Source organism: Mastigoproctus giganteus, chromosome 8 (genome assembly GCF_048544385.1).
Source record: "Mastigoproctus giganteus isolate SK-2022 chromosome 8, ASM4854438v1, whole genome shotgun sequence".
In the NCBI taxonomy this organism is placed as follows: domain Eukaryota; kingdom Metazoa; phylum Arthropoda; class Arachnida; order Uropygi; family Thelyphonidae; genus Mastigoproctus; species Mastigoproctus giganteus.
In genome coordinates this window covers 55965312-56109490 of record NC_143582.1, presented here as the reverse complement: position 1 = coordinate 56109490, position 144179 = coordinate 55965312, and the positions used below count along the sequence as shown (strand labels likewise).

At 37.4% G+C, this 144179-nt stretch overlaps 1 protein-coding gene across 1 annotated transcript; it reads left to right on the top strand.

Annotated features, from left to right (window-relative positions):
- Positions 1 to 43258: 43258 nt before the first annotated feature.
- Rab39 (RAS oncogene family member Rab39) lies at positions 43259 to 102965 on the top strand. Its single transcript, XM_090379369.1, has 3 exons — positions 43259 to 43840; positions 68240 to 68381; positions 102469 to 102965. Exons 1-3 carry the CDS (start codon positions 43620 to 43622, stop codon positions 102751 to 102753), a joined length of 648 nt encoding a protein of 215 aa, XP_090235495.1. The 5' UTR covers positions 43259 to 43619; the 3' UTR covers positions 102754 to 102965.
- The last annotated feature ends 41214 nt before the right edge of the window (positions 102966 to 144179 follow it).

Below are 144179 nucleotides of genomic sequence, written 5' to 3'. Positions count from 1 at the left end.
ACTGTTTGCTGCTTAGGTTCAATACGAAGTCCGTGGAATTAGTGAGAGGGGTATTACATTGGCTGCGCAATTGACGGGATTCATTAATCAAATTACAAAACTTACGTTTCTGTCGGGTACAATAAAGATCTGATTCTCTGATGGCCTGGTGACATAAAGTGTTGACCACATCGGTGTAAACGGGATCGGGAATCAGAGTCTTAAGGTCGGCTAGTAGGGTTGCCTTGCTCGCTGAAGCACGTTGTATGTCATGATGGAGGCAGCCGATCCATATACGTAGGGTTTTGAGGCCGAAGTTCCGACAGGCACGTCTCATGCGCTCATTAGAAAACGGTTGTTTGTAGCGAAACCCTTTCGGTATAATCTCGTTAGCTTTGCACCTATGCGCAAACCTCAGGTGTTGTCTACTACGGGCTATGAAGATAAAATCTTTTTGTAGTCTCACGACCATGTCGTATGCTGGTTGGCCAAGAATAGTACGAACATAACGAAACAGGCCTACGCGCTCTGGATTCATTGAGGAATTTATTGTAGCTTAAACACAGAGCGTACAGATAAAGCAGAAATATATGAGCTTTCGGCTATATGGTAGCCTTCGTCAGAATTAAAATACATGAATGGCAGTTGGAATGAAGATGTGCACTGCCAGGTGCGTGAGACGCGAGGTTTAATTGTTTGTTGACGTCTGTGGCTGTGACGCATGATGACGTGGCCAGCGCTTGTCCAATGACAGAACTACTGACTCTGTGATCGGGTTGACTTGGTAACCACTGTTCCTGTTTAAGGATTTATCCGAAGATTTTATATTTAATGATTCCAACCAGGTACGCTTTAGGTAATGGTGGGATCTGTCTACCACCACGACATCGCGGTGTGGGTCGATGTCGTGGTGGGTTGTCCAGACATGTTCGGCGATAGCTGAGTGTTCTATATCCGCTAAACGGATCGCTCTTTTGTGCTCCGAGAGACGTTTCTCGAGTCGACGTCCAGTCTCTCCGAAGTAGCAGCTAGTGCAGTCACGGCAAGAGATGCGGTAGACTAAACCGCTCTGCAGAAGGGTGGGGACAGGTGTTTTCACGTTGGAAATGAAAGAACGCAGTTTCCTGCCTGGGAGCCGGATGCACTTTATTCCGTGCGTTCTCAGGATTCTGCCGATCTGTTGTGACAGGTTGGGGTAGTATGGGATGAATGCCCTTGTGGATGGCTCGTCACTGTTGGTGTTGTAGCTGGTCGTCACGATGTCACGTGTCTGTAGATCACACCTGTCGAGGACGTCAATGGGGTAGCCACACCTCGTAAGGTCTACTTTGACCCTAGTGACCTCTTTGCGTGTTTCATCAGCGGAGCTGGAGTGTGTCCAGGCGCGAGTAAGCAAGGTTCGGGCCGTGGAGAGGAGGTGGCCTCGCGCGTGTGCTGTCCGGAAGTTGGTAAACTGGCCAGCACACATGGGCTTACGATAAACTGTAGTCCTCAGGTATGTGCCTTCACGTCGGACAAGTGTGTCTAAGTATGGTAAAGAGTTGTTCGACTCCAGCTCAATCGTGAATTTTATGAAGGGCGATAGTGAGTTGAGGTATGATAGAAGTCGCTGACCTGAGTCTCTAGGGATGACCACGAACACATCGTCAACATAGCGACACCAAAAGGCGATGTGATCAGGTGCGTGTGCAAACGCACGTCCCTCTAACTCCTCCATCACGATGTTTGCTGTGACTGAGCTGACCGGGGAACCCATGGCCGTGCCATGTATCTGCTGGTAGACTGAGTCATTAAATATGATCGCACCCCCTGTTAAGCACAGTCTGAGGGCGGTGGAAATGTCATCGGGTGTGAGACCAGTTCTTTCGTTGAGGGTTCTATCATTGTCCAAGAGTTGTTTTGCACAAGAAATGGCAAGTTCCACAGGGATGGAGGTAAAGAGCGATATGACGTCGAACGATGCCATAACTTGATTCTGCGAGATGGATACAGTGCGAATCCTCTTTATGAATTCAACACTGTTGGAAACGGTGTGGGTGGTCTTGCCAACCAGAGGAGAAAGAAGTCTCGAGACAAATTTAGACAGCTCGTAAGTCGGTGATCCACAGCAGGATACAATTGGTCTCAGTGGTGTGTCTTCTTTGTGCACTTTCGGTAGGCCGTAAAACCGTGGGATCTGACATCCGGAAGCACGGAGGTGATTACGGGTTGACTGTGTGATCTTCCCTTGTTTCAGCCAACTGTTGACGAGGATATTCACCTCTGATTCCCATCGTTCTAAAACTCTGTTGGGGTTGATGGTCAGGGGTTTGTATACAGTAGTATCCCGTAAAAGTAGTAGCGCTTTCGCCATGTAATCAGTGTGATCCATTACAACCGTACGGCGGCCTTTGTCTGCCGGTAGAATGACGATGGACGAATCCTGTTTCAATGCCTTGAGGGCAGAGAACTGTGTACGGTTGAGGTTAGAAGAGACGGGGCGAGCACGGTGTAGAACTGCTGCAGTCTTCAAGCGGATTGTGTTGGCTACATCTTCTGGGAGGCGTGATAAGCTGGCTTCCACACCTAAGGCGATGTCGGTGATCGGCGGGTGCTTAGGAAGAACGGCAAACGTCATGCCAAGAGTCAATAAGTTTACTTGGTCCGCAGATAACTGTTTGCTGCTTAGGTTCAATACGAAGTCCGTGGAATTAGTGAGAGGGGTATTACATTGGCTGCGCAATTGACGGGATTCATTAATCAAATTACAAAACTTACGTTTCTGTCGGGTACAATAAAGATCTGATTCTCTGATGGCCTGGTGACATAAAGTGTTGACCACATCGGTGTAAACGGGATCGGGAATCAGAGTCTTAAGGTCGGCTAGTAGGGTTGCCTTGCTCGCTGAAGCACGTTGTATGTCATGATGGAGGCAGCCGATCCATATACGTAGGGTTTTGAGGCCGAAGTTCCGACAGGCACGTCTCATGCGCTCATTAGAAAACGGTTGTTTGTAGCGAAACCCTTTCGGTATAATCTCATTAGCTTTGCACCTATGCGCAAACCTCAGGTGTTGTCTACTACGGGCTATGAAGATAAAATCTTTTTGTAGTCTCACGACCATGTCGTATGCTGGTTGGCCAAGAATAGTACGAACATAACGAAACAGGCCTACGCGCTCTGGATTCATTGAGGAATTTATTGTAGCTTAAACACAGAGCGTACAGATAAAGCAGAAATATATGAGCTTTCGGCTATATGGTAGCCTTCGTCAGAATTAAAATACATGAATGGCAGTTGGAATGAAGATGTGCACTGCCAGGTGCGTGAGACGCGAGGTTTAATTGTTTGTTGACGTCTGTGGCTGTGACGCATGATGACGTGGCCAGCGCTTGTCCAATGACAGAACTACTGACTCTGTGATCGGGTTGACTTGGTAACCACTGTTCCTGTTTAAGGATTTATCCGAAGATTTTATATTTAATGATTCCAACCAGGTACGCTTTAGGTAATGGTGGGATCTGTCTACCACCACGACATCGCGGTGTGGGTCGATGTCGTGGTGGGTTGTCCAGACATGTTCGGCGATAGCTGAGTGTTCTATATCCGCTAAACGGATCGCTCTTTTGTGCTCCGAGAGACGTTTCTCGAGTCGACGTCCAGTCTCTCCGAAGTAGCAGCTAGTGCAGTCACGGCAAGAGATGCGGTAGACTAAACCGCTCTGCAGAAGGGTGGGGACAGGTGTTTTCACGTTGGAAATGAAAGAACGCAGTTTCCTGCCTGGGAGCCGGATGCACTTTATTCCGTGCGTTCTCAGGATTCTGCCGATCTGTTGTGACAGGTTGGGGTAGTATGGGATGAATGCCCTTGTGGATGGCTCGTCACTGTTGGTGTTGTAGCTGGTCGTCACGATGTCACGTGTCTGTAGATCACACCTGTCGAGGACGTCAATGGGGTAGCCACACCTCGTAAGGTCTACTTTGACCCTAGTGACCTCTTTGCGTCTTTCATCAGCGGAGCTGGAGTGTGTCCAGGCGCGAGTAAGCAAGGTTCGGGCCGTGGAGAGGAGGTGGCCTCGCGCGTGTGCTGTCCGGAAGTTGGTAAACTGGCCAGCACACATGGGCTTACGATAAACTGTAGTCCTCAGGTATGTGCCTTCACGTCGGACAAGTGTGTCTAAGTATGGTAAAGAGTTGTTCGACTCCAGCTCAATCGTGAATTTTATGAAGGGCGATAGTGAGTTGAGGTATGATAGAAGTCGCTGACCTGAGTCTCTAGGGATGACCACGAACACATCGTCAACATAGCGACACCAAAAGGCGATGTGATCAGGTGCGTGTGCAAACGCACGTCCCTCTAACTCCTCCATCACGATGTTTGCTGTGACTGAGCTGACCGGGGAACCCATGGCCGTGCCATGTATCTGCTGGTAGACTGAGTCATTAAATATGATCGCACCCCCTGTTAAGCACAGTCTGAGGGCGGTGGAAATGTCATCGGGTGTGAGACCAGTTCTTTCGTTGAGGGTTCTATCATTGTCCAAGAGTTGTTTTGCACAAGAAATGGCAAGTTCCACAGGGATGGAGGTAAAGAGCGATATGACGTCGAACGATGCCATAACTTGATTCTGCGAGATGGATACAGTGCGAATCCTCTTTATGAATTCAACACTGTTGGAAACGGTGTGGGTGGTCTTGCCAACCAGAGGAGAAAGAAGTCTCGAGACAAATTTAGACAGCTCGTAAGTCGGTGATCCACAGCAGGATACAATTGGTCTCAGTGGTGTGTCTTCTTTGTGCACTTTCGGTAGGCCGTAAAACCGTGGGATCTGACATCCGGAAGCACGGAGGTGATTACGGGTTGACTGTGTGATCTTCCCTTGTTTCAGCCAACTGTTGACGAGGATATTCACCTCTGATTCCCATCGTTCTAAAACTCTGTTGGGGTTGATGGTCAGGGGTTTGTATACAGTAGTATCCCGTAAAAGTAGTAGCGCTTTCGCCATGTAATCAGTGTGATCCATTACAACCGTACGGCGGCCTTTGTCTGCCGGTAGAATGACGATGGACGAATCCTGTTTCAATGCCTTGAGGGCAGAGAACTGTGTACGGTTGAGGTTAGAAGAGACGGGGCGAGCACGGTGTAGAACTGCTGCAGTCTTCAAGCGGATTGTGTTGGCTACATCTTCTGGGAGGCGTGATAAGCTGGCTTCCACACCTAAGGCGATGTCGGTGATCGGCAGGTGCTTAGGAAGAACGGCAAACGTCATGCCAAGAGTCAATAAGTTTACTTGGTCCGCAGATAACTGTTTGCTGCTTAGGTTCAATACGAAGTCCGTGGAATTAGTGAGAGGGGTATTACATTGGCTGCGCAATTGACGGGATTCATTAATCAAATTACAAAACTTACGTTTCTGTCGGGTACAATAAAGATCTGATTCTCTGATGGCCTGGTGACATAAAGTGTTGACCACATCGGTGTAAACGGGATCGGGAATCAGAGTCTTAAGGTCGGCTAGTAGGGTTGCCTTGCTCGCTGAAGCACGTTGTATGTCATGATGGAGGCAGCCGATCCATATACGTAGGGTTTTGAGGCCGAAGTTCCGACAGGCACGTCTCATGCGCTCATTAGAAAACGGTTGTTTGTAGCGAAACCCTTTCGGTATAATCTCGTTAGCTTTGCACCTATGCGCAAACCTCAGGTGTTGTCTACTACGGGCTATGAAGATAAAATCTTTTTGTAGTCTCACGACCATGTCGTATGCTGGTTGGCCAAGAATAGTACGAACATAACGAAACAGGCCTACGCGCTCTGGATTCATTGAGGAATTTATTGTAGCTTAAACACAGAGCGTACAGATAAAGCAGAAATATATGAGCTTTCGGCTATATGGTAGCCTTCGTCAGAATTAAAATACATGAATGGCAGTTGGAATGAAGATGTGCACTGCCAGGTGCGTGAGACGCGAGGTTTAATTGTTTGTTGACGTCTGTGGCTGTGACGCATGATGACGTGGCCAGCGCTTGTCCAATGACAGAACTACTGACTCTGTGATCGGGTTGACTTGGTAACCACTGTTCCTGTTTAAGGATTTATCCGAAGATTTTATATTTAATGATTCCAACCAGGTACGCTTTAGGTAATGGTGGGATCTGTCTACCACCACGACATCGCGGTGTGGGTCGATGTCGTGGTGGGTTGTCCAGACATGTTCGGCGATAGCTGAGTGTTCTATATCCGCTAAACGGATCGCTCTTTTGTGCTCCGAGAGACGTTTCTCGAGTCGACGTCCAGTCTCTCCGAAGTAGCAGCTAGTGCAGTCACGGCAAGAGATGCGGTAGACTAAACCGCTCTGCAGAAGGGTGGGGACAGGTGTTTTCACGTTGGAAATGAAAGAACGCAGTTTCCTGCCTGGGAGCTGGATGCACTTTATTTTATTTTAATTCTGCACTTTATTTTAATTCTGACGAAGGCTACCATATAGCCGAAAGCTCATATATTTCTGCTTTATCTGTACGCTCTGTGTTTAAGCTACAATAAATTCCTCAATGAATCCAGAGCGCGTAGGCCTGTTTCGTTATGTTCGTACTATTCTTGGCCAACCAGCATACGACATGGTCGTGAGACTACAGAAAGATTTTATCTTCATAGCCCGTAGTAGACAACACCTGAGGTTTGCGCATAGGTGCAAAGCTAACGAGATTATACCGAAAGGGTTTCGCTACAAACAACCGTTTTCTAATGAGCGCATGAGACGTGCCTGTCGGAACTTCGGCCTCAAAACCCTACGTATATGGATCGGCTGCCTCCATCATGACATACAACGTGCTTCAGCGAGCAAGGCAACCCTACTAGCCGACCTTAAGACTCTGATTCCCGATCCCGTTTACACCGATGTGGTCAACACTTTATGTCACCAGGCCATCAGAGAATCAGATCTTTATTGTACCCGACAGAAACGTAAGTTTTGTAATTTGATTAATGAATCCCGTCAATTGCGCAGCCAATGTAATACCCCTCTCACTAATTCCACGGACTTCGTATTGAACCTAAGCAGCAAACAGTTATCTGCGGACCAAGTAAACTTATTGACTCTTGGCATGACGTTTGCCGTTCTTCCTAAGCACCCGCCGATCACCGACATCGCCTTAGGTGTGGAAGCCAGCTTATCACGCCTCCCAGAAGATGTAGCCAACACAATCCGCTTGAAGACTGCAGCAGTTCTACACCGTGCTCGCCCCGTCTCTTCTAACCTCAACCGTACACAGTTCTCTGCCCTCAAGGCATTGAAACAGGATTCGTCCATCGTCATTCTACCGGCAGACAAAGGCCGCCGTACGGTTGTAATGGATCACACTGATTACATGGCGAAAGCGCTACTACTTTTACGGGATACTACTGTATACAAACCCCTGACCATCAACCCCAACAGAGTTTTAGAACGATGGGAATCAGAGGTGAATATCCTCGTCAACAGTTGGCTGAAACAAGGGAAGATCACACAGTCAACCCGTAATCACCTCCGTGCTTCCGGATGTCAGATCCCACGGTTTTACGGCCTACCGAAAGTGCACAAAGAAGACACACCACTGAGACCAATTGTATCCTGCTGTGGATCACCGACTTACGAGCTGTCTAAATTTGTCTCGAGACTTCTTTCTCCTCTGGTTGGCAAGACCACCCACACCGTTTCCAACAGTGTTGAATTCATAAAGAGGATTCGCACTGTATCCATCTCGCAGAATCAAGTTATGGCATCGTTCGACGTCATATCGCTCTTTACCTCCATCCCTGTGGAACTTGCCATTTCTTGTGCAAAACAACTCTTGGACAATGATAGAACCCTCAACGAAAGAACTGGTCTCACACCCGATGACATTTCCACCGCCCTCAGACTGTGCTTAACAGGGGGTGCGATCATATTTAATGACTCAGTCTACCAGCAGATACATGGCACGGCCATGGGTTCCCCGGTCAGCTCAGTCACAGCAAACATCGTGATGGAGGAGTTAGAGGGACGTGCGTTTGCACACGCACCTGATCACATCGCCTTTTGGTGTCGCTATGTTGACGATGTGTTCGTGGTCATCCCTAGAGACTCAGGTCAGCGACTTCTATCATACCTCAACTCACTATCGCCCTTCATAAAATTCACGATTGAGCTGGAGTCGAACAACTCTTTACCATACTTAGACACACTTGTCCGACGTGAAGGCACATACCTGAGGACTACAGTTTATCGTAAGCCCATGTGTGCTGGCCAGTTTACCAACTTCCGGACAGCACACGCGCGAGGCCACCTCCTCTCCACGGCCCGAACCTTGCTTACTCGCGCCTGGACACACTCCAGCTCCGCTGATGAAACACGCAAAGAGGTCACTAGGGTCAAAGTAGACCTTACGAGGTGTGGCTACCCCATTGACGTCCTCGACAGGTGTGATCTACAGACACGTGACATCGTGACGACCAGCTACAACACCAACAGTGACGAGCCATCCACAAGGGCATTCATCCCATACTACCCCAACCTGTCACAACAGATCGGCAGAATCCTGAGAATGCACGGAATAAAGTGCATCCGGCTCCCAGGCAGGAAACTGCGTTCTTTCATTTCCAACGTGAAAACACCTGTCCCCACCCTTCTGCAGAGCGGTTTAGTCTACCGCATCTCTTGCCGTGACTGCACTAGCTGCTACTTCGGAGAGACTGGACGTCGACTCGAGAAACGTCTCTCGGAGCACAAAAGAGCGATCCGTTTAGCGGATATAGAACACTCAGCTATCGCCGAACATGTCTGGACAACCCACCACGACATCGACCCACACCGCGATGTCGTGGTGGTAGACAGATCCCACCATTACCTAAAGCGTACCTGGTTGGAATCATTAAATATAAAATCTTCGGATAAATCCTTAAACAGGAACAGTGGTTACCAAGTCAACCCGATCACAGAGTCAGTAGTTCTGTCATTGGACAAGCGCTGGCCACGTCATCATGCGTCACAGCCACAGACGTCAACAAACAATTAAACCTCGCGTCTCACGCACCTGGCAGTGCACATCTTCATTCCAACTGCCATTCATGTATTTTAATTCTGACGAAGGCTACCATATAGCCGAAAGCTCATATATTTCTGCTTTATCTGTACGCTCTGTGTTTAAGCTACAATAAATTCCTCAATGAATCCAGAGCGCGTAGGCCTGTTTCGTTACAGTTAAAGTCATAAACACCTATGCAGCTGCAGTACTAACATAGTCCTTTGGGGTCATAGATTGGACTAACACCGAGCTAGAAGATATCATGCGAAAGACAAAGACAATGATGACCCAGAGCCGTCAACACCACCCGAAGTGGAGAGACTAACAATAGCTCGGAAAGAGAGAGGAAGGGGCCTAAAAGACCTGATAGAGCAACAGAAAACAGCGATAGTTAACCTGAAGGATTACTTCGAGAACAACACAGCACCACTCCACCAGGCCATAAGGAAGATAGATAAGTGGGTGGTATACCCCACAACATAAGCGTGGAGCCCCCTCCTGCCCAGACGGCACAAAAAACGAAGCTAGAAAGATGGGCAAAGAAGACGCTTCATGGCAGACACTACAATGACCTCCATCAAGATCACATCGATAACGCTTCTTCCAATGCATGGCTCACAAGCGGGACGCTCTTCCCCGAGACTGAAAGATTCATGCTGGCCATCCAAAACCAGGTATTCAACCCCAGAAACTATAAAAAATACATCGCAAAGGAGCAATGAATGTCAGATGACACATGTCGACAATGCCACTTGGCCTCAGAAATGATCCAACACATCACAGGGGGGTGCAAGGTGATCGACCAGACTGAGTACGCTTGTAGACACGGCTACATAGCCAGTATAATACATCAGAAGCTAGCGAGGAAATACCAGTTGACCAAAGAAAGTGTACCATAATACAAGTACGAACTCGAGGCAGTACTAGAGACCCCAACCCACAAGCTGTACTGGGACCGCGCCATAATAACGGAAAAGACCATCCCGCACAACAGACCGGACAAGATCGAAAAGGCTACCTAGCTGATTGACATAGCGGTGCTCAACACTAGCAATGTTCAGAAAACGCATGAGGAAAAAATTAGGAAGTACACGAACTTGAGACATGAAGTCAAGGAGATGTGGCATATGCAAGAAGTAACGACCATCCAGATCATCGTGTCAACCACCGGTATGGTGCCAAAGACCCTACATAAAAACCTAGCAGCAATAGGTCTCCCAGAGAACACCTACAAGGAACTCCAGAAAGTCGCAATTCTGAACACCTGTAGGACAGTCAGAGAGTTCCTCGGCCAACAGTAACACAAGACATTACAATCACCCTGTGTACTTGGTAGCAGTACCCGTCAAGGGGTGAAATCCCCCAATCAGGGAGAAATAATATGATCAACAATAATAATACAGTGGATTCCGGTTATTTGGGCCACCGGTTAATCGGGGCAGGAGACCGCAGCACTGGAGATTACCCTACGATTGTCTCCGACCGTACCACATGGTTCGGTCGGATTGCTGGAGGTCACAACCATAAAACAATAAAAACAATTAGCAGTCACCTGTTTATTGGGCTGTTAGTGCAATCTATCATAAACGGATAGTAAACTCGATCTTATTGAATTTGAAATAATACCGACAACTGGAATTCTGTGGGTTATTATGGTGAAATCCATGAAATCTTCAATCATATAAAAAAATTAATTTTCAGAATCTTCTCTTCATTCCTATTTTTAAAGCTTCGTAACTTGTTACTCCGTTCTCACTTGAGCGAATCGTGTTACTTGCAATTTGTGTGTGCCGTGTTCCTTGTTATTGATTGCTTATCTTTTTACTGTTTTAAATTTTAACCCCCACCCACTAATGTCAGTGAACAGAAATGTCAACTAGTTAGTATGTACATATTACAGTACGTATTAATTATTCCGATTATCACGTATCATTTAATTTGTTAATTGGAGGTAATAAAGGGTAAATTTGTGCTTAATATATCTTTACTTTTATAGCCTGTGGATAATTTTCCTCCTATTTTCGCTAATTAGAATCGCTGTTTAATAGAATTAAATGTATTTTTAACTTTTTTTTTCTTGAAACTTCGGATAATTGGGGCAGCCGCTTAATCGGGCCAAAATGCACTAGTCCCGATGTGTCCCAAATAACCGGAATCGACTGTAATAATGCTGGGCCATGATATTCTATTTATCACCGAACAAGCGAAGGTGCCCTTCTTTGCACAAATTGTTGTTATAATAAAACCCTGAGACGTTCGCAACTACTCAACTTATGTCTTTCCTTTACTATTGTAAAATTGTTGTAAAATTGTTGAATTACATTTATTTACAGCCCTTTTCATGTATAACATTGAAAATATAGTATAAACATGTCTCCACTCCCACAGTGAAGTATAAAAAAAAAACCCACTTGTCAGGCAATAACTATTATATTTAGGCCACCCGAATAATTAGTCATCTGCCGTGTTGTGTCTTATGTCTGTTAATTGCATGTGTTCCATGGTCGATTTGTCTGTTTGCTGGACGAAAAACCCCAGTTTTCTGGGGGGGAAAACCTTGTTATCTACGCCTGAGACCGACTAACTCAGCCACGGAGTGGGAAAAAAAAAGCCCATTAAAGTTCCTCGCGTCATCGACGGGATTCGAATCCGGTCCTTTTCCAGCCGGTGTGGGAAGGACGGTGACGCTACCACTGTGTTACCCATGCATACACTTGTCAGGCAATGGGAAAGTTAACCACGGAGATCGCTAATTTTGAAAAACAACAATGACATTTAATTATTCCTTTTTATATCTCAATCTACATATAAAAATGAATTAAAATAAGAAATTTTAATAACTCCTAGGTTTCCTTGGCATGCATGCAAAATTTGAAGCCATCACATTTCGTTGTCATGGGCCCTTTATTATATATCATATATAAAATATGATATATGACATGAATATAAATATGATAATGAAATAAAAGCATACTATGAGCGTTTATAAAAAATCCCTACAAATTTATTTTTAATAAATAATAATTAATGTATGAAATTAAATACTTATTATACTTGCATTTGGTTTTTCTGAGTAGACAGCAGACTTTAGTGCCCTAAATTGTCTGATTAATAAATTATATTCTAATTAATTAAAGATGATATTATGTAATTATGCTGTGTTTTTAAAATAATGACATTCATTTTGATACAGACTAATATTCATCTTCGTGTAATAAAGCACAGAAATGCTTCCTAGTTCCAAAAAAAAAAAAAAATGTTGTCCCTACTCTGACATGACCACATAGTCAGTGGAGCTTACAACTAACCATACTGACAAGAATTCGATCATTAGTCTAATTTAAGAGTCACGCGGAATCGAACGACGATCAACTCGGACGCATATATTACTGCACTCCCGCACTAACCACTCGGATACGTTACTGAAACCATTCATAATTTATAATAAACCACAAGCCAAGTTAATCCAACTAAGACAGTTGTAGAATAGATATGCGGAAATTTGCCTTTAGTCAGCGGATAGTTGATTGCTGGAACACACTTCCATCTGATGTGGAAGTTGATAGCTTAAATAAATTCAAGTAAGAACTGGACAAACTTTTAGAGCAAATGAGTGTGTGAAATGGGAAGGGTTTTTTTTTTTTGGCTGATGCTCAATAAGCTTGCTTTCTTGCATCATATGTTTCTACTAATACTAATGCCTGTGACAGTATAGTGGGGTTGCCACTCATTTGGACTGGAAGAGATAAATAAATTTTCTGTTTATACTCCGGGACGACCAAACGGTCAGAGGAGTTCACAAGACAGACAGAATACAAGAAACAGCACCGTATTCAGCAGTCACGGGCTTGAACCCCGGTCACTCAAGGTACGTGTACTTATGCACCCGCGCGCCAGACCACTAGGCTACGGCCCCCTAAATAGATGTCGGTTTGAATCCTGTCGGTGATCGAAAGAATTCTTAAAATGCCCTAACGACAATATACACTTAGTGACCACTGAATTATGACCACTTACCTGATACAGTGTTGGGCCAACGTTCTCGAGGATTACAGCCGCTTCGCCTAGGCATATAATCCACTAGATGTCTGAAACCGTCCGTAGGGATCTGCAGCCATGCTACCTGCAAGGCTTTCTATAGGGTCAGAATAGATGACAGCAGATTGTCCATACACCTCACTTCCCGTTCCAAAACATCCCACAGGCATTCAATTCAATTGAGGTATTTGGAGGGTAATCAAGATGGGTGATATCTTCACCATGTTCCTCGAACCATTCGTGCACAATGCGCGCCCGATGACACAACACATTATCGTCTTGGAAGATCTTGTTTCTGTCCGGGAAAAAATGCAACATGGAAGGGTGAACATGGTCTCCTAAGAGCTGCCAGTAGACTTCAGTAGTGAAACGTTGGTCCATGCGCACCATGGGTCCCAATTCTAGTCAGCTAAACATGTTCCATATTAAGCAACCACCATCACCTGTCTAAATAGTGGGCACCGTGTACAATGCACGTCCATGGGCCATGGACTCATGTTGCTTGCGCCACACACGAAGGCGTCTGTCGGAGTGTTGCACCAAGTATTTGGATTCATCCGACCAGCACATTCGATTCCAATCCTCCAGTGTCCAACCAGCATGTCGTTGACACTACAGCATTGGCCGTTGACAATGATCAGCGGTGAGGAGAGGCGTCTCTTGGGACGTCTGCTGTGGAACTCCATACGTCTGAGTGTGCAGCGCATCGTTATTTGGGATACTGTTTTTGCATTCCCCATACTCTATTGCGATGCAAACTGTCGCACAATGGCGTGTCGTTAAGCCCGTACAAGGCGCTGCTTCGCTCACCACGAACATCCACTTTGCCTAATCCTTTACAGTTCTGTCGTCAGGAGGTGGTTTTACACATCCGATACCATTCTCTGTACACCTTATCTACAATACGTGCCGTTTCCGATATGGAAGCACCCGACGCAAGAGTCATGTCACACAATCATGTCCTTTTTAAGCTCCGTGATATCTTTACTACATCCATAACTGCTACTTTATCACTTTGACTTCCACGACCAGATGCAAATACCACTGCTCAAGCGTATGAAGCTGTTCGGCTTTTTATACTGTGAGCTATGCAGGCATAGTCCATTACGGATGAGGTGGTCATAATTCAAACAACAATATACATACACTGTGCTTCCCACTTTATTAGGTACACCTACCTAGTAGTGTGTACTTTAGCCTTCAAAACATCCTGAATTCGTCTAGACATGGATTGAACAAGATGCTGAAAACGTTGTGTAGGAATGGAGTACCATGCAGGCATGAGTGTGTCACGCAGTTCCTTGAGATTCGACGGAGGTGTAGACCTGCAGCGAACAGCCCTTTCCAGTTCATCCCAAAGATGTTCAATAGGATTTAATCCGAGACACTGAGCGGGCCACTGCAGCAAAGAAAAGTCATTGTCATGTTCCTGGAACCATTCCATGGTGATTTGGGCTTTCTGCACAGGCGTATTATCCTGCTGGAAGTAACCGTCCGACCGAAGATAAACTGTCAACATGAAAGGATGCAACTGGTCTTCAACGATGTGGCATTCAGACGTGAATCTATGGATATAAATAGGCCCAACGTCTGCCAAGAAAATATTCTCCACACCATAACACTGCCCCCACCACCTTGCACAATAGTCGTCAGACATGACGAGTTTATGGATTCATGTTGTTTTCGCCAAATTCTGAGCCTTCCATCAACATGATACACCAGGAACTTCGACTTGTCAGAAGCAACTCTTTTCCAATCCTTGGTAGTCCAGTGCTCGTGTTGCTGTGCCCACAGGAGGCGTGCTCTCTTGTTCTTCATTGATAACAAAGGTACGCGATGTGGCCGTCGACTGTTGTAGCCCATTCGCGACAAAGTGCGACTAGTGGTCAGTTGTGATATTTTGTTCCGCTCACCAAGGTTCTGACGTGATGTGCGACATTGTGGCCCCTCTGTTTACTTGCACAATTCTAGCCATCCTCCTCTGACCTCTCTCATCAACAAGCGATTTTCTTCCACAGGAGTGCCGTTGAGAGGATGTTTTCTGTTCGTTGCACCGTTCTCGATACACCCTTGAAACTTTGGTGCGTGAAAAGCTCAGGAGAACTGCCGTTTCAGAGATGCTTTGTCCAGCACATCTTCCACCTACTACCATGCCACGTTCGAAGTCCGTTAGATCACTCCTTTTCCCCATTCTTGCTACAGTTTATACGCTTAACTGATACTAGAAAATTTGTTCTGCTACATTTATAGCCACAACTGTGGTCATGTGACTTGCTACGTTGTGGGACAAGCCATTTGTGTGCACAGCAGGGGTGTACCTAATAAAGTGGCATGGCACAGTGTATATCATAAGGGGTAATTGACCCCTAGGCAAATTAAACGATTTAATCGAATTAGTATTTAATAAAACAAAATTTATAAAAAGTCTATTCGTGAATGGGGCATTAAACAGTCGACTTACAAAAAATTATGCTAAAAAATCTTTAAGTTCGAACTCATCTGTATTAAATAAAACACGTAACATAATTTTGCTTCGTTAATATAGTTACATAAGCGCTATAGCTAAGAGAAAGTTGGTATTTAAAGAGAACTATGACTTAAGCAGCGACTTTCAACTGAATCAATATTTAAGGGGAAAGTGTCATATCCTTGTTAAAATAATAGGAATCGAAGCTAGCGTTTATAAGCTGGCTTCGATTATTATGGCAATGTACTGTTTAGAGAGTATGCATATAGTCGAGGGGATCTCAAGATCAGCAAATCTGTAATGAAGTTTGAAAATGGCCTAGCGGCTCTCGGCGTTTAAATTTACATAAAATAGGTCAGTTTTCTAATGTCAACAAATGACAGTACGTTACACTGGAAGTTTTGACGGACCTGAAGACCTCAAGTTTTGAAGGTACTGAAGTACTTCCAAGCAGCTCCCGCTTTGATGTACATTTTCTTATTTTTAGGAAAAACTGGAGACCGTCGTCAGTTCTTTACTTACTCAATATTGTGAATCGACTTCATCAATATTGAGAACGCAACTCAGTATAATGTTATCGTGTAAAGAAAAAAAGTGTTTATCGATATTTAAGTTCGTATTAAAGCTAATTCATATTATTCAAAACAACAAATATGATACTAAATTGTTTTAGGACTGCGATAAATAACGTACTAAAACTATTTGTCATAGTTATTATAAATAATAAAAGTAGATATGCTTCATAACTAAGCTGAAATGAATATAGTTCAGAATGCTTGCTAGGTATTTCCAGTTTTGTTTCCCAAAAAATGAAATGATCTCTTTTTCTTTTAGCATTCCCTCTGGGTACACACGGTCAAACTTTTTCCTATAACAGAAGGTGATAAGCACGTATAATTTAATATTAGCAGCTAAAACCACTTGAGTGGTGGTATAGTGATTTCGCCATTGATACTTGTTTGCAGAGGTCTGGGTTCGATCTCCCCAATGATTGGAGGAATTTCTAAAGGCCTCTTTAATTGATGCTGGAGTTAGACGATTTCAGAAGGAAGTAGGGTTCCGTGTGAATTTATTCCGAGTTTTTCAGTGCGCACAACATACAAATCGACGTAACCCACACTTTTATACAGCCAATGGCACCTGAAACCCCAAAACAACATAACAGAAAGTACACAAACCGAGATGATTAAAATTAGTGGTGAAATGCAGAATTTTACAAATGAGTAAATTTTGTTGGAATTTAGTATTGTCTTTACATTTCCATCACAACGCTGCAAGGTTAATAAAACAAGCAAGGTATTTTGAACCAGCTGTAGTTCTAAGAAAAAAAAATCATAGGGTGTATTTATGGATTTATCGTAAGTTTTCCAAGAAAAACAGCCAGTATACGAAAAATTTCAAAAAAATAAAAATAAAAAAACGCCGACCTTATGTCAAGATTCCAAACCCAACCATCACTGGAAAAATGTCCCAGAAAACTGAGATCAATACTTTTCCATCAAGCGCCTCCGTAGCCAGGTGGGCAAGAGCAGCAGTGCGTAGCACACGCTTCTTGATTAGACCTGGTTTCGAGCCCGTGACCACCAAATACGGAGGATGCGGAAAGGTCAAGGAATGACCACCGCATATCCCCGGAGCAATATGGCCTTAGTTGCTAATGCTCCTAAAAACCAAATAACAACAACATAATAACTTTTCCATCAGCATTAGTAGGGGCATATGATGCAAGAAAGCAAGCTTATATAGTATCGGCAAAAAAACCCCTTCCCATTACACTCCAAATGTTTGTCTAGTTCTGCCTTTAACTTATTTATACAAAAAATTGGAGTGAATGGATGAGTGAAAGTGTCCGCAATTCTGCGCAGACACGATAGGAGGGAGTATATGATGAGAGCCTCGTCAATCAATTCGGCCCTGGAGAGATTGTGCAAGGCTCATGGGGTAGAAGTTTTCACAGCGTGGTCTGTGCTTGTTAACAGGAGAGATTGTTTCTACAGGGATGCGATACACTTAAATAGAAAGGGTGCAATAATATTTGCTGATGCTATCGAGGCAGTGTTAGGTTGGTCGGAAAACATCTAGCTTGGGGGTGGGATTCGCAAACTAATAGATTGACAGTAGCCACAGACAGAGGTAAAAGTGATTCTTGCACTGCTTCTATTGGAATGAGCAGCACCTAGAAAGCAAAGTGCTGTTCAAGAACTACTGGGAGTCTTCATGGAACAATTAAATACATGGGCTGTGTTAGGGTAACTAAGAGTAAGAACAGGTGCATGTATACTTGCAAGTACACCAATGCTAGGAGTTTAGAGTAAATAAATTTAATGAATATTTGGTGCTGGTCAAGACATCAAAGGCAGACATTGTTGGGATATCGGAGACGTGGTGTCACACAGATAAGTAATGCAGAATTGGAATTTGGGAGGTACAATGTGTACAGAAAGTATAGACAGGATAAGAAAGATAGTTGGGGGTTACGCTGTTAGTTACGAAACATAAAATCTAAGAAAGCGCATTCAGTTGACATGGGTGGGCAGTGCAGTGTTGAGTCAGTTTGGTGTGATATGTTGTTGTTGTTGTTATTTGGTTTTTAGGAGCATTAGCAACTAAGGCCATATTGCTCCGGGAATATGCGGTGGTCATTCCCTGATCTTTCCGCATCCTCCGTATTTGGCGGTGACAGGCTCGAATCCCGGTCTAATCAAGAAGCATGTGCTACGCACTGCTGCTCCTTCCCACCTGGCTACGGAGGAGCTTGGTGTAAAGGTGTGATACTAGGAAAAACAAGTTGAGAGTAGGAGTGTGTTATAGGCCTAATGACACTAATGAGTAGAACGAACTTTTTCGGGTTTGGAGATCCTTTGTACTTCCATTACATACGTTCCAATTTGGATTCGGTATTATAAAAATATCGCCAAGTTTCATTACCAGTCTCCAAATGGGACAACAAACTACCTGAATCAGCAAGGTTTCATTTTAAATATTCTCTTTTTCGATTTCTACACCCTCTGATGTTTGTTATAAATGGAAAGGTTTCTGGATACCCATTTTGCACAAACTCTGGACAAACCCAAATGCTTCAATGAGAAATGCTAAGTACTTTTTCAAATTCAGACACTAATTCTTCTATTTTTTTTTTTTTTTTTTTTTCAACGATGGCAATTGTTTCAGAATTGATTGCTTCGGATGGCCGACCAGTCTTCTTTTGAACTCTGCCGACCATCTTGACAGTAGCATAACTGAGTGGTACCTCCCCTAAAAACTTTAGTCATTCCTTCATGGAGAATTTCTGCCCTCTTCAGTCAAATATTTGATTACTGAACGATGCTCGATTTACTGGATATATATTTATTTTTATTTTTCCACCTACCGACATAAAAATTAAATTTTTGAAACTGCATACGGCCCTGACATGCGATTTTTTCATGTTATTTTATAAGACATTTAACTTTCAAAATAACGTATTCTTTAATTTACTAATGCATTTTATATAACCTGTACTCCGAACTTTTTGATCATCCCTCGTAATATCGTTTAGAATAAGTCTCTAACTGCGCGAAAACTGAAACATTAGTTCTACCACGGTTTTAAGGCCTATGCCAAAACAAGATATCTGGGCTATTGAACAAGCATATATTCTATCACTAGTACGTTTTTTATCTGCTGGCAGGTACCTCAAGCAGCAAATATATGCATATCATATAAATGCATTACATATTATTGAAATTTCAGTTAGCTTATATAATCACTTTATGCATATTAGAATGAAATATAATACCACTCTTAAGAAATTACTTATTCCAGTGGTTAACTCAATTTTAAAATCCATTTAAAACTCTGTTAGAGTTCGTTTTAATGAATTTACAGAGATATAACTTATTTTCTTCGTCTAGAAAAACCTGAGAGTTGGAGAATGGGAAAGCAAATCATCCCTGTCCTCCTATAAGATTTAAAAAAACCTAAAATTAATTTCATCCTTCAACCAAGAAAAGCGAAAACAGTTGCAATACGATCTCTTTCATCCACTCGCGTCAGAGAGAGAGAGAGAGAGAGAGAGAGAGAGAGAGAGAGAGAGAGAGAGAGAGAGAGAGAGAGAGAGAGAGAAGAGAGAAGAAAAAATTTCTCATGTAAAGGCAGCAGTCTGCTGTATGTAGATGGGATGAATATGATATCTTATTTACTACATCGGACCGTCTTTCAATTTATTATAGCCACATATCCGCGTAGCTGATAAGCTGCAACATCATGCGACCTGTTTTGTCCTCTTAATTAAGGAAACCATAATGAATTCAATCTACGTTCAGGAAAATACAGGACAGTACTAAGGTTGCATGGAAAACGGAAGCGCATTAGATGGCGTTGTTACATCATCCAGAAGGTGCGAGTAAAGCCCGTGCAGTTGAGCGTAGCAAGGCTGCAAAGGCTGTAGAAGGAAAAATCTACTGCATGCAACTTCATTATCTGCATTCCAAAATAAATCTAAACTGTATGTTTATATTTAAAGACCGCTTTCTCGTGAATTATAGATATTGTTAAAGGGATTTATCCTAAGCAATATTTAATAACATCATACAATTACCATTCCAACCGCTAATGGGATGTCTAAAAATTTATCTGGATGTCACAAAACCATCATCCTGCTTCAAAGAATCAAAATATTACAGAACAGGTACGCAAATTTCATCCTTTGAAAATATGCTGTAAACAGATATTAAGAATATTATAAATACAGTAGACCTTCGTCAATCGTGGGTTTTTCGTTCGAGGATGTGATTATTCAAAAAAATATTTTTGAATAGTGTCTGGCCTTTTGCGACCAGCCAGAAGTTTGCTTATTCGTGATTAGCATCGAGAATAATCTCCCACCTCACCTCACCTTCCACGGTCGAAGGTAAACTGCGCAGACCGCAATACGTATAAAATAGCTACAAAAAAAATACATACAAGTATTTGTATATACGTGTCGTTCATACTTATATGTTCAGACCAACGTTGGGAGATGAATTTAAAACAACTTCGCTAACTTTTCACAATCTTAACAAACATAGCTGAAAAAACGAATGCACCGAGAAGGTGGTACTCTCTTGTATTATATTATAAGGTAACATAATAAATAAATAAATATTTATTTCAGCTGCTTACAGTTTCTTTTCAGTGAAAGTTAAATGTACAGATGATATGGAGTCTGTATGGAGAGTGGCATCGTATTATAATTAAAATAGAATTATGTTTTTGTTTATTGCAGTGCAACACTACCGCATACTCTCGGTGACTCTATTTAAACTTGAGAAAAGAAAATTTGAAAGGGTTATTCGTTTCAAATGCTGTATTTATCCTTTGAGGAACGGCTCGCATCCAAAAAGATTTCATTCAATTTGAGAGCCTGCTGATTATTCAGGAAACCAGGACTGTTCTAAGGCATTTTGACAATCTGAACTAATAACATGATACACCTTTTTATACTCGGTAGAATACATATATTTAGTGAATAATACTAAATATTCATTTCATTATTTACTATATATTTTCATTCTCATATCATATCAACTTCAATCATTCATTCATATATCAACTATTCATTCATCAACTATATATTTCATTGTTTCTAAAAGGAAATTCCTATAGAAACAATAAAACAGAAGAACCAAATATAACATAAAAACCAAGTTAGTTAATGTACTCAGTGCATTACATTTCTTAAATTAATAGAATTTTTTTCTATAATATAAGTGACGTGAAAAGAAAATAACGAATTACCTTGTTACCAATTAATTAAAAATTATTAACTAATAATATATAAAAGTAACTGTTTTCACTTCACTGCAATGTACCTCCCAAAGTAATATATATTTGCTTCTGAAATATCTATATCTGCTCCTGATTCGCATTGTAAGTCTGATACTGAAGGGATGGCTAGCAACTGTGTTAACTCGTCTGAAGAGCTAATACTCAACCGCAAGAAGCGGATAATTAATAGGAATATACATATTCTTCCGCAGATGTTCACAGAAACATTAGGCGCACCAGCCCTGGTAAGACGTTGCTAAACCTCGTACAACAACTAGATGCAAGGGTGGAGTATATTCTTCGAAATATTCTTCTGGCAAATACAATAAAAATGCTTACCTCCCTGCAGAAAGAAAGTGCAAAACTCTGTGAGTTTGAAACACACCAGAAATCGATCTTCCAGAATTCTTACAGGCTTATAAGAATATGAAGGGCATGCATGATTATGACCACTCATGAAATTTCACGCTCTACCGAAGACTATCTTGCAGGACATACCCCAAGCAGCTCTGGACTGTGGTCACATGCCAAAGTGAACTATGACAGAATAAAACTGTGCTTCAAATATCATGAACTCAAAAGTCCATAGCTTACCACTATTTTATTTAAACATTATTTTTCTTAAAGGAGGAATTTTTAAGATGTCTGTAGGGATCTGCAGCCATGCTGCCATGATTAAAATCTTTTATTTTTCGTTATAAGTATGTGATTCTAATGTTACTTAGATTAGAAATAATAATACAGTGCCGGCATAGGTTGTGTGTTCATACACCTCACTTCCCGTCCCAAAACATCCCATGTGGAAGCACCCGACACACGAGCTCCCACAATCATGCCCTTCTGAAATTCCGTGATATCTTCACTAAGTCCCATAACTACTACTTTATCGTTTTGACTTGCACGACCAGATGCAAATTACCACTGCTATAGCGTACGAAGTTGTTCGGCTTTTTGTACTGCGAGCTATGCAGCACAGTCCATTACGGATGGGGTGTTATTATTCAGTGATCACTGGGTGTATATTCTTAATATAATATAAAATAAAATAAATTTTCTGTTTATACTCCGGGACGACCAAATGATTAGAGGAGTTCACGAGATAGACAGAATACAAGAAACAGCACCGTATTCAGCAGTCACGGGCTTGAACCCCGGTCACGCAAGGCACGTGTACTTATGCACCCGCACGCCTGACCACTAGGCTACGGCGACCTCCATATGTATCCCAGTGTGCAAATATATACTCTATTTAATATGAAATCTGAATTTTATTATATTTAATATATATATAATATTAAATACAGTGTAATAATATATGCTGTATTTAATTAGATAATCAAAAAATACGTAAGACTGCGCACTGCTGAGAGAAGAGCATAAGGCGAGAATGCCAATAGAGGATGCATAAGTCCAGCAAATATTCTCTGGAGAAAAAGAAATAGGTTGTTTAATTAAATGGTGGGAAAGGTAAAGGAACAGTAAGAAAAAATCAAAGAGAAAAGCCAATAAGAAATATTTTAAAAATTATTAAAAAATATTATTGTTAAAAAAATTATACTATTCAAATTATTATGTCAAAATTATTAGTATTATTGTTAATTTAATTATTGTCATAACTTTATAACTAACTGAAATATCAGAACCCCACCTTACGGAACAGGCACTTATGTTCCCGGTACGTCCGAGTAATACTGGTATATGCTTTGCTCTTCCGTTTATGTCATTATACTTTCTCACTCTAATTTGTATATTACATATTTCTTCCCTTCACTTCGTCTAATTTAGCCTTGGCTTATTACATACCTTCTAATACCTCTCCTCGCCATATGTATATAATTGTCCTGTCTGCTATCTTTCGGGGAAGCTATTATTCTTCCAGTATGTTACTAATTTATTGATAATGTACTGGTTTTTTTTTTTTTTTTTGTTTTTTCGCAATATGGCCTATCTCTAGGTACTGCAATTTCCGGCAGGTAGCCAACAGAAACAATTATTATTTGGATGTATTGAATGGTACTAAACTAGGTCTGGCAATATAATTCACGGACTGTTGCAATAAAAAGAACACAAAGTGAAGGAGTTCAAAAGTGATTTTATTTTTATCAAAATGTAATCACCAGCTGATTGAATGCACTTATCATGCCGTTCTAAATTTTTCTGAAAAGAGTCAGTGAAAGCATTCAAAGAGGTAATGTTCATTTCGGATGTTACATTTGCCTTTGTGTCCTCAATATCCTGAAACCTCTTTTCTTTGCTGGCAGTTTTCACCTTGGGAAAGAAGAAGGTGGTGCTGAATCGGTAAGGCAGGGTGTGGATGGTTGATTTATACAATGCCATGTTTCGTCAGAAATGTCTCCACAACAAGTGCAGAATAGGTGGGGGAATTGTCATGCAACAAGAACCAACTGCCTTTCTTTCGAAATTACTGCCTCACCCGGTAAACACACTTCAGTAGTCTTTGAAGCACCTATAAGTAGAATGCAGCATTCAGTATATTTCCTTCAGGTACAAATTCCATGTGAATCACGCCCTGTTTATCGAAAAACAAGATCACCATCATCTTGAACCCGAACTTCTGTAAATTAAACTTTTTGAGCCTTGATGATTTTGAAGTCTACTGCGTGCTTTGATGCTTCATCTCTGGATCATACTGAAACACTAAACACTCATCTCCAATAACAGTACAGTCAAGAAAAGGATTGTCATGACAAGTAAGTCTGTATGAAGTCTTCGCAGGATGATACCCTTCGTTGCTTCTACTAATTGGTGCGGCTGCGAGGCAAATATTTTGCACAGACCTTCTCTTCCTCTTCCCTAAATCTTTATGCAAATTTTTACAAATCGACTCCTTATTCATATCTAACTCATCAACCAAGTCGCCATCATTCTGAGGTTCAAACGAGGATCGCTTGTCACAATTTCCGGAACCTCTGCAACTCTGTCCTCATTTCGAGAATTTGACAGACGCCAACTTCTTGGATCGTCGGGAGCACCCTCACGTCCGTCTTTGATCAGCTTATACCACTCAAACACACTGGAACGATTTAACGTTTCATCACCATAAACAATTTTTAACATTTCATAAGTTTCTGTTGCAGATTTTCTCAGTTTAAAGCAAATTTTGATATTCGTTTGTTGTCCATTGGAAAATCGTAATAAGGAACGTTAACGCTACTAAGGAAACTGGTTATTACTTGCAACCTGTCAGCCTAGTAGACAATCTCTGTACCGCCATCTATTGGAGAAAATTTGAACTACAACATCACACTTTCGTTTTCAAACTCATTGAACATGACAGCAACAGCACCAGTCTGGGAACATATATACTGTATATATATTTGCTGGGCTTTATAGATATTTTTTTTTTCTGGGCTCATACATCTATTGACATTCTCGGTTTACGCTCTTCTTTCTGCAGTATATAGTCTTACATATTCCTTAATTATCTAATTCTCCATATATTCCTATATTCCAGCGCGATGTAATGTTTAACCGTTAGTTCAATGGCATTAATAATTTCTGCTGATTATGTTAATACCGCAGATATAGAGTAGAGCAAGCCGCAACTTGTACACGGCCTACATCGGTTACACACAATGTTTCCACTACGAGCCTCAGCTGGCTAACAGACAGGCTAAAGATCTACAAAGTCAATCCAACAGTGACAACCTAGAAGCAACCACGGCGAAATGGAGTACCATCACAACTAGACCGATCCCCATCGGGAGAGGAATTTTTCAGGAAGATGCTCTGGGCCCACTGTGGTTCTGTCTAGCACTTAACCCACTATCCACCATGCTCAACAACAGCAAGTATGGATATAACATGCTGGACAGACAGCTTCACATAGGATCACCTAGATTAGGATTCCCATAATTTTTTTACAAGATGTATGGATATAACCTGAAGGGAGGAAAAACCTGTATACCCTCTCCCACCTGATGTACATGGATGACATCAACCTTGTAAGATTTGAAAATCTTACAAAAATAAAATATTTTTTTAGACTTTGGAAGTCAGTTTTCCTTTTGATTCTTGCCGTTAATAGGATAAAAGGGTAATATATGCAGTTTCAGAAATAAGAATTATTCTGGTAAGAGGTATAAAAATTAAAAGGGTAGTAGGAACGAAAACAGGGCCATTAGCTTTACTTCCGTTAAAACTGGGAACTGATGGAGACAAATCCAGCAGGGGGTCCGGCGCTACAAAAACAACTTAAGGTTTATGAGGGGTAACACACCGGAAACGTATTCTGAACAACACACACTAGTTTCTAAAAATAGACGCTATGGTAGCCAGTGTCACGTTTTGTGGTTTTTTTTGAGTGCAATAGAGACAAGCTGTTATGAGACAGGAAGAGTTGCTTTGGAGTATTCGGCCGACATCAAAGAACACAACGGATGTCAACAGGTTGTAAAGAAAGGGGTATAGAGAATCACGTGCTACGGGGCAGGCTGAACTAGGCTTTCCAACAAATGAAAAGAGAAAAAAATGGAAAAGAAAGGGTGATTGGAAGAAAACACTGTGGGGAGGCGTGGAAAACTCCGGGGAGAAAATGTGGATGGATACGGACACAAGAGGAGGGGAGTGAAAAAAGGAAGAGAAGGAGAGGGGAGAATTTTTTGAGCGGTGCTAGTGAAAGGGTGAGTCGGGAAGAGTTGCTTGAAAGATGATGAAGAAATAGCCGACGAAAAAAGTCGAAGTGGGGTTATCAGTAATGTAGTAAGTGAGAAATTAGGAAATGAACTGGAAAGGGGTAGTAAAAGGAAGTTCTGCAAACAGTGAGAATGAGAGAAGAAGATTCCCTTAGAACACCCAGTCCACCGAGGAAGGCGATAATATCCTGATATAGTCTTGAAAGGCAAAGTAACAACCCTGGAACAGAAGGTAGCCGTCCTGACAGGAAAAGTAACAGATCCTGAAAGCGGAGTAGCAGTTGCGAACGCCATATGATGATGCCCTGGAAGCTGTAAGATATTGCCCTGGATGGCGGAAGATAGCAGCTCTGGATAAGGATAGGATAGAAGGCCCTTATGAAGACACCTGACCATAGAAATTAAGTAAGTGAAAGTTAATTTGAGAATACTGTAAGTTAACTGCTAGAGAAAGGACTGTAGAGCGATATTTGGGGGAATTAAATGATAAGAGAAAGTTATTTTGAAAATACTGTAAGTTAAATACTAGTGAAAGGACTGTAATACGATTTTGGGGAATTTAATGATAAAGATAAGATTAGATGGGTGAACCAAATAGGAGTAAATTCTATTCTAAGGCAATTATGGTTGGTTTAGGCAGTAATTTGGATTAAGGAATGTAGATGAGAAAGTGAACGGAAGGAATTGTAGTAAAAATAGAAATATTAAATATGTGGAGATAAAATTTATGTATATTGCCAACCCTTAAAGGTGTGTTTGAATGTGACATTGTATTTTGGTGATCAAGTTCTGTAACTGACAATGGTTAAAGAAATATATAAGAAAGAGGAATAGGGAATTAAAGAATAAATTGGTAGTTATGATGATACATAAAAGTAATGTGATCAATGATATATTTAACTTTAATGATAAAAAAAAATGTTATTGACACCTATGAGGTATGATTTGATTGTGTTGTAATAGGAGCAGAAATAAGGTGAGCATATAAAGAGTGTAACTATTTAACCTGTGTATGCGTAATGAGAAAGGTGAGATTAAAAAAAGTCAAGTCTGTAAAGGAGCCTGTTAGATAGGAAGAGACTGGATATGTTGTAAGTACCTTGGTGTTGAAACAGTGAAATTCTAAATTCTATTCTTAATGAGATTTGTTATGATTTAACTGTAAATATGCATAATAAACTTGTTTTTTTTTGTATAACATTTGTGTAATTATTTGTTGTACTGGACACAAGCCCATCCGAAGGGAATAATATACATCTAGAAGTTTCCCCCCCAAAACCTGAAGTCTTCTGTGAAGTTGAATAGTCAGGTGCGCAAGTGGGGAGATATTATAAAGGGGAGTTGTTTAAATAGGGGAATAAATTAAAATAATATAAATATAATATATATATACACTTTAACCCCCCCCCCCCACAACCTCTATGCGGCAACCGAGAAGCAACTCCAGCAACTGCTTCGGGTCATCGATGATATCAGCAATGATAAGATGGAATTTGGTGTAGACAAATGCAAGACCACGGATTGCATCAGGGGAAATTAGTCGGCCTAAACTACCAGCAACAGACTCGTAAAGAGATGGAAGCCATGACACGGGGAGAAACATACAAATACCTGGGGATGATGCAGGCTCAGCAGTAACATCACAAGAAAATCAAGTCCTACCTGACCGAAAAATACCATCAGAGACTCAAAAAGCCTGCTAAAAGCAAAGCTGAATGTAGGGAACACAGTTAAAGTCCTAAACACCTATGCAGTCGCAGTTAGATTGGACTAACACCGAGCTCGAGCATATCATGAGAAAGACAAAGAGAGTGATGACCAAGAGCCGCCAACACCACCCGAAGTCAGCCGTGAAGAGATTGACAATAACTCGGAAGTCGGGAGGAAGGGGCCTGATAGACCTCATTGAGCAACAGAAAACAGAGATAGCTAACCTCAAGGATTACTTCCAAAAAAACACAGGAGCACTATACCAGGCCATAAGGAAAACAGACAAGCGGCATACCCCACTCAACCTAAGCGAGAAGTCCCCTCCCGCCCAGATGGCACAAACGAAGCTACAAAGGTGGGCAACGAAGACATTCCATAATAGACATTACAATGAGTTCCATCAAGATCACACAGATAAAATGGCTTTCAATACATGGCTCACGAGCGGGACGCTCTTCCCCGAGACTGAAGGATTCATGCTCGCCATCCAAGACCACGTAATCAACACCAGAAACTACAGAAAACACATCGCCAAGGAGCCCGGAGTGTCAGATGACACATGTCGACGATGCCACGTGGCTTCAAAAACGATCCAACACATCACTGCGGGATGCAAGGTGATCACCCAGATGGAGTACACTCGTAGACACAACCAGATAGCCAGAAAAATACATCAGAAGCTAGCGAGGAAATACCAGCTTATCAAAGAAAGTGTACCGTATTATATGTATGAACCCCAGGCAGTACTAGAGATCCCAACCCACAAGCTGTACTGGAACCGCGCCATAATAACGGACAAGACAATCCTGCACAACAGACCGGATATAACCTTTGTCGACAAGAAGGAAAAGGCTACCTATTTGATTGATATAGCCAGTGCCCAACACCGGCAACCTCCAAGAAACCCACAAGGAAAAGATTAGTAAGTACAGAAACCTAAGACGGAGATCAAAGATATGTGGCATATGCAACAAGTAACGAGCATCCCGATCATCATGTCACCAACCGGTATGGTGCTGAAGACCCTACATAACAGCCTAGCAGCAATAGGTCTCCCAGAGAACACATATAAGGAACTCCAGAAAGTTGCAATCCTGAACACCTGGAAGATAGTCAGAGAGTTCGTCGACCAACAGTAACACTAGAAATAACAACCACCCTGTGTACTTGGTAGCAATACCCGTCAAAAGGTGGAACCCCCAATCAGGGAGAAATAATATAATAATAATACAGAGTTCCTCGACGAACAGTAACACCAGACATAACAACCACCCTGTGCACTCGGTAGCAGTACCCGCCACGTGGTTGTACCCCTATCAGTGAGAAATAATATAACAACAACAATTATTATTATTATTATTAGATCTACCCATCAAATTCTAAATAGTCATCCTTCTCTTAAAATACAAATATGAATGCAGTTATGATCAGAATTTTCAGAATTGCAAATGTCAGACTATGGAAGAAGTTCCAAATCATTGTTACCTTGGGTTATGGGTTGGCTACAGTCTTAGTTGGGAAATTCATATAACATATTTGTATAAAAATATAAGATTTTATGTGTACGTGTTTTACTATATTAAGAATAAATTAAATCTTAGAACAAAAGAAACTTTATATTATGCATCAGTAGACACCCAACTTAATTATTGAGTTAATGCATAGGCACGAGCAAATCTATCAGAAGTAATGATAATAAATAAATTAATTAGCAGGATTTTGAGACTTATAATAGGAAAAAATAGTTGGAATGATTTGATAAGAGAAGGCAATTTTTGTTAAAATATAAAATCCTTTATCCAGTTCAAAAACTTAAGTTAAACTTAATTTTGAAATTTTTGAACATTATGTTTGATGAGTTGAATGAACAATGGAATTTTAAAGAATCCAACAGCAATTGTTTTGCCTCACCCTAGGGTACTGAAGATATTTGGAGAAAGGCATACAATGAATATAATTAACAATTTGTTGGCTAGTGTCGATTTCAGATTCAGAAGTTATCATATTGTCAAATTAAAATATTTAATAAGAAAATTTTTGATTCTTAATGATTCAAGTGGATTACAGTTGCTTTAGATATAAAACGTACTCTCTGTTTATAGTGTGGAATGTAGTAATTTCCTTTTTTCTTTAATAACAAATTTGTTTGGAAAACTGTTTTATTTGATGAATTATAACTTGTTGTCAAGAAATTTACTTTTCGTAACAAGTTTATTTATTGTAAACAAATCTTTTGATGAATAAATTATATTATTATTATTATTATTATTATTATTATTATTATTATTATAAAAAGGGTTGCGATGGCCTAGTGGTTACAACTCTAGACTGCCAGTCTGCTGGATCCGTGTTCGTGTCCCAACTTGGCCGGATCGAACGCGTGTCCATCACGCTGGGAGACCGGCATAATTATAATAAATACCGCGAAAGTCACTTCATCGGATCTACCTCCCCAAGGTCGAAGTCACGGCTGAAGCAAATAGTGATGTAATGTCACCTGGTGACGCTCTCAAAAACTAACCCCCCCACTAGATGCAAGCCGAAGCTAAACAGGTCCACCTCCATAGGTGGATAATGTCGAAGAGAAGTAATGAACATACTGCTCGTATGTAATGAACATACATACGAGCGTAGCAAAGTCACTCGCGTTCAGGCCTTATAGAGAGGGGTCAGTTCTAAAAGTCGGTCTCCGACTTTTAGAACTGACCCCTTTGAATAGCTAGAGCAAGCTCAATGCTAATGGGATTCTTCTTCTTGCTCAGACCACACACATGAGGTGGCATAAATATAAGTTGAAGAAGGATGGTTGCTGGACAGATGTGTGGAAGTCTGCCCCAACAGGTGGTTGATTGTTGGAACAATTCTATTGTTCCATTTATTGTTGTGGAAACTGATAGTTTAAATAAATTTAAGGAAGAACTAGGCAAACTACTGGAAGGAATGAGTATGTAAAATGGGAGATGTGTTTTTTTTTTTTTTTGTTTTTTTTTTGGCTGATGCTGTATAAGCTTGCTTTCTTGCATCATTTACCACTGCTAATGCTAAATATAACTTCTAAAATGATGGATCGCTGCAAAGTTTTTTCTTTATAGTTTAGGTTGTTCGCGTTAAAAAAAAAAAAATTATAAACTCTTAATTTGACTATTCATGAAATACATTCACTGGATTATACCATATTTTCTTAACCATGGACCCCAGTACACCAGGCCCTTTCGTGATAATATTCATGAAATAATTAATTGAGAGAAATAAGTTGCTAATTAATTAAGCCTAATACTGATGTTTACTGATTGCTAATGCGCCTGAAATGTACCGCACTGCGTTACGTTTCTGGCACATTAGCAAACAGTAATAATTCATGATTTATAACAAAAAACATAGCAAAAAGCAATGACTTTTATACGCGAACTGAGAACATTTCGTTTCTTCGCATCCGCCACACTGCTCATTTATTCCTCCAACCAACGCATGTTAACAAACATAATATCCAATGCTCCAGCTACAATATATTATATAGACAGCCTATGTAATATGTATGAAAAAAAATAATAAAATAAATAAAAAATAGTAATAATAATTGCCCGATTTCTACTGGTCCGATTTTAACGAAATTTGGGAGAGCTATAAAAAATCTTTTTAAACGGCCATGTTGAAGTCAATAGGCGAATTATACATATATTATGCTAATACGTCTAAAAAATACGTCTAAAATGCGTCATATATTATGCTAATGCCTCTATTACGAGCGATTATTTTCTAAATAAATACACTGAAGGGAATTCCTAACAGTATGTTCAACTGTTAGGAATATTCCCATATTAATTGTCAATGTTAAATTAGGCTGAAATAGATGAAAAATATATTTTTACTATTTCATTTAGACAAATATTTATATAAATCATATGAGCTATTACCATACCTTAGATAAAAGATCTTATCGAGATCATTTTCCCCCCCCCTAATATTAGTACGTTTTATATGTGAGTATTCGCATACTTGTCATCTGCTAAAGAAATTTTAGCTAAAAATTCACTGTGAAAAATTAAGAGAGGGACGAAAGGAGTATTACAAAATAAAGTGGTCTGCGCGATGAGAACATAACAAACTGCACTTTATTTCAAAGAAGCTATAAAGCAACTCACCTAAAAACGTATTTAATTGTGGGCTGTTTTCTTTCACTGGAGAGAACAATTGTTATCCATTTTACTTTTGCTATAACCATAAACAAGAGACAAAACTCAACATTCAAGAAAATAGGTTTGCGTCTTTCATATTCATTCAACCACAGTGATGTTTATAAAAGCATTACCAAAAATGTCTCTCTTCAATAACCGTAACTACAGGAGCAGAAGATAAAGAGGAAAGATGAACAGAGGAAGGAGATGTTTACAATATGCTGTATTAAATTTGGACAAAAGTAGTCGTCTGAAAAAATAACCACAAGGCTCCCAAAATTCATATTATTCATATGAAACATATAGTATAAAAAGCTACTCAAAAAGTCAGTTTACTGTATGCATATATATTCCAGTTAAACATATAAAAATACTATAAAAATATCTATGGATATACACATGTACATGAACCACAACACAAAAATTGGCATTTTAAAAAAAGCTTATTTCGCGAAGTCACTAGCTACTTCAATACTAAAAAAAACATAAAAAAATAAAAAACTTGAATAGAATAGGAGCGAACATAATGCAGCAAAAATCTGTAATATGCTAACGCGTCTAAAATATGCAAAAGAGAGAGCTGGCGCTCCTGAGAGTGACTAATCCTAATATAAATATTATCCTATATTAGGATTTTTTTTTATTTTGTCTGTACATTGTGGTTTACTGAAATAAATCGTGTGACTGAAGAAGAAACGTAAGAAATAGGATTTTATTAGAATATAGTGAAAAATAACTAAATTACAGTATAAAAGAAAAATTTTAAAGCTAAAAGCAAAAACAGATAGTAATAAAAGAGATAAAAATACATAGATAAATAATAAAAGCAATAAAAGTACTAAAAGCAATAAACACAAAATATACACAAAAAAGAAGCTTTCGAAACGATGTGCTCCTTTGTCAATTTTAAAGAATTTTTAAAATTCTTTAAAATTGACAAAGCTCCGAAATTTTTACTCTCCCCCACGACCTCAATTTCGATTATGGCTATACTGCTCATATGACAGATTACATCAGACATTCCGTCAAATTTTCAGTTATTCACCACCCATCACAGGTAGCACATAAATATTAGAATAAAGAAATTGGGAATTGAATATAAAACAAAAAATTAAAACAGAAGTGAATGGAATTTCTAAAAAGTAAAATAAATCAATAATGAATATCTGAACCACATACCGTATAAAAAAAAAGAATGTCTCTCCCTCTCCCCACTACTTCCATTTCTCAGAGCCGTCTTTCGGTATGGGCTTACTGGCCAGTGTCCGGGATTCCCAAAAATTGATATTATAGTCGAGAATTAAGTGAGCTAGCTAGCTTAGTGTTCATCCGAAAGGGAAACTTTGCCGGAAAATATGAATTTCATTCATAATGTTTTCTGTAATCACAATAAGAAATGTTTGGGTTTTTTTTTTTAAGAAAACCCCTGTAGTTAAGAACTATAGGTTCTGTTACCCAAAAGGTAACAGAATCTGTCAGAACTGGAGACAACTTCAGTACTGAATTTTATTGACTGATACAGAAATAGATGGATCCCGCATGTAGAGAGAATGGAGGATGTACGTTATCCGAAAGAGATTCTAAACTACAAACCCATGGGATGGAGAGACAGCGGCAGACCCCTGCAAAGAACGAGAGAGACCGTAACAGGCCACTAGGCATAATACTGGACAGGAAGAAGAAGAAGAAGAAGACTTGTTGACATTAAACGTTAATTTCGGTAGACAGTAATTTTTGAGAAATATCTGTGAAGGGAGGTTCTTCAAGAAAACAGAGATAAATGGGATAACTGAGAGGAGAAAATGTTGGTTCTGTAAGTTGGGAGTCGGACGGTGAACGGATGCTGAATGGTTGCGGCACATGTTCCGACTAGTTTGAAGAGACTGGGGGAATTACAGGTGCTAATTCAGAAGAACAGTGCCCATGGAAGTATCTATAGTAAAGGTATGCAGAAACTGAACGTCTATGAGACAGAGAGTAGAGAGAATTCGGTAATTAATTAACTTCATGCCCTCTTTTGAATATAGTCTACGAGTATGGGAATGACTTTGGAGGTACAACTCCACATATGGAAACAATATTCCATGGTAGGGCGGATTTGTACAGAGTTAATAGCTGTTTAAAAGAAAAGTAATGACAAGAGCACACTTTTTTTTAGAGATATAAGACAGGACTTTTCAGAAGGACTGAAATTAGTTATCTGTACAATTGAGTTTTAGACTTGAAATTAATTAGGTTATCTTTGCCCCCACTGGAGAATTATCTGGAGATCAGCATTCAAGAAATTGATGGGGAGTGGGTTCTCGAGAACTTGGGGCTGATTGTGCAACGCGAAGTGAAATGCAAGTGTACTATCATCTGGATATGATTTCCAGTGAATAGAAGAAGTTCGTTAATATACAAGACGAAAAGAGTAAGAGAAAGAACTGAATTTTGGGAAACATCAGCATTAATTCGGAAGTTGGAAGGAGCTACCCTCACTCGCTGTGATGGTAGCGGGATACCCAATTGCAAAACAGCCGACCGGGCAAGCCAGGTGGGTAAAGTGCCTGCCTGGCAACCCAAAGGTCGCGGATTCGAATAACGCCTCGGGCTTGGATCACAGTAAAATGCAAAAACTTTGGGAGGTGCATTATGGCCACAGAAGCAGATGCGCCAACAACTAAAAAAAAAAAAAAAGAAATTGCAAGACAATCAGAAGTCCAGAAGATCGGATTTTGTTTAGAAGACTGTTGTTCCAAACACGATAAACAAAAAAAAAAAAAAAAAAGACTCGCAAATGTGAATATCAACTTCTTCGATTTCACCCAAGTTTTCCAATGAATTTGTCCAAAAATGAATAATGTAAGCCAATAATATTACCAGTCGAATTTGATAAATGGAAGGTTTCGAGATAGTTTAAGGGTTGAAAGAATAACACCAGTGGAATAAGAAAGTGTAAAGAGACGACACAAATAAGAGTGAGTTCTCGGACAAGTTTTGAGGAAAACTGGGATTTTTGTTGTAAGGTTTTAATCGCATCAGCAATTAGGCCACATTACGCCGTATATAATATATCCGTAAACCGCGTGTATTCTGTGGTCGATTTACTGTTTATCTAGACGAAAAACCAGTTTCCGAGAACAAAAAAACCCATAATACCCTAGCCTGACTAACTCAGCCACATTGTGAATAAGGTCCTTAAAAATTTCTCGCGTCATTAACGGGATTCGAACTCAGGTCTTTATCACCCGGTGTGGGAAGGACGGCGAATGCCAAGAGAACCTGGAACTTTCTTCGCATCAAGATTTCTCAGAATCCTTCTAACATCATTTTGTCGGAAAACCACGGAAAGTACTGAATGGAATGTGTCTGGTATGATCGGAGGTGATTTACTAAAATCATTGATACAAGATTTGAAAGAAAAGAGGAATGCTAAAAAGTTAGCTTTGGCTGATTAGGCAATAGAACCGTCAGGTTGTAATAAAAGTGGAATTATAGATGTATTTGTCTTCTTAGCTGTTCAAAATCAAGTTTGGACTGATTAAAATCATTTTACAGTTGTGAGCTTTCGTGTAGGTAGAAAACGAAGCCGGAAATTTGGGTACAAGATAATCAATGTTACATTCTTCATCTTGAACAAATTTTATCACATTTATTGGAAAACTAAAGTTCAGATGAAGGACGAGATTTTCGAGTTAAGTGCGGAATTAAGTTAGAAGAAATTACACATTAACACAGCACAAAGTGAAAAATATTTAATTCTAAAAAATAGGGCCACCCCCTCAGTCGTCTTCGATGAAATAAGGGTGACCCTGTCTTTTCTTTCCCCTTTAATTTCTTATTTTTAAACCCCTTAATGTAAAATAAATTAATTAAGGGGGAGAAATAAAATGTTAGTTCAAGAATTAAAAAATAAAAATACTTTTATACTTTAAATAGCGACAAATATGAAAGTACGAGCTTTTTGCTATTTACGTGGGTAGGATTTCTGTACAGTACATTATTAAAATCAAAACGTCATGCAAGTAAATAAAGGCTGTATATACCTCGTTAAAATAAAAGTTAGAATACGTTATATTTTTTCCCCTTCCAATGTGAAAGTATTTCTTTTTCCTAAAGTACATTAATTGATATTTTCTCTCTCTGACTCTATATCATGCATTTAAAACTGACATTACAATGTATGTAGAGTCGAATTTAACCATACGGCAAATAAGTCATGGCTTGCGCCTAGTTATCTGAAGGAAGGGTCTCGTTTCCTTTTTGTGAAGAGCGCATTATAGCCTTAGTTGCTAATGCGCCAATAAAACACAACCAACAAACCTTTTGTGAAGATAAAAATGTATAATTTATATATTTTGGAGCCCCTCTTCACATGATTTGGCTTAGGGTATCGTTATGTCTAAATCCGGCCCTAAGTACATGACAACGTTTGCTATGACTTTGCTTATTGTCATTTGTTTACACTTAACAAAAAATTAACACTAACTTTAGTCAATATCAATGTTTACATAAGCAAATAAGTTCAGTTCTAACTGCTTAATATTTACTAAAACGTGCTTCTCCAATACAGCTCAACTACTATGTATGCCACTCAAAAATCCAGAAAAATTTTAAAATTCATCACCTCTCAATTCCCGATGGTTCCAGAATTTAAACAGTTCACTGTATGCAAAAACAAGAAATAATCAACTCGAATGCTAAATTAATAAATAAGTTTTTTAAAATTTCTTTTAAATTATTTTTAATGAACTCTTGATAATTTTCGTTAATAAAATATAAAGAATATAAGAGTATATCTTTTGGCTTTAGGCTTAACGCGAACGCGCAAAAAAAAAAAAAAAACAGCACAAGCTAATATAAAACAAACCAATTACAATTTCAAATTATCCAAATCATTACTGTCTATTTGAATTCTTGTTTGAATAATATAAAATTACGTACCTTCTTATTATTTTAGCCAAGATGCACAAAAAGCTTCTACTTACAAACACTAATAAAATGTGAACACCAAAACGTGACTAATAAGCAGGCGATCAACTAAGAAATAAAGTATACGTAAGACAGACCTGCCATCTATAAATTAGGATTATTAGCTTTGCCCCAACTTCCTGTACGTTATTATTTTTTTAAAATTTATTCTAAAAACGTTATTTATTTATTTATTTTTTTGGTTGGGAGGAAAATAATAATTGATGCCACCCTTAACAGAAATATTTATTAAATTATTACAATATATTCCATTGCTGCGCCACTCTCGTATGTACGTATGAATATACAGTATTTATATTTAAATATTACCTTAAAAACCAAAATGTCATGTAAATTGATAGACTGTACACCTCGTTATAATTATATTTATGTAGCCAAGGAAAGGGAGGGAAGGGATTCAAGCACCGATAATACTGTACTAAGCATGCATTTAAAATTAAAATTCATTTAAAATTTAAAATTAACACATTATAGATTGACGGTAAACAAAGTCACGGCATTTGCTGTGGCTTTGTTTACTTTCATTTGTTTACATTTTAAAAATTGAACTTATTTACATTTTGTCATCATTATTTACATTTTACCCATTGGTACAATCTCTTAGTTATTATAAACGTTTACAGATGTAAATAAGATCAGTTGTTATTGTTAATATTCATTCAAATATGCTTCTTCTTCAAAGCTGATCAACGACTAAGAATATTTCTCTAAAATCCGGATTTTTTAAAATTCGGGTACCCCGAAGGCGCTGGATTTTAAAAGAGTTCACTGTATTAGCACAAGAACGTGTCACTTGCGACGTTTAATTAAGATTCAAATAAAATCTACCGTCATATTCGTTTTGATTTTAGTTTCTCATCTTATCGATCGTACCCTTGAACATAACACAACGGCAACTATTACCAATAATGATAACCCAGTTACAGAATATCACACTGTTTGATAATTTATCACCATTTTCGAACTTGATATTTTGCCTGTAATCGGTTCTCATCAACTCAGCATAGTATCGAAGCTACTATACCAGGGCCAGTCAACCTTTTTTTGAGAACGTATGTGAAAATTGCTGATAAGTTTATGAAAAACTTTTGGGGCGTGCCCATGTACCACTAACCTGTTTCCTTTTTACTAGGTGAAAAAAAAAAAAAAAAAAAAAATGGGACAGCAGTGTATGCCGCCAAAATCTTACGTGCCATAGGTCCGCCGGCCCTCTACTACCATCAGGTCCGCCGCTGCGAAGGGTCAGATAGTTACAAGGGCACAGAACAAGGGACGGAGCAATTCGCAAGCCCTCCGTGAAAATGCATACATGAAGGAATTATACAGGGAGGGCATAGAAAAATGCATACAGGGAGGGAATAGAATTTGTAGTTACACCTTCACAAACATAAGATAACTATTTACTTTGCGAATGATTAAAAATAAACGAAGTCCTTACCTAGTCTTAACCGAAATTAATGTCTCCGATAATACAATTTACGTATAAGTCTAACTCTATCTTTTTACCATAAAAATTCGTGCTTAATCATATATTCGTCGCATATGCTACCCTTTTATTACAATCATCTTTCACATCGTTCGTATATTGGCGTAATATGCGAAATGTGAAAAAACACACATACATAAAATTATTGTGACATTTTATCATGCTCCACAGTAAACTATAAAGAAAGCGGTAAGCGAACACAGTACTCTCTTATGTCGCAGGTCACGAAATCAAAACCTACAAGCACAGATGACAACGTGACATCGCTCTTATCAATGCTATATGCGTGCATGGGTGGTTTTGATTAGTAGCTGAGTCATTCTTTGTTGACTGCTCAATACTATACCGCAATTGCTATCTTTGTAGACAGCGTCTACAAATTGCAGTAAATTGTAAATATATTGGTATTAATTCATGTCTTTCTAACCATAAGCACTTGCCTTTCATTCAGGTCTAAGATTTTGCAGTTAGCGTAAAAATCGACCTTAAAATTTTAGACGATTTTTTAGTGCTTCAAAGGTTGACTCATACACAGGAATACAGTGGATTCCGGTTATTTGGGCCACCGGTTAATCGGGGCAGCCGTTTATTTGGGGCAAATCTTAAAAAACAAAAACCAATCGAGAAAATAGCCAGGGTTTACTTCGCTTAATTGGGACAAAATGCCGTTTAATCGGGGCAGGAGACCTCAGCACTGGAGATTACCCTACGATTGTCTCCGACCGTACCACATAGTTCGGTCGGATTTTTGGAGGTCACAACCATAAAACAATAAAAACAATTAGCAATCACCTGTTTATTAGGCTTTTCTGTTAGTGCAATCTATCATAAACGGACAGTAAACTCGATCTTATTGAATTTGCGATAATACCGACAGCTGGAATTCTGTGGGTTATTATGGTAAAATGTGTTTACACTTCCATGGAATCTTCAATCAAAAAAAAATAATAATAATTTTCAGAATCTTCTCTTCATTCCTATTTTTAAAGCTTCCTAATTTGTTACTCCGTTCTCACTTGCGCGTGTTGTGTTACTTGCAATTTGTGTGTGCCCTCTTTGTTATTGATTGCTTATCTTTTTACTGTTTTAAATTTCAGTCCCCACCAACAAATGTCAGTGAACAGAAATGTCAACTAGTTTAGTTAGTATGTACATATTACAGTACGTATTAATTATTCCGATTATCACGTATATTCTTCCGATTTTCACGTATCATTTAATTTTTTAATTGGTAAGGTAATAAAGGGTAAATTTGTGCTTGATATATCTTTACTTTTATAGCCTGTGGATAATATTCCTCCTATTTTCGCTAATTAGAATCGCTGTTTAATAGAATTAAAATTCAATTCACAAACGTGATCATAATGACCGGCGCTTACTGCACATCGTATAGTGAACGGTACTTTACTATTTTGAGTTCGTCGTAACGTGATTTGATTGTACAGTGAACTAATTGTAAAGGTGGGGGGGGGGGGGGGGTAAATTGTATTTTTAACTATTTACGTGAAACTTCGGATAATTGGGGCAGCCGCTTAATCGGGCCAAAATGCACAGTCCCGATGTGTCCCAAATAACCGGAATCGACTGTATATGGTACATGATAGTACAGATTGTTTCATTGAGTGTGTAGACCCCAGTGGTTCCCAAACTGGGAACCACTGGGGTCTACACACTCAATGAAACATGGAATCATGGAGCACCAAGATGTGTATCCCGACATCTTTGTGCTCCATGATTTTCTTCAGGTGTGTGTCGCGAGATTAGGGGAACTCTTGACTTCAATGGCGATTAGTCATAAGATGTGCCGCGAACATAGTGTCTTTTTTAAATCCAAGTGTGACTCAATTGACAGAAGTGTAGGAACCACTGGAATAGAGCATAAACAAATCATCACTCTCTGCAGTACTCTCAAAAATAAATTTTCTCTTAAACTCATGGTCGGCCACATAGGGCAACAGAGTTCACAAGACAGAGAGCGAATGCAAAAATATCACCGTACAAAGTATTTAGGTATTTTGTGAGCTAAAACCACGTTACGGTTCTGGCACACGTGTTCTACCAGCCTACTGCTGCAACCTTACGTTAGACATATAAATAAGTAAAAAAAAACCAAAAACATGGATTATAAAACTTTTCTCGCTATGCTACTGATATGAGGTTACATCATATATTCCATCCAAATTTTTATAAGTCATTCTTAAGACTGTCTCTGTTTAGATAAGGCCTGAGTTCGAATCCAGTCAGAGAAGGAGCAATTTTAGTGGAACCCTGAAACTCTTGCCTTGGTGCAAGAGTTTCCTTCCTTTTACCCAATCTGAAACTTTGGTTTTTTCATGTAGACAAAATTACCATAAAATAGGCACAATTTACAGACAATACGCTGACGCCTCAGCTTTTCTCTCTTTGGCACAAAAACAAAACAAATTTTGTCGATTAAGTCCACTCCACTTAAATCACGTTTATAAATATACAAATAGTAGTTTTACATCTACAAAAATATTTAACGGTTATACTGTGGTGATTTTAACACGTATTCACTATATTTTTACGTTTTAACATCATCAGCAAAACTATGGTTATATCATCTGTTACACCACTCTGAAGTCATTTACGTAAATGTATAAGAAACAGCTCAGTGGAATCCAACTCTTCACAGTATCTCAGTCAGCAACAACCATCCTGTATTTAGTGGCATTCATGCATACACATCACATAATTCATTCCACAAAATAACTTCTGGATCATTCCAGATATTACATATGATAAGGTACCTCAGGTCATAGATGCCATAAAAATGAAATATTAAAACACAGTTTCAGTTTTATTTATTTACGACGTGGAAAAACTATCGCTTATTTAATGTCTCAACATATAAAACCAAATAAAAGAAAGCGAACACAGCGGAATTCAAAATCAGCCTTACTATAAACATCAGCTAAATAGTTATGGCAGCTGCGCCATCTAGGAGGGAAGTCAGAGATCTCTGCAATAATTTCCCAAATTTCGATCAATTCTACATAAAGTAGAAACATTTGTTTTTCTTAAAAAAAAAAATAAATAAATAAAAAGTCTTGATGCGTCGCAAGCAAAACGAAAGTACAACGACAAATATATATACTTTTTTAAATGAATGATTAAATATGGGTTTATTTTTTAATACCAGCACATTACTCGCACTATAGATTCAAAAGTAAATAATATTATAATTTGATGTGTTCCATTTAGTAAAAGTTTGATACAAAATTTTACTAAATGGAACGCTGGTTAATAAAATCTTATTTTTAAAAGTGTGTACATGATATTACCGATGCGCGTGTACCGCACCGGAACGGGATTCCAGTCCATTCCGAGCCTTCATTATAAGCAAAAAATCTCGCATCAGAAGCTTATGTATAACATGTTCACGATGCACTTGAACTTGTTTAATCTCAATCATTCATCACCCCTACTCATCGCTTTTGTTTAACACCAACATGATGGCGTCTATTCTTTTTTACCATTTTGTTGTACATTTTGAATGTATTAATATAGGGTAAAATTATCTTTTCGTGTCTTTTTTTTTAAACTTTATATATCGTCGCACACGATTTTCATAGTATATAACTAAACAGTTGCAGGTTTTTCGACAAGTGCTACAGGTGTTTTGCTGATTAAAAATAAATAAACATTATGTTATGAAAACACAACACTCGCAGAGTGGCAAAACCACCATACAGCCAAGTCACCGACCGCGAGGTGGGAGTCCCGAGGAGTCAGGGGGCCCGACGACTGATTTTGTGTTGGTTGTTAAAGATTAAGGGGACTGTTAGGACAATTTGACTGGGGTGACAGAATTTATAGTTTCGCCACGGATAGAAAGAATTCATATGCTTACACATTACAACCTATATTAATAACAAAACCAATGATATTCACATAATTATTATATAAATAACTGACTAATTTTAAGGGTTACCAGTTGCTCTTCGTTTATCTTGATGTTGCTAGTAATGAGTGCGTAAATGATACCGATATCTAATTTCAAAAATCCTAGTGTTGATAACATAAGTAGAAATGTTAATTGAAACTGCCTTTTTAATGAAGAACGCCAGACGTTATCAATGAAAGAAATATTCAGTGCTGATTTTTTTTAATAGAATTTCGTAAAATCAAAATCGCTTCTCTTCACCCATATATGCATATTTACTGCACTTGCATTCCTTTAAGTTTTGGTGCTTCTTTTGGCAAAGTAGATAACATTGTCTGTTTAGATTATAAATAATGTGATATGATGCTGAGTTTGGTGTCACAATAATCATTGCGAAGCGATGCAAGAGGATTAGAGTTAGTAAACACTGTGGGAAATAAGACATTGTGTTAAAGAAATATTTAACATAGTTGCTAACATCCTAAGAAATTAAAAAAAAAAAAAAAAAAACATTTTTTCCTCATTTGGTAGCATGTGTAATGATTTAACATTTAATTGGTTATTAATGTTATATACATTTGACAGTTCCCTATCTATCTTTTCCCATTTCGAAGCACTAGTAATTTTCACGTGTAATTCAAATCCCCTACATGTACAAGACTATTCATCAGCTCCGCTGCTGATGCCTCCTGACAAGTGGTTCTTCAGAGACTAAGAAGTACTGATTAACTTACCATTTTCCTAATTCTGCGAAGAAGCCAAGTATCCTACGGCCAGCCGAAGGTGTTGGCCTACTGGAAGACATCGACTCCTCATCATAATCGCGCTGTATATCTCCATCCATGTGCACCGCCTCACTCATCAAGAACACGGCTCAAACCTCGCTCCGCCTGGGACTGGCGTCTTGGGCAAGAGCGCAATGCCACTTCTCTCTGATCCCTGCACTTTGCCATGCAGTAACGACCTCTGCAGGATTCAGTAGCATGTTATTCCAGCATCCCTAGCTAAAACGGCAATACAGCGGCGACATCTATCGGCAATTGTCGAATTGAGGTGACTCAACACCGGCGTTCCGCCTTTAGCAAGTGTGTGTGTGTTTGGCAATTGGAACTACTAGTTTGCTTTTGGTAATAAGTATTTTGTTTATGAACCTGGTATTTGTTTTATTTCGATATTGTTATTATAATTTCCTGAACTTGAAAATGGCAATGGCGTATAGGAACAAAGCGAAGTGAAATTATTGCACTGAATGAAAGCGTTAAGCCTAATACTTCAAGTACTTCGATTTAGGCAATATTTTTCATGTGTGTGTTATATAAATAAAAAATATGTACGTTGAATGATAAGTTTCAGTTAATTCTGTGGCTGTAATTTTTCCGTCCTGACAATTTATTTATTTGCTGGATACGTTGTAATGGAAGATAATGATGGTGGAACCTATTTTTGACTACCAGTTTCGTTTGATTCTGATTGGTGATAGTACAGTGGGAAAAAGTACTCTACTAAAAGCTTTTACAGATGGTAAATTTGCAGAGGTATCCGATCCAACTGTCGGTGTTGATTTTTTTGCCAGATTAATAGAGGTAAAGGAGGGCGTTAGAGTAAAATTACAGTTGTGGGATACAGCAGGTCAGGAACGCTTCAGGTATGGTTTTTATATAATTTTTGTTTTGTGATTCATGTTAATTCGATGTTTGAAAATTATTAAATACTGGTTTAGGCATGATAAAAATCATGCCTTAACTAAGATAAAAATGATGATTTATACGTCCCGTTCCAGGAAATCCTGGACCACCTGTTTGATTTAATTGAAATGGAGAGTACACCTTAAATATATGGTCTACTGAGATATGATCATAAAAAAACAAAAGTTATAATTTTTTTCCTGCATAGTACACTGTGTTAATTTCAGGATGTAGTCAAGTTTTCTACCAGAAGTAAGTTTTTTCCAAACTGAAAAATAGGCAAACCAGGCTTGAGAAAATGTGTAACTTATCAAGCCAAACCATTTGGTTTACTCCACACAAAACTCAAGATGTATTATGTTAAAGTTGAAATTTAAATTCATCATAACAGTTCATATTAGTAATATTAACTGATACTAGAAAGCTATAATTAGATATTTATAGGACACAAATAAAATAATAATAATAACATGTTACAAAATTTATAAAACTTTCATGTGTGTGTGTGTGTTATATAAATAAAAATATGTACGTTGAATGATAAGTTTCAGTTAATTCTGTGGCTGTAATTTTTCCGTCGTGACAATTTATTTATTTGTTGAATACGTTGTAAATTTTAAATTCATCATTACAGTTCATATTAGTAATATTAACTGATACTAGAAAGTTATAATTAGATATTTATAGGACACAAATAAAATAATAATAATAACATGTTACAAAATTGATAAAACTACAAAAAAATTCAGAAGAAGGAAAGTTTAGAAATTTAGCACAAGATCAGGACATAAAAGGTCATCTTTAGAAGAATGTGTATTTGTCAATGCTTGCATTGACAAATGCAAGATACTACAGTAATTAGCAGCAATTCCAGAATAATATACCAATTGTGTGGTATCACATTCAAGATAGTAGAGAATGCCTAGAAAATACCTAGGGGGCTAATTGTGAAGACAGACGTGAAGCTCTCTGACTACATTAGATGGGCTACTAGAACTGATACTAGTTGATGGGGTTTTGTCTATGATATACAGAAATCTCACCAGCAGGGATAAGGAAGTAATCGTACAAGACAATAGTAAAGCCACATCTTGTATGCTGATCTGGAAGCCTCATTTTAGGAAGGATGTGAATCCGTTGGAACAGGTGCAGCAAAGAATAATAAGATTAGTAAGGGGAAGAAAAGGCTGCTCTTACTAAGAAATACTCTGTTTTGCAAATTTCTGTGCCTGGAAATTAGGCATCTATGAGGATACTTTGAAGCGTTGGAGGCTTTAAATGGATTGAGTAAACTAAATTCTGATTGCATCCTTACTGTTATTTGGTTTTTAGGAGCATTAGCAACTAAGGCCATATTGCTCTGGGATATGCGGTGGTCATTTCCTGACCTTTCTGCATCCTCCGTATTTGGTGGTGACGGGTTCGAACCCCGGTCTAATCAAGAAGCGTGTGCTACGCACTGCTGCTCCTGCCCACCTGGCTACGGAGGTGCCACTAACAGTGAGTTAATTTTCCTTGGTGATTTTAATGTTCACAACTCCAGCTGGCTTCCATTTTCTAGTCTCACCGACCCAGCTGGTCGAGATGCTGAGGCTTTTGCAATTACTAATGACCTCGCACAGATTGTTCATTTACCTACAGGAATACCAGTATAGAATTTAACATACAGTTAAATTCTATATCGATGATGTTACCAACATGAATTCTAAATGGGAAGCCTTCAGGGCTTAATCTTGGAGGCTACTAGACTTTTCATACCAACTAAGAAATACTGTTCAAGGTTCAGGCCTAAATGGATGTCAGATGAATTAATGAGGCTTGTGGCAGAAAATAAAAATGCATGGGATGCATATAAATTATCAGGCGACACCGAAGCCTACAGCATATATAAACTAGTCTGTAATCAAGTCACAAAGGAGGTTAGGCAGGCGAAGGCAGATTATGAGAAATCTTTGGAAAAAGACGCAAAGAAAAACAGCAAAGAGTTCTTTACTTATGTAAACTCTAGAAGGAAAGGGATGAATCAGATATACTATTGATGATCCTGCTCAAGTAGCTGATAAACTGAATGAGTATTTGCATCTACATTCACACATGAAGAGTTATTCAATGAGGGGAATGCCAGAAGTTTATCATTTATCAAACTCTAACAGGGAGCTAAGTGATTTTGTAATAACTGAGAGCAAAGTGGAGGAGAAATTGTTGAAGTTAAACATAAAAAAGGCACCTGGGGCAGATTGAACATATCCAGTTATAATGAAGGAGACAGCAAGGGAAGTAAGTAAACCCTTAGCCATAATTATAAGAGCATCCTTAGAGTCAGGGGAGGTCCCCATGAACTGGAGATGTGCAAATGTATCCTCAATTCACAAAGGGGGTTCAAAGGGTGACACAAGTAATTATAGACCTATTAGTTTAACTTCTGTTCTGAGGAAAATAATGGAGTCTCTGGTTAAAGAGGTGATACAGGATCACCTAGACAAGACAGCAAAAAGTAAAAGTTCAGACAGCATGGGTTTTTTAAGGGGAAGTCTTGTCTTACCAGTTTGATTGGATATTATGATGTGGTCGCAAAGTAACTGGATGCAAAAAATAATTTTGATATCATATTCTTGGATTTCAGGAAAGCTTTTGATACTGTTGCACATGGAAGACTGCTATACAAATTGAAGCAGTATGGCATTAAGGGCAAGTTACTGCAATGGATAAAGGGATGGTTGTGTGGGAGATGGCAGAGAGTGGTAATCAATGGACACTGCTCTACGTAGACTAATGTTATTAACGGAGTTCCCCAGGGTTTGGTGCTGGGCCCATTGTTGTTTTGTATACAGTAATACCCCGAAGTTACGCGATAGGTGGGTCCGACGAAAATCGCTTAAGTCGAATTCGCGTAAGTCAGGGTACAACTTTGCATTTAAATACATATAAATTTTGTTTAATTGGGACCAAGGACTAACAAAAACACTAGTTTAGAAGAAAAATATTTAATAAAATTGCAGTTCTTTATACATATTAATACAAAATATGTATTAAAAAAATAAATGAGTTACGTAAAAAAGTCATTTCGAGGTCGATGGCTTCATAAAATCTAACAAATTCGTCTGATGACAGAGTGCCTTCTTTTTTTCACGCAGAGGTGATACAGAATTTCTTTGTAGCAAACTAATAATTTTTTTATTCCTTGCTTTGTAGCTATAAAGTGTTCTTCATTGGAGTCTATGTTTTCTAAAATTTTTAAGCCCTTTTCAATTGAGCTGAGACCTGTCAAGCTTGCAATTGTCATGTGCTTTTCTGGTGGAACTGGGTCTGAAGTGTCTGATACTCCAGTGACATTTTGCTCACGCATATCTATGAGCTCATTCATTGTCAGCTCCTGACTATGTGAATCCAACAGCTCGTTGACATCATCACCATTAACTTCCAAATCTAATTGCTTGGCAAGATTAACAACTTCTTCTATCACATGAGCGACATGATCAGTTTCTGGCATTGTTTTATCTCTTTTTGAAAAAAAAACGGACAAAGTTTCTTCCAGACACCATTCAATGTTTTTTTGTGAATTTCATCCCGAGATTCTTCAGTGATTCTTACGGCATCTAAAACATTGAATTGTTTCCAAAAGTCTTTAACAGATATCTCACTATTTTGTCTCATAGCTTCATTCAGACGTGCAAACGAATGCCTCGTGTAGTAAGCATTGAATGTTTTGATGACTTCCTGGTCCATCGGTTGAAGCAAGCTGGTTGTGTTTGGAGGCAAAAACACAACTTTCACACGTAGGTCAAAATTAATTAGGGTGGCAGGAGGGTGACCGGCTGCATTGTCAATAAGGAGCATCACTTTAAATGGAATCTGTTTAGACTTGCAATAACGTTCGGCTTCGGGTATGAAGTGGTGACCAAACCAGTCCTCAAAAACGGAAGCTGTCACCCAAGCTTTATGATTTGACTTCCAAATCACTGGTAAGCTAATTTTAGATATACACCAAACGAAAAAAATCAAGAACCACGTATCTCTGAGTTCGCGTAAGTCGGGGTATTGCAGTATTTATCAATAATGTTGCTGAAGATATAACAGGCCTAATGTGCAAGTTTGCAGATGATACAAAGGTTGACAGGGTTGTTAATGACAGTAAAGACAGTATGCTACTGCAACAGGATCTAGAAAAGTTAGGTGGGCCGAGAAGTGGCAACTGAAGTTTAACATTGAAAAATGCAACGTACTCCCTATGGGTAGCAATAACCCGAGGGAAACGTACCAACTGTGTGGTACTACACTCAGGGAGGTGGAGAATGAAAAAGACCTGAGGGTAGTCATGCATTCAGATATGAAGTTCTCTGAGCAGTGCAGACGGGCTGCAAGAGCAGGTCATGGAGTTTTATCAATGATATATAGGAATTTTGCTAGCAGAGTCAAGGAAGTGATTATCCCTTTGTATAAGGCAATGGTCAGGCCACACCTTGCGTACTGTATACAGGTCTGGAGGCCTCATTTTAGGAAGGATGTAGAGTTGCTAGAGCAAGTACAGAGGAGGGCAACAAGATTGGTGAGAGGAACAGAGGGGTGCACTTACAAAGAAAGGCTTAAGTTCTGCAAGTTGAAGCAGCTGGAGACTAGGCACCTGTGAGGTGATCTGATCGAGGTGTATAAATAAGGCCTCGAATGGTTTGAGCAAGCTGAATGCTGATGGGATTCTTCCTCTTGTTCAGGTTAAGAACATGAGGGGGCATAGATTCAAATTGAGGAAAGACAATTGTAGAATAGATGTGTGGAAATTTGCCTTTAGCCAGTGCATAGTTGATTGCTGGAACAGGCTTCTATGTGTTGTTGTGGAAGTTGATATCTTAAATAAATTGAAGGCTGAACTAGACAAAAATTTGGAGTGACCGGATGGGTGAAATGGGAAGATTTTTTTTTTTTTTTTACTGTATAAGCTTGCTTTCTTGTCATATGCCTCAACTAATTCTAAGTCCACACTTTTTGCCTCAAACCACGATCCCACTTCATTGATGACTTCCTGAGACGAATCAAAGCGGTGTCGTGCAATGGTTTCTTCAATTCTCAAAACAAGAAGTCTGATGATGCTAGGTCAGGAGAATAGGGTGGTTGCTGCAGTAGTTCAAAGCCGCACTGGGCAACAAAGTTGGTGGTAGCAATGGCCATGTGAAGTGGTGCATCATCTGACAGTAGACTGACACTGTTGATTTACATTCCATGCCTTTTCAAAGCATCATGTAACTTTTTCAAAAGAATTCTGTAGTATTCTAAAGTAAGGTAAGTGTGGAACCATGAGGTAGGTAATCTGTCAGGATAACCCCTTTTCTTGCCCAAAACACAGACATCATCATCTTCTTCACAGATATAGTGATCTTTAGGTTTTTGGGAGGTGAGCAAGTGATGTGCTTCCTGTCTTTAGTCTCCGGATCATACTGGTACACCTGACATTTGTCACCAACTGATCAAAAAAGTTCTCAACATCTGTATTACATAAATCCAACAGTTAACGAGAACATTGCATTCGACATTGCTCCTGCAAAGGCATCAGCAATCTTGGAACCCATTGTGCAGAGACCTTAGACATGTGCAGATGGTCATGTAAAATGCTGTGAGCAGACCCATAACTAATTCCCACTGCATTTACGATGAAATGAATTGTCACACGTCTGTCACTCAGCACCATCCACTCAACCCTTGCAACCATCTCACTGTCTGTGGTTGTTGATGGCCATCCTTCTCGTGTCTCATCAAAGACACATGTACGACTGCACTGTAACTCCTGTTTCCACTTTTTTACAGTGTCATAGGATGAATAATTCTGCTCATATATAGCTTTCATTTCTTCATCAATTTCCTGAGCTTTCTTGCCCTGCAAATGCAGGAACTTGATCACTGCACAATACTCCACTTTGTCAACCATAGCATCTTTCCTCAGATTCTGATCTCCATCTCTGTTGTACGATCACCTACAGGAATGAAATTTCACATGTTAGTTATTGAATATGTAGACAACTTATTTAAAAACGCCATCTTCCTACTGATGTTTTATCTAGGTCAGAATACAAACTTTTTGATACCCCTCGTATGAGTTGCAGAAACACTTTGAGTTGTGAGGTTGTGCTGGAGCAACTTGGTGGTGTTTCTGCGTAACTATTTTTAATTTTTATTTCACACCATCCAGTAATGGTTAAATTTTTAGTAAGAGAAACAAAGAGAAAGGTAGATTCCATGGAAAGAACAGAAAATCTGGAGAAAAGATGCAAAGACGAATCGAGAACACCTCAGTATGACAGACCAAGTGGCAAGTATAATGGTGACCATTCACCAAGTCCATGTATGAGCAAATCAGCTCCAGATAAGCAAAAAAAATGACGACATTATCAAAATGAATATTTGAAATATGGCTTCTGTTATCGTGATATATATGACTTCCATTATCATGAGCAGAATCAAATCCCTCAGTGTTTAATATGTAAACAGAAACTCAGCAATAACTATATGAAATCATCTCTGTTGATGAGACATTTGAAAGAAATCATTGAGACTTGAACGGTAGGTCCATTGCTTATTTCAAAGAGATGATGAAGTATTACATAAAAAAATACTTCATTGGTGAAATCTGTATTTGAGTTATAAAAGAAGAATTATTAGAAGTCTCACTGAAAGTGAGCTATCACATTGCATATCAAGGAGAGGCCCACACTATTGGTAAAAATTTGATAAAGCCATTCGCTAATGACCTATGTGTGACAATATTCGGACCACACAAATCAGCAAAAATAAAACTGGTGCTGCTCTCTAATGACACTGTAAAAAGAAGAATTTTACTTTGCTCACCCACTCTTCTCAATGAACTCATTTGTAAACTTAAGTTGTGACCTTATTTTACCTAGAAACTCAATGAGAACACTGATATCAGTAGCTTAGCTGTGCTGTATATGTGTGATACCTGTTAATTGCATCTCCAGCGCAGGAGTGAAATTGGAGCTGTGCTGTACAAAGACATTCTTAGCTGTGACGATTTGAAAATCACTACAACAGGAACTGATATTTTTAAAAAAATTGAGAGCTTTTTTTGGTGCTCATTAACTCCACTGTAAGAAGTGTATTAACATGATGATGTTAATACACTTATTGACGATGCCAAGGCTATGCAGGGTCCCATTATGAGAATCAAGGTAGTAGCACACCCTCCTGTTGAAGTATTCACTGTTTACTCCACAAGGAAAATTTGTGTGTGAAAAAACATACCTGCAAAACCGAAAGATTTTTTAAGACACTAATAGAAATCATCAATTATGTGAAATCTAGTAGCTTAAATATAACACTATTCTGGTAGTTTTGTCTTTGTACTGTCTGTCTGTTCCACTGTACTGTTTTCGTTATGGGCTAGTTTGTTGGACCTTTTCCCTAATATGGCAGACAAAGCAGTTCATAAACTTTGCCATTTGTGATGACTTATTTATATGAATGTGGGTTTGCCAAATATTGTGAGACAAAATCAAAATAGAGAAACAGATCTGATGCTTCAGCAGACATTCACTGTCAATTATCAACTTTGACATCTGATTTCAGCAAAATCACTGAAAAATCTGCCACAGCAGGTCTCTCGTTTAGATTCGCTGAGTTAAGTCTATTTTTTAATTTGGAGTCTTAATAATACAGTCCATTCCGGTTATTTGAGACACATCAGGACTAGTGCATTTTGGCCCGATTAAGCGGCTGCCCCAATTATCCGAAGTTTCATGTAAATAGTTAAAAATACGATGTACACTTGATTCAAATACAATTGGTTCACTGTACAATCAAATCACGTTATGACGAACTCAACATAGTAAAGTAAAGTTCACTATATGATGTGCAGTAAGCGCCGGTCATTGCGATCACGTTTGTGAATTGAATTTTAATTCTATTAAACAGCGATTCTAATTATCGAAAATAGGAGGAATATTATCCACAGGCTATAAAAGTAAAGATATATTAAGCACAAATTTACCCTTTGTACCTTACCAATTAAAAAAATTAAATGATTCGTGAAAATCGGAAGAATATATGTGATAATTGGAATAATTAATACGTACTGTAATATGTACATACGAACTAGTTGACATTTCTGTTCACTGACATTTGTTGGCGGGGTTAAAATTTAAAACAGCAAAAAGATAAGCAATCAATAATAAAGAACACGGCACACAAATTGCAAGTAACACAATATGCGCAAGTGAAAACGGAGTGATGAGTTACAAAGCTCGGAGACAATCGTACCCAAACATTCCATCATACCTCCAAAAATTTCTTTTAAATAGGAGGCGCCTCCGTAGCCAGGTGGGCAGGAGCAGCAGCAGTGCGTAGCACATGCTTCTTGATTAGACTGGGGTTCGAGCCCGTGACCACCGCATATCCCCGGTAATCTCCAGTGCTGCGGTCTCCTGCCCCAATTAAATGGCATGCTCTCCCAATTAAGCGAAGTAAACCCTGGCTATTTTCTCGATTGGTTTCTGTTTTTTAAGATTTGCCCCAAATAAACGGCTATCCCGATTAACCGGTGGCCCAAATAACCGGAATCCACTGTACTTAATTTTTTTTTTTTAGTTTAAAATTTTAAGAGTAGCGATTATTTTTTGATTTCACTACAATACAGTACTACAGTACACAGATGCAAAAAAAAACGAAAAATGAAAAATCAAATTAGGATTCTATGCCTATGATAATCTTAGGGGGGGGGGGTATGTGAGAACCTTGCCAAACTTCCAACCTCGGCCAAAAAAAGGTTAAGAACCACTGAACTATGAGATTGTAGCAATTAGATCTTTTATGTCAGAAATTATGGATATAATCATAGTTCAACTTAACTATAATTCAGCTCTGTCGCAACCGATAGGTGCCTCCATAGCCAGGTGGGCAGGAGCAGCAGTGCGTAGCACACGCTTCTTGATTAGACTGCAGTTTGAGCCTGTGACCACCAAATACGGAGGATGCAGAAAGGTCAGGGAATGACCACCGCATATCCCCGGAGCAATATGGTCTTAGTTGCTAATGCTCCTAAAAACCAAACAACAACACTGCAACCTATAACATTTGAATTTTCCCTGTTTTAAAAATTCTGCAACATACTTTGATAAATCTCCACCATGGGCTGGTTGAGAGCAAGAAATGAGCATACTTACTGATATATCTTAAACAAGATATTAATCTAAGCCACCTGATGAAGCCCTTCACTTAATCTCTGATAAGCTGAAACTTACAGCAAAGGAAATGGTCTCAAAATGAATTCATCTCACTTCAAGAACCAAGCCATGCTTCAGCAGAAATATGAAGGAAGCCTCTAGATGAAACCAGAAAGCATATAAATGATAGAAAGAGACCTATCACACTAATTATCAGTACTGATAAAGAATACTGATTATGTAAAAAAGAAAGCATGGTTTTTAAGAACAAAAAGAGAAATGCATCAAAAATGAATTCAGAAAAGACTGAAGCCATATAAATGGATCCTTGTAAATCAAATTTAGAGATAACAGTTGAAAAAGAAGTATTTTGAGATACACGATACCCAAACATTCCATCATACCTCCAAAAATTTCTTTTAAATAGGAGGCGCCTCCGTAGCCAGGTGGGCAGGAGCAGCAGCAGTGCGTAGCACATGCTTCTTGATTAGACTGGGGTTCGAGCCCGTGACCACCGCATATCCCCGGAGCACTATGGCCTTAGTTGTTAATGCTCCTAAAAACCAAATAACAAACAACAACATTTTAAATAGGAAAACACCAAAAGGGATTATCTTAGTTGCAGAGTTCTAAAGAATATGATTAACTATCTTTCCAACAAATCTTCTGTTGGGCTGGATGGCTTTTCTCTGTTAGCATTAGCATTAGTAGTGGCATATGATGCAAGAAAGCAAGCTTATATTGCATCATCCAAAAAAAAAAAAAAAAAAAAAAACTTCCCATTTCGCCTATCTATTTGCTTGAGAAATTTGTCCAGTTCTTCTTTGAATCTATTTACGCTATCAATTTCCACAACAGATGGAACTTTGTTCCAGCAATCAACCACTCACTGGCTAAAGGCAAATTTCCACACATCTATTCTACAACTGTCTTTCCTCAATTTGAATTTAATCCCCCTCAAGTGTGCAATCAGAGCAAGAAGAATCCCATCAGCATTAAGCTTGCTCAAACCATTCAAAGCCTTATCATTTCCCCTGTTCATCATGTCCCTCAATGTTGGCATCTGTATATGGTGAGGCGACCTCCCATCGATGGTGCTGGTCTTCCAGATTAGCATCAGTAGGATCCAGCACCCACAGCCTATGTTGCAGGTTAACACCATGGTTTGTTTGCTGTGTGCAGTAACCTATGGAAACTTGCAAAGGAGATCCTGTGGGTTTAGGGCACAGCTTCATTACACCACTTTGACCTCTGCTTCAATAATATGTGTGGTCCCAGAATGCTTCATACAGGTTCAGTCAGCTAGTGGGTTTTCCTGTAAGAGTCAGCCATATCAGTGCTATGTTCCAGTGTTCTCCCAAGGACCTATCGAACGGGTGCACCACCCGGTGAATTTAACTGACCACCCGGTGATTAAAATCGCCCGGTTGTCAGTTAAAGTTAAGTGATTTTTGCAGTACCTGTGGTACTGCTCACCAATCTCAATCAATAATAATTTTTGCTCTGGATCGCTTAAGACACATTTATAAATAACAGAAAATTTTATAATATTGCGAAGTATTACACTTCCCCACCCGGCTACTTCATAATGCCACCTGGCTGGCAAAATTTGCTGGGGAGAACTATTGTATTCCTATCCTCATAGTCCAAGGGACAGGATTTAGGCTGGCAGAGATGTGGGTAGGGTATCTGGGTAGCCTGCCATCCCACTCCCAAGTGCATTTATTGCCTGCTGGGTAATAGGCATCCCCTTGGGCTCTGTGGCAGGTGGGGAGCCTGGACACTGAATCACAATAAAATCTTCATGGACCACGAACCATCTTCATGAATGCTTGAGAACAGGACTATTATTGTTCACAATAGCAATCGACACTACACCAGAACTATTACAGCTGGAGTTCCATGTGGTGGGGTCCTCTCTGGTATCTTGTTCTCAGCTATTCTTCTGCCTTTCATGACGGGCCGAGCTGATATTGTCACCTTCGCTGATGATACAAAGCTGTTCACTGCTATCAACCCTGGAGACACCACTGACTACACAAATGCCTTAATCCTTCAGAAAATCCAAAATCTTGAGGCCTTCTCTCTGGTTTCGGCCTCACATCAATCCCAAGAAATCAAAACAGTTGACTTTCTCGCTCAAACGGAACCCAACAAAGATGCAACCCAATCTAAGCAGATCCCCAATTTCTACTGTTCATCAACACACTGATCCGGGCGTTATATTTGACCAGAAGCTCTCCTTTCTACGCACATAGACCACCTGCAAATAATGTTCTGTCGACTCCGGTGGATGCTTAAGCAACAGCTTATGCATGTCCATGACCAGGCTGTTGGGTGCAGATATATTAAGACATGTCTATTTGGCCATGCTTTATGGCACAGAAGTCTGGATCTCAACTGCCACAATGCATCTGAGACAGATTTTCGCGGGCTAATTTTGGCTACTGAAGTGGGCCATATGGAAATTTTGGCTTTCCCCTGCACCAAGGACCACCCAGATGGCAGCAGCTCTAAACATCAGACATCTTTCCGTCGTTGTCCATGAGAGAAGACTCATTTTTGCTGTAAAAATGGTTGGCATCATTTCGGAACCAGGCTTCTGGGCTAACTGCGGATGGAGAATCTCAGTACCAAGCCTTAGGGATCAATCGAGTCCTTTAGGCCACCCCAAACCAGTTAAAGTTATCCGAGTAGTTCTTACCCATGCAAATGCTGCAGTTCAATCATGCCTTGGACAGCGACCTCAACAAGTTTGCAGTTGATAAAAAATATAGGCAGAATTTACGCCATCAACTTCCTTCTCAGGACTACGGCATAGGACATTAGAACCTGCTCCTTGGAGAATAATTTAACTTGATAACCTGCTGTTGTGTATATATTTTCATATGTAAATTTATAATTTTTTTCTCCAATGTTTAATCCCACACCTGTATAATTAGCAATATATTGTTTTTTTTCTCCTATCTCATCCTTGTTTATTACATTGCATTATGAAGTATTGTGTACGGTGTGTGCAATAAAGAGTTCTTCTCTGTGTAAACAAGATTATCATAAACTTTATAGAACCTAATGTTAGTATGAGTATTAAAATGGCATAATGATGAAAGGAAGCAAACTTATTCATATATGCTAAAAAAAAACACCTCATATTATTATCATTATCAAAGAGTGCCTATCCAATTCTTCCTTACTACCCTTGCAGGCAGTTTATTCCAATATTCTACAGCATGCTGCCCAAGGAAAATGATATATGATCCTAGTTTATTCTACTGTTCCTCTCTGAGATTTTATAGCTGCAACCCTAGTTCTGTTTCACTTACCAGTGAGAATGTTCCTCTTGCATTTATTATATTAAGGTGTCTAGTTTCTAAGCTATGCAGACCATATCTTCTAAACTGTTCTGCTTAGTACTCTACTCTTCACTAATTTAGTTGCCATACTTTGCACCTTCTCTAGATGTGGTCTCCAGACCTGGATACAATATTCTAAGTGTAATCTACCATCATCTTATAGAAAAGGATAATATCTTCCTTCTCCTCTTCTCTACTTGAAAAATTTTGATAAATCATAGAACATTGTGCTTTTTTTTCACCTGTTTATACTACATGTTGAAATTAATGTCATTCTGTGTTGTTATCCCTAGCTCTTTCTCACCCTGAACGTCCTTTAATTCCTTTCCCAGTCTGTACACTAGGCTTGGGTTTCTGTTCTCGTCAAGTGGAAGTGCAATACACTTCCACTTGATAGTGTTAAACTTTAGCCACCATTTTTCATACCATAATTACAATTGGCCCAAATCCTTTTGAAACCACATAGCCTAGTTCCAGAACCAAGCTATGTTGCTTTAAACAACCTTTAAATGTATCTGAAGTTGTAAGCAGACTTTGACAGCTCTCCCAATATTCCTTCATCATTATCATTTAGGAAGATAAACAAGGTAATTCTATGCACTTGAGCCCTGTTTGTTTCTTGCATCTTGCATACAGTTGGTTCTTGCATTCAGTTACTTTATAACCTTGTCATAGTAATTTACTAAATTTTCCAGTCAGGATCTTTTCTTCAAGAAACCACATCAAGATCCACTTAGGATGTTCCCCTTGTGAAGATGGTCAGCTGTATAGCATCTTTAACCATAAACTCCATAATCTTACCCCTACAGAAGTCAACCTCACTGGTCTGTAAGTGACTATCACTTCTTTAGCTCCTTTCTTATGCACTGGGAAAATATGACACTTCTGCAGTCCAAAGAAATAATCCCTGCTTTTTATCTCATTAGGATTACTAATGGTTAGATGTACTCACTTGCTGCCTTTTTCAATATAATTCTGTGCACACCATCCACCCCTTCAGCTTTACAATCTCCTCAGCCTCAGTAGCTTTTAAGATAAGCACTTCTCTGATATCATTATATATCACTTATTTTGCAGCAGTTCAACTCAATTTTGTTATTTCTTGTATTACTAATGTGGTTTCAGTAGTATAGATCGTTGCAAAATACCTGTTCAGCTGACATTTCAGCTAGATTATTAATCTAGCTGAAACTAGATTGATCTTGTACAGGACCTTTTTAAATTATACTCTGCTTTTTGGCATTCATATACGAATAGAATTTTTCCCTGATCTCAACTTGCTTCAATGATTTTTCATGCTCATCTTTTGTAAGTCTTACCTATGGGTTTTATTGCATATTTGTTTATAATTATTATGGATAGCAATGTTACACAGCCTGTAACTCTCCCACAATTTTTTTCTTTTGCTCAGTTGTCTTTCTGCTCTCTTGGCATCCTTTTTTTTTTTTTTTTTTTTGGTACTCCTCAAGTGGAAAAAATGTGTTTATATCCTTCAGAATGAATCCTTTAAATATCAAAAAACATATAGTAATAGCTATATAGCATCGTAAGTCTTCTTTCTGTAATTAAAGCCCTGACCTATTTGATACTTTACAGTCACCTCCTGCTATCACTTCCTGAACAGTCACATTTTTGATACAAACAGTATCAAACAATACCAAGAATCTAAACAACATTCTTGATGAGAACTAGGTCAAGGATATTTGACTCCCCCCCTGCTTTCTCTAGTGTTGAAATAAATGGCAGTCATCAAACAACTACTCCCAATGTGTGTTTACTGCATGTCTATGATTTCATTCTATAACTAAAATCACATGTAATGATACCTTTGCTTTTGCTTGACCATTCAGGTTGCCTAAAGAGATTTTTATTGTATTTTTCGGAACCGCTTTGCCTATAACACATCTTGCTGACATCTTTCCTTTACCCAATTGTGTAAAACAGTCAGAAATGTATAAGGTGGGAGCCTGTTTAGAACACCTGACTCTCTTTAAAAATTACAGCTGTGAGTTACACGCTCCGAAAAAGCAATAAGTGTTTGCCTTTTTATTTACATAATTGTTATTTTATATTGTGCTTAATACGTAGTCTTATAGTTATGCTGATTATTTTTATTTTAATTTAGATAAAGAGTTTTTGTGGATTACTACTTAATATACATAAAACCGTTATTTCGTTCGAATCTTGCAGCCATTGTTTTTGTATATAGTGGTAGGGAATTAAAATTTTTAATTGAGGTAACTAGGTAGCTCTAACGTATAATTACACAGAGTAATATGCTTCACTGTTCCTATTAGATAGTGTAGTACTGACATTTAATTAATTTAATTTATTGATCTTATTAATTTAAAATAGCATGCCCCAAACTAGAGCAGCAAAGCAACGGGCACAAAGTGGTAGGAGTGCTGTGACTCAGGGGAGAACTGAGGGGGGCGATTCTCCAACACATCACAGCCTAAAAAAATGTGCAACTTGTGAAATGTTTGCCGAACTCACTGGAACGGAACATGATATTGCCACGGGGGATGTCTTTGTGTGTGCGCGATGTAAGGAAATCAGGCGACAACTCAGCATTGTTATGGGCCTATATGAGAGTTTGAAGGACAGGTTGGATGCCCTCGAAGAATCTAAATTAAGGGGCCCATCAAGCTCTCAGCTGCCCACATCAACGCCAGAGCTTGCACTTGGTCATCACGCAACACAGCGGCAACCCCCCAAGGCAGAATGCGCTGGTCCCACAGGAACTAGTAGTTGTTGGTGACTCTATTGTCAGGGAAAGGGGGAACATGCTTTGTAAAAAGGATAGGTGGAACTGGACCAGGGTATGTCTGCCTGGGGCAAAGGTTGATGACGTTGTAGAGCGGATATCATCTTTTAAGGGCACAAAAGGTGATATAGTTGTACACGTTGGCACTAATGATATTAAGAGTAGGAGACCGGCAGAATTACTTAACAAGTACAGGTCACTGTTGAACAAAAGCCGAGAATTAGAGTTGAATTTGAAAGTGTCTGCAATTCTGCCCAGACACGATAGGATGGAGTATATGATGAGAGCCTTGTCGATCAATTCGGCCCTGGAAAGATTGTGCAAGGCTCAAGGGATACAATTTTTTTCAGCCTGGTCTGTACTTGTTAACAGGAGAGACTGCTTCTACAGGGATGGGATACACCTAAATAGAAAGGGTGCGAGAATATTTGCTGATGCTATCGAGGCAGTGTTAGGTGGGTCGGGAAACTGATATCTTGGGGGGATACAAGGACTAATAGTTTAACATTAGCCGCAGGCAGAGATGAAGGTGATTCTTGCACAACTTCTATTAGAATAAGTAGGGACCTGGAGCGAGGGGTGTTGGGGGTTTCAGGTACAGATGGCAGTCAGCGTGAAATAGGTGGGTATATGGGATGTGTTAGGGTAACTAGGAAGAGGAGCATGTATACCAATGCTAGAAGTATAGTAAATAATTTTGAAGAATTTGAAGTGTTGGTCAAGACATCAAAGGTGGATATTGTTGGGATAGCAGAGACGTGGTGTCACACAGATATAAGGAATGCAGAACTGGAATTTTGGAAGTACAATGTGTACAGAAAGGATAGACAGGATAGAAAGTGAGGAGGTGTTATGCTGTTAATTAAGAAAAACATAAAATCAAAAGAAGTGCACCCAGTAGATATAGATGAACAGTGCACTGTTGAGTCAGTTTGGTGTGAGATAAGCACTGCGAAAGCAAAAATAAGAGTAGGATTGTGTTATAGGCCTAATGACTCGAATGAGTACAATGAACAATTGTACAGAGAAAGAGAGTGGGCTAGTAAATCAGAATGTCTTATAATGGGGGATTGTAACTTCCCAGATATTGACTGGAACTTCTGGGTTGGTCACTCACACACTAGTCAGACTTTTGTGGATTTATTGGATGATTGTTTTCTGCAACAGCATGTTTGAGAGGCAACCAGAGAGAGTAATACTCTTGATCTGGTTATCAGCAGTGATCGTTCATGTATTAAGAATTTTCAGATAAAGGAACCGCTATGTGGCAGTGATCACAGTGTACTGATGTGGCATTTACTTAAAGATTTAATTACCATCAGGGGTAAAGGAAAGGGTTTTTGCTTCTGTAAAGGTGAGTACAGTGGTCTCAGAAAGTTTTTAAATTCTGTACAGTGGGATCAACTGACGATGTTACCAACAGTAAATTCTAAGTGGGAAGCATTCAAGGAATTAATCGTGGATGCTACTAAAAGTTTCATACCTATTAAGAAATATTGTTCAAGGTTTAGGCCTAAATGGTTATCTAATGAACTAATGAGACTCGTAACAGAGAAGAAAAATGCATGGGGATGCATATAAATTATCAAGCAACTCAGAAGCCTATGGCAGATATAAGCAAGTCTGTAATCAGGTCACAAACGAGGTTAGGCAGACGAAGGCAGATTACGAGAAATCCTTGGCAAAAGATGCTAAGAAAAACAGCAAGGATTTCTTTACTTATATAAACTCTAAAAGGAAGGGAATGAATCTGATTGGTCCACTTGACATCGATGGTTTGACTCTTGATGATTCTGCTCAGATTGCAAACAAACTGAATATTTTGCATCTACATTCACACATGAGGAATTATTAAGGTTTGAAAATGGCAGAAGGTTATCAAATTGTAGCAAGATACTTAATGATTCTGTAATTACTGAGAGCAAAGTGGAGGAGAAATTGTTGAAGTTAAACATAAGAAAAGCACCTGGGGTGGATGGGATCTATCCAGTTATATTAAAGGAGGTGGCTAAGCAACTAAGCAAACCCTTAGCCATAATTATGAGAGCATCTTTGGACTCAGAGGAGGTTCCCACGGACTGGAGATGTGCAAATGTATTCCCAATTCACAAAGGGGGATTGAAGGGTGACACGAGTAATTACAGACCAGTTAGTTTAACTTCTGTTCCTGGTAAAATAATGGAGTCACTGGTTAAAGATGCATTGCAGGATCATCTAGACAAGACTGCAGCAATAATTCAGACACAGCATGGGTTTGTTAAGGGAAAGTCTTGTCTGACAAATATGATAGGATATTATGATGTGGTTACAAAGGAATTGGATGCAAAAAATAATTTTGATATCATATATTTGGATTTCAGGAAAGCTTTTGACACTGTTGCGCATGGAAGACTGTTGTTCAAATTGGAGCAGAATGGTATTAAGGGTAAGTTGCTACAATGGATAAAAGGATGGTTAAGTGGGAGAAGACAGAGGGTGGTAATCAATGGGTGCTGTTCTTCGTGGACTAATGTTATTAGTGAAGTCCCACATTGTTCGGTGTTGGGTCCACTGTTGTTTTGTATATTTATCAATGATATTGATGAAGGTATATCAGGCTTAACGTTGAAGTTTGCAGATGATACAAGGTTGGCAGGATTGTTAACGACAGTAATAGCAGAGTGCTACTGCAACAGGATCTAGATAATTTGGGCAGATGGGCTAAGAAGTGGCAACTGAAGTTTAACCTTGACAAATGCAAAGTACTACATATGGGTAGAAGTAACCCCAGAGAAACGTACCAACTGTGTGGTACTACACTTAAGGTAGTAGAAAATGAAAAAGACGTGGGAGTAATTGTGCAGTCAGATATGAAATTTTCTGAGCAATGCAGACAGGCTGCCCAGGCAGGTCATGGGGTTTTGTCAATGATATATAGGAATTTTGCTAGTAGGGAAAAGGAGGTGATTGTCCCTGTGTATAAAGCAATGGTCAGGCCATGCCTTGAGTACTGCGTACAGGTCTGGAGGCCTCATTTTAGGAAGGATGTAGATTTACTGGAGTGTGTACAGAGAAGGGCAACAAGATTGGTGAGGGGAATGAAGGGATCCTCTTACCAAGAGAGGCTTAAGTTCTGCAAATTGCAGTGGCTGGAGACTAGGCACCTGTGTGGTGATCTGATTGAGGTGTATAAGGCCTTGAATGGGTTGAGCACGCTGAATTCTGATGGGACCCTTCCACTTGTTTAGATTACAAACCTAAGGGGGCATAAATTTAAATTAAGAAAGGACAGATGTAGAATAGATGTGCGGAAATTTTCCTTTAGCCAGCGGGTGGTTAATTTCTGGAACAAACTTCCATCTGTCATTGTGGAAGTTGATAGCTTGAATAAATTTAAGGAGGAACTGGACAGGCATTTCACAGGAATGGTGTGATTTTTTTTTTTTTTTTGGCTGATGCTGCATAAGCTCATACACTTGCTTTCTTGCATCACATGCCACTACTACTACTACCACCTTTATGCTCAGATATGATTAAAGGCCTTAGAAATGTCAAGCGCAACTGTTTGAGTTTCAGCAAACCTTTCTATTGAATTTGCCCAAAGATGAGTAACATATCACCTGTGGATCAACACTGATGGAATCCATATTGATAATCAACCAAACTATATAGTTTGAGTTGTCAGTTGATATATTTTTCCATTACTTTGGAAAGAATACAGGTAAATGTAATGGGGCATTAATTAGATGAGAGAGAGAGAGCAAGAAGGAGAGAGATTTGTCACCATCCATTTTTTAGGATATGGATGGATATGACCAGATTTCCAAGCATAAGGAAAAACACCAGTGAAATAAGAAAGTATAAAAAGGTGACACAGAACAGGAGCAGGTTTTAAGAATAAGTGGAGAAATGTCATCAGAGCCCGGAGCTTTCTTGAGCTGAAGATTGTTAGAATTCTTCTATGATCCTTCTGCTGAAAGATCACAGGAGGCATTGAGTGTAATTTTCTGGGTATGGATTTAAATTGCTCAAGTCTAGAAGATTCTGAATAAAGACATGAAAATCACACTGCATTGGCTATGTAGTAGAATGTCACTCTTATATGGCAGTGTACATTTGATTGCTAGAGATAACATGATCAGCTTGTGTAGTTATTTATCAAGGTTTTTCTTTGTGGCACGTAACTGCTGATGACTGATGTGTCTGATTCATTGTCTCTTTCCATGTATATCGAAATACAGGATATGCTCCAGTATTACAAATGCTTTTGTTATTTTGCTTGTACCCTGGTATCTCTGTATCACTGCTGTTGTTTGTAAAGACTATACTGGTCTTCTGTATTCATTTGGAGTCTAATTTGTTTCTCTTAAATAATTATAATTTACATTTGTTGTAAAGAATATTGTTAATATTTCCTTACTATGCACATGTCATTGTCAAGCACAGTATTGTTTAATTTTTATATGATTTATACATCTCTCTATACATTAAAAAAGTTTTCCTCCTGGTGTATTTATTTGACCGTGAGAATGCTGCTTGGTGGGGTAGCCAATGGGAGAAGAGGGATGCAGGTCATTTGGTACAAGTGGACAGGCCAATTACGTAACTACAAATGCACAGGTAAATAATTACATAGGTTATTTCCTGATTGTGTTAATTAGTATGTTAGCAAATCAAACATCACAGATTCCAGACACCTGCGAAACGCACTGGTCGATATCTAATCAGGAAATGACCTATGCACGAAGATTGGAAAGCGAAGCGAGCAGGAGATAAAGACCCCTAGTATTTTTTGTAAAAAAAAAAAACTTTCTATTAAAGATTATGCTGATGATGATCATCATTAGTCATTTTCAATCCACTGCAGGATGAAGGCCTTTCCATTTCCTTCTGTTTTGTGCAATGGCCATCCATTTACTACCCACAAACTCATGAATTTCATCTATCCATTTCCACCGTTGTCTTCCAGGTTTTCTTCTCCTCTTGGGTACCATTCTGTTATTTTCTTAGTCCATCTGTCATCATGTCTTCGAGATATGTGTCCTGCCCAAGGCCATTTTAGTTCTTTAGTTTTGATAAGAATGTCCTTTACTTGAGTTTGTTGCTTAATCCATGTGTTTTTCTTCTTATCTAACAGTGTGATTCCCAATATAATTCGTTCCATTCTTCCATTCTCAGCTTCTTTTCCATTCTTTTGGTGAGTGCCCAAGTTTCACTTCCATAAGTCATGGTGGGGAGTATACATTGGTTCATTATTTTATGTTTCAGACAAACTGGGATATTGCTCTTCAGTATGTGACTATATTTCCTGAATGCTATCCATCCAAAATTTATCCTTCTCTTGACTTCTAGCCATTTATCATTATTACAGCTAATAACTTGTCCAGATAAGTTATTAGCTGTAGTGATATGACTCTACCCTTTCAATTACTGCTCCTTCAATCATTATGTCCCTTTCTGTGGCATACTTGTTCATTATTACTTTTCTTTTAGCCATATTCATCTTTAGTCCAAAATCCTTACTAACTGTGCATAACTGATTAAGAATTTCTTCTAATTCTTTGGGATCGTGGCTTATGACCACAATGTCATCTGCAAATTGTAAATGGTTTAGGTACTTTCCATTCACATTGACTCCTTTCTGCGACCAGTCTAATCTTCTGAAAGCTTCCTCAAGAGCAGCAGTAAACAGCTTCGAGATATTGTGTCTCGTTGTCAAATTTGGTCAGCCTTTCGTCTTTTGAGTTTCAGTTTTCAGTTTTGTTCAGTGCCGTGTGAAGTGCACATTGTCTTCTTGTAAACATTTAACTTTAAAAGATAAAGTCGAACTCATTAATGTGTATGATCTGCAAAAAAATAGTGTTCGCAATCTCGCTGCAAAATTCAAAATCGGGAAGACGCAGGTAAGTGATATCCTAAAGGAAAAAAATGAACTGCTCAAACAATTTTGGCAACACGGAAATGATCAGGTTCAAAAATCATTCCCAAAAACTGTTGGACTTCAAATTGACAATGTTACGTATGAGTGGTTTTGTTGCGCACGTGCTAAAAAAATTCCCATTAACGAGACTATTATTAGGGAAAAGGCTTTGGAGGTTGCGAAATCTATGGGAGTAAATGAGTTCAAAGCTTCTGTGGGATGGCTAGACAAGTTCAAAACTCGGCATAAAATTTCTTGGAAAACTGTAAATGGTGAAGGTGGATCTGTTGATACTGGGGTTGTAACAGAGTGGACCGTTAAATTGGAAGATTTATGTTGTGATTTTGAAGCTAAGGATATTTACAACTGTGACGAAACAGGGTTGTTTTTTAACGCTCTTCCTGAAAAAACAATGAGTCTAAAAAACGAAAAGTGCCAGGGCGGAAAAATTTCTAAGGAACGCTTGACTGTACTATTGTGAACAAATATGCTGGGAGACTTTGAACAACCTCTTGTTGTAGGAAAACCACAAAATTCTCGTTGTTTCAAGGGCATAAAGTTGAATCTTTTGAATGTTGACTGGAAGTCTAATAAAAAAGCGTGGATGACACGAGATATCATGAGCGAATGGATAAGTCACTTTAACCAAAACACGATTCGTCAAAAAAAAAAAATTATTCTTTTCATGGATAATGCTTCATCTCACCCGCACATTGAATTGTCCAACATTCAAATTGTTTGTCTGCCACCAAACACATCTGCAGAGTATCAGCCCTTGGATCAAGAGATACTAAAAAATTTTAAACTTCACTACAGAAAACGTGTTTGAAGACATCTCATTGCAAACATGAACGATGTAACACGTGCGAGTGACCTTGCAAAGAAAATCAGCATCCTAGATGCGATTCAATGGATTTCCTCTTCAGTAAACGCAATTAGAAAACAAACTGTCGTGAACTGTTTTGTAAAGTCTGGCTTCTCAAACGCAAAAATTTAAGTTGTGAACAGCAATGTGGAGCACCAAGAAGGACAAGAACTTCAACATCTATTGATAATGTAAGATACTTCAGCTACAAGTAACCCTGGCTACAAAGATATAGACTCGAACCTCACTACAGAAGATGGTGCTCTAGATATCAACGACATTATCATCGATATTATTCAAGAAGTTCCTCATGAGGATGAAGAAATGGAAGGAGGTCATTCTGTCGAAAAACATATTAACGACGAACCACCGATGAAAATAAAAAGAAGCACTCATACAAATCAATCGTTTAAAAATGTTTTTTACCGCTGAAGAAGGTACTGAAGGACTTTCGATGGTTTCTTCACTCCAAACAAATGTTGAAAACAAAATTATCAGCCGGAAGAAGGTGCAGAAGAAAATAAGTGATTACTGTATGTATTTTTCTTAAGATAAAGTCATAATATGCATAGCACAATTGTATGTATATTATTTACAAAAATATTATGCAAAATCTGTATATAATTTAATTTAATTTTACATTAAACGTTTAACGATTTTTCTTTATCTCTTGTGTATGTAATTGTATATTATTTACAAAAATATTGTTCAAAATCTGTATATATTTTAATTTAATTTTACATTAAACATTTAACGATTTTTCTTTCTTTCTTTTTTTTTTTCTCCCTCAGACTTCTTGTTAACGGGCACTTCTCTCTAACGGACAAATTTTCGTTCCCCATGGCTGTCCGTTAAAGGGAAGTTTCACTGTACCTGTTCCCCTCTAAGCCCCTGATGATATGAGGGGAAATTCAAAAAGTTGTATTCTAACATACATTCTTGTGAATGTGATTAATCAGTATTTTTTCTGCATATACATCTTGTACATCACTGTACCAGATCTCTGTTTAATAGATCCAGCCTTCCTTTTTTTTTTTTTTTTTCTTTTCTTTTTTTTTTTTTTTTTTTTGGAATGGGATTTTGTGAACTAAGGAGTAAAAAATTTTCAAAATGGAATAAAAAGAACTACGGGTGGTAATAAAAAAAATGCATCTTTGAAAAGAATGTCCCCACAGGAGGTTCATACTGATATGGTGCAAACACATTGAGAGACAGGTCTCCTGCATATTCCACAACTGTGGAATATGCAGGAGACGTGGATCCATCACTTTGATCCAGAGATTGAAAAACAAAGTCAAATGTGGAAGCATCCAAAACTGTAAAAGGTGTCTTGCACCTTCACAATGCCCAAGTCACACCTCCCAGACTGTGATGACTGTAGGATTTCAGTTGCTTCAGCACCAATCCTGTTCTTCAAATGTTGCCCCTAGTGACTTTTATTTGTTCCCAAAGGTTTAATGTTATACTCAATATATAAGGAATTGCTGGTATTGTACCCATCCACCCCCATTAAATGGACATATTTAAAATTTTATAAATTTTCTGTATTTATGTTGATCTAGCAGAAAAAATTAACTTGTTGATAAGGATTGATATCCTTAACAAACATTATTTGTTGTAAATATATTGAAGATAATAAAATTGTATTTTAATTATATTGTATTATTATGATCATTATTGTTATTGAAATAATAATTACTTATGAAGCTTACTGATTTGCTTAATATTCTAAGTTCAGTAAGAGCTTGGTAAAACTCTTACCCAACTCAGAATATTAAGCAAATGTTTATAACAAATTCTTAATTCATTTTTATTTCTTGTAAGTTACAGTTGATCTTTTTCAATTTTAAATGTCATGATTTCTTGTTTTGGTAATTTTTACAATATATTGTTATTAAAGTTTTGATCACTTTTGAGGTAACTAAGTGACTACTTTTTTAATCAGAATTCATTTAGTAGCCATTACAAAATTCAGTGAATTACTTATGGTATCCTTTTTTGCTGTCAAGTGGAAGTTTACAGTGTGAATGGATAAGAAAAGGAGAGAGAAAATAGAAGCTTATTTAATACTTATCGTTATACTTTTTTAACGGAGGCACATGCTTCTGATGAGGAGTAAGCACTGAAATGTTGCACATATCCGTATCCACAGTAATTGTCCACAGATGAGGTGATTTTAATGCTGAAAATAAATTTAAATTTAATTATCTTTTTTGAAACTTACTAGTTGTTATTGACATTAATCTTGCCTTAAACTGAGGTATGTTTATAAGAACTAAACCATGATTTTTTTTTTTCCTTCTGATTTTAGATCAATTACAAGATCCTACTACCGTAATTCTGTTGGCGCCTTACTTGTGTATGATATAACTCGTCGTTCAAGCTTTGAACATCTAGTTGATTGGTTATTTGAAGCTAGACATCATATTGAACCTCAAAGAGCAGTTTTTCAGGTAAGTTTACACATTTCTGTAACATTGGTTCTAATAGCAACTTTAAAACTTCTTAAAAAATCTTTTAATGTTTTTTTATCTATCACATAGGAAGCTAATTGAAAAGGAAGAGCTGGTTTAAGATATTAATAAAAATTGTAATATTTTTATCCCCCATTGCTTGTGTAGTATCTGAGAGAGAGAGAGAGAGAGAGAGAGAGAGAGAGAGAGAGAGAGAGAGAGAGAGAGAGAGACAGTCATTTCTAATTTTTTTTTTTTTTTTTTTTTTGCCCCTTTAGAATTTGGGAGGGGTATTGTAGCCTCCCATTTACCTTTTGCCACCTGTTGTCTCTGATTGATGATACGATATTTTCTGTTTTGTTTAGATACAGTAAAATCTTGATTTTTGGGACAAAAAAGTAGCTGACACCAGAGTATATTCCAATTGTTCATGAAATAGAGGAAACTGGGAAGTCATGAGCAAGCACCTAGTCTGATTATGGATAAACTCACTATCATATCATTAATGCTCATCTGTCTGTCCCCTATTTATTTATTATAATTTCACTTACAGTGTATCATCATAGCCATAAGAAAACTGTGAAAACAGAAGTTGTTTGCATCCGAGCATTGTACAGAAATTAAAGCCATAGGAGAAATTAGACTTGGTATGTCTCTTTCCCCCTCATCTGTGAAGAATATGGCATGAAAAAATAAACTGGAACAGATATTGTGGAAAACAAAGTTAAGCTTAAATGACTGTACACTATCTCACAGAAGGACAAACTTTTCCTTCACAATGAGTTGCATTCTTATTGCAATACTTTCAAATAAATGACAGCTCCCATTTCTTAATGACTGTAGAAAATCTAAAAGCGATTAATACTTTAATTATGAACAAACACAATTCCAAGATTTGTATTGTTAAATGTAATGGTCTTTATGCTCACAGCAGAAAAAAACTTTGCCTTCACGAGTTGAAATAGTATTGTAACTCATTGTGAAGGCAAAGTTTTTATTACTATTAATTTAATTTTATTTTTTTTCTATTTCTTTTACTATTATTTTACTATTTGCTTATGTTCCTATTACTTTCAATTAAGAGAACACAGACAGTCGTACTCCATTAGTTAATGCAGTTTCGTTATTTTTGAGAGGAATCTCAAAAATAACGAATAAAAAATAAAAATAATGAACAAAAAATCTCACAGGTGCACTTCCAGCACTACAGAATTATAGAGCTTTTGTTTGTATAGTATTAATATATAAATTTTCCATTTATACTCCGGGATGATAACATGGTCAGAGGAGTTCACGAGAGGGAGAGAATACAAGAAACAGCACCATTTTTGATAGTCTTGGACTTGAACCCCGTGTGTGCCTATGCACCCTCATGCTTGACCACTCGGCTACGGAGATGGCCAGAAGTGCTTCAACAGTTAGCAATAGAAAGCATATGAAATAAGCAACGAGTATTAATCTCAAATGTGCAGTTTATAAGTGGTTTCTACAATAGCACTTAACTGGCAAAGGTGTTGCATAGTACCGGAGTGAATTCAGTGGTAGGAAGCTAGCTGAATGCCAGATTCAGAAGGTTCACCAACCAGTACCTTAACTTTTAACTTTTCTAATTCTGATTCTGAATAGTTTTTCTAGGCAGTTCTATTCAGTCACAATAAGTTATCTTTGCTGACTATGTATCAACCAGTAAAGTCAAAGTAAATAAAATCTTTGTTTATTGTTTAACTTTATTTCAGTATTTCTAATACATATACAGTAAAATCCGGATAAAAAATTCCTGCAAAAGAAGTTTTCATTTGTATTAGGTTTGGTTTCTTAAGTCCCAATTTCAACTCTATAAGTTGTAATGTATTATTTTCCCGCTTAAGAAGTTTCCCGGGTAAAAAGTTTTTCCGCTTAAAATGTTCATGATAAGGAATACACAGAGTATTATTATAATGACATTTTCCCACTTAATACGTTTTTTTTAAATATAGAAATTATTTATTTTTAATATTAAACAATATAAACATTTGATAATCGAACAAGTTAGTGCCAAGCATAATTTTAGTTCATAGTAAACCACTGAAGTAGGGGAAATGGCATCATTTTGAAATACAGGGTGTGGTGCTATCAACCAAGAATAAGTAACATTAGTCTTCTCTATTGGCGAAGCGTTGCTTATTGGAGGTAGTGCAACATCAGGGCAACTTGTGAAGGCATTAACAATATGAGATGAGATATAATAGAAACAATGCCATTTCAGTGGTTTACTACAAACTAACATGATGCTTAGCACTAACTTGTTCAATTAGTGAATTTTCCTTAGTCTGAGGCTTTGAGCTCTAAAACCTTTTTAGTATAAACATTTTGATATAATGAAAGTGACATATTGCAATTGTTTTCATTGATATCCATAATTGGATGTGTTGACCACGTTAAGAGTTAAGTTCTGATGGTTGTGAACAGTTCTGAATTACTTAGTGGACTGTTGCTCTGTCTTATTGTAATTGTAACCTTTTAAGGTGTTTTGAAACTCCCAGTGAGCTCATTCTTCCAACTTGGTAATGAGTTTAATGAATAGAATGTTAAGCAATTAGAAATGCTTATTTTAAAAATGTTTCCCATAGGCAGAGTAAAATATTTATAAATTCTGAAATAGTACTTAAAAATCATCTTTAACTTATGTATATGTGTATCTTTTCTTTTCCTTTTTTTTTTTTTTTTGTGTGTGTGTAATTAATATTTCATACCCTTGGGTCATGAACATTGCCATATTACTCCCTTCTAAGAAGTTTTCCCATGTAAGAAGTTGTAAACCTCCAGTCCCTTGAAAAATGCTTCTTATATGGGTTCTACTGATATGTATAATAACTAAGTAAATAAATAAAGAATGTAAAAGGATTGGAGTGAAAAAGAAATATTAAATATTATGGACCAGGGACACTGCTTAGGCAAATGAACCCTACTTTCATAGTGTATAAATAGTGATATATTGAAAGTGTGAAGGAGAAGGTTGTTACTATTGAGTCTACGGTATACACGAGAAGTTAAAAAGTTGGAAATCGAGAATTAAGAGATGAGGTAACACAACTATAAAGAACTAGAAGAAATGAATAAGAAATGAGGTAAAATAAAAATAACATAAATTGAAATAAAATAAGATAACATTGCCATATTACTCATAATTTCAATGTCTTCGTCAGAGGTCATCTGTCGAAATTACGAGAAAGAGGGCAATATGTAGGGCTCTGTTTCTGACATGGTTTGTATGCTCGGGAACATGTGCTATGAAAAGAGTTTGAATTAAGCGGCAAAAATAGGGCCGAATAAGGTATGCCAATAATTATATGTAGAGCATATTATATATACACCGATGAGCCAAACATTATGACCACCTACCTAATGTGATGTTGGTCCTTCACATGCAGCGAAAATAGCTCGTACACAGCGAGGCATAGACGCTACAAGATTTCTAAATGTGTCTTGTGATATCTCGTACCAGCAGATCCTTTAACTCTTGTAAAGTCCATGATTGAGATGCTGCAGATCAGAGCTGCTGTTTCAACACAAACCACAGATCCTCGATGGGATTGATGTCTAGGGAATTTGGAGGCCAGTGCAATACCTGGAAGTCTTCCTCATGTTCCACGAACCAGTCTCTAACAATCCAGGCAGTGTGGCATGGTGCATTATCCTGCTGAAAGACGGCACCGCCAGAGGGGAAGACCATTGCCATGAAAGGGTGTACCTGGTTAGCAATGATGTTTAGGTAGGTGGTAGACATCAGAGTGCCCAGCACATGGATGACTGGACCCAGGGTATCCCATCAGAACACTGCCCAAAGCATAATACTGCCACCACCGGCTTGGTTTCATCCCACAGTGCATCCAGGCACCATCACTTCCCCGGGTAAACGACACAAACATACCCAGCCGTCCACATTGTGCAACAGGAAATGTGATTCATCGGACCAGACGACCTTCTTCTAGTCACTCAAGGTCCAGTTTTGATGCTCGTGTGCCCATTGTAGGCGCTGTCACCAGTGAACCGTCGTTACCATGGGCACTCGGCGTGGCCTGTGGCTGCGCAGCCTCATTTTCAGCAGGGTTTGATGTACCGTGTGTTGTGTGACACATTACTCCCGTCACCAGCATTCCAATTACCTGCGAGTTGCACATGAATGTCCTTCTGTTGCCATGTACCATCTGGGAACGCCTTCGAGCATAGATAAGCCATGGTCATCCAACACCTCGGCAGCGGTTTGTGGGTTTCCCCTCCTCGGACCACTTTTGGTAGGTACTAACCACGGTTGACCGTGAACACCCCACCAGCCGTGCCGTTTCGGATATGCTCTGACCCAGTCATCTGGCCTTTGTCAAACTCGCTTAAGTCCGCTACCTTTCTTATCTGAGGAACAAGAGTAACACTGATTAAAGGAGCTCAGTATCAGGTGTTTTTAATACCATGTCCCAACCTGCACATATGTGTCATAGTTCACCTGCAGTTGCTTCGATTTGCATAACGACTCGCTGGTCATAATGTTTTTGCTCGTCAGTGTATATGCTTATTTAATTATTAATTAATAATTATATGTAGAGCTTATTTTATTTTAAATTATTTTAGTCACTTTATTCTATTTTATTTTACCTCATTTTCTTATTCATTTCTTCTAGTTCTTTATAGTTGTGTTACCGCATCTCTTTTAATTCTCGATTTCTAACTTTTTAACTTCTCGTGTATACCGAAGATTCAATAGTAACAACCTTCTCCTTCACACTTTCTTTCAGTATTTCACTATACATATATATATATTGAGTGTTTACTGTAATACTGATTGCTACAGGTTAATGGTTTAGGCTGAGTCTAATAGATACCATGCAAGCATTTCTGTCTGCATTATTTTGTAATTGTTGGTGTGGAAATACACTAATAAGTTAATGATCGTAGCGGATAGGTGAATTGAAGGATGTATGAATACGGGGAGGATCTTAAACAATAAATTCTCTATAATTGGGTCGATTGCACTTATCGTATTTTTTCTACAGCTTGCATTCTTGCTGGAGAGGTAGAAAAGAAGCAAATTTTGTTCAGTGGTACTATTTTCTGATAACATGGATAGGAGAAAATTTTTACAACCTGATTTTATTGAAAAAACCACACATTCACTGCCATCGATATTATGGTGAACGGATCACTTTTTTATAGCTGCTAAGTTGACCTTTTGATTACTTAAAAAAGTATTGATTTTTGTTATTTTTTTGTTAAAAATTAATAGTGCACTTGTTCCATGTCTTTATCTGATAAAGTTGGTTAATTTGTTGTTTACTTGGTCTTTAAAATTGTTTAAAAAACGAAAGTTGTAGTCTGCCATCATTGTTATAGTATAGATTTAAGAATGGTATAGTTATTAGTAGTGGACAACAATGAAACAAAACAAGCTTATACAGTATCAGTCAAAAAAGAAAAAAACGCAATTACGATATCACCTATCCATCCACTCTGGTAGTTTGTCAAGTTCTTCCTTGAATTATTCAAACTTCTGCACGCATATCCTGCAACCATCCTTCTTCGCTTCCTCGGTCTATATCTATGCCCACTTGTGTGTGTGTGTGTGTGTGTAGCAAGAGGAAGGATTCCATCAGTATTGAGTTTACTTGATCTATTCAAAGCCTTAAACATCCAGTCAGATCCTCTTGAAGGTACCTAGTCTCTGGATGCTGCAATTTGCAGAACTGAAGACTTTCCCTCCAAGAGCACGCTTTTGTTCCTCTCTCTCTCGTTAATCTTGTGGCTCTTCTCTGCGCCCTTTCCAACAGGTCCACATCCACCTTAAAATGAGGCTTTCAGACCTTTATCCGGTTCATGATGTGGCATAACCATTACCTTATGCAAAGTGATAATCACTTCCTTATTCCTACTGGCAAAATTCCTGTATATCATTTGCAAAATCCCATGACTTGGCAGTCAGTATGAAGTTCTCTGCACTGCTTAGAGAACTTCATACTGACTGCACAACCCTCAAATCTTTTTTGTTCTCCACTAGCTTGAGTGTGGTACCACACAGTTAGTACATTAATCTGGGATTACTGCTACCCTTGCATTTGTCATTATTAAAAATAAATATTGAAAACAACAATAGGCAGAACACTGAATCTCAGGGTCTCCATTAATAGCATTTGTCTAAGAAGAGCAGTGCCCATTGATAAAAATTCATAGCAGTACCTTGCCCTTAATGCCACACTGCTCCAGTTTATATAGCCGTCTTTTGTGTGCAACACTATCAAAGTTTTTTTCTGAAATCTAAGTGTATGATGACAGAATTATTATTTGCATTAATTTCCTTTGTTACAGCATCATGGTATCCAATAAGATTAGTCAGACAAGATTGTCCCATAACAAATCTGTGATGTGACAGATTTGTTATGGGCCATTTAGACTGTGATGTGACTGCAGTCACATCACAGTCTAAATGGCCCTGCATTACTTCTTTAACCAGCAGCTCCATTATTTTCTCTGAAACAGAAGTCAAGATTACAGGCCTGTAATTATTCACTTCACCCTTTGATTCCCCTTTGTGAATTGAGGATACATTCACATATCTCCCGCCCATAAGGGGCCTCCGCTGAATCCACGGATGCTGTTATAACTGTGGCTTAGGGTTTGCTTACCTTCTTTGCTGCCTCCCATTATATAATTGGGCAGATCTCATCTGTTCCAGTTGCCTTCTTTACATTTAGCTTCAATAATTCTCTTTCACCTTCCTCTTAGTTATCATAAAATCATTTAACCACCTGTTAGAATTTAATATACTTCTGACATCGTCACTTCTAAAAAATTTCTCTTAGATGCAAAATACCTATTTGGATTGATAGAAGCCAGAATTGGATCATCAATGGTTAAACCATTTATATCTGATGGACCAATGTGAGTCATCTTCTTCCTTGTAGTGTTTACATAAGCAAAAAAGTCTTCTGCTTTTCTTTGCATTCTTTGAAAGAGTCAACTTGTAATTTGCCTTAGCTTGCCTAACCTCCTGTGTCATCTGATAATTTATATGCACCCATACATTTTTCTTTATATGATACATAGAACTCTTCCGAAGCAGAAGTGTTCTACATATTATATTGAGGTAAATTTCTTTTATTCTTCTACAAATATTGATATCAATGTACAACGTATTGAGCACAATGTGTTATATACTATCATTTTTCTTCTATGTCAATAGTCTCATCTAACATCCATTTAGATCTAAGCCTTGAACAGTATCTCTTAGTTTGGTATAAAAAGCATAGTAGCTTCTACAGTTACTGCCCTGAATGCTTCCTATTTAGAATTTACTACTGGCAACATCATCAGTTGGTCCTACTGCACAGAATTTAAAAACTCTCTGAGACACCGTAGTTATCTTTACAAAAGCAAAAGCCATCCCTTTGCCCTTGTCAGTATTTACATCTTTAATTAAATCTCACATCGATACACTGCAGTCGTTACTACCTAGTGGGAGTTTTATCTGCAGGTTATTATTGCATGAAGAGTTTCTGTTGATAATCAGATCAAGAGTATTACATTCTCCCATTGCCTCTCTAACATACCAGTGTAGGAAACATTAATCCAATAAATCCTTGGATGAATGTTCATCCAACATTCATCCAAAAACATTCATCCAATAAATCCTTGGATGAATGTTCATCCAACATTCATCCAACAAAGCCTTGCTCTCTGTGAGTGACTGATACACAAGTTCAAATCAATATCTGGAAAGTTAAAGTCCTCCATTATAAGACAGTCTGATTTACTGGCCCACTCTGTCTGTATAGTTGTTTGCTATAATCATCACAATCATCAGGCTGATAACACCTTTCTACTCTTATTTTTGTTTTTCCAGTGCTCATAGCACACTAAACTGACTCAAGATTGCACTGGCCATCCATGTCAACTGGATGAACTGCCTTTAATTTTATCTGCTTCTTAACTAGAAGTAACTCCTGTCCTCTACCCCACCTCCTGTCCTGTCTGTCTTTTCTTTACGCATTGTACTCACCATATTCAAATTCTATATCCCTTATAGCTGGTGACGCCCCACCTCCAGTATCCCTGCAGTGTTCACATTTGATGACTTAACCAGTATTTCAAATTCACCAAATGTATTTACTATGCTCCTAGCATTAGTGGACACACACAAGTATACGTTTTACTTTTAGTAATCCTTACACAACCCATGTATTTCCTTATTCCATTAGGACCCCCCAGCAGCTTTGAAATTTCTGACTTCTTGCTTTACATGCTGCTGCATATTTCAATAGAAGCAGTGTAAAAATCACCTACACATGGCTGCAGGTACTGTTAAACTATTAGTCTAACAGCACAAGCTAGGAGTTTTTTGACCCACATAATACTGCCTCAATAACCTCAATAACATTCTTGCACCCATTTTATTTAATTATATTCCATCCTTTAAAAACAATCTCTCTTGTTAAAAAGTACAGACCACACTGAAAAAAATCCTATCCCTTGAGTTTTGCAGTCTCTCCAGGGCTGAATACAGGGCTGTTATCATGTACCCCCCCCCCTCATTTCTGGACAGAATTGCAGACAATTTCAATCCAAACTTGCGTGAAAACCAAGGTGTCAGATTACAAGGCCTGCTGGGGTCATGATGCAATAAGCAAATACATAGGTTATGTTCGAGTTACTAAAAGCTAGAACAGGAATGTGCATACTGGCTTGTACACTAATGCCAGATAGACAGTAAACAAATTTGAGAATTTAAAATAAAATACTGGTTATGTTAACAAATGTAGACATAGTAGGGATGTCAGAAGCATGATACAGTTGGACATAAATGATGTGGAATTTGAATATGGTGTGTATAGTAAGGATAGTGAGACAGTAATGCTCTGGTTAAGAAGCACATGAAATCAGTGCACCCAGATAAAGTGGGTGGCCAGTGCAATGTTGGAAGCACTGAGAAAACTAAGATGAGATCAAGAATCTGCTATAAGCCACTATAAGACCGATGAGTATAACGAACAACTATACAGAGAGGTAGAGTGGGCCAATGGATTGGAATGTCATAATTGGTGGACTTGAACTTTCCAGATATTGACTGGAACTTGTGGGCTGGTCACTCATACGGTGGCAGAAATTTTCTGGATTTATTGGATGACTGTTTTCTACAGCAACTTTTTAGAAAGGAAGCAATACCCCTGATATGATTATCAGTAGTGACTCATCATGCATTAAAAATATCCTGTATCATTCTGTACACCATTTAGCATCTCATATTGTGGAATGACTTCACAATTGTGATGGCATGTTTGCATTATCACGGTAATTATCCTGCCCGCCCACCGATGATGAAGCCAACAAGCTTCGAAATGGTGCTGTCTGGGTGGTGGTGTCCACTGAGAATAAATAACAGTAGTCTCCTCTACTAGAGGAGCATTATTTAATCGAAGTAGTGCAATACCTGGTATCTTGTTGTGAAGGCAGCCACAATATGAGATAAAATTAAACAATGCCTTTACACTACATATGTAGTTAAATTTATGGGTAAACTATGGTGTATCTATAATGATATTATATAATTAAGAATATCCAGATAAAGGAATGACTAGGTGGCAGAGATTGTAATTTGGTTATGTGGGATATACTTAAAGATATATATCTGTCAGTGGTGAAGGGAAAGGATTTTTCTTTTGTAAAGACAACTACAGTGGTCTTAGAATTAAAAATTCCTTTCAGTGGGACCAACTGATGATGTTACCAACTGCCTGCAAATTCTGAATGGGAGGCATTCCAGGAAATAATCATAGAAGCTACTAAGCTTTTTATACCTACTAAACTAAAATATATAGTTCACAGTTTAGACCTAAATGGATGTAAGATAAATTGATGAGACTAGTGGCAGAGAAAAAAAAAAGCATGGTATGATTATAAATTAATAGGATACACACAAATATACAGCATGTATAAATTGCTCTGCATCCAAGTTACAAAGGGTGTTAGAAAACTTTTGCTTATGTTAACACTAGAAGGAAAGAAATAAACCACATTGGTCTACTCGATATGAATGGCATACCTATTGATGATCCAGTTTCTGGTTGCTGACAGAATAAATAAATATTTTGAATCTACATTCACATATGAAGAAATTTTTAGGGATGCAAATACCAGAAGTACACCAAGTTATAACTGGGAACTAGATGATTTTGTTATAATTGAGGAGAAAGTAAAAGAGAGAAATTATTGAAGCTAATAGTAAATAAGGCACCTGGGACTGATGGGATCTGTCCTTAAAGGAAGCAGAAAAAGAGCTAAGCAAACAGTTGGCTATAATTATGAAGGCTTCTGTTCCAGCAAAAATAATGGAATCAGTGGTTGGTTTAAAAAAAGTATTGAAGTCAACTTAACAGGAATGGAATTATATAGAAGTCAGAGCATGGGTTTAAGCAGGAGGATCCTGCCTGACTAATTTGATTAGTTACTCTGATGCAGTAACAATGAAACTGTATGCAAACAATGATTTTGATGTCGATTTTAATTGAAGCTTTTGACACTGTTCCACATGAAAGATGGTTATACAAATTTGAGCAGTTTGGTATTAGAGGAAAGTTACTGCTATGGATAAAGGGATAGTTGAGTGGCAAAAGACAGAAGGTGGTAATAAATGGGTACTGCTCTTCTTGGACTAATGTTATTAGTGGAGGCACTCATGGTTCAGAGCTGGCCCCTTACTACTGTTTACAGTATTTATTAATGATATTGTCTAAGTTTGCAGATGATACAGAGATTGGCAGGATTAACACTCAATTGACAAGAAACTGCAGAAAGACAGAAAAATTAGTCAATTGGGCTGAAAAGTGGCAATTGAGTGTTAACATTGGTAAATGCAAGGTACATATGGGTAGTAGTAATCCTAGAATAACATACCAATTAGGTGGTACCACACTCAAGGTGATGGAGAACGAAAAAGACCTAGAGGTAATTATAGTCCGAATTGAGGTTTGCCAAGCAGTGCAAACAGGCTGCTAGAACAGCTCGTGGGGTTTCATCAATGATATGCTTGTTTGTTATTAGGAGCTTAGCAACTAAGGCCATATTGCTCCGGGATATGCGGTGTTCATTCCCTGACCTTTCCACATCCTCCGTATTTGGTGGTCGCGGGCTTGAACCCCGGTCTAATCAAGAAGCGTGTGCTACGCACTGCTGCTCCTGCCCACCTGGCTATGGAGGTGCCAATCAATGATATATAAGAACTTTGCTAGCAGTGACAAGGAGGTGATTATTCCATTGTATAAGGAAGTGGTTGGGCCACATCTTCAGTACTGCATAAGGTCTGGAAGCCTAATTTTAAGAAAGATGTGAATCCTCTAGAAATGGGTGCAGAGAAATTTTACCAGCTTAGTCAAGAATACAAAGGAGAACTCTTACCACAAATGTCTTTGATTCTGCAAATTGCACTGCTTGGAAACTAGGCATTTGCAGGAAGACCCAATTGAAGTGTTTAAGACTTTAACTATGTTGAGTAAACTTGATAATGGTATTCTAACCTGTTTCTCAGATACACACACAAGGGGACACATTGAAAAAGAATGGCTGCAGAATAGATGCAAGAAAATTTGCTTTCAGATAGAGAGTAATTGATTATTGGAACATACTATTAGCTGGTGTTGTAGAAGTGGGTACTTCGACTAAATTTAAGGAAGAATTGGATATACCATTAGAGCAGATTTTTTTTTTTTTTGGCTGATGCTGCATAAGCTTGCTTCATTTGCCAGTACTTCTACTACTTCTGTTAATAATAATCAACAGATTTTGCTCTAAACCTGTGTTTTGTAAACAGAGGGATGATGTACTTATTTTAAGACCTAAAATCTAATGAGAATGAAATGGCTTAGCCCATAATTCGAAAAACTGATGAAACTAATTGTTTTAAGCCCTCTTAGCCTATGCTTATAAAGCACAGGGATGAAATTACTAATTTTTAAGGACAGTGGAGTTTATTGTTGAATTCTGCTCAGTTATTGAAATTTAGCATTTGCTCTTTGCAGTAGTATGCAAAATCCAAAGTTGGCTGTGGCTGAATATTTAAAATCTTTTATAGTGCTGAGTATAACTAAGAATAGACTGTGGTATTGATGATATGGGCAAATACCATGGAATATTTGCAGTAAATGAAGTATTCACTTACATTTGAAGGTCACTTAGTTGAAAGTGGTAGGCCCTGTGGGGGGGGGATACCACTTTCCACTAAGTGACCTTCAAAAAATTAATGAAAACCTCTCTTCCCTAGACAAAACAACTTCATATGGTACTGACAACTTATTTTTAAAAAAGTTAACTATAATTTAACTTTTTTACCTTGACAGAATTATTATTTATTTATTTACTTTATTTTTGTTGAATGTCAACTTATTGTAAGGACAAACAACAGACTACAGTATTTATTTGCATTTATAAGATAAATATACTGTGGTCCACAGTGCATGAACTTCTCCCTATATCTCATGCAATTTGTTTTCATCGAGATGACAATAAAGCTCAGGCTTTTTTCCTGCTTTTCATAGACATTTTCATTATGAAATATCAACAAAATGTATGTCATTTTATATTTATGGAAAATTATAACCAGTGTTGTAAAAATGGTTTCAGCAGAAAAAAATATGAAAACTAATATCGGGTTATTTCTTATCTTGTGTTGTTTAAAAAATGTAAGATTAAGTTGCATACATGGATAAATTTCTCTTGTGGGTAAGTATATATATCAGTGTTCTCCCCAGGACCAACGAATGGGTGCATCACCCGGTGAATTTAACTGACCATCTGACTAAAATTTAAGCGATTCTCACAGTACCATATGGTCTGCTCACTGATCTTGATCGATATTAATTCGGACATACTATGCGATAGAGATCAATGTGACAGGAGCATATAATGTTAAATCGTGCAATTAATTTTTGCTCTGGATCGCTTAAGTCACATTTATAAAAAACAGAACATTTTATAATATTGTGAAGTATTACACTTCCCCACCTGGTTACTTCATAATGCCATCCAGCAAGCAAAATTTTCTGGGAGAACACTGTAGGCTATGCATGCAAATTTTGCATGTCCTATGAATAAATTGATTAATTTCTTTTGTAATTGATTATATATACCTGTACTGTATACAAATTGTGAATTTCCTGTGAATAAATTGTATTTTTTTATTAACCAGTTAATAAAAAAATATTAATAAAAATATTAGAAAGGGGGACAGTTAACCTGTTCCCTTTTGGTAGCATGGATAATGAAGTTTCCACTATGCAAACAGCTTCTACACTGCCCTAACATGAATATCTGGATACCCTTCTGCTAATAGTCATGTCCTACCCAGTCACCACATGTAAAACATAGCTATAAATATGCTTATAGGTCATCAAGGAGACAAGAATGCGAGATGCCACGATTGATGGAGTTAACAGTCTTCCTGCATGGCATGTTAAGAGAGTACCACATAAGCAATTGGTCTATACCATTTGGTGAACTACAAGTAGAAGTAGATGTGGTGAAACCACCATAAAACAACCTGGAAAACTTCCAAAGCTGGGAAAACGTGACAGAAGAGCCCTGAAAAGAATTGTCCACTCAGAATTGTTCCAGTGAACACCCAGTGAGACAATTGAGACACATGTCTGTACCAGTACAGTCAACTTGTGTAGTTGAGACTTGCTAGTTGTCGGGTCTCGACTACACAAGCTGTCTGTCCAACATGTCTAATAAAGTTTCTGGACTGTAGGATCCCATAATATTTTTTACATGATACCAGTACAGTGTGCAGAACACTGCATGATATGAGTTAACACAGTTGTGTAGCCACAACTGTGGCTACACAACTGTCTGACTAATGCCAGATACTGTCTAGCTTGATACCATCTAGCTCACCGTTCTTGGACTGAAGACCAATGGAAAGCTGTGCTTTAGAGTAATGGGTCAAGCTACATTGTTTACCAATCTAATGGTTGTGTCTGGCAGATACATGAAGAAAGCTATCTGTTGGACTGTTTTTTATGGTTTGTCCCAGGACCATTTCCACTTTGTTTTGTTTGGTTGTTTTGGACAAAACTATGAATGTTGAATATTTAAAATCTGTGAATGCTAAATATTTAAAATAAGCAAAGCCTCAAGTTATAGGTCTATCTAGATGTCTTGGACAGTAATGTTACCTACATTGTGGCAGCATATCAGGAAGATCCATACTTGTATTGGCTGGACAGTGCTCCATGACATATTGCTTGCATTGTGATAGACTGGTTTTAGGAAATGAATGTCAAAAAGTTAACTGGTCATCCCAGTACCGTGACCTCAATCCTATAGAGAACCTGTGGGATTAATTGGATTGTCGGGGCTGCCTGAAAGACTGCCTGAAAAACAAAGCTGAACTAGTTGCTGTTTGATGGCAGAAATATTGAAGAACGTTTACAAAAAAAGTGGTGGAGAATGTTCCATGGATGTTAGAGGCTGTCATAAAGGCTGAATAAAGGTTATTTATAGATATGTAGGTGTCCAGATATTAATGGTAGAGTAATGTATTACAGAGTAGCATTTAAATTGCTGAATTACACATTCTGATGTCTTAAAACTATTTTGATTCAGTCATCATCTTAGCGTTATTTACACTGATGTTCCTTGTTTAATAAAAACAATACCCTATAATCCTGTTTTGGATCTGGGTTGTGCATACTGGTTATACAATTTTGCTGGACCCCAGAACATAAAGGAATCTCTGGGAAACATACTTTGATCTTGTTATCAAGAATGGCAGAAAACAATTGTATATTCCAGCATATAAATTGACTAATTTTGATTAACCATATATTTGCTATATAAGTTGACCCCCCCCCCCCACTTTTATAGAGTCATCTTATGTATTACAGTGAAATCTGAATCAAGAACCACTGTCTACTTTTTAATTCAAATATATGTACTCTTTATTTTAAAAGCTTACATTGTAACACCACATTGTAAACTAAAGAAAGTGGCAAGTGTATTAAAGCACCCCTATGCAGAAGGTCAGAAATGAAAACCTGCAGCATAGGTGACAGTGTGACATTGCTGTTGTTATTGATGCCATATGGGTATATAGGAGGCTTTGATTATGTAATCAAGCCATTCTTTGTTGTCTTTTTAGTATTATACTGAAATTGGTTTTTCTGTAAATGATGCCTCGATGTGGAAGTGCCTTTGCTCTAAGAATAAGAAATTGAAAATCGTTAAAAGTTTAGTTGAAAAGTATACTCTGGGGATTGCCAACATGCCCAGTCAAAAACATAACTCCAATTGAACTGTGTTCATCTGATGAATGGGATGAACAAATCATTGGTTTTAAAAGGTGAACAACAATATTTATTAGTATAAAAATATATATAATAAATTGTAAGTATATTGTTATTAACCCATAACTAAGTACACACCAGTGATTTTCTTTTCCTCACATACACTTGCTTGCTTAATGGGGTAAAAAGTTATCCGTTAAAAACAGCAAGAAATAATTCAGAATTGTTCACTCTCTGATGCCACCTAATAGCCACTGCTGCTAATGCGCCATTAAAATTTTAAACCAAACCAAACCACCTTTATTTTTTAATCTTTTATGAGTTCAGCTATTACAAATCCATTTTTTTATATTAAAACATCTTTAATTATTTTTTGAAAATAAAACACCACTACAAAACTTTAGACATGTTTTTTTCCTCTTATTTGAATATTATCTTTCACTGACAACAAGCAAAATGTCAATCAAAAAATCTGTACGCTTCAACAATTGTACGATAGCCAGACTTTTTCATGCACAAAGTGAGAGAGACTGGATAATTTGCCACAATTGTATATGTGTATGCATACATTATCAGGAATAGGTTAACTTGGTCCTGCATTTTTACTTTTTGTACCTTAACTAACAAAGATTTCTGGAATTTTCAATGGCATAATGAAAACACTTTTGTTAAAAGGTATTGAGAGTTTCAGCTGCATGGACTGAGCAGATCTAGAGCACAAGATCACTGAAGGTCATGCAGCATCTGAAAGACCCTCCTATGTGTTCAGCTTGGGATTGATTCATGTTTTAACTCTAAGTGTGCGTGCACACACATACACCCTCAGTACAAGCTTAGGATTTTATACCAGACTTTACAGTATGTTGATTACTCCTGTATCATGCAATAATTATAAATACACCATTACAAGATGATGCACAGCTGAATGGTGCCAGTTAACTTGGTAAACCCATACAAATAACACAGTTTCAAAATAAGCAAGGCCTCAAGTTATAGAAGGTAAAGCTCCAAAAGGCAATTAGTAGTAGCAGTTTTTGTATGGATATTTGTAGCATAGATGACTCTCATCACTTAGTGGAATACCACATTCAGCCTCTAGAGCAAAACTCTTCCTATCTCTTCTATCAAGTATTATGGATGTCTTTTAATGAGATTCAGTGTTCTTTACATTTTGAGGGTACATATTTGTTTGTTTGGATGTTGTTTTTTTACACAATGCAACTTTGCCATATTGTGCCAGGTACATGTTTAAAGTTGACTGGTCCGCAAAATTAGTAGAAGCTTATGAGTATTAGTAAAAGCTCTAGGAGGCATGCAGCTCTAGCTAGGGTGTAATCTTTTTGCTTATACCATAGTTTATTTTCTCAAAAAGTGTTCTAAGCTCAGGATAAGAATATAACATATAACACAACTGAAAAAAAAATCTTTTTTTTTTTTTTTATGACCACTTTAATATTCCTTCATTATTGTGTTGGCTTTCAGTCTGTATCATTATTTACATTAACATTTAAGAAGCATGGCCATAAAAAAAAAATTAGATGTCTCATTGGTGTACACAGCACAACACACCTGTTCACCTTTTTTTTTTTTTTAATACAGCCAGTTTTATTAATTTTTTAATTAAAATATTAAAATAATGAAGAATAATTGGGACCTAGACAGTTAGTCAACACCACTTGATGTATTATAGATATTACAGAAAACAGGAATTAATAAATTAATATTATTTCTTTTATTATTTTCAGATACAAAATTTAAAAAAAAAATTAAAAATAAAGTAATATAACGTACTATTTCATAGTATTTGAAACAAGTGTAATCACGTACAATGATGGACAAGTTTGAATTGTCAACACAGTGAAAAGGTAATTTTAGAAATATAGTATGTAATAAAAAAAAAGAAATGAGTGGATTGCATATTATTATTGTCAAACTATAATATCATTTGAGAGACTGTTCACCTAGAAATAGGAAGTTATAGTGGATGCTTATGAAAGGAGCCCATCCTCCACATTTGGGCGGGGGGTATCAAGAATGGTCACATGATATCTTTAAAAAAAAAATAAACTAGGCTTCCAACTCCTGGGATGTCAGTCTTGAAACTGTGCATCTGCTGTAATTTATTTATAATGTACTTCTTGTGTTTACCTTATAGAAAGTATGTACTACGTTCACTGCCTACTCTTCACTGAATTTACACTTTCATTGACACATTTGTAATCTCTAGCACAGTGGCAAGACTACCATACTGTCAGATCCACCACCACAAGGAGGTCCAAACTCATTGTTATCAGTTATGAACACCTTTACACAACACAAAACACATACCATCACTGATAGCAGTTATAAGGTACTTTGTACTTTAGCACTACCAGATGAAACTGAAATGCCAGGTATCGAACATTAGTATTTAATCTGTGAAATCATAAATATAGGATAAAAATAATAAAAATTACAGGTTTATTCAATAATTAGGATAATTTCATCAGTACCTGTTATGTACAGATAGTGATGAAAACTTTCTGGACTAATGGATTTTTTAAACACGTACGTAGACTGTCAGTATTATCTTTGATTTTAGGATATGCATGTGAGTTTTTTTTTTTTTTATTATTATTAAATACCCCTCTTAGTAAAGTAATTAAGGGCAGTTTGTTTTTTAGGTGTTAATTGCAGATTTAAGTGTATATACTCTTGATTAAAATGATATGACTTTTTTTTTACTGTTTTTGTTATATGGAGAAACAGATGTTGCACTTATGGTTATGGTGACCAGACATTCCCCCCCCCCCTCCAAAAAAAAAAAAAAAAAAAAGATTTGGTGGATGCCATTTTGTTCCATTTTTGATTAAAACCTGTTTTTCTGAATTATATATAGCATTCATTTCTCAAAAGAAATAGCATGAAAATTAACATTATCATAATAAATAGTAACATACATATATTTTACATCTGAAATTATCAAAATGTGTGGACGTAATAGTAAAATATACTAAAAGCATCAATGTGAGCTGCATATTTCCCTTGCTTATACATCGATATAGTGTTGTGCTGTTTTCATGCCTAAAATAATCATGATAAGCAGAAGAATTTTTTTTAATTATTGATGAAATAGAGCATCTAATATTTTATTTTCTCCATATTCAGTAAAAATGGATATTGGTAAATGCATTTGTATGGAACATATTCAAATGAGTAAATACAGTCATACCTCGATTAATATCACCTCTGATAACGAAGTCCGCAATTTCAAGCCCCCATTTAACAGAAAAAAATATTCCAATTTAAGGCCAACGCCCAACAATCATCTGATTGGTGACTGACAGTAACTCGTTACATACTCTGGAGTGCTCCCGAGCTGTGGGTGTGTCTGTTATAACAGTTTTTCGCATAATTCGCCTAATTTAGTCGTTGTTTACACTTCACTTTTGTTTCAGTGTGGTGCATTGAAATATATGATTGACGTTGTTTCAGTGTGGCGCATTGCAATAATTGACGTAGGTTCTTTGATAGCATTACATAATGTAAATTTTGTAAATTTTAATAGGAATATTTTTTTTTAGTTAAAATGTCAGAATCAAAAATAAAAGAAAAGCGATTTCTTTGGAAACTAAACAAAATATTGTATGACGCGTTGAAAGCGGCGAAAGAAAATCTGATGTGGCACATTCTTTGGGATTAGCGCAATCAACTTTAACCATACTAAGTCAATCAGGAAAAATAAAACAGTCTGCTCAGAATTGTACAGATGTTACAGCAGCAAAATTAACTCGCTTAAGGAGTCCAATTTTAGAAAAAATGGAGAAAATGTTAAGCTTGTGTATAGATGATGTCACAACGTCATATGCCTTTAAGTCAAATAGTGATTCAAGAAAAAGCATTATTTTTGTTTAATCACCTGAAATCTAAACAAACTGAAGAAAATACGGAAACTTTTGAGGCTTCTCGTGGTTGGTTCGAGAAATTTAAAAAACGGGCCAGGATTCATAGTGTAAAATTGACAGGAGAAGCCGCAAATAAGTTTCCAGGAAAACTAAAGGAAATAATTGAACGTGAAAATTTTCCACTAAATTTGGTGTTCAATGTTGACGAAAGCGGTTTGTTCTGGAAACGGCTACCATCAAAAAGCTTCATTTCTGTTGAAGAAAAATCAGCTGCTGGGTTCAAAGCAGTCAAAGACCGTTTAACGTTACTCTTTGGATCAAATGCCTCTGGCGATTATAAATTACAATTGTTATTAGTTTACCATTCAGAAAATCCGAGGGCATTAAAAGGTAACATAAAAACAAATTTACCTGTAATATGGAAAGCAAATAGAAAAGCATGGGTTACCAAGGAGTTATTTACTGATTGGTTTGTTAACCACTTTTGTCCTGAAGTAAAATGGTATTGTCAAAAAAACAACTTCAAAGAAAAAGCTCTTTTGTTGTTAGACAATGCTGCGGGACATCCTACTGATCTTAACACGTTGGACACATGCATTCCTGTCAAAGTTGTGTTTCTTCCAGCAAACACAACTTCCCTGATTCAACCATTGGATCAGGGAGTAATAGCATCATTTAAAGCTTATTATCTGCATCGAACATTAAGCAATTCAATTGAACTAGAGGATAAAGAGGAAATGACAGTTAAAACTTTTTGGAAAAACTACACCATTAAAAACGCAATTGAAAACATTGATAGTTCTTGGAAAGAAGTCACTAAGAAATGCTTAAATGGAGTTTGCCGCAAAATATGGCCAGAAGTTGTACTAGAAGAAGAAAATAACATCCAAGAAATTAGAAATGAAGTTATCCAGATGGCTCAATCAATAGGTTTTGAAAATGTCTATGAAGAGGATGTTAGAAATTTATTGAATGCAGAAGATGATGGTTTTTCAGTGGAAGATTTAGAAAATCTTGTTAGCAACAAAGACAAAGAAAATGAAGATGAAGTTAAAGAAGTTAAAGGAGACTGCACCTAAAGAAAGACATCAAGCTTCTTGAAAGGGTGCAAAGACGAGTAACTCGCCTGGTGAGATCGGCAAAAGGGTGTCCATGTGAAGAAAGACTTCGAATATGTGGGTTGCAGAGTTTGGAAACTAGACACCTTAGAGGAGATTTGATTGAGGTGTTTAAAACTGTGAGAGGCAACTAGGGGACATAAATTCAAGTTACGGGGGAAATGTTTAGATTGGACTGCCAGAAGTTTTATTTTAGCCAACGAGTTATAAATTACTGGAACAAGTTGCATGGGTGGTAGAGGCTGACAGTTTGAGGAAATTCAAGTCATCTGGATAGTACCTTCGGGTCAGGGAAGTGCATAGGATGATAGGTTTAATTTCCTTTTCTTTTACTAATTATTATTATTTATTTTTTTTTTAATCATTGTTTTATTCGTTTTTTTTTTTTTTTTTTTTTTTGGCCGGTGCAGCATAAGCCATAGGCTTTCTTGCACCATGCGGCCATTACTAATACTAATACTAAGTTCCTGCCGAAAATGTGTTAACCACCAAAGATTTAAAAAGGCGCTTAAATGACATTGAAAATGTTTTAAATTTTTTTAGTAAAAATGATCCTGATTTAGGAAGAAGTGTTATTATTAAGCAATTAGTGTTAAATGCAATAACTCCGTATAGGCAATTGTTAAATGAAAGAGAAAAAAAGCTTAAACAATCAACTTTAGACTCATATTTTAAAATGTGATTTCACTTTGTATGTAAGTTGACTGTTTATTTAATAAAACTTTTCTTTGTTCGAAAAAAGCTTTTCATTTTCTTTACGTAGGAATGTATCCCTATTCTGGCCATAGTATTTTTACCTCTGAAAACGAAGTTTCGCTTAACGTAATTTCGTGGAAAGTATCCTATTTGTTAATCGAGGTGTGACTATAACTCTTCATTGCAGCATTGAAATGCCCTTCACTGCCAATGGCCAGAGAAAAAACATCATTTTAATGACAAAAATGAACTAATAAGATACTTGATCCATATCCTAAATATTGATATTGTTATTGACAGTTTTAACTGTCGCACATGTGGTCGAGCCAATATAAAAACTCATGTTAAATGAAGAAAACTTAATAAAAACCTTTGCTGCAAGCAAGACTGTGTCAAGGCTTCTAAGTACTTGGATGCAAACAGGAAAATGCTGCCCTTCACTACATGGAAGAGTCCCAGAAACACAGGTAGAATCTTGTTAATATAAACTTGGTTTGTATAAAATTCTCATTTGTACAAAGCATATATTGTTTCCCTGTGAAGGATAGGCTTTTCTACATAAATATATTCATTTATTATAAAATTCTGTTAATGTGTAGTATAAAGTACTTTTTTTTTTTTTTTTTTACCCTGCAAGAAATAAATAATATCATTTTATATGGTTAATAAAAAGCACAGTTGTCTTTTATTGCTCTACCACCAGCATACACATGACTGCCTGGTTCTGCATTTTCCAAAGGATGGTACTGACTTGTTAGAATATACTTTTATGTTAAAAAAAAAAAAAAAGCAAGTTTCTTGTAGTTACAAACGTATACAGGGTGTCTTGAAAATATTGGTACAAGCATTTAGGGGAGGTAGGTAACATCTAAAGGAATGTGAATCACATAGGAACCCATAACCAGAAATGTCACAGGAAAGTAGTAGCAGAGGCACAAAAAGCAGAATGACACAAGACAGTAATTAGTGGCAAACATTTATTTGACATAATATTAACAATGGAGTATGAGATGGATGCATTTCATGATGTTACAACAGATGCTCGAAGGTTCCACCATGAGACGCAATGCATGCTTGACACCGATGCAGCATGGATTGGCGGACACGGTTGAACACACCTGGAGTTTCTTTGACAGTAGCAGCAGCGCAGACAAGTCTCGCCACGAGATCCATTTCCGTCTCCACAGGCGATTCATACACGATAGATTTGAGGGGCCTCCACAGAAAGAAAGCAAGGCTCGATAAATCAGGTGAGCGTGGGGGCCAGGCAACGGGTCCACCATGGCCAATCCATCGATGCCCAAAACGTCTGTTTAAATGGTCACAAACACACCTTCCATAATGGGCAGGCACCCCATCATGTTGAAACCAAATGTTGCATCTCACATTTGCTGGAACATCGTCAAGTAACCCTGGTAGAACTTATTCTAGAAAGTTCCGATATTTAGTGGAGTTCATGCGGGATTTTAATACCGTAAACCTACTTTGTTTACAGTATTAAAAACCAAAAAAACTTGAAGAAATGCATGGCACTGGAGCAGTGATATAAAACATTAAACAAATTTGTGGTGCAAAACATGAGTTGCGTGCAACAAAACGTTTTGAATGATATTAACATATGCATGCAACAGGTATGCACCGACTAAGCAGTCACCGACCACACATTTATTGCGAAGCGATATTGTGCCGCATGGGGGCACACACCATGTGGGCCCTCTACTAATCCATACAGTTCATATATCGATGCATGCCCTTCGTGCGGTGACTACTGCTTGAATGAGTAAACCAGAAATTTTCCCTCGTGCGAACTGATGAACAGCGCCGTGTACCGACTTATGGTGACATACCTTTAGATTTTACCTATCTCCCCTAAACGTTTGTACCAATATTTTTGAGACACCCTGTATATATTGTTGCACAATTGTTATGCTATGTTCAAAGAGTCTTGTTAATATCTAATTTTTGTGCCATTTTTAAAAGGATCTGAGCTGTTATATTGGAGCTGATGTCTTTAAAATGTTTGTTTATATTAAACTGCATCTAGCAGTTATGGCAATGACAAATGTAAATGGAGAGAATTAAGCATGGAAATGAAATTGAAAATTATACAAGAGGTTGGTAGGATGGAATGAAGTCAAATACACATTTGCAGTGGAATTCAATATCCCTTTACCTACTTTGTTTACAGTATTAAAAACCAAAAAAACTTGAAGAAGTGCATGGCACTGGAGCAGTGATATAAAACATTAAACAAATTTGTTGTGCAAAACATGAGTTGCGTGCAACAAAACTTTTTGAATGATATTAACATATGCATGCATCTAGTTTGCTTATATCAGGTCTGATTTCTCAAGAAAAGGCTGATCGTCTAGCTCAACAAGAGCTAGCTAAACGATGGATACAAATGTGGTGTCTACGTTTGTATCAGTTGCAGACAGGAATAACTTAATTTCAAAGTCTTTGTAGTGAGTCTGTTTGGTTGTTTGTATTTGTTAGCAGATACCCCTTAAATTACATAAACCTGTTATGCTGCGATGCATTTGGCATTACTTGTGGTTGGTAAATTTTCCAAGTCAAGATGTTTTAAAGGAATTAACCAACTTTTGTGTGATTAACAAGCCAATTAAAGTGCTTGACTTATGGTCAGAATTTTCCAGTCTTGGTTGTTGAGAGTGAACAGAAGATGGCTTCAGAAAAAAAGGTACATTTTGGCAATTACAGATCACTGCACAGCACATTCTACTGAGCACTTAAGTTTACAAATATATAGCCAGTGTTTTTATCTGCTACTAACACCAGTTTTATGCAATCCCTTAATCAAGGCATTATTGATAATCTCAAAAAGAGCATATACAGTCTGCCTAATAGGGTACTTGATCCACAACATTCTAAATATTGTAATTGCTTGGAACAGTATTACATCAAGTGTAATAATCAACTGCTTCAAAACAGTGGCTTTAGAGGTAATATCGAAAAACATTATCCAGCAAATTAATGTGATAGCAATGTTGAGGAATAGGGGATTTTGAAGAGGCATGTGGATTGTTAAAGTAGATGCAGCTTACAGCCACAGCACTTCATGACCTCAGAAGCTGCTAAGCCCCAAGCAAAATGACATTTTTGTTACCAGTAATGAAAGTGAAGAAGTGCACTCGCCCTTCTTAAAAAAAAAAAAAAAGTGCCCATTCTCTATTATGTTCAATGCATTCTCATTGAACATAGTGTGTGTTGGCCTATGGTAAAGTTGATAAAGAAACAACTATTGCATTTAATAATGTCTGTATTGTAATTAAAAATGTACAAACTATGGCAACAGAATTAGATCCTTTCTTTAAATTAGATTAATTTAGATTAAAGAGTTAATTGGTTTATACATTTCCTTTAATATTAAGACTTAAGAGGAAATTTATTGGCTTTTTTCACAATATACCAAGTTAGTTGGTCTCAGGCAAGGATCTATGGTCGTTTTTTCCACTTTCTCGCTTGGAAATTATTTCTTTCTTAATGTCTCTTAAGTTAATTAGCTTTCTCACTCTATTTTGCCAGCTCATGGCTAAAATTATATAACACAATAATTAAAAAATATATTTTCACTGCTAAAGGGCAAATAAGCAGAAAACTGAACTAAACTAACTAATCCTTACAAATGATAATAAAGATAACTGACGCTCTAATCAAAGCGGAAAGGCTCCAACACATCATGTGCATGCACATGCTACGTCGGCCGATAGTATTCCTCTGCATTTGTTGTAGCATCCTGATTTTATAGCATCGCTTGTTGTAGCATACCTGACTGTATATGATATCAAAATTATTTTTTTGCATCCAGTTCCTTTATAACCACATCATAGTATCCAATCAAATTTGTCAGACAAGACTTTCCCTTAACAAACCCATTCTGTGTCTGAATTATTATTGCAGTCTTGTCTAGATGATCCTGCAATGCATCTTTAACCAGTGACTCCATTATTTTCCCCTGAATGGAAGTTAAACTAACTGGTCTGTAATTATTCGTGTCACCCTTAGATCTTCCTTTGCGCGGGGGGGGGGGGAGTGCAAGGCTGTGTACAATTTGTAAAAACAGATACCCGTAATGATTTTTTAGTCCTGACCTTGCCCCTAGTGATTTCCATTTTCTTGATCCATCAGGAAAATGGAAATCTCAATAACATCTTAGTGGCAAACTTTATTCTGACCGTTGAGGTTGAAAATGATGCATGTCATTGGCCACAAACAGCATAAGCATTGGTTCAAATGTAAAAATGTTTTTGGTGAATATGTTGAAAAATAAATGCAGTGTTCAGATTAGTTGCTTCTTTTCTGCTTTGTGTCTTACTTACTGGGTCTCCTTTGGAAAGTGTAATCCAGTTTTGTGTTCCTTTCATTAAGCAATTAATCATTTTACTTGAATTACAAATCTATTTGGATACTTTTTATGATATAATATTAGCATTGCGAAATTAGGGTGCCTTAGCATTAGCATTAGTAGAGGCATTTGATGCAAGAAAGCAAGCTTATGCAGCATCAGCCAAAAAAAAAAAAAAAAAAAAAAGTAACATAAATAAATAAAAATAACCACTTCCACTTCACCCCTCTGTTCGTTCGAAATACCTGTCCAGCTGAGCCTTAAACTTATTTAGGCTATCAACTTCCACGACAAGGGATGGAAGTCTGTTCCACCCACCAACCACCCGCTGGCTAAAGGCAAATTTCCGCACATCTATCCTACATCTGTCTTTCCTCAATTTGAATTTATGCCCTCTCAGGTGATTTTTCTGAGCTAGAGGAAGAATCCCATCAGCATTGAGCATGCTCAAACCATTCAAGGCTTTGTACACCTCTATCAGATCACCCCGCTGGTGCCTAGTTTCCAGACACTGTAATTTGCAAAACTTAAGCCTTTCTTCGTAAGAGAACCCCTTTGTCCCATTCACCAATCTAGTTGCCCTTCTCTGTACTCGTTCCAGCAGCTCTACATCCTTCCTGAAATGAGGCCTCCAGGCCTGTATACAGTACTCTAGGTGTGGCCTGACCATTGCCTTATACAAGGGAATAATCACCTCCTTATCCCTGCTAGAAAAATTCCTATATATCATTGACAATACACCATGAGCTACTCTTGCAGCTCGTCTGCACTGCTCAGAGAACTTCATATCTGCCTGCACCACCACCCCCAGGTCCCTTTCATTCTCTACCAAGAAAAGCCAGTGAGATATTATATTGCCCTAGTTCTGGGTAGCTCAGTCTCAAAATGTCCAATTTGTTCTTCAGGGTGTTGATTTTTTTTCATCTTCAGAAGCTGTTTTTTTCCTGGTTTTCATTCCTGAAAATCTGATCACTTGAATCATGACTTTAGAAGAGTCGTTTCCTTTATGGTTTGTTTCCATTAAGATATAATACTGTTACATTGCAATTATTCTTTATTAATATCATTACATTATACTGGCAGAAGTTACAGAACATGATTCTGTTAATAAAAGTAATAATTGTGGTTTCTCACAAACATGAACAGTTTGTGTGGAAGGCACTCCACAAGTGATATAGTTCCTACACAAATGATATAGTTAGTATACCTCCACAAATGATTTAGTTTCTACACAACCTAGCTTCATTGATTTCAGATACAATTTTCATCCCATCTTTCATAACCACTGGTTCAAAGCATTTAACAGTCTTTTATTTGTGCTGTCAGATATGAAGTGTTCTGAGCAGTGCAGATGGACTGCAAGAGTATCTCGTGGGGTCTTGTCAGTGATACTCAGGAATTTTTCTGGCAGGAGTAAGGAGGTGATTATCCCCTTGTATAAGGCAGTGATCAGGCCACATCTTGAGTACTGCATACAGGTTTGGAGGCCTCATTTTAGGAAAGATGTAGAGCTGCTGAAATGAGTACAGTGAAGGGCAACGATAGTGGTGAGTGGAACAAAGGGTTGCTCTTACCAAGAAAGGCTTAAGTTCTGCAAATTGCAGTGTCTGGAGACTACGCACCTGTGAGGTGATCTGATTGAGGTGTATAACGCCTTGAATGGCTTGAACAAGCTCAATGCTGATGGGATCCTGCCTCTTGCTCAGATTACGCACCTGAGTGGGAGCCGACCGGGCTGGCCGAGTGGGTAAAGTACCTGCCCGGCAACCCAAAGGTCGCGGGTTCGATTCCCGCCTCGGGCTTGGATCAAAGTACTGCAAAAACCTTGGGAGGTGCAATATGGCCACAGAAGCCGATGCGCCAACAACTACCAAATCAAAAAAAAAAAAAAAAAAAAAAAACCTGAGTGGGGCATAAATTCAAATTGAGGAAAGACAGTTGTAGAACAGAAGTGCAGAAATTTGACTTTAGCTAGCCAGTGGTTGGTTGCTGGAACAACCTTCCATCTGTCATAGAAGTTGACAGCTTAAATAAATTCAAGGCAGAACTAGACAAACTTTTGGAGTGAATTGGGAAGGTGGGTTTTTTTTTTGTTTTTTTTTTTTTTTTCACTGATGCTGTGGAAGCTTGCTTTCTTGCATAAAATAGCCTACTAAAGCTATTTTAGTATTAGTGATTTACCCTTAACAAAGCCATGTTGTGTGTCCTTTAGAATACTGTATCTGTCTAAGTGTCCCTGGATTGCACTCTTAATCATTGCCTCTAAGATTTTTCCCACCACTGAAGTCAGACTGACTGACTGGTCTGGTTACCAACTTCACTCTTTGAATTGCGTTTATATTTTGGTGATACAGTGGCACTTCTCCGATCCAAAGGAATCTACCCTGAGTTCAAAGATGCCCTCATAATTAACCTCAATAGTTCAATACACTTCCTCATGCTCTCCCTCAAAACTACAGTGTATAATCCATCAACACCGGGAGCCTTACTTGCCTTTATGCTCAAAAGTTTTTCTAATATCATCTGTAATTACGTCATTAATTTCATATGGATCAGCCTCACTTGCACAGCCTCTTCCTGGCATGGAGAGTCTTTCGTCAGTAAAGACTGATGCAAAGTACCTATTCAGTTCATCAGGTGGGTTATCTAAGACTTTCCCAGACCCAGTGCACAAGGGTCCAATCTGATTAGCTTTCTTCTCTATTGTATTCACATACAAGAAAAATTTCTTGTCCTCGTTCTTTGCTCTTTTAGCCAATGCTTTCTTATACGCAGCCTTGGCCTCCCTAACCTTATCTGTGGTGCTATTTCAGATCAACTTTTACCTGTTGATCTGAAATAACTGTCATGTAACTATCCCATGCTATCTTTTTCTGTTCTATTTGACCAACCTGCTCCGTAGTCATCCACTTTAGCATCATTCTCCTGCAATATTTTCTTAAAGGTATGTATGCGCTCATGGCTTCTGTGAATTTTTGCTTTAAAAGTATTCCATAATTCAAATGTATTTGCCATCCCTCAGCAATCCACCCAATTTACAAATGACATATAGTGCCTTAAACTTCCCAAGTCCCATCTTCTTAAGTTAAAACCCATGCCTTTAACTACTGCAACATCTTTCTTCATCTTCCAACTAATGATTGCATGATCACTTCCTGACAATGGTTCCTGTACTTTAAGCCCTATGATGTCATCTGATTTGTTAGTAATGATGAAGTCAAGAATATTCTCACCCCTAGTACTTTCTCTAACATGCTGATATAAATAATAATGTAGTTTATTTCAAAAAGTTTTTCCCCATGGTGTGTTTCCCTCCCACTTATTTCAATCAATCCAGGGCAGATTAAAGTCACCCATAATAAAACATTCGTGCCTGCTTGCCCGTTCCGTCTGCATGTAAACACTTTTATCATATCCTTCACCAATAATCTGGTGTGTAGATTACTCTCACTCTCATTGATCCTTTGCTTCCAACTAACTCTCACCACACAGATTCTATGCTGGCAGACAACTTCAGACTCAGCAAAAGCTCTTTTCGTGGTCAGGCTGCTTTTGATAAGAAGCACGACAATATACATTATACATACCTTAGTGGAACTCGTTATTACCAATTTCCAGGTGGCACCATGTTTCTGTTAGTCCTATTATATCAGCTATAGTTCTCCTAACCAGGAGTTCAAATTCAGCCATTTTATTGACAACACAGTTAAGACTAAGTAATCTTCAATAGTTTACTACCCTGACACACCCCTTGAAGTTATTTATGTTTGTATTGCAAGCTTTATCTTCCCCCTCATTTGAAACATTGTTACCCTCGGAACATCTTATCAACATCGGTTGCTGTAAGTTATAGGCAGTAATGTTGTTTGATCTTCTATGAAACTTTTCAATTCACCTAAAATTTTCCTTTGATCATTAAATAATCATAAATCTCAAGCTATTCCCCCTCTTTCCCCTTTGCAGTTATAGATACTATGATAGGATTATAACATGCCACTGCTTTTTTGTATATATTCCTTGAAATACAATAACTTATTAGCCTTTTCTGTACCATTATTTATTTGACTGTAATCAATTTATTTGCTATGCTTTTTACTCCTATAGGCCTCAGGATAGGATTTAATAGTTTCAAAACACACCCAGTTTTGTATTGAGATGAACAATATATATTGTCATATTGTTATAGTTCATTAAATATCTTAATCCAAAAATCATGTGGTTTGTAGTATAATAAACCATGTAAAATCTGGCACATTTTACAGGGGGGGGGAAATCAACATTTTTCTGGAAATATTAAGAAAGTAATCTGAAACTTGTATTAACAATCGCATTTGTTTTTAAGAATCCATGCAAAAACAGGTTACATTTCTTTCTTTATAAGATGCTTTCAGAACTATCTTGTCTTTTAATCTTTAATTTTTGCAGCCAGCAGGATTTAATCTGTATAAATAATGCAATGGTATTAATTCCCAAAGCAGAATAAATTTGCCTTTGCAATGAGTTGCCTGGTATTGTACTGCTTTCAAAGCAAATGGGCTTGCCAAAAGGTTAATTGGCCAGCTGTCATAGTATTCTCATCTTTTGATGAGACTGCTATGGCAGCCTCTTTCAAGACGGATAGGCCTATCATTAGATAGTAGGTTGTCTCTGGTGACAACACAATCGTCAAGTTGTTCAGTGTGAGCTGACATGCAGTATACAAAATCATTTTTCAAAGTTGTAATATAGCTAAAGCTATCTGTTGAAAGTAGTGCAATACCAGGGCAAGTTTGTTCTGCTGTGGGAATTAAGACCATTGCCATTATCCATGCAGCTTAAATCCTGTTGCCTGCAAAAACAGATGAAAGGACAAGATAGTAATTATAAATGTTTACATGTGTAAATAAGTTCAATTTCTTGTGCTTAATATTTATTAAATTAGCTCTTATAAAATTGCTCAACCCTCTCAATCCCTGAGGGTGTCATATTTTAAACAGTTTACTGGATTCTATTCCATTAATTATTCTTTAATGATAACATGTCATCCTCCTTGCCATTTTCTTTCCAACTTAACTCCTAATTATAATATCCTTGATAAATATGACACTTCTTAAGACAGATATGTTGTTAACTGTCATAGGCCCAAATAAATATGCTTATTTTTTTAAATTTACTATGTATTTTTTAAAGATATGTTGAATGGTATGTACTATACTCTGGGTGCTCTTTATGATCCAAGAAACAACAGGGTTCTCATTGGGCCTTTGCATTATTGCAGTTAAAAATATATAACGGCATACCCAGTGGTGAGCTGTGAATATTTTAACAATAGGCTCGCAGTTTTGCCGACTTTTTAATGTGAAACATCCTTGGGGATTCCTGCCATGGATGAAGTCACTTCCGTGACGTCATGTGCGGCAGACTTCCGCCAGAGGCGCTTCCCACGTTCACACTACTAGTCTGTACCAAGCACTCACTAGTAGTGTTATTAGAGTGCGCAACACATTCTTCGTGACTGGTGTGATATCTCGAGTCAGCCTGGTCCTCATGCCTGCCCCTCTTTACGATGATACCTGGATACGATAGTATCTCGAGTTCAAACCTTTTAATATTATGACGTCACAATCATGCTTCCTGAAGTAAGTATGACTGCAACAATACAAATATTTGTCAACAATTTATTTTTTCGTCTCACATTTTCGTAACATTCCATTGTTAGATGCCCCGAACTGCAGCATATGTCGTTTCAATTACAAGGTGAGTACTTCAATCAACGGTGTTTTCTAGAGACATTTAGATACGTTGCAATCGCAGGTACACATCAGTTACTTTAGTTATCATAAATCCATTGTCTTCTAGAAATTATAAAAATTTGTGAATATTCAATAAAATATTTACAATACAAAAGCTCTTATTTTGTAATCAATATACAAATCAAAATACTGTACCTAAAAGAAACGCAAAGGATTCACACAAAACCATCTACCACGCGTGCTCAGTACACGCACCATTTTTTTATTCATCTCTCTTTTTCTTTTTTAATTAGGGGAATATCATGGATGCATTTTTTTTTTTTTTCATGATAAAATTTTAATATTGTGAATAAAAAATAACACAAAATATTTCCCATATCACAAAAACTGTCACAAAACATTCTACAATATAATAATAAATATTACATAAAAAACAAACTCTTCTAGAAAAGGTACACAATAATCGCAGATTAGATAAAAAAATTATTATACAAATATTCAAGAAAAATGTATTCTAAAAATTGCCATATACAATTCACTTCTCTGTTAATATTTGTTTTCGATCTGCTTTGCTCAATAGCTGAGCAATGACTACAGAGGAATGATTTGATGTAACGATCCGGATCAAATTGAAGCAATGGTTTTCCATTTAGATGTATGGTCATCATAATCTGCAATGTGTTTAATTGTCAACGTTATTCATTTATTTATACAATATTATTCATTACGCTGAAAGCATTGTGTAATCGCAATGATTTCAAAGATATTTTCTGGCTTTCTTAATTGAAAAGGGAATTTCACTCGATCTTAAAGATAAACTGTCTTCGACAAAATCTCTAAAATCATTAAGTTTTATTTCATATTTTATCAGAAAACTTAAATAAATTTCTTATTTGTTTTTCACCGTCTTGCCACGGAAACGAAAGTTTTTTTCATATTCCAGGTAGCATGTTTAAAATTTCTTACAATTCCTCATTGTCAATAGTATCCTTATTTTCTTTATTTAATTTAAAATTACTCTGTTGCATTAACAACTTATCCTTAATAACGTGTCACGAGGTAAATTTTTAAATGTGTTCTTACTTTCGATTCCTTTAAATTCTTTCAACTTCAACATGCTCTCAATTTTAGCTGCATAATTTCCTTCAGCATTTTTCAAATTAGCGATAGCATTGATAGTTGGAATAATTAATTTATCTGCTTTTACCATAGTGATTCTGTAAAGCTTCTAAAGAGAGCTCCTGCAGGATTTCGATCATTAGTGCTAAATCGTTAAGAAATTCCAGATTGAAAAGTCAGTTTAATTAACTTTTTGATTCCATTACAATTATGTTTGCACAAAGCGGGATAATTCATTGCCGTCCGTAAGCTACAAGCTGCCCATTGTGGCCCGAACACTCGACCGATCTTTATAGTTTCCACATCAGGTTCTTTAGCAATCATCCTTAATTTCATTAGATCCGCTGGTTTTCTGGAGATTGGTGATACATTTTTTTTTAATAAATTGCCTTCTAATTTCCTGTATGCCATTATATTTTGGGGCATTTTCTTCACAGTGAAAGCTTCGGCACAGTTTCCAAATCTGCCAACATTTCATCTTCGGAAAGTTTACTTAATATCTTAGCCTCAATTCCCCCCCTCCCCCACGTTGCTACTGTCACTAGTTCTTTGAATACTGGGCAAAATATCGGAATCACTCATATATTCAGCTACTGTGACCATGTAAACATAGACAGAAAAATTTACTGAAACGCATGGATCACTCACTTCTCCGAAAAACATATGATTCTTGTCAGAGTAAAGGGAAACCACAACACAGGTTGACCAGAGGCTATTATCCATGTTGGGAATCTTTTTAATCCTCTGACTGGCTATGGAAAGCATATTAACTAGCGCGACTTCTCAGAATGTGGCTGCATAGGTTTTACAGACACCATTAACACCCTTAATTCGCGCTTTCTAATTACCTAAAGGCCAGTGGTGAGGACAATGCACACAAAGTTGTCTATTAATCCGTTCGTTCTACGGAAATTATTTTAAATGTTTCCGTAGAAACCAAGAGGAATTTAAAAAAAAATCGCTATGAGGAAGTTCATTAAACAGAGGTCCAACTGTAATTAACTCAAAAATGAAGCAATTTTAAAATACATAACTGGTCGATTGTGCCATTAAAATGCTGGGGATGGGGCCCCGCTCGCCCTGCCGTAGTTCCGGCTCTAGATATACAATAATTAAATTCAGGATTTCATTTGTAAAATAAATAATCGCTTCAACAATGGGCTCGCAAATTCTCAAAAAAAATAACAATGGGCTCTCGACAGCCCATGCGAGCCCACTATAGCTCACCACTGGGCATACCCTGCACTTACGACATGTTCGGTTCTAGACCACTGTCGTAACTCGAAGCAGTGCCTTTTTTTTTTTCACTTATCTTTGCATGTACTGCACCGTCATTTACAGGCATAACTTACATAAATAACACATTTAAAACTAAAATAAACACTGTAGGCCTTATTTTGAGAAATAGGGTAAGCATACTAATCACTGGATAGGAGACCTACGTACAGTACTCAGTACAGACAGTTAAAATACAGTAGTTAAAGTTAACTGCAGTCATTATCAACCCACTGCAGAATGGAAGCCTCCTCAACAATTCATGTTGAGGGAAATGGGTCATAATCTGCCATGCTGGTTCCAGTGCGGGTTGGCAGATCGACTGTATTTAGCAGTCAGGGGCTTGAACCCCGGTCTACTCAGCAAGTATCATTGAGTATCATCTACCTTCTCAACCCATGCAGTGGTATTATCATACTTGTAGGTTCACTTACTTTTGTTTTTTTCATTAGATCCCAAATTATTATATTTCTCTGTATAAAGATGTAATTTTTTTTTTGGTTAATATTTCAAAAAAAAATTCTTAAAAACAAACACTGACTTATTTTTCTTTATTGTTTTAAACATTATTTTTTTTTTTTTTTTTTTATTTGTACAGGTTGTGGCCTGTAAGAATGATATGGATGCAACAAGAGAAGTACCTAGTGAAGAAGGAAAAGCTTTTGCTGAATTTTATGGTGTAAAATTTATTGAAACATCAGCAAAGACAGGTTATAACGTAGAAGAAGCTTTTACATTGATAGCTCAAGATATATACAATAAAATTGAAGCTGGAGAATTTAAAGTAGAAGATGGGTGGGATGGAATAAAAACTGGATTTTCAAGACCCAGAAATAATTTACATTTAATTGAAGCAGAAGCAGAAGGAGGTGGCTGCTGTTAATTTAGAGGGGAAATAAATGTTATAATAATTTTTATTCTTGCAATCTACAGTCAGCATTATCACAAAGTAGTTAAAACTAGGTCCTTGTAATATCAGTGATTGGAATGACTTGTAAAGTTTATATGAAAGACCTCACTGTTACGTGCCCAGTTTTAATACCAATAAGCTTTTAAAAACACCCATTTCATGTATTCCAGGGTTTTAATATAACACCTAAGTAAAAGTTAGAAACTGTTGAAATTATTTTGCTGCTGTTATATACTTCATATGTGTGTGGATATTCGCTATGGTTAAGTTCCATCACAGTGCACTGGACATTTTGCTGTTAATTAGTATTAAATAAAACTGGTATAGTTGGTGATGCTGTATCGATGCATTTGTGTATTGTGTATGTATATGGTCATATATATGTGTATATATAATTATTAATACACATACATATACAGTACATATATATATCATAATGGTAGTTCCTGAAGAACGTGTAGATGAAATGTGGATTGATTTGTTAATTGGTATAAATTTTGTATATTTTGTTGACAAAGCAGAGATTCTGTTGAATATTAAGTATTATGATTAGCTTTAAATTTATGTTGTGAAGTTGTAGAAATTTAAATGTTGTGTCCATTTTTGTTATAACTTGTTACAAATTTAATTGATCTTTTAGAAAGTGTAGTATGTGCACACCTTAAATTTCAATGGGTTTGTTATGAGATATTTTAATTCACTGATACTGATATAAACACAGTTTTTATATTTAGCTGTTAATTTTCATTATTTGAGGGGGGATAATCTATTATACTTCTTGGGAAATTTTTTTTGATTATAAGGTAATTTTGAAGTAATTTGGATTTGCAGACACATCATGCTGCAACATATAGGACATCATTAACTTGAATATAGATGTTAATCAAACACAAACACTTACTAAGACTGACAAAAGACTGCTACTTTTGTATGATGCAACTATGAAGAATGCTTCCATCAAAATATAAAATAATATTAATGATACAATTAACAAATGTTGGACGGTGGAATCTGTTGTAATTGAAACTTCGTCTGCAGACTTTAAACTTGATTAGTTGAAAATTTTGATGATAATAATAATAAATAATATGGGATCATTAAAAAAGAACTTTATTATTTTAAAATTTAAGTTTTTGAAATAGAAAATATATGATGAGATTTGTTCTAAACTTTTGGAAAACTTACCATGTTTCAATTCATTGTCTTTCCACCCTTTTAGAGTGAAAAATATATGTGCAAAAAACTTGAGATTTTTTTTTAATTTTTTTATTTTATATAAATATATAAATAAAACCCCAAGCATGAAAGGTATTAAAATCTATAGTACTTAGGTTGAAGGCTGAGAAGACAGAAGATATTTGTTGATAATATTTTAAGCACCACAAACATGGTTATTGAAATGGAGAGAAGTGCTATCTTTCTGCAAAACAGTTGTAGAGCTGCATCCCTTTTTTTTTTTTTTTTTCCAGTTTAATCAGTCTGTGGGAAAATTTATATAATTATAATGTCACCAAGTTTCTTTATTTCACATTTTTTGTTACACATAAACTATACATGAGCAAGAAAAAGTTCTAAAATTGTTTCAGCATTTCACACCAAACCCATCATCATATATCTTCTGTTACATTTTAAAGTACTGAAGTTTGTTTTGCAATGATCTGCTTATCAAGAATATATATACTGGATTTTTCAATAGTGAGTTATGAATTTTTGATTGATATATGCTGATCTAAAAATACTTTTTATTATTAAACTTTGTGGTTAAATTATATAATAAATAGCCATCCTCTGGTGATTTTTTTGTTTAAAATTAAAGCTAGTCGCAACGTTCCAGAAGAAAATGTAGAACTCATGTATTCATAATTTAATATATAACTTGTTAAATACAGTTGTAATAGGTTAGTTAAAATGTTACATTTGAAGGTTAATTATGTTATTTAATAGAAGCATTATTTTGCATGTGTAATTACTTTTTATTTATGGTCCATCACATTTGAGTATTCTTTTGTATATAATGAATTTATGTCTAAGGATAAATTCTTTCCATATTAAGAAAGGAAAAAAATTGTTCTAGAGACACCCATCTCAGCATATCACATGTATAACTCAATTGTTATCTATATTTTATAAAATCACCAGCCTGGACAAATAGAGCTTTAGAAATTGAGTTAACAGAACATAATTGCTCTTATAATATTGCTGTTCATCGTGTTTTTGTAAAGTATTTCATTAGATTTATAATTCTTTGATATTTCTTTAAACTGTTTTAAAACTGAGACTTAAACAGTTAGCTCTCAGCAAAACCCTAATGACATGCTTGTAATTAAAAAAAAAAAAATGACAGTTTTATGGGTTAATCAGGCAGCAGAAAGCAACGATTTATATCAAATAGTGGGTAAAAAATGTAGGATAAAATGTAGTATAACACAACTGAAAACCTGAAATTTGGATAATTGATGCTCTATTTCAAGCAATGTTAGTATATAGAGAGAGAGAGAGAGAGAGTAATGAATTCCTTCTGAAGTTCTTTTAACGTAGAATGTAAAGATGTAAACTGTCTTATAAAAATTATGACACACAGTTCAATAAAGCAATTGCTGAGTCCCTAATGGCAAATTAGTGCCGTTTTTGGCATTCACAAATAATGCCTACTACAAAAAATTTGGTAAAATAAGCTTGGTGTTCAATATGAAAGCTTTTGGAGCTTACTGATGTTAATAACAATGATTTAGAGCTCTACCGCAAAACTTCAGGAACATTCTAGTAATAAATAAAATTTTCAAAAAAGATAAAAGCTTTAAATTTTGCAAGTCAGACAAGATACACTTCTTTTATTTATTTACTGCAAGAGTGGCCAACCTGTGGCATGCATGCCACTAAGTAGCCTGTACAGCTCTTGTCAGTGGCCATCTCTTGATTTGAGAAAAAACAGTAAAAATTATCCAACTGATTTTTTAAACACACTCACACACTTTAAAATTTTATTGCACAGAAATCATGACCTGGTTTCAACATGGAAGTCTATGGTTCATATTTCTGCCTTTAAAGTGTTAAGGGAGTTACTGTTGTGGTTTTTTTTTTTTTTTTTAATTTTATTTTAAGTACTTTGCATAAAATTCTTCGTGTAGTTAACAAAAACATTTAGTGGTGCCAGATGAGAATCAGTAAATGGGGGAAAGCATTATTATTCCAGTAGCTTCTGGATCTGTCTGTGCAGGCATTTCCAACATAATATGTGGCATACTGTTCAGATGCAAAAAAAAAAAAAAAATTTGTGTGGAAAAAGCCCAAGTTTGAATCCTTGTCAAGATTTTTTTTTTTTGCACACTCATCCATCAAAACTGGCAAATCAACCATAGAATAGAATTTACAAACAATGCACCAATGTCTTGTGGACTTAGTTACTTTGACAAACAGTAAAAAATTCACCTTCAGTTTTTATATGGCCTCCTCATTCTCCTTACTTAAATTCATTTGATATTTACTTGTGGGGAGATGTAAAACAACTTGAGTACAACACTGAGGAATTAACTAAGAATGAATTACTTTATTGTATTCAGCTACAGGCAAAGAAAGTTCATTTTTTGTGTTTAAAAAAAATAAAAAATGTAATAAAGTTTCTTATTTGAATGGCAAAATTTAAAGGACCTTTAAAAAGTGTTACAACTCATTCCACATACACGGTATAAAAGAGTTTCATTTGTTGTAGACCCCATCTTGTTAGGAATAACATTTCATTGAACAAAACGACAAATAGACAGACTGAAATGCTATGTCCTTCCTTCCTTCCTTTCATTCATGGAGGTCTTATGGTTCCTAACAAGATGAGACTCCAGTAGATGAAATTCTACTTTTATAAATATTTTTGGTATTCATGTTTAGCTCGTATTGAGTTTCTGAATTTGGAAGTTTGAGTTTACAAATATTTACATACTTCAAATGAGTATAACTAGCATAAGGTAGCCTCAGTAGTTAATGGGACTTTTGCTGGCTCTTTCCTAGGTTAAAAAGAAAGCAATTTAAGGTTTCTTGTATGGAGAGTGATGTTGGCTTCTACAGGATTATATACCTTGTCAGCAAAAGGATGTCCCTGCTATATACACTGAGCAGCCACTTCATTTGATACTCTTAATAGAAAGTAGGCCCTCCTTTAGCCCTCAGAACAGCCTGGATTTGTTGCAGCATGGATTCAGTGAGGTATTGAAAGCTTCCTGCAGGGACTGGTCTGTGTTGACTTAGTTGCTTCTCACAGTTATTGCAATTTGGATGGTTGCAGGGCTTGGCTCTGAAGAGCTCATTCCATTTAAATCCCAAATACTTGATTGGGTTGAGATCTGTTGGCCTGGAAGGCCACTGCATTATGCTGAATTCACTCTCGTGTTCCTGGAACTAGTCCTGTACAATTCTGGCCTTTTTAATATGGTGCATTGTTCACCTAGTCAGGTGTAATTTCCAGATAACCTATTGCATCAAAAAATGATGCTCCACTAGTATCAAGAGGGCCCATTGTGCATCACAATAACACTATTAAACTGCCACCACTATCATATTTTGGTCCTCCGATCATTGTGAAATAGCAGGAACTGAGATTTGTTAAACCAGGCAACTTTTTTTCAGTTGGTGTTCCAGAGCCCACTGTAAGTGTGCCTTCTTGTTTTTTTGCTGACAGGAGTGGAACCCAGTTTGGTGGTTGGCTGATATCCCATTTGTAACAAGGTATGACAAGTTGTGCATTTTGAAATGCCTCTGATTACCATTGTTATTTGACTGACTAGTGTTTATTACTTTCCAGAAGTCTTGTCAGCCTCTGACATCAACAAGCTGTTTCCAGTTCACCTGAGTTACAGCTGTATGTGAAAACTACAGCAGGGTTGCAGTTTCATACTGGTGCATACCACTTTCAAAGTCATTTAATTTTGTCCCATTCTTGCACTGTATTGCATATGTGCAATGAAAAGGATGGGTGTACCTAATAAGGTGCACCCATCAATATTCAATGTATGGGCCAATATGTTGCAATATCTTTGAAAGTGGATTGTTGCATCATGCAGAAGAAACTCAACAGCAGTTTATGACAAAGACAAATTAATGTACAGAGTATGTTATCTTTCAGCTGTATTAGCAAATATTAATAATTTATGATTGATAACACAGTATTTGGTATCATATGCAATGTGTACAAAAAAAATCACTGAAATTCTATTAGTCCAATTTTAATGAAATTTGGGTTGACTTGATTTGTCAAGTCAACCCAACCCAAATTTCATTAAATAATGGAGTGAAATATAAAATTTCATGAAAATTCATCCACTTGGAGTTCAGTTATGTGTGGACAGATGGAAAAATAAGTAATTTCCAGATTTCTACTGGTGTGATTTTAATGAAATTTGGTATGGTTCAGCAAAGGCCAATATAAAATTTTGTAAAAATCCATTCACCAGGTGTTATCACGCAGATGGATAAACATGATAAGGACACTGAGTGCCTTATGCATATATGCTAACGTGTCTGAAAGACACGAACATCACTTTGCCTGTAACTGGCATGGATTAAGACTTCTTTAATGGGATGTGCAATGTCATAATAGATAACATCAAGTGATGAATTCAGGCTACCTGCAGTTGTTTGTTTTTTACTTATACATATGGCTCCATAATGGTGTAACAACAGCTATCTATGCTGCAAATTGTGAAAGTTGTTCACTTTTCCTTCGAGCATCTCTTACATCACTGCTTATAAACGTACCACATTTGTTGATCCCTTTTAACCCTTTCACAAATGAGTTAACCCAACATAGGCAGACCATCATAGTGAAATTCTGGTAGTGCTCTGTGGAATTAATTTTTTTGTGGAATTCTGAAAAAATGAAAACTATATACATAATTGCTTTTAAATATTAATTTGTTCTAATTTTAACATTATTATTAAACCATTTGAGTAAAATTATCAAAAGTCAAATCATCAGAATTTAGAAAAAAAAAAAAAATTGTAAAAAAAAAAACTTTTTTAAATTTTTTAATACAGTAATGCCCCCTGTGTCTATTTATATATCACTTTATTCCATTTTATGTACAATCAGTGCCTGTGATTTTCAAAGCTATTTTCATTTTGTCCTGGTGTAAACTATGTCTACAATTAATTGGAATCACAGATAAGAGATGGTAGTATATATACAAAAAAATTTCACATTTGATACATAAACACTGCCAGATGTGACCTTCAAAATGTAGATCTCTGTATGCACTCACAGAGTCCATGAATGAAAATCAGATTTGTGGATGCACTGAGAGATTTCAGACTCCTGGGACATAAAAGATTGCTGTACACCATTGGAGCAGTGTGACATTAAGATGCAAATTACTGTTATGGATTAAGGGATGGTTGGGTGTGAGAAGACATATTAATCGACACTGCTCTTCCTGGACTAATCTTATTAGTGGTGCTCCCGGGGTTCAGTGCTGAGCCCATTGTTGTTTCCTGTGTTTATTAATAATACTGATGAGATATATCAGGCTTAATGTCTGTTTTCAGATGACACAAAGGTTGGCAGGGTGATTAATGACAGTAATCAGTATGCTTCTGCAACAAGATCTAGAAAAATTAGGCAGATAGACTGAGAAATGACAGTTTAACATTGACAAATGCAAGGAATTGCATATGGATAGTTGTAATTACAGATTAATGTACCAGCTATGTGTTACTACACCCAGGGTAGTGGAAAATTAAATTGACCTGGGGGTAATTGTGCAGTCAGACATGCTTCCAGGACAGAGCATGGGGTTTTGTCATAGATAAGAGATGGTAGTATATATACAAAAAAATTGATGTAGTGTGTACAGGGATAAGAAGGTGGATATCCCATTGTACAAGACAAGGATTAGGCTGCACCCATCTGGAGGCTTCATTTTAGGAAGGATGTAGATCTGGAATGGATGCAGAGAGTGGCAACGAGGTTGGTGTCAAGAAAGGCTTCAGTTATGCAAAATTGCAGCATCTGCAAGATGATCTGATTGAGGTGTTTAAGGCTTTTAACAGATTAAGCAAGTTCAATGCAATGGTATTCTTTCTCTTGCGCAGACCATACATGAAGGGGCATAATTCAAATGAAGGAAGGATTGTTGCCGAGGTCTGGAAGTTTGCCTTCGGACAGTGGGTGGCTGATTGTTGGAGCAAACTTCCACCTGTCGGTGTGGAAGTGAGTAGTTTGAATAAATTCACTGAAGAACAAACTATTGGAGGGGATGGAGGGTGATGTGGGAATTTATTTATTTTTTTTTTGGCTTATGTTTTATAGGTTTGCTTTCTTTCAACATTTGCCACTACTATTACTATTTCCATTCAGAGATGGATATTTTGTCTTTGGATCTTAAATATATCACCTTTCACCCATCCACCAGTACTTTTTCTTTTTTTTTTTTTTTTAATTTTCTGGATTTATAATCAAATTTCAATTAGCTCCGAAAATAATTGTTTCCATTTGTTCTATTGTTCAGAATAAAGAAGCTACATAATCATAATCTTTTCATGTTTAAAATGTCAGATACAATGGCATAGCAAATACCATAAAATATTTCAACTTCACAAGTTCTGTATTGAGTACACTAAATGCTAAAATCAAAGGTTTACACATTTCATCATCCTCAATGATATTGCATGAACCTTTCAATTGCTTGTACCACTCAAGTATTATTAGTGGCAAACTTTTGTGGGATCAGCCAAAAAAAAAAAAAATTATCCACCTTTACATACCCTCTAATTTATCTAATCATTCCTTAAATTTATTCAAACTAACCTCTTCCACAGCACCATATGGAAGTTTTTTCAACAATTAATTGCTTTTCTTTTGCTGAAAATAAATTTTTGTACATCTGAAGCCATCTTTTCTCAATTTAACTTTGTCTCCTTATGGGATGTTGTCTAAGAAAGAGTAAGGATGCCACTGGCATTTAGTTTACTCCATTTAAACCCTTAAACATTTCAATGAGGTCTCCTCTGCAATATGCAAAAATTGAAGTTTTTCTTGGTGAGAGTACCTTTTTGCACTACTGTGACTAATCTTTTGTTGCTCTTATATGCACTTAGTTCAACACATACATACCTTTCCTAAAATAAGGCTTCCAGACCTGTGTACCATACTCAAGATGCAGCCCCTAACCATTGGCTTATACAGGGGATGATCACTTCCTTGTTGCTGCAGACATAATTCCTGTATATCATTGGCATTTCACTTTTCAACTCTGTGGCTGCACTACTCAGAGAACTTCATGCTAGACTGTACAATTATCCCTTGGTCTTTTTCATTCTCCACTACCTTCAGTGTAATACTTCTCAACTGATATGTTAATCTGATATTATTGCTAGACATATGCATTTTCTTTAGTCTCTCTAGACGGGCCCATCCAATGTGGATAACACATTCTTGTCAGTGTAATTTCTTTGATGAATCACTAATAAAATATTTATCAACTGCTACTTTGAGCTCAGCTCATCTAATTTTTATAAGTCTTATTGCATTATTCCTATTCCTGTACCTTTTTATCATCTGCAAACAAAGACATTAAGCATGAAATACCATACTGAAAACAAAAAAGGCCTAAGCACTAACTATGAAGGCCTTCATTTATAATTGTCTAGAAGAGCAGTCCCTATTAATGACCAGTATCTTCAGCCACTCATCCATCCATTTATCCTTAGCTGTAATGCCACACTGACAACAGTCTTTCATGTGAAACAGTATCAAAAACTATAGAAATTGAAGTTCCGAATGTCAAAATAATTTTTTCATCCAGCTCCTTTGTTAGTGTCATAACAACTAATAAGAATAGTCAGACAAGATCTCCTCTTAAATCCATGCATAACTGCTTTCCTGTCAGTCAAGATGGTCCAGCATTACTTCATTAACTACTAACTCCATTATTTTGCCTAGAACAAAAGCAAATCTCCTTTTTAGAGCAGGCATTAGTGCATCTCCAATCTGTAGAAACCTCTGCTGAACCAAAGGATACCATCATAATTAGGACCAAAGGTTTGCTTATCTCTTTTGCTGTTTTTAATACAATTCGATAGATTCTGTTAGCTCTAGTTGCTTTATTTGTTTTTAGCTATGAAAATTTCTTTCACTTTCTTTCTCAGTTTCACAAAATCATTTAACTCTCAGTTATAACTTACTATACTTCTGGTATCCCCATAGATCCAAAATATTTATTGTTTGTCAACGTCGTCATCAGCCATTTTCAATCCACTGCAGGACGAAGGCCCATCCAGCAACTTTCGAGTTCCTTCTGTTTTGTGCAATGGCCATCCATTTACTACCCATGAACACATAAATTTCATCTGTCCATCTCCATCATCTTCCTAGTTTTCTTCCAGCTTCTCTTGGGTACCATTCTGTTATTTTCTTAGTCCATCTGTCGTGTCTTCGAGCTATGTGTCCTGCCCAAGACCATTTTAGTTCTTTAGTTTTGGTAAGAATGTCCTTTACTTGAGTTTGCTGCCTAATGCATGTGTTTCTCTTCTTATCTAACAGTCTGATTCCTAATAGAATTCGGTCCATTCTTTGCTGTGTAGTTCTCGACTTCTCTTCCTTTCTTTTAGTGAGTGCCCAAGTTTCACTTCCATATGTCAGGGTAGGGAGTAAACGTTGGTTCATTATTTTACGTTTCAGATAAATTGGGATATTGCTCCTCAGTATGTGACTATATTTCCTGAATGCTATCCATCCAAAATTTATTCTTCTCTTGACTTCAGCCATTTATCATTATTACAGCTAATGACTTGTCCCAGATAAGTATATGAATCCACCTTATCAATTACTTTTGTTCTCGATGATTATATCCCTTTCTGTGGCATACTTTTTCATCATTACTTTTGTTTTAGCCATATTCAACTTTAGTCCGAAATCCTTACTAACCGTGCATAACTGATTAAGATTTTCCTCTAATTCTTTGGGATCTTGGCTTATGATCACAATGTCATCTGCAAATCATAAATGATTTAGGTACTCCATTCACATTGACTCCTTTCTGCGACTAGTCCAATCTGAAAGCTTCCTGAAGGGTAGCAGTAAACAACTTTGAAGATATTGTGTCTCCTTGTCAAACTCCTTTCTCAATTTAAAATTTTTCTACTGTCTTTGTCTAATAAAGGAGGTAGCGTTCTCATATATTTTCTTCAAACTCATAACATATGGGGTATCTATGCATTGTCTTTCCAGTGCCCAAAACATTGTCTTATGCTGTATGGAGTCAAATGCCTTTTCATAATCCACAAATTCCAGGCATAATGGTGTTTTATATTCATTAGCTGTGATATTACATGAAGGTGATCCATAGTTGAGAATCCTGTCCTAAAGCCAGCTTGCTCTTTCACCTGATTCTCATCAAGTATTCTTTCTAATCTGTTAGTAATGACTCTTGTGAACAACTTGTAGATGTGGGATAACAAGCTAATTGGTCTATAATTTCCAATTTCTGATTTATCTCCTTTCTTATGCAGCAAAACTATGATTGCATTATTCCACTCCTTAGGCATGCCTTTTCAAATGCATTTTGTGAAGTGTTCCCAGTTTCTGTGTCATGTCTCTTCCTACCAATTTTAACAACTCTACAGTAACTTCATCTTCCCCCGAGGCTTTCTAATTCTTCATTTTTTCTTCAACACATGTTCTACCTCATCAGGATGGATATCAGGTATGTCATATGTGTTACTAATTTGTGATCCATCTTCCCCACTGCTGGCATCATTCCCTCACTCCTTGTGTAATTCTTTATAGTAGTCTTGTGCTATTTGAATTATGCCTCCTCTGCTATTTATAAGTACACCATTGCTTTTCTTCAGTTTCAGTATCATTTGTCTTTCTGTATTACTACTCATGGCCGCTGATTTAAGTCCTTTGTTTCCCCTTAATGCTTGTTCTACTTTTCTTGTGTTAAATATTCTTATGTCCTCTCTGGGCCTCTTTTTAATGACTTTGCATAACTCAGTTCCTCAGATTGGGTTGATGTAAGAAGTGGGGTTCCCCAAGGATCAGTATTAGGGCCGCTGTTGTTTTTAATTTTCATAAACGACATTGATGAAGGGATAGAGGACGTGATGTCTAAATTTTCAGATGATGTTAAAATTGGTAGAGTAGTTAATGATCACTGTCAAGCTGAGCTTCTTCAGAGAGACCTAGATAGACTTCAGGAATGGTCAGAAAAATGGCAGCTATGCTTTAATCCAACAAAGTGTAAGGTATTACACCTGGGAAACTAATCCCAAAATAACTTATTCACTTGGTGGAGTTCAACTAAACCCAGTACTGGAGGAAAGGGACTTGGGTGTTACGATACGGTCAGATATGAAATTCTCTGAGCATTGTAAACAGGTTGCAAGGAAAGCCCATGGTGTCCTCGATGATCTATCGAACTTTTGCAAGTAGAGATAGGGATGTGATAATCCAATTATATAAGGCTTATGTTAGACCACACTTGGAATACTGTTCAAGTATGGAGACCGCACCTAAAGAAAGACATCGAGCTTCTTGAAAGGGTGCAAAGACAGGTGAGATCGGCAAAAGGGCGTCCTTATGAAAAAAGACTTCAAATATGTGGGTTGCAGAGTTTGGAAACTAGACACCTTAGAGGAGATTTGATTGAGGTGTTCAAGGCTCTGAGAGGCATCAGTAAAATGAATGAGGACAAAATTTTCAAGATTAGAAATGATGCTTAGAACTAGGGGACATAAATTTAAGTTTGGGGGGAAATGCTTAGATTGGACTGCAGGAAGTTTTATTTTAGCCAGCGAGTTATAAATTACTGAAATAAGTTGCCTTCATGGGTGATAGAAGCCGACAGTTTGGGGAAATTCAAAGGTCATCTGGATAGTACTTTCGGGTAAGGGAAGCGCATAGGATGATAGGTTTAATTTCCTTTTTTTTTATTATTTATTTTTTTTTTATCATTTTTTTTGTTTGGATTTTTTTTTTTTTTTTTTTGGCTGGTGCAGCATAAGCCATAGGCTTTCTTGCACCATGCGGCCATTACTAATACTAATACCATTCTGTGATCACTTCCAACATTTACCTTGTTCAGGACGGTAAAACCATTCACAATATATCTTCTGTTAGTGAGGATGAAGTAGATTTCAGCTCTTCCATGTCCTCTTTCTGTTCACCCTTTTCTTGAAAAAAGTTCATTACTGATATTCCTTGAGATTCTGTAAATTCCACAAGTCTTTTACCTCTTTCATTTCTTTCCCCAATTCCAAAATTTCCTATAGTTTCTGGACTGATTTGTTTCTTTCCAATCTTAGCATTGAAGTCTCCCATAATGATAGTGTAGTGGGTTTTCTGCTCATCTAGAAGACTTAATTTCGGTGTACATTTCTTCATCATAGCTCAATGTCAGTGCATTAATCATTATAACCTTTAGCTTGTACCTCTTAGAAATCTTAAGTAGTAATCTTGACACCCTTGGTGATGTACTTTTGAATTCCAAAATATTGTTTTTTATATCTTTATGGACCAGAAAGCCAACTCCACCTTTGCTCCTTTCACTTTTCCATTGATGTACAGCAGATTTCCACTTGATTTTCCACACGTTTGTCAACAACCTAATCAGTATTATCAAGTGTAATGACATTCATATCAGCTAGGCCAATGTGGTTTATCCCTTTCCTTCTAGTGTTAGGCAAAGAATTGCATTCATCTGCCATTGCTTGCATAACCCACTTAGTGATTTGATCGAGTTATAATTGGGTACTACATCAGAATGATACAGAGAAGAGCAACAAAATTAGTTGCATACACGGAAGGGTACTCTTATCATGAAGGACTTCAGTTCTGCAAATTGCAGCACTTGGAAGCCAAGTACATGCAGCCAAACTAACTGTTCAAGATTTAAAATGGATTTATTAAACTAAATGCTGATGACATCTTTATTCTTTCTCAGGCAGTATAATAAGAGGATAAACTGAAAAAGAATGGTGGAGGAGAGATGTGTGATATTTGTCTTCAGCCAAAGAGTACTTGATTGTTGGAACGAACTTCAGTCTGGTGTTGAAGTGGGGGATTTGAATTGAATTTCACTATTTCAGGAAGAATTGGACAAATCATAGAAGATGGAGTGAAGTGTTTTTAGGTGCATTAGCATATACACTGCTGCCACTTTATTAGGTACACGCCTGCTGTGCACACAAATGGTTTGTCCCACAATGTTGCAAGTCACATGACCACAGTTGTGGATATAATTTCAGCAGAGCAACCTTTCTAGTATCTGTTAAGCATACAAACCATAGCAAGAATGGGGAAAAGGAGTGATCTAACGGACTTTGAATGTTGCATGGTAATAGGTGCAAGATGTGCTGGACAATGCATCTCTGAAATGGCAATTCTGAACTTTTCACGCACCACAGTTTCAAGGGTGTATCGAGAATGATGCAATGAACAGAAACCATCCTCTCAACGGCACTCCTGTGGAAGAAAATCGCTTGTTCTTGAGAGGTCAGGAGGATGGCTAGAATTGTGCAAGCAAACAGACGGGCCACAATGTTGCACATCATGTCAGAATACAACCTTGGTGCACATAAAATATCGCAATGGACCACTAGTCGCGAATGGGCTACAACAGTCGCACTGCGTACCTTTGTTATCAATGAAGAACAAGAGAGCACGCCTCCTGTGCGCACAGCAACACCAGCACTGGACTATCGAGGATTGGAAAACAGTTGCTTGGTCTGAAGAGTCAAATTTCCTGGTGCATTATGTTGAAGGCTCAGAATTTGGAGAAGACAACATGAATCCATGGACCCGTCATGTCTGGCAACTACTATGCAAGGTAGTGGGGGCAGTGTTATGGTGGGAATGTTTTCTTGGCACACGGGTCCATTGAAGCTCATAGATTCACATCTGAATGCCACATCATTGTTGACCAAGTGCATCCGTTCATGTTGATGGTTTATCCTCAGTCAGATGGTTCCAGCAGGATAATGCACCAGTGCACAAAGCCCGAATCACTATGGAATGGTTCCAAGAACATGGCAATGACTTTTCTTTGCTACAGTAGCCTGCTCAGTCCCAGGATCTCAATCCTATTGGACATCTTTGGGATGAGCTGGAAAGGGCTGTTCGCTGCAGGCCTACACCTCCATTGAATCTCAAGGAACTGCGTGACACACTCATGTCTGTATGGTACTCCATTCCTGCACAATGTTTTTAGCATCTTGTTCAATCCATGCCTGGATTCATCTAGGCATGCATCTTGTTCAATCCATGCCTAGATGAATTCAGGCTGTTTTGAAGGCTAAAGGTTCAACACGTTACTAGGTAGGTGTACCTAATAAAGTGGCAGCACAGTGTATATATATATATGTGTGTGTTGTCTTCGTATCCATCTGCATGTAACAGAGACTCAGTGTACAAGATTATTATGGGCAATTTTTAGAGTGTCTAATGCTCTGTACATGCTTCACATATGTTATTATGCAATTCTTGTGAATGCAGTGTCACTTGCTTACAGATTTGTATATATTATATAGAGAGAAAATAGACTTAAAATTATATGGGAATGAGCAATAAATATACAGTTGTAATTAAACTGATTGGTTAAGTTTCAAGAATGTAATTAGAGTTTTATGTGTTCTATAAAGTTATAACCTTAGTAATTAATACTACAGTTATAACTTTAAGCAGATAACTATATTTACTTTTCACTTCAGTTAATCATAGAAAAATAAAAGAGAATGCACTTTAAATGTAACACACTGCATACATTACCTAACTGGTAATGGAAGTATGTTATCAGCAGTTTGGAGATTACTTAATAAGAAAATTCAGTTGATATCACATTTTCAGCATATGTGACAGCTCATTCCCCCTATGAAATATAAACTCACTCCAATAATTTGGAATGGGTGGAAAAGTAATGTGGAAGTTTTTTTATATTTTCTGGCTGATTCTTTAAAACCTTGCTTTCTAGCATTATATGCCAGTAATAATAAAAAAATTTCAACTGATGTTCAAATTTTGGCCTTTATTTGTCCTTGGGAAAATTCCAGTTACAATTTCAGGCCTTGTTCTTTCCTCTCTACATAAATCAGCATAAATGAACATACATTTTTGCATTAATTGCTACCAAACATTCTGTTGGCCCCTGGGATAGTTCATTTCCAATTTCATATCATTCCCTCCAGAGTTTCTCCCTACAGAAATATTACTAGAAATTTGGAACAGGAGCTCTGATCCATTTCAAAATTCATTGCTTTTTTAGGATACTTTAGGAATATTTTTATGTCAGTGGGTTGACTTATTTTGTTATAAGTCCTGAATTATTATTTGATAACATGCCTAAAATGTAACACACTGCATACATTAACTAACTTGCATGTGTGTTTCATGGCACATAAGCTACACTGGCTACAGTTTGCCTAACTTGCAGGTGCTCCATAAGCTTACTTTATTGCATTTTTTTTATGAAACCCCCAAACATCAAACATGAATGGTATAGAATAACTTAAATGATATAACCTATAGTATTTAATACACTGCTAATACTAATGTAGGACAGTATTAAAGGCACTTCTGTGACATCCCAATTATTCTTCACATCTGCTTCCTTTGTAACAACCTCACAGTATCTAATCAGATTGGTGAAGTACAACCTCCATTTAATATATCTATGCTGTGATTTCCTTATGGCCCCATCCTATTAAGATGATTCCATTATATTCCCTGGCATACAGGTTAAACTTACACATTACTCACTTCACTCTCTGAATTACTCTTGTGAACAGAGATACATCTACAATCTACAGGTGATGCTCTCATTATGGCTAAAAGTTTATAACTACCAATTTTGTAGATTATTTTAATGTAATTGGATATATTCCAACAGCCCAGATACTTGGTTTGCTTTCAGCTGCAGCAATTTCACTTACACCTTACTTTGTTAAAAAGTCATTTAATTCCCAGTCAGTATTAGACTTTGCTGACTATTTCCAAAAACTTCATGTGTGAAGGTAGATGCAAAATATCATTTATCAGCAATCTGTAAAGGATGTATAACTGTATATCAACAGTTATACCATATTTATACCCAGAGGACCAATGTTCCCTTTCTATTGTTAACATATGTAAAGAATTCCTTGTTGGTTTTCTTTGCATTATTGGCCAAAGACTTCACAATCTACCTTATCTTAATTCTCTGAGTAACTTAATTACACACTAATTTATACTTATCGTGTGACTGTATCCATTGGCAATTCATCATCATCCAATGCATTTTGATTGTGCCACTAAGCTTATTTGACATCTATTTTAGTCTAAATTTTTAATCTTGGTATAAAATGCACACACTAACCTCAGATTAGCTTTCTAAACACTTCTCATTTAGAATTTAGGTTTTCCAATGTCAATTGGTCCCACTGAAAAGAGAAAAAAAATGTGTCTATTATAATAACTTTTGCAAAAACAAAAAAAACTTTCGTTTACCCTTCACAGTAATTTCTTTGAATCAGTATGCTGTGATCACTGCCCATAAAGGTTCATTTCATAATACAGGATAAATCACTGCTTATAACCAGATCAAGGATATTACTTTCTCTTTTTGTTTCCACATAATTTATAATCAGATACATATTTAATTCCTTTTCTTTATTTTTAGATTATTTTCACTATTTTTTTTCCACGTTTATACTAATATATATTAGAATACACATTTCAAACCTGTTGCATTTCCAAAACAATAATTTAGTATCTTTACAAAGTTTTATGTCAATAGTGGTACAAGGGATGTGATAGGCACAAAAAAATCAGAGCTTCTATAGTTTGGAAATTCATTACTATATTTAATTTACTAATGTTACAGTATATTTATAATGGCAGCTGTGTTATATTTATCAGTGGTAAATAGTTTGCTAATTGGTTATGTGGATAATTTTTATATCCAACTTTTTTTGCAACAGACATTTTTGAATGATATTTTACTTGTGAAATACAACCTGAAGAAAAGATAATGTAATAGCGCTATTTTCAAACACTTGCTTAAATAAACACCATTCGAAAAATAGAATTTCCAGCTATAACTCCGTTTAATTTTTTTTCTTGGTGCATGGAATGAATATTACTGTGCAATAACCATGAAACCTCAAAATAATGCACCTTCATACTGCTGTTTCAGATATACTGCAGGTATGATCATGTCACCCAAAAAAAAAAATTATATGAAAAAAAGTATTTAAAAAACTAGCAATTTCATATATTGGAAACTGGTAAAAGTGAACACTATATATACTGTACAGCCAGGCCTCGCATAACGCAGTTCGATTAACGCGTGTTTCAGTTACCGCTATTTGAAAAAAATTATACCACTTTTCGCTTTACACGATGCAAATTTCCAGTTAACGCGATTTTTTTTTTTTTTTTTTGATAGTTGAAAAAGCCTTGAATCACGCGTTAAGCTCACCGCGCGTCGGACCGGCAATAAACAAACGCCTACTGCCCGCCTCGGAGTGTTCCATCAACCATCGGAAGAAGACGTGTTACTCGTTTGTCTCCCGCTAATAAAACCAATGCAGACTAGCATTTAAAAATTCAAATTTTTGAAAAAATTCAAAAAAAATTTTAAATTCTAATTTTTAAATGAGCCAAATGAAAATGTTACCGCGAAGGAGATAACGGTAAATGAACTAGATGAAATCTTTCGTATCACAGAGAACCCCAAACAAAAGGTTTGAGGTTCTCTGCGATATTTATTTCACCAGGGCCCAGAGAAGATTGTTGTCGGCTATTGGAAATTGATTGATGAAAAGAGAAAATCAACACTGTTCAAATATTTCCCCAACAGTCATTTCTTCATTGTGTATTTTATGTCAGAGGTTCCCAAACTTTCTCGGTTTACAGCGCCCTTAGTGTCTCAGTAATTTTTTTGCGACGCACCCAGACAAAAAGAAATACCTAACAGTTCCATTTAGTAGTTAGGTCCAAACAACTTAATAAGAAACGTTGAAACTGTGAACTACCCCGAACTAGTAGTTCCGCGGTATCCGACAGATGTCGAGTATCACTGTGTTTCCCTCGAAATTTTAAAATATTCCGCGGCGCACAGTTTGGGAACCTCTGTTTTATGCATTAACATTTAATTCCATAATTATTTTCGTTATCTTTTACATTGTATACAGTTAAAAAGTTATTTAAAAGGTACTTTTAAAATTCTTTATGGACATTCCAGAAGGTCAAGGACCAATTATAATTTTTCCTATTGGTTATTATATTCGATTAAAGCGTTTCCATTTTTCGTGATGCGCTCACGGGACAAATTAATCGCGTTAATCGAGGCCAGCCTGTATCTACTGTACATCTTTCCAAGAGGGGAAATTAGCTAAAAATTGGCTATATATTTGCTTCAATATATTCAGTATTCAGTTGTAGAGTAATTTTTTGTAACAATAGGCCTCATCAGAGATTAATTACTGTGGTCACATAATTTCTTCCCTCAGCTAGAAATGCAATAAAAGAGTATATAAGTGGAACACTAATTACAAACAGCTACCTCTAAAGGGGAATATGGCTACCATCCATCAAATTTACATTCGTTACAAAGTAAATTTCTGTAAACAACAGCACGACATTTCTTCAACTAGAAGTTACGCTTAGGGCAGCAAAAAAAAAAAAAAAAAACTGATAAGGACTAAACTAGACAAACCCCGGGGGCTCACATCTCGTGAGTATGGGCTTGGCACACCCAGGGTCCTGAGCTGGGTATTACCATTTTTTTCTTTCTTTGTGATTCCCTTCTACTTTTGACACTCTCTCTCTCTCTCTCTCTATCTCAGGGTAACTTGGGATTTTTTTTTCCTGGTGCTGCATAAGCTTCAGGCTTCATTGCATCATATGGCTATTAATAATGATAATAATAAAATATATACGTAAAGTGACTAGTGATTTATAGAAAAATCATGTGACTTCACTTTGGCACTATGATTGGCTTTAATTTAGTTTTCTCAAAACATGGTAAATTCTAGGGCATCAGAAATAAATACATGACAAAAATAAATAAATATATATATATATATATATTTATTTATTTATACTGCATATATATATATATATATATGCAGTTGAAGAAAAGTTAAAAGATTATCGAAGGAGTTAAAAGTGGTGAAACAAAATGCAGTATAATTTGCAGGTGTGAAATTCCAGAAGGAATCCTCTGCGGTTCGATGAAAAAGGAAAAATTACGTTTAATTCATAAACTCTGTAAAAGATTTTGAGTAGACCTCCAAAGAAAGAAAACTAGACTGTAAAAACAGTAATGTGGAATAATGCTTATACTTAAAGTTTTCTACAAAAGAAAAGTGAAGGAGTACAGATAAATGAGGTAATTTTGAAAGCACAGCCACTTAAATTTCATAATCCTACTTGTTGGAGATGATGACACATTTAAAGCTTCTGAAGTGTGGCTTTGGAGATGAAATGCTTGTAGTCATGTAGGCAAATCCCGAATCCACATTTGGTGACATTACAGCAGCCAGCAGAAGTATTACCTAAATTTCCGTGTAATGTAATTCAATATGGTGAATTCAGATGGACAGTTGCACAAGTGTGACGAAACTGCTGCACTATAAACTCCCTGACAAGTCACTGGATATTAAAAAGGCACCCAACAAAATGGGCATGAAAACTAACAGAGAATTACTGTGCACAAACAAGATTTGAAATCACAAAGCCATTATTCAGTGGTAAAAGTCGAAAGACCAGTGTTTTAAGTATGTCAACATCACTCTGATTTTTAAAAATAGCTCCAATGCTTGGATGATGAATGATATTTTTAGTTCATTGTTTGAAAATAAGTTGGTAACATCGGTGTGATGCTACTTTCTTTCCGAAAAACTTGAGAAGAAAAGGCTCTGTTACTGTTGGATCACTGCCCAGCTCATATTTCATATCCTGAAATCGAAAGATGGCAAGATCGGCCACATTTCTGCCAAGGAACACAACAGCACTAATTCAGCTTATGGATCAGGGCATTATTTGAGCCTTCAAATCTAACTGTCATGGTCAGCTACTTGCTGGTGTTGTGAACTCAGATATTCAAGTTCTGGAATTTCTGAAAACACTAACACCGAAAGATGTTACGTTCATTATTGGATTAGCATTATGAGAAAGTAATTATTATTATTATTATTATTAACTATATGGTACAAGGAAGCCTGAGGCTTATGCTGCACCAGCCAAAAAAAAAATTCCCGAGTTACCCTGAGAGAGAGAGAGAGAGAGAGAGAGAGAGAAGTAGAAAGGAATCACCAAGAAAGAGAAGAATGATGATATCCAGCTCAGGACCCTGGGTTTGCCAAGCCCATACTCATCAGATGCGAGCCCCCAGGGTTAAATAAATCCATAACAGCATTATGGGAATAATATAACTTTTAATACATTTTATTTACTAAGTAAAGTAAATAAAATATTTACTTTACTTAGTAAATAAAACATTTACTAAGTAAAGCATATTTATGTTAAAGTGAGAAAAAAATGGTAAATTTTTTTCAGCTATAATGTGCTTCGCTTATAACGTGGGTATTATAATACCTCAAATTAACACGGATGTCAAGTTGTCACTTGACATCCGTGCTAATTTGAGGTTGCACTACACTTTATGCTGCTGCATGGCTGATTGCCATACAAAAATAATGATTATCATTAATTTTAAAATGGAATCGATTTTTCTTCCGCACACCCCTGTTATTTTCACAAATCTTTCTATTGAAAATTAGTTCTTGTTTGGTTAACCGCCTCTCTCTTTCTCTCTCCTACGCTTAAAGTATGCTTGTCGTGGATCTATAGAAGATCCTGTACGTTCGTATTCTTACAGTTGGATAACAACATCCAGGTGTCTACATAAATAGTGTATAATTTTCTTTTAAACTTGTATGGAGGAGAATAGGTATGGAAAAATTAATTCCATTTATTAACTCAACTAAGGTAAATTTAATCTGATCATAGAATATCACTTACAGATATATTTTTAACTTAACAGAAAAGGCTAAAACGATGGGGGGGGACAGTGAAATCCAATCTTCCATAAAGCAGCAGGAGTTCTTATGGCAAGATATGAAGTTACTTACGCCGTGTAATTAGAGAAAGAGATCAAAACCTCTTCATATCGATGATTCACTATGCAAATGTTGCTATCGCTTGCAAGTATTGTATAGCATCCTTTTCAGTCCTGAAATGCAATGGGAGGGGGGAGAGAACAAAAAGGGGTAGAGTAATGGAGAAGGGATGATGTGATCACTCCCTACGCTCTTGACCATCACATGTTATGTAAGCCGAGGATCGGACCGGTCCAATGGTAGACCAAGATTCCCTTAATTGTGGGAAAGTTTTCCGGGAGGTAAAAGGGCAGACCCTGGCAAAAAGGGGGTCGTTGTAGTTGTGGGAGGTAATTTTGTTTGGAGGAGTTGGCGGGAAGAGAAAGGAGAATTAGAGGAAAGCTAGAAGCGGGGAAGCAGAGAAAAAGCAAGGGAGGCGAAGAAGACACGAATCCAGAAGGATTCACAACCGCCAGAGAGAAAATAGAAAACTCGGTAAGGGAAACGGTAAGTTAAAATACCTCCTGCAAGATTCTGGTAGAATGGTTCGAACAGAAAATTAACTCGCCATAAATTCTCACGTGGAAAGAATGATAATATGTTAGCACAGGATAATGATTTTTTTTTTCTAGAATGGTAACATTTATTTGTAATGCACCTTCAAAACGTTAGAATGATTAATGTCTTCTAATGCTCTGATTAAGAGTAGAATAGAGATTTTCTAGCCTCACCCGCTGAGTAAAATAAGGAGAATGGTAACATTTATTTGTAATGCGCCTTCAAAAGGTTAGAATGATTAGTCTTCTAACTCTCCGATGAAGAGTAGAATAGAGATTTTCTAGCCTCCAACGCAAAGTTAAAATAAAGAGAATGGTAATATTTATTTGTAAAGCGCCTTCACAATATTAGAATGATTAGTCTTCTAATGCTCCGATGAAGAGCGGAATAGGGATTTTCTAGTATCGACCAAATAGTTGCAAACAACAAGAATGCTAATGCATTTATTCAAGCTATTTACGTATGATTCACTTGTAACTTCTCTTATATATCATCAATGTATGGGATGAAAATTCTATGTACTGCTGTTTATTAATGTCATTAATAAATGTGGTTTTGTTTGGAATAATAGGCTTCCTCTCTGCTGAATTTTCGTCCTCTAGGGAATAACCAAGGAAAGGAACCAAATATCCTTGGAAGATTTTTAGCGGCACCGAAGGTTATTCTTCAAAATCTTCAATGAAAAATTCACAATGCAGGTCAAAGCCGCAACATTCAGGTCCCTACCCCCTAATTGCCAAGGGTCTTAGAGACTAGTCCTACTTCGCCACTAGGAAAATAAATAAGGGGAGAGGAGAAGGGGGGGAGTTAGAGACGAACAGTGCCTAAAACGCCATAACTACACTGATAGTGAAAAATACTAGAAACACCTAATCTTCCTTCCCCCTCCTCCTCATAGGGTAAACGTCTAACACTGGCGCCGTGGCCAGGAAGAAAAATTATTATAGGCGAGACCAGTATATAAGTTTGAGAAATTTAAAAGGTGGGACTTAAGGGAGTCGCTATTGACATTCAGAATAGGTACTTTTAGCTCCTTTATCGATTAAGGTCTTCTCAGCATATAGATAAGTGCTCTCTTAACGCTCAAAGGATTAACATTACATAGAAAATGGAGGGACTAGGTTTGGAAGGGGCGAATTTAGAAATAACCGAACCATTATTCTCCACTGAACCCGAGGCGACACCTGTGAGGGTTAATCCATCCCAAATTGCTGGATTCATCAACTTGGTACCAATGTATCGTGGCAAGGATGATGAAGGCCCATCAGTATCCCTATTTTTCGAGACACTAGATGGAATTGGACAGGTAGAGAAAAAAATATCTCACTCAATTGAACTACGTTCAGAGAAGAATTATGAGAGGTTTAAAGAAGCCTTCATTGAGCGTTTTTAGCGTTCACAGCCTCTAATATCTCAATTACAGCAATTTAGTACTGCTAGACAAAAATCAGGAGAAACGGTTATTCAATTTGGCACTCGTTCAAAAAATTTATGTAGGGCTGCGTTTAAAACCCAAAATGAAACACAATAAGTGCTAACACTAAGAGACCAAACCCTCTTGGCTCAGTTTTTGAGTGGGTTGAATTTGAAATTGAAACGTTTGGTATTAAGCCAAAATCCGTCCAGCTTTCAGTTGGCCTTGGATACAGCAATGCGGGAAGAGCAAAATGAAAAGCTCACACAAGGGAAACAGGTTACTATAAATGTAGCTCGCTCGACCGAACATCAGTTTGAACACGTATTAGGACCAATCCAAGAACAAATTGTTTCTTTACAACATGCACTAGAGAAGTTAACAACTAAAAACGCAGATTTAAACAGTTTAGGGAGACAAGTATCTTCTCTTAATGATAAGTTTCAGCAATATGTAGAGGGAATTGACCAACAGTTGGGAGAAATTAGACAGAATCAGTATAAACCGTGTTACTCCCCCCCCCCATCATATAACAAGACATAGCTATAAGATCGACTCCATACACTGTGCCGCAGGCAGGGAGAGTGGGCAATTGGGGGTGGGAGCTCACAATCAGGGCATATCAGACTACACATACATAACAGTAGGCAACAGGGGCCACCCAGAGACCTATAAACAGTAATAAGGATGAACGCTGCCAATATCCTACTGGGTAAACACACGTCTACCGGCAATCTCAAGAGTCCACTCATCAGAGGCGAACAGTACCTAGGAATACCTATAACGGGGTGCCACAAATTGGGAGGTCCTCTAATAATAGAGCAAATATTCGCTTTTCGGTAAACATAAATTCAAGAGCTTTTCAGGAGAGGCCTAGGGAACAGACATATCAAAGTAATGTAGGACATAGACAATCAAGGGTATTAAATCGCAGGCAGATAAATCACATGGGAGTTACTTCACACTGGCAGATTAATGATAGATCAAGTTGACAGCGAAAATCGTTTAAGCGGAGTGTAAGATGTGGTAGGGCAGAACATGGCATTTTCACAGCTGAAAATGATGCTGAATTACCCCTTGTAGCTGGCTTTATTCAAGGCATCCCAGTACATTTCCTAATAGATAGCGGTGCATCAGTAACCTTGATTAGCAATGAAATCTTCGATAAAATTCAAAATGATAAGCTGTTGAAACAGAGACCACCCGACATTACAGTTTGCGGGATTGGGAGAAATATTGTGCCCCCCTACGCATGAAAATTTCGGTAACCCTGATCTTAGGGGGAAAAAAACATTCACAAAAGATGTCCTCATGACTTTAGATACCTTAAGTCCTCGGTATCAAATAGTTCTTGGTTCAGATCTGTTGTGCTAACACAGGTATATTTTAGACTCAGGAAGACGTTTGTTAAAATCGGTTCCACTCGGAATTTGCATGAGGGAAATAGGGGTTAGGGAGCGAATTTTTGGAAACACAAAACCCAGTATAGGTTTGTTTGTTATTTAGATTTTAGGAGCATTAGCAACTAAGGCCATATTGCTCCGGCATATGCGGTGTTCATTCCCTGACCTTTCCGCATCCTCCGTATTTGGTGGTGACGGGCTTGAACCCCGGTCTCATCAAGAAGCGTGTGCTACGCACTGCTGCTCCTTCCCACCTGGCTACGGAGGCACCCCCAGTATAGGAAAATTGACATGAACCCAATACTGAGTTCATGTTAACTGTACAGTGTAAACCTTCCTTAGACTCAGTGGCGCCCCCGTAGCCAGGTGGGAAGGAGCAGCAGTGCGTAGCACACGCTTCTTGATTAGACCGGAGTTCGAGCCCGTAACCACTAAATATGGAGGATGCGGAAAGGTCAGGGAATGACCACCGCATATCCCGGAGCAATATGGCCTTAGTTGCTAATGCTCCTAAAAACCAAAATAACATAACATAACCTTAGACTCAGAGAAGGTCCCCATGGACTGGAGGTGTGCAAATGAGCCCCAAATTCACAAATGGGGTTCAATGACACAAGTAACTATAGACCTGTTAGTTTAACTTGTGTTCTGGTGAAAATAATGGACTCACTGGTTAAAGAAGCATTGCAGGATCATCTAGACAAGACTGCAGTAATAGTTAAGACACAGCATGGGTTTGTTAAGGGCAGGTCTTGTCTGACCAATTTGATTGGATACTACATTGTGGTCACAAAGGAACAGGATGCAAAAAATAATTTTCATATCATATACTTGGATTTCAGGAAAGCTTTTGATACTGTTGCACACGGAAGACTACTCTACAAATTGGAGCGGTATGGCATTAAGGGCAAGCTGCTGCAATGGATAAAGGAATGGTTGAGTAGGAGATGGCAGATAGTGATAATAAATGGACACTACTCTACGTGGACTAATGTTATTAGTGGAGCCCCCCCAGGGTTCAGTGCTGGGCCCATTGTTGTTTTGTGTATTTATCAATAATATCGATGAAGGTATATCAGGCTTAATATACAAGTTTGCAAATGATAAAAGGTTGGGAGGGTTGTTAATGACAGTATGCTAGTGAAACAGGATCTAAAGTTAGGCAGATGGGCTGAGAAGTGGCAAATGAAGTTTAACATTGACAAATGCATATAGGTTGCATTAATCCCAGAGAAATGTACCAACTGTGTATTACTACAATCGGTGTAGTACCACACAGTTGGTACAGTGAATTGAATATATATAGGACTTTTACTAGCAGAGACAAGGAAGTGACTATCCTTTATATAAGGCAATGTTCAGGCCACACCTTGAGCACTACATACAGATCTGGAGGATTCATTTTATGAAGGATGTAGAGTTGCTAGAATGAGTACAGAGAATGGCAACAAAATTGGTGAGTGGAAGAAAGGCTTAAGATCTGCAAGTTATTATTATTATTATTATTATTATTATTAGCCATATGGTGCAAGGAAGCCTGAAGTTTATGCTTCAAGTTGAGCACTTGGAGACTAGGCACCAAGTGCCTAGTCTCCAAGTGCTGCAGCTTGAAGCACCTGGGAGGTGATCTGTTTGAGGTGTATAAGGCCTTGAATGGTTTGAGCAGGCTCAAGCCGATGGGATTCTCATGCTTACTCAGATTACGTACCTGTGGGGTCATAGATTCAAATTGAGACAGTTTGAGAATAGATGTATGGGAGTTTGCCTTTAGCCTGCGGGTAGTTTGTTGGTAGAAGTGAATTTCATCTGTTATTGTGGAAGTTGATAGCTTCAATAAATTTAAGGTTGAACTAGACAAACATTTGGAGTGACTGGATGGGTGTATTGGGAAGGTTTTTTTTTGGCTGATGCTGTATAAGCTGTTTCTTTCACCATATGCCTCAACTAATACTAATGCCTCATGAGGGTTTTGTCAATGGTGTATATATAGAAATTTTGCTAGAAGGATAAAGAGGTTATTATCCTGTTGTATAATGCAATGGTTAGGCCACATCTTAAGTACTGCAGGTCTGGATTTTAGGAAAGGTATGGATCTGTTGGAATGCATTGCAGAGAAGAGCAACAGGAATAGCAAGGGGGGATGGGAGCTCTTATTATTATTTTTATTAGCCATATGGTGCAAGGAAGCCTGGGGCTTATGGTGCACCAGCCAAAAAAAAAAAAAAAAATCCCAAGTTACCCTGAGAGTTTGTTTGTTATTTGGATTTTAGGAGCATTAGCAACTAAGGCCATATTGCTCCGGGATATGCGGTGGTCATTCCCTGACCTTTCCGCATCCTCCGTATTTGGTGGTAACGGGCTCGAACCCCGGTCTAATCAAGAAGCGTGTGCTACGCACTGCTGCTCCTTCCCACCTGGCTACGGAGGCGCCTTACCCTGAGAGAGAGAGAGAGAGAGAGAGAGAGAGAGAGAGAGAGAGAGAGAGAGAGAGAGAGAGAGAGAGAGAGAAGTAAAAAGGAATCACCAAGAAAGAGAAGAATTATGATATCTAGCTTGGCAAACCCAGGACCCTGGGTTTGCCAAGCCCATTCTCACCAGATGTGAGTCCCTCTTACTAGGAATGGCTTCAGTTCTGCCAATTGCATCTGGAGACCAAGCATCTCTGAGATCTAATTGAGTTGTTGAAGGCTTTGAATGGATTGAGTAAGTTCAATCTGATTGAATCATTCCTCTTGCTCCAATTACACAGAAGAGGGCATAAATTGAAATTGAGTTGAGGAACGTTTGCTGCAAAACGTGGAATTTTTTTTTTCAGCTGTTACTCAGGGTAGACGCAAGTGGGTAGGCAAGGTAAGCACCGCTTACGGGTGGCAGTTCAGGTGGGCGCCAAAAAATTGTTTTGACATATACAAGTCGGACCCAGAGGCGGATTTAACGGCGGGCGCACCGGGCGCGCGCCCTGGGCCCCGACTTCTTAAGGGCCCACGCAAAACCCCAACAAATTAGTTGAACATATTAGTTCAACTATTAGTTGAACTAATATGTTCAACTATTAGTTCAAAACTTTGTGATTATTATTATGCTATTATTAGTTATATTATACATATATTATATTCAAATTTTATTGGAAATAAAACATTAATAGCACATAATATTTTTTATTTATTTTAAAAAAATGGTTAACATGTATTTTTATTTTCTCTGTCTCTCTCTCTTTTTTAAGGGGGCCCAATATTTTCTTCTGCGCCCGGGGCCTCAACCGACCTTAATCCGCTCCTGGTCGGACCTCTGTTTAACGAACTTCTTTATAGAGAAATTTGATATTTAGTGATTTTTTAAATTCCCCTGGGTAATTACATTTATAATAGTTTCAGTAGAACCAAGAAATCATCATCATCATCAGCCATTTTCAATCCACTGCAGGATGAAGGCCTCTCCAGCAACTTTCCAGTTCCTTCTGTTTTGAGCACTGGACATCCACTTACTACCCACAAACTCATGAATTTCATCTATCTATCTACGCCTTTGTCTTCCAGGTTTTCTTCTAGCTCCTCTTGGATACCATTCTGTTATTTTCTTAGTCCATCTGTCATCATGTCTTCGAGCTATGTGTCCTGCCCAAGACCATTTTAGTTCTTTAGTTTTGATAAGAATGTCCTTTACTTGAGTTTGTTGCCTAATCCATGTGTTTCTCTTCTTATCTAACAGTCTGATTCCCAATATGATTCGTTCATTCTTCGCTGTGTAGTTCTCAGCTTCTCTTCCATTCTTTTGGTGAGTGCCCAAGTTTCACTTCCATGTCATGGTGGGGAGTATACATTGGTTCATTATTTTACGTTTCAGACAAACTGGGATATTGCTCTTCAGTATGTGACTATATTTCCTGAATGCTATCCATCCAAAATTTATTCTTCTCTTGACTTCCAGCCATTTATCATTATTACAGCTAATAACTTGTCCCAGATAAGTATATGACTCCACCTTTTCAATTACTGCTCCTTCAATCATTATTTCCCTTTCTATGGCATACTTGTTCATCATTACTTTTGTTTTAGCCATATTCATCTTTAGTCCAAAATCTTTACTAGCTGTGCATAACTGATTAAGATTTTCCTCTAATTCTTTGGGATCATGGCTTATGACAACAATGTCATCTGCAAATCGTAAATGGTTTAGGTACTCTCCGTTCACATTGACTCCTTTCTGGGACCAGTCTAATCTTCTGAAAGCTTCCTCAAGGGCAGCAGTAAACAGCTTCGGAGATATTGTGTCTCCTTGTCGAATTCCTTTCTCAATTTTAAATTTCCTACTGTCTTTGTCTAGTCTAATAAAGGAGGTAGCACTCTCGTATATTTTCTTCAAAATCATAATATATGGGGTATCAGTGCCTTGTCTTTCCAGTGCCCGAAACATTGCCTTATGCTGTATGGAGTCAAATGCCTTTTCATAATCCACAAATGCCAGGCATAATGGTGTTTTATATTCATTTGCTTTCTCCATTAGCTGTGATATTACATGAAGGTGATCCATAGTTGAGAATCCTGTCCTAAAGCCAGCTTGCTCTTTCGGTTGATTCTCATCAAGTATTCGTTCCAATCTGTTAGTAATGACCCTTGTGAACAACTTGTAGATGTGGGATAACAAGCTAATTGGTCTATGATTTCCAATTTCTGATTTATCTCCTTTCTTATGCAGCAAAACTATGATTGCATTATTCCACTGCTTAGGCGTCACACCTTTTCTAATGCACTTTGTGAAGAGCCTTGCCAATTTTTGTGTTATGTCTCTTCCTCCCAATTTTAACAACTCTACAGTAACTTCATCTTCCTCCAGGGCTTTCTGATTCTTCATTTTCTTCAATGCATGTTCTACCTCATCAGGAAGAATATTGGGTATGTCGTATGTGTTGCTACTTTGCAATCCATCTTCCCCACTGTTGGCATCATTCCACTGCTGGCATCATTCCGCTGCTGCTTGTATAATTCTCTATAGTAGTCTTCTGCTATTTGAATTATGCCTTCTGTGCTGTTTATAAGTACACCATCGCTATTCTTCAGTTTCAGTATCATTTGTCTTTCTGTATTACTGCTCATTAGCATTAGCATTAGCATTAGCATTAGTAGAGGCATTTGATGCAAGAAAGCAAGCTTATGCAGCATCAGCCAAAAAAAAAGAAAAAAAAAAAAAACCCCACTTCCACTTCACCCCTCTGTTCGTTCAAAATACCTGTCCAGCTGAGCCTTAAACTTATTTAGGCTATCAACCTCCACCACAAGGGATGGCAATCTGTTCCACCAACCAACCACCCGCTGGCTAAAGGCAAATTTCCGCACGTCTATCCTACATCTGTCTTTCCTCAATTTGAATTTATGCCCTCTCAGGTGATTTTTCTGAGCTAGAGGAAGAATCCCATCAGCATTGAGCATGCTTAAACCATTCAAGGCTTTATACACCTCTATCAGATCACCTCGCTGGTGCCTAGTCTCCAGACACTGTAATTTGCAAAACTTAACCCTCATGGCTGCTAATTTAAATCCTTTGTTTTCCCTTAATGCTTGTTCTACTTTTCTAGTGTTACATCTTCTTATGTCCTCTCTGAGTCTCTTTCTAATGGCTTTGCATAACTCAGTATACTCAATTTTCTCCCTGTCAGTGTTTTTCTTGCTTTTCATTTGTCGTCTTCGGTTCATCATAACAAGTGTTTCTTGACTAATTTTTTCTTCTTTGGATTTCTTTTTCCCTATAGGTTTCTTGGGCTTTATCAGAAAATTAGAACCAAGAAAATTTCCATATAACAAATGGATTACGCAAGACTTTATTGTGAACGCATTGTTCGCACCTATTGAGTCAATTAGTGCTGCTGCTAAGCACGAATTAAGAGCCAAATGGATTACGATTCTGCAACTTGGTGTTACTCTTAAAACCTATCCAACCGCTTGTCCCACATACCCAGAAGTCGCGCTGGTCATCTGATTGGTTTTATACAATCAATGCGACTTTCATCGTTTACCAGTATTCCACACAACAGATAAATAATTCATTTGAAGTAAATACAGCACATGAAATTGCAGGCACATTAATTTGCTTATCCGGATCTGCTTCATATTTATATTTTGCAGTTGTAAAAACTTTTATTCAAGTTCTGTGCCCTCAGGCAGGTGCAGGGCTTCAATGATGCCATGCTTCTCTATCTTGTGTTACACTTTTAATTTGTGCATAATTTCCTCTTACCGTCCAATCCATCATTCCAATTCTCCTTCTCCGAACAGTTCTCTTCCCACACATTTACCCCTCAATCCCTTTCCTCATCGTGCTTTCTCTTCTCAATACATGTCCCATGAAGTTATTTTGTCTCCTTAATTCTTTAAAAGCTTTCTCCTCTTTCCCAGTGTCTGTGTCTTGCAGCCATATAGCACAACAGTCCATTTTAATGTTTTCATCATTTGCTTTCTTAATTCCTCCTTGAAATTTCTTCTCAATAGTTCTTTTCTATTACTAAATGCTTCTTTCCCATTGTAATTGTTGTTTTTATTTCTTCCAGTTTTTTTCCCAATTTCTGTCATTATGCTTCCCAAGTATCTGTATCTGTCGACCTGTTCCAATATTATTCCATCTAATGTTGTATTGATTCTTCTTCCTAGCCACTTTGAAATCAACATTACCTTGGTTTTATTGCTATTAATTCTGATATTTTACTATTGTGCTGTTCAAGATGTCCAAGGAGCTCTGTAATTCTTCATTATTAGCAATCGATATCTAGTCATCAGCAAATCTTATTGTCTTTATCACCTCCTTTTTACTCATCTTTGAACTCTTTCATCGGTGCTTCTGCGTATAAATCAAATAGTATGGGGGACATGGAACATCCTTGCTTTACACCACTACCAATGAGAAATCATGGAATATTTTCAAGAAAATAGAACAGAAGCAATCCAAAAAATTCTTGATTCGACTAATAATATGACTACTATCACTGGCATTGCTGCTTCATTTCCAGAAGTAAGAACTCTAAGGAAAATATTTGAAAGATATAATTTCGATTATGAACGTAGAGAGGAAGATATTCAGGATCCGAAACAAAAGTTTAAAATTAATTTTTTCTTTCAAATTATGGACACAACAATTTTCTCGTTAACTGAAAGGTTTAAAAATATGAAAGAACATGTAGAAATATTTAAAATATTTTATATTTTTGAATTAAAAAAAAAAAAGGTAATATAACGATTTCTTAAATCTTTGCAAAGATTTACATAATAAAGTGACATTGATCATAACGAGTCTGATATTGATGGTTTAGCATTATTTGAAAAACTTAGAGTACTTGGGGTTCACATCTAGTGAGTATGAGCTTGGTATATCCAGGGTCTTGAGTTGGATATCATCATCCTTTTGATTCCCTTTTACTTCTCTCTCTCTCTCTCACACACACACACACACACACACAGGGTAATTCACTAATGTTTTTTTTTTTTTTTTGGCTGGTGCAGAATAAGTCTCAGGCTTCCTTGCACCATATAGCTAATAATAATACTTCAAATTCATATTAAAGACAATATTATTCCATTTGAATTGTTACAATATATTTTTAAAAAATTTTACAGATACTTTTTTCAAAAATTTTATCGCTTTGTATAAGTCAACAGTCAGGCCACACCTTGAGTATTGTGTATAGGTCTGGTGGTCTCATTTTAGCATTAGCATTAGTAGAGGCATTTGATGCAAGAAAGCAAGCTTATGCAGCATCAGCCAAAAAAAAAAAAAAAAAAATCCACTTCCAGTTCGTTCAAAATACCTGTCCAGCTGAGCCTTAAACTTATTTAGGCTATCAACCTCCACCACAAGGGATGGGAGTCTGTTCCACCAACCAACCACCTGCTGGCTAAAGGCAAATTTCCGCACATCTATCCTACATCTATCTTTCCTCAATTTGAATTTATGCCCTCTCAGGTGATTTTTCTGAGCTAGAGGAAGAATCCCATCAGCATTGAGCATGCTTAAACCATTCAAGGCTTTATACACCTCTATCAGATCACCTCGCTGGTGCCTAGTCTCCAGACACTGTAATTTGCAAAACTTAAGCCTTTCTTCGTAAGAGCACCCCTTTGTTCCATTCACTAATCTTGTTGCCCTTCTCTGTACTCGTTCCAGCAGCTCTACATCCTTCTTGAAATGAGGCCTCCAGACCTGTATACAGTACTCTAGGTGTGGCCTGACCATTGCCTTATACAATGGAATAATCACCTCCTTATCCCTGCTGGAAAAATTCCTGTATATCGACAATACTCCATGAGCTACTCTTGCAGCCCATCTGCACTGCTCAGAGAACTTCATATCTGCCTGCACAACCACCCCCAAGTCCCTTTCATTCTCTACCACTGTCAGTGTAGTACCACACAGTTGATACGTTGCTCTGGGGTTGCTGTTTCCCATGTGTAGTACTTTACATTTGTCAATGTTAAACTTCATTTGCCACCTCTCAGCCCATCTGCTCAACCTTTCCAGATCCTGTTGCAGCAGCATAGTGTCAGTAGTGTCCTTGACAACCCTGCCAACCTTTGTATCATCTGCAAACTTGGACATTAAGCTTGATATACTATCATCAGTATCATTTATAAATACAGAAAACAATAATGGACCCAACACTGAGCCCTGAGGGACTCCACTAATAACATTAGTCCACGATGAGCAGTGTCCATTAATTACCACTCTCTGTCTTCTCCTCCTCAACCACCCCTTTATCCATAGCAGCAATTTGCCTCCAATGTCACACTGCTCCAATTTGTGTAGCAGTCTTCCATGTGCAACAGTATCAAAAGCCTTTCTAAGATCCAAGTATATAATATCAAAGTTATTCCCTGCATCCAGTTCTTTTGTGACTGCATCATAGTATCCAATCAAGTTGGTCAGGCAAGACTTCCCCTTAACAAAACCATGCTGTGTCTGAGCTATAACTGAAGTCTTGTCTAAATGATCCTGCAGTGCTTCTTTAACCAGTGCTTCCATTAATTTTCCTGGAATAGAAGTTAAGCTCACAGGTCTATAATTACTTGTGTCAGCCTTTGATCCTCCTTTGTGAATTGGGGTCACATTTGCACATTTCCAGTCTATGGGTACCTCCCCTGAGTCCAAGGAAGCTCTCATAATTATGGCTAAGGGTTTGCTTAATTCCTTTGCTGCCTCCTTTAATATAACTGGATAGATCCCATCCACCCCGGGTGCCTTTCTTGTGTTTATCTTCAACAGTTTCTCCACCATTTTACTCCCAGTTATTTCAAGATTCTGTAGCTTACTGCTAGAGTTGAATACACCTCTGGCATTCCCCTTGCTGAATAACTCCTCATGTGTGAATGTCGATGCAAAATATTCATTTAGTTTGTTAGCTACCTGAGCAGGATCATCAACAGTTGACCCATCAATATCAAGTGGACCAATCTGATTCATCCCCTTCCTTCTAGAGTTTACATAAGTAAAGAACTCTTTGCTGTTTTTCTTTGCATCCCTTGCCAAAGATTTCTCGTAATCTGCCTTCGCCTGCCTAACCTCCTTTGTAACTTGGTTGCATATCAACTTGTATCTATCATAGGCTTCTGTGTCATGTGTTAATTTGTAAGTATCCCATGCATTTTTCTTCACTGCCATATGCCTCATTAGTTCATCTGACATCCATTTTGGCCTAAACCTTGAACAATATTTCTTAGTTGGTATGTAAAGCCTAGTAGCTTCCAAGATAAGTTCTTTGAATGCTTCCCATTTTGAATTTGCTGTTGGTAACATCATCAGTTGGTCCCACTGTATAGAATTTAAATACTGTCTCAGTCCATCGTAGTCGCCTTTACGGAAGCAATAACCCTTCCCTTTACCCCTAATGGTAGTTACCTCTTTGAGTAAATCCCACTTCAGCACACTGTGATCACTGCCACCTAGTGGTTCATTTATCTGCAGATTCTTAATGCATGAAGAATCACTGCTGATAATCAAATCAAGAGTATTACTCCCTCTAGTTGCCTCCCGAACATGCTGATGTAGAAAACAATCATCCAATAAATCCACAAAAGCCCTGCTAGTGTGTGAGTAACCAGCCCCCAAATTCCAGTCAATATCTGGGAAATTAAAATCTCCCATTATAAGACTCTCTGATTTACTGGCCCACCCTATTTCCCTGTACAGTTCCTTATTATACTCATCAGAGTCATTAGGCCTATAGCACACTCCTACTCTCAATTTTGATCTCCCAATGCTTATGTCACACCAAACTGACTCAACACTGCACTGTCCAGCGATGTCGACTGGCTTCACTTCCTTGGTTTTTATGTGTTTCTTAACTAATAGCATAACCCCTCCCCCCTTCCTATCCTGTCTATCCTTTCTGTAGACGTTGTACTCCCCAAATTGCAGTTCTGCATCCCTTATATCTGTGTGACACCACGTCTCTGATATCCCAACAATATCTGCCTTTGATGTTTTGAGCAATACCTCAAATTCATCAAATTTATTTACTAAACTCCTAGCATTGGTGTACACGCAAGTATACCTGCACCTGTTTCTATTCTTAGCTACCCTAACACAACCCATGTGTTTACTTGTACCGCAATGGCTCCCAGCAGTCTCTGAAATACCATGCATCTTGTTTTTCAGGCTTCTGCTCATTCTAATAGAAGCAGTGCAAGAATCTCTTTCACCTCTGCCAGTGGCTACTGTCAATCTATTGGTCTTTGTCTCCCCCCAAGCTAGCAGTTTTCCGACCCACCTAACACTGCCTCGATAGCATCAGCAAATATTCTTGCACCCTTTCTATTTAAGTGTATCCCATCCCTGTAGAAGCAATCTCTCCTGTTAACAAGTACAGTCCATGCTGAAAAAAAATCCTTTTAGGAAGGATGTCGAGCTGCTGGAACAAGAACAGAGAAGGGCAATAAGATTGGTGTGTGGAACAAAAAGTTGGTGTTGCCAAGAAAGGCTTAAGTTCTGCAAATTGCAGCTTCTGGAAACTAGGCACCTGTGAGGTGATCTTATTGAGGTGTATTAGGCCTTGAATGAATTGAGCAAGCTCAATGCTAATGGGATTCTTCCTCTTACTCAGATTACTCACCCGAGGGGGAATAAATTCAAATTCAGGAAAGACAATTGTAGAATAGATGTGCGGAAATAAGTTAAATCTATATAAATAGGACATACTGGACAAACATTTGGAGTGGATGGATGGGTGAAATGGGAAGGGGTTTTATTTTTTTGGCTGATGCTGTGTAAGCTTGCTTTCTTGCATCATATGCCATTATTGTGATACAGCTAATGCCAATTTTTCTGACTTTAGAAAAATTTTCTAGTTTCAGTTGACTCAGGTGAACAGAATTTTTCAAAATTAAAATTAATGAAAAATTATTTACGATCGACAATGTGTCAACAACGACTCTCTAATTTTGCAATAATTGCAAAGGAAAGTGATAATTTGGAACAAGTAAACATAAATGAAATAATAAATTCACATCTCTTAAAAGCAAGGAAACAGATTTGTATATATTTTTTAACATTATAATTTTCCTTTTATTTCATTATTGTGATACACTACAATTACTGTGATTTAGAATTTAAATTTTATTTCCAGAATTTCAAAATGATTTTGTTATTTTTGTTTGTGTTTCATTATATGTGAGATATTTGTAATTCTTTTCTTTTTCAATAAATTAATAATAATTATTTACGTCTTATTTTACTTTTTAATTGAAATATTTTGGGGCAAAAAAATTGGATTTAGTTTACTGGCGGCACAGGATCGCAGCGGCTGAATAAAGCTGGAGCAAATTCAAGGAGATCTAGACAAACATTAGAGGGAGTATGGGAAGTTTTTTTTTTTTTTGCCGATGTTGTATAAACTTACATACTTGCATCATTTACCACTACTAATACTAAATAAATATTGCAAGAGCATCTATAAAATTTGCTTATGAAAAAAATTGACAGTTTCAAAAAATTTTACACACAAAGTAAACATTCACTTACAGGCTTAATATAATGCCATCTCTTATCAATGAAGGTTACATTGTACACATTTCCCCTGAAAAATAATGTCTTTGAATTGTATTTGAAAAAGAAGATTCTGTGTATTTTCCATGACTTTTCAGTTATTTGCAAAGTTTAAAGAGGGATGCTTGTCTGTCAAAGATGATCTTGCTCTGGCCACCTTTCAACTCTGAAAACTAATGATTCAATTGCTTATGTTCAATATTTAACTGTCCACAAAGTTTGTAGTGGAATTAGTATTTTTTTTTTTTTTTTTAGGATATGTCAAGTTTATGCCTAGCATCCTTGCTAATGATAACAGAGTTTCTACCATGTTGGAACCTTCATCGACATGCTGCTGCTGCCCCACTTTGTTTCTTACATTACTGCTGGTGACAAATTGTGGCATATGGCCAGGACCCAGAAACAAAAGCCAAGCCTTCCCAGCGGAAGAAAATTTTCTTCAAGGCCAAGAAAATCAAGACAATCTAAATCAAATGTGAAGATCATGCTTACTGTATTTTTTGACTCACAGGACACTGTTCATTATGAAATTGTCTAGCATGGTCAAAAACCAAGCCAGAAATATTACAAAACATTTCTATAGTAATAATTTCATGATGTTTTTTTTTGAATTGAACAGCCAGAAAAGAGACCCTTTGAAATGATTCTTACATCATGAAGATGCCTCTGTACACTTTCCATTCAAAAATTTCTTGTAAAGCCCTCCATCACTATGGTACCTCATTTGCCACTCTCACCAGATTTAGGCTCCTGTGAGAATATATCAGCAATGACTCCTATCATTCTGATTTACAAAATAAATAAATAAAGTACAATGTTCCTGTTTGGTCTGACTTTCTGACTTGGTTCGCAAATTAACACAGTCGTCATTTTTTTTTTTTTTTCAGTGGGATTTTAGCAGGGAGGCATTTGTTCCATTCAATGATAATAGTGGGTCCTAAACAAGAACCAATTTGTTCAGTGTCATATCACAGATTAGTTCTGTGAATTTTTTTTGTTTTGTTTCCCAAAGATCAAGAAAATTGTTCAAAAGAAATTCCAAACACCCATCAAGAATGATTTTACTGGAATCAATGTATACAGTGCCAAGGAAAGCACTTCAAAGGAGATCTATTTGAATATGCGGTGGTCTTCATCATTATTAGTTGTCCCTGAATATTTTGATCACACTTCATTATTCCTGCAAGGCCCAGATACTTTATTTGAGTTATTATTGATTTCTTTTCTAATTTATAATTTTCTGTGCTTTAATTATATTAATTATTTCTAAATTCTGTTTTTTTGACTAGAAACTCTACCTTTGGCTCTTTTCTCCCTTTAAAGTAATATTTCATACATTAAGGATCTAAAATAACAATTCTCTCTGTACCGTCAAAGCTCTATATAACGACCCAATAGGAGAATGAGAAAAATGGTGGTTATATTGAAAGGACATTACATCATTTACAAAATCAGCAACAAAACAAGTATGAGCCAGAACATTTAATGTAATTCTACTAATACAATATGGTGTAATCTTATTTATAATATGTACTACAGTATTTCACAAGAAAATTATGATTGTAAATTTTGCATTGTTATTATTACTCTTATATTATTTCTCCCTGATTGGGGGTTCCACCTCGTGACGGGTATTGCTTCCAAGTACACAGGGTGGTTGTTGCTATATCTAGTGTTACTGTTGGTCGAGGAACTCTCTGACTATCCTACAGGTGTTCAGGATTGCGACTTTCTGGAGTTCCTTGTAGGTGTTTGCTGGGAGACCTATTGCTGCTAGGCCGTTATGTAGGGTCTTTAGCACCATACCTGTGGTTGACACGATGATCGGGATGGTTGTTACTTCTTGCATATGTCACATCTCTTTGATCCCCTGTCTCATGTTCGTGTACTTCCCGATTTTTTCCCTATGGGTTTTTTGCAGGTTGCCAGTGCTGGTTATCACTATGTCAATCAGATAGATAGTCTTTTCCTTCTTGTCCACAAGGGTTATGTCCAGTCTGTTGTGCGGGATTTCCTATTCGTTATTATGGCGCGGTCCCAGTACAGCTTGTGGGTTGGATCTCTAGTAATGACTGAGGTTCGTACTTGTGGTATGGTACACTTTTTTCAATCAACTAGTATTTCCTTGCTAGCTTCTGATGTTTTATCCTGGCTACCTGGTCGTGTCTACTCAGCCTGGGTGATCACCTTGCATCCCGTGGTGGTGAGTTGGATTATTTCTGAGGCTAGGTGGCACAATCGACATGTGTCATCGAACACTCCGGGCGATATATTTTCTAATGTTCCTGGTGTTTACCTGGTCTTGAATGGCGAGCATGAATCCTTTGGTCTCGGGGAAGAGTGTCCCGCTTGTGAGCCATGCATTGGAAGCAATTTTATCCATGTGATCTTGATGGAGATCATTGTAGTGTCTGCCATGGAGTATCTTCTCTGCCTATCTCTCTAGTTTCGTTTTTTCCTCCTGGTTTGGTGGGGGGGAGGGAATCCTCGCTTATGTTGAGTGGGATATACCGCTTGTCTATCTTCCTTATATTATTATTAGCTATCAGGTGCAAGGAAGCCTGGAGCTTATGCTGCACCAGCCAAAAATAAAAAATAAATCCCGAGTTACGTAAGAGAGAGAGTCAAAAGTAAAAGGGAACAGGGAATCATCAAGAAAGAGAAGAGTGATGATATCCAGCTCAGGACCCTGGGTGTGCCAAGCCCACACTCATCAGATGTGAGCCTGGGGTTATTGTAGAGTGTAGTAAGATTACAATTAAATTTCACTACATAGGCTATAATCCGTCAAAACAAACTGTTTCTGAGCAATGCAAAAAAGCTGCAAGAGTACCTCACAGTCAACAACATACAGGAATTTTGTTAGCAGGGATAAGGGGATGATTGTCACCTTTTATAAGGCAGTGGTCAAGCCACACCTTGAGTACTGTATACAGCTCTGGAGGCCTCATTTTAGGAAAGACATCGAGCTGCTGGAACGAGTACAGAGAAGGGCAACGAGATTGGTGAGTGGAACAAAGGGTTGGTGTTACCAAGAAAGGCTTAAGTTCTGCAATTTGCAGGTTCTGGAGACTAGCTGCGAGGAGATCTTATTGAGATGTATAAGGCCTTGAATGAATTGAGCAAACTCAATGTTAATGGGATTCTTCCTCTTGCTAAGTTTGCTCATCTGAGAGGGCATAAATCCTAATTGAGGAAAGACAGTCGTAGAACAGATGTGCGGAAATTTGCCTTTAGCCAGAGGGTGGTTGATAGTTGGAACAAACTTCCATCTGTTGTAGTGCAGGTCAGCAACTTAAATAAGTTAAAGGATAAACTAGACAAACATTTGGAGTGAATAGATGGGTGAAAGGGGAACGGGTTTTATTTTATTTATGTATTTATTTTTTTATTTTTTATTTTTTGGCTGCTGCTATGTAAGCTTGCATCATATGTCTCTGCTAATGCTAATGTTTAAATGGTAGAGCATGTTTTAAAATAGAATTAAGAAGGTGCAAAAAGGGTGTTATTTCACTTTCGCAGCTAGGCTGAACTTGAAAAAATCAACATACAAGTTCTAATCCTTGATGAGCATCGTTCACTGAAACTTCTTGTTTGACCACAGTAGCTCCTTCACCTTCACTACAAATTTTAGATTCCATTATGTCTGCAATGAGTTCCTCTTCAATCATGCATATCCTGAAACATTCAATGTCCACATCCACTTCTGTGTCATCTGTGAAACTTAAGTTTTCCTGTGAGTTTCAGTGATGATGCACATGCTCAAATATTAATTCCCTATTATCGGACTGTTCTTCACAATACAGGAAGAAGTTTTTATTATTATTATTAATAGCCATAATAGTGCAAGGAAGCCTGAGGCTTATGATGCACCAGCTAAAAAAAAAAAAGTATGCAAAACTTCATATGTTGCATCATTCAAGGCAGTAAATCCAGCATGTTTGAAGCAGTTGGCAAACATCAACTTCATCCCATGTGGATATCAATTTTGCGTTGAATTTTGCATTCAAGATAGCTCAATTTTGTTTATTGCACCTTGATCAATTGGTTCAATTACACCTTGATCGATTGGCTGAAGAACCAACGTTATATTTGGTGGTAGGTACTCAACAGTGATTGCATGTAGGTCATTTACTTGGTACTTAGGTGTGCAGTTATCCACAAACGGTAAATTTTTTCTATTCTTCTCACTCATCCTGGGATCTAAGTCTCTGATCTATTCTTCGTAGATTTGTGATGTCATCCATGCCTTTTGGATTGCTCCAGTGGCATAGCTAAGTTTTTTGTGTCCTTAGGCAAGAAATCATTTTTGGCCCCTTATTTTTATTAAAATAAATTTTAATTAGGTATAATATTTAAGAAAACGTTGAATCATTTTAATAACATAAATGTGTATTTTATTTACAATCTCTTTATAATTTTACAAAGATCAAAAACATATGAAAATTAATATTACAATATACAGTAGACTCTCGGTTTTCTGGTATAAATGGGAAAAAACAAATCCCGGACAATCGATTTCCCGATTAATCCAAAAATACAGAAGATCCCGACATACGTAAGAGATAAGTTCCAGGACTTCTTATATTGTCAAGTTTTACATAACTCGGGAATGACTAGTAACATATTGCTACTATATTATTATTGACAAATCTGAATTCAGCGCGATGCTTGTTAATGTTTGACCATTTTCATACATTCTTATTAGTTTAATTTTCTGACCCAAATCGATTGCTTTCATTTTCATGGTAGATTTTCTAGTACAGTTGGCACCATGATAATGGTCAAAATGAAATTTTATTTAAAGAACTTATTACTATTATTAGCTATATGGTAGTATATATATATTTTTTTTTATGTAAACATCAACCACGAGAGGTATTAGAACCTATAGTACCGTGCTTGGGTTGGAGGTTGAGAAGGCGAAAGAAGATATTTGT

Bases quoted from the DNA above. Each gene is read 5' to 3' on its own strand.
- Rab39 (XM_090379369.1), top strand. From the start codon at position 43,620: ATGATGGTGGAACCTATTTTTGACTACCAGTTTCGTTTGATTCTGATT. The intron at 43,841-68,239 runs GTATGGTTTTTA...TTCTGATTTTAG, and splicing joins GCAGGTCAGGAACGCTTCAG to ATCAATTACAAGATCCTACT. The intron at 68,382-102,468 runs GTAAGTTTACAC...TTATTTGTACAG, and splicing joins CTCAAAGAGCAGTTTTTCAG to GTTGTGGCCTGTAAGAATGA.